This window comes from Pholis gunnellus (genome assembly GCF_910591455.1).
Source record: "Pholis gunnellus genome assembly, chromosome: 11".
In the NCBI taxonomy this organism is placed as follows: Eukaryota; Metazoa; Chordata; class Actinopteri; order Perciformes; family Pholidae; genus Pholis; species Pholis gunnellus.
The window spans coordinates 16,102,122-16,246,300 of NC_136538.1; the positions used below are offsets into that span (position 1 = coordinate 16,102,122).

The 144,179-nt window shown below is 42.9% G+C and overlaps 2 protein-coding genes across 7 annotated transcripts; one reads left to right on the top strand and one right to left on the bottom strand.

The window, feature by feature from the left end:
* The first annotated feature begins 2,281 nt into the window (after positions 1-2,281).
* On the top strand, positions 2,282-67,782 carry LOC306703300 (transcription factor COE3). 6 transcript variants are annotated; one of them, XM_079169225.1, is made up of 16 exons: positions 2,282-2,451; positions 2,742-2,898; positions 3,200-3,263; positions 3,528-3,583; positions 5,444-5,517; positions 7,217-7,285; positions 41,336-41,417; positions 43,516-43,657; positions 48,334-48,467; positions 48,635-48,761; positions 59,441-59,529; positions 64,525-64,590; positions 64,807-64,978; positions 65,400-65,585; positions 66,013-66,180; positions 67,451-67,782. In XM_079169225.1, exons 1-16 carry the CDS (start codon positions 2,321-2,323, stop codon positions 67,480-67,482), a joined length of 1,749 nt encoding a protein of 582 aa, XP_079025351.1. In that variant the 5' UTR covers positions 2,282-2,320; the 3' UTR covers positions 67,483-67,782. The 6 variants fall into 6 exon arrangements, with proteins under 6 accessions (XP_079025351.1, XP_079025352.1, XP_079025354.1 ...); XM_079169226.1 differs by having other exon boundaries at positions 48,337-48,467; XM_079169228.1 differs by having other exon boundaries at positions 48,337-48,467; positions 66,013-66,102.
* Positions 67,783-77,087: 9,305 nt separating this feature from the next.
* On the bottom strand, positions 77,088-96,953 carry LOC306702833 (methylated-DNA--protein-cysteine methyltransferase-like). Its single transcript, XM_079168548.1, has 5 exons — positions 96,883-96,953; positions 94,376-94,524; positions 85,345-85,505; positions 80,773-80,912; positions 77,088-77,858 (listed from the first exon to the last, which is right to left on the bottom strand). The coding sequence occupies exons 2-5, from the start codon at positions 94,510-94,512 to the stop codon at positions 77,730-77,732; spliced, it is 567 nt and encodes a 188-aa protein (XP_079024674.1). The 5' UTR covers positions 94,513-94,524; positions 96,883-96,953; the 3' UTR covers positions 77,088-77,729.
* Positions 96,954-144,179: the final 47,226 nt, after the last annotated feature.

A 144,179-nucleotide genomic window follows, 5' to 3' on the forward strand; every position in this document is an offset into this window, starting at 1 on the left:
ATATCTTCTGAAATAGCGGGGCAGCTGCATTTGTTGTCAAATACGGTTTAAAACCCCCTTTCAGGACAGCATCGTTACCTACGTGACGGGTGTGGAGATCCATTTTCTTTCTCCAGTCAACAGTATCAGATCTAAGAGGATTTGTCTCAAAGTCCCCTAATTTGATAATCAGATTTAAATCGCCTTGGTGCGTGTAATCAGGGGTTAAGTTCTAATAAGCGACTTGAAACTGTGCAAAAAAAGCAGAGTGAGTTCTGTGCAAAAAAAATATATTTGCAATCTCGGTAGAACAGACAAAACATTTGCAACATGCGTCTCGCTTTGTTTCATCTTAGAGAAAAAGAGATACATTTTTTTTAAAAGGGCCCTTTGAGGTTTTCCTGATATTTTTTTCACAAATTGAAACTTAGATTTCTCTTCAATAATAAAAAAAAGTACAAAAAAAATCCACACCCTTATTTTGTGACTGGGCAATTTGGCAATAGATTGTGTAGAGGTGAAAGCAACAGCTTATAATTCACTTATCTTTGGCAGCAGCTATTAACCCTCAGCACCAGCTAGATAGATTGCTCAGGATACAGCACACATCTCTCTTCCTCGCACCCTCCCCTCGCTCCCTCCATCCTCTCCTCCTTTTCACCACTAATGAACCGAACTGCTTGCTTGCCCCTCTCGGACAGAGTCGGACATGTAGGCTCTTTAAAAATGATTAAGATGTGTCTGATTATTACTGATTTGAACGGGACGTGCATGAAATAAAGAAGACACAGAACCATGGATTTCCTGAAGTTTGTTTAATGTCACGAGACACCCTGGCTCTAAATGTTTAGCTCATAAAAAGAAGTCAGAAGATCTTACTTTATCTTCTGTAAATGGCACATGCATGTGATTGATTTGTTTTCACATCAATAATGTGGATGCTAAGAAACGGGGTTTCAAACTTTGTTCATATTTTATGCCTACCGCCATTAATAAAGAAATCCCCTGCTCTGCGATACACAGCAAAACAATTGAAAGTCAATCATCTCTTGTTAAAACTGCTCACTGAAAATGTAATGTAAATTAATAGATTTATAATCATGTCTGATTCTATGAAATCATCGTTGGATTAATTACATTTTAATTACAGTAAAATAACCCGCAGCGTAGAGTTAAAAATGCACAAATATATCAGTTATGTGAAGAAACATGATCTGTCATTATTGAAATATGATTTATGGCCTGTATTCACACAGCTATTGAGATGCTTTCGATACATTAGTGAACAAGCAATCTCATCACGTCAATTTGTAATAATAACACATCTAATCGAATAAATATGTCAAATACTATTGATTTTAATCAAATATAATAAAACTAATCACGGAAATTGCAATCATTAGGCCGGCTAAAAATGATAAGCAATGCCATCCTGAATTCCGAGTTATTATCATATTGTTATTTTTGATTTTTTTTCTCATTATGTGTGATGGTTACACACGGTTGAATTTTCCATATCATTAAAAAAATCAAACTCACCACATATAGGGCCTAAGCAAGAGGAAAAGTGGAGCGAGTGAGTGTTCTCAGGCTGCTGCACTATAGGGCTGTACCCGTACAGAGGAGCGCCACTGCTTGACAGGAACCGTCAGAGCTCCATATTTGGGCAAAGCCACGCCTCTTCAGCGTCATATTCTGACAGCGCCTCTCCCGTGGGTTTAGAGTTTTGGCTCCCGGGAAAGATTTCAGTCCTCGGGGAAAGAGGGCTTAGTTTTGCATGTTCCCATCCATCGTGCACGACGCGAAAGGGCCCCTTATCCACCTCTCCAGTGTACTAGGAACACCTCCACTGGTGATCAGCCTTTGCCTGTGTTTGTCTTGTGGAGAAGCAGCAGCACCTTTTCAGGAGTGGGTTTTTTATTCAACAAGAAGTCCTGAAGGTTTTGGATGCGGTGCTTCAGGGATGTGGGCACTTTGAGAGCAGCATCACCCACAAACACAAACAACTGCCATCGATTTTTCTGTGAATAGCACAAAAAAAAGAAAAAAAGAAAAAACAAAGAGGAACAATAGCAGCACAAAAAAAATCTTGTCTATTGAACAATTCACTTTTCCAGTCTGTGGATACCGCTCTAACTAAGTACAGCACTTTGAGAATTGTTCACATCGGACGGACTGAAGAGGGAGGCAAGACCTGTGGACCGGGATTTCCCTCGCAAGTCTGAATCGGCTCTCGCTACTTATCCCGTGATAAAATAAAAACAACCCTACAGGATAACGCGCTTGGACGTTTATTCCCTTAATTTCGCAGGAGGCTCTTTTTTCACGCAAATTGTCCTAAATGTTTGGAATTCAGGAAACTATACCGCGGGGCGGGACGACGATGAAGGAGGAACCGCTCGGTGGACTGAACTCGGTCCGCTCCTGGATGCACACAGCTGGGGTGGTGGATGCAAACACAGCCGCCCAAAGGTACGCATGCCAAAAAGCATCTGATTTTTCTCACGCATTCCCTCCTCATCATATCGACCCCTCAATCCCCTGAATACTCTGTATCAATTACGGTCTCCCAATAAATGCCCCCCCTTCGGCTTTCCCTTCTTTCATTACATCAGATTACCCATTATTGTGACAAATCAAGAAATCTCCCCCGTACTCAAGCGTGCTTCTGCATCTCCAATGTTTCCATCAGCTTCTCCATCATCGTAGTATCCCCGGTGTCCGGTGCTTAACCGAGATGGTCTCTTGTTTTCTCCCCGCAGCGGTGTCGGCTTGGCACGGGCACATTATGAAAAGCAGCCCCCTTCCAACCTCAGAAAATCCAATTTTTTCCATTTCGTCCTGGCGCTGTATGACAGACAGGGTCAGCCCGTGGAGATCGAAAGGACAGCTTTTGTGGACTTTGTGGAGAAAGACAAAGTAAGCGGGGTATTTTATAAAATACGTGTACCCCTGTACATAATCAGTACATGTATCGGAAATTATGTTCTCTGAAATGGGAATGGGTTACTAAGGGGAAGTCACGTGTAATATTGATTTAAAAAAAAAAGCTCAATTCGTTGATGACAGAGACTCGTTTTAAGAACTAAAGCTGTTTCTCTTCTTTTGCACAGACACTATACATAGCCTTTTATTTTAAATTGTAAACCAACAAGACATGTGGTGGTGATAGGCAGTTGTTCTGTTCATGTTGATTTTAACAAACTGTTGTCTTCTGCAGGAACCAACCAGTGAAAAAACTAACAATGGGATACATTACAAACTGCAGTTATTGTACAGCAATGGTGAGTCAATCTCTCTTTAATATTTTGCAAACACGTGTCAATATATCACACATGAGTTTGTCTGTCTGCATAAAACCCACGTGTAATAATAATGATAATACTAATAATAGAAGCAGTCTGGTAATTTTATGAATCTGTTCACTGTCTGAGGTCTTTGTATCTTTTATTATATGTGACTAAACTTTTTTTGGAGGGCTTACTTTAAAAAATGTATTGCCCACAATTCCTCAAAACTCACAAGTGGTCTTCTTTTTCTCTCCCCAGGCGTCAGAACAGAACAGGATCTTTACATACGGTTAATCGATTCCATGACGAAGCAGGTAAGCTGCTGTTACACTTGTTTCTTCGCTCACAGTGCAAACGCTGCTCGCACCCATACGGTTCACTTGTGCAAAACCTTAACACGCCGTGCAAATCGTCACCCCTGAGATGCACACAGGTTTTTGTTTGTTTTGTGTTCTTGAATCTGCTTGCCAAACAAACAAAAAAAAGTTGTGGCACCAAATGAAATCAAATTACTGCTGTAACAAGAAGACATAGTTTCCATTTAGGACTGTTTACGTTCGACCATATCCTAAAGTAAATTCAACTCTGCAAGAGTCAGGCTTCTTTGTAGGCACCCATTCAAATTTAAACACGTCTGCTCCATATGATCTGATTTGACATTTCCTGCGCAAAGAGTCAGAGGTGACGCTCTCACCATAAATATATTTTTTTTAAATTTGCATCAAGTGTTATATTTATGAATATAAATGTAAATATTTTTGATGAGGTTCATCTCACTTATCTTCCTCACAAACATTAGGGTGACTTTAAACCCAGAGCCCAACGCGCAAAATGTAATTATTAAGTCTTAATGCACATGTCAAGCCAACGCAAAAGATTTGCAAAGTTATTTATAATTTGGGGAATAAAATCTGACATGGTTATTTCGGCTCTCCGCCTCGTGTTTTGTTATTTAATAGAGGGTTTAGGTAGAGCCTTCTGAATAGAGCCGTGAAGCCCGAGCCACTGGTCACAGACAACATTCCTGTGCGAATGATCCGAGTCAATGACGCAGAACAAGCAATTTATGGATTTCTGTTTCTACAGCTGCAAACAGCGACATAAATCAAACCAATATAGATAATCGCCCGGTTCCTAGAACAAATAAAAAAGGAACAAGAAAAAATACTCAGGTCAAGGGGGATATCTTTTAAAAGCGAGAAAGTGATGCGACCTGGTTCAGATATGTCACTTTTTCAAAGTCACTCTCTCATATTAGCCTCACGCGTGCCAGAAAAAAAAAAACATCACTACAATTATGAATGGCATCAAAGGACAACACAAATAATAATTATCACGTTTCTTATTACATATTTCTATTTTATTATATTCTCAAAGTGTTTTCTCAATAACGTGGTGCTTAGCCTGCGTTTACACTTGGTGCCGGTTCAGTATACGAGGGAGAGAAGTGTCTATCCTTAGAAATAGAAGAAGGAGGGAGGGATCGAGGGAGGGAGAGAAGAGCGGCAGAACTGATAGCTCCACGCCATCTGTTTCAGCCAATGCTCAAAAATTACTCAACCGTACCGCCAGACACCGCTTTTTATCCACAGAAAGATCATTGTTAGCGGCTCAAAATAAACAACAGATTGCCCATTAACACTTTCCCCCAAATATCCCCAGATTATAAGCATATTGATGACACTTCTATTGGATCTCTCCTTATGAAAATCTCTCTGTCTCTCTCTTTCTCGGTCTGTCTCTCTGAGCCACAGGATGTTATCTAGATTAATAAAAAATACAATTTATTTTTATTATCATCATAATCATTACTTTTCATTTTATAATTAGATTTTTCAAATATTATTGCCACTGGAAATATTGTCGTTGGTATTGTTGTTATTAGTCATAGTTATTTTGTAATTGTTTATTTAGGTCGATATTTATATGAATTAATGTAATTTAAACAGTGGGATATTGCTGTGATTATCTTAACCATGTTTCTTACTTAGCCTTTGCACTCTTCTAATATATTCCGTTGTCCTAAGATCATGTGTATTCATGCCCTGATTTATTTTATTAAGTGCAAAAATGGCAGATATGTTAGTCTAATTATTTGTGAATTTATGTGAATGAATAGGTGTTTAAGAGATGACTGTGTTTTCACTTTATTTCCATCTCATTTCCTTTCAAAGGCCATAATTTATGAGGGTCAAGACAAGAATCCAGAAATGTGCAGAGTTCTTCTTACCCATGAAATTATGTGCAGGTAAGCATTATTTTTTGCTCCGTCCATTTTGCAGATCCAGGCAAAAAGTAATTCCCTCCCCTTCAATAAGTTTTGACACTCATGATGTGATGCAGCAATCCAGACTGTCCTGTGGTCCTTCAGCAACCACAGAGAGAGAGAAAGCTGCTGTCATTTCTAACTTTGATGTGATGTTATTCAACTATGATGTGAATATGCCAGTAAAAATGAACTGCCATGTCTTTTCCAGTGAGAGAATGTACTCACAGTACATAAGTTATGTTTTTTAATCTTTAGTTTATTTATTTGTATATTCAAAGAATTGTGTGTCATTGTGTGAGCCTGCCAGACACAATGTGTTTTCTGTTAAGTTATGCATAGGCGTTGCATGCCATGTATCAGTTTTTTTCCCTTCTTTTTTAGAACAGAGTCAGTTCTCGGTTGATCCCACCTGTCAACAATGATCAGCGAGCCTTTTAGCGTCATTTAACCACATAAATCTCAACCTCTCAGATTGCGCTGCTATTCAGCGGTGTCATTGATACTAAAAGGAAAAACGCCTTTTGTTGTTATTGTTGAGCTCAGCATGAGCTTTGTGAACATTGAATTCGGATACTGTCGGTTAACCTCTCCTTTGTTGCACCGGTGCATTGTTCAAGTTACTGGTTGAGAGCAAGTGCAGCATGAGAGCTGAGAATGATTTGTCTTTTTCCATGCATAAACTCATCACTCACGCTCAATTTATACATGCATCCATCACTTATTTGTGACACGTTGAATATGCTCGTACTCTAGAGGTAATATTTTTTTGTCAAGAGGAAGTGCATTTTGCTGCTGAATAAAGATCTACTTTAACTGCTGCCTATTATCAGATAAGAATATCTACATAATAAGAACAGTTATAATAAGAATTATCTTTTGATATCTTACCTTATTATATCCTAATTGTTAGCGATGTCATACATGTAGTTTTTGAATTATATTTATGCTCTAATACACTCCAGCACCTGAGCTATAAAACACATCTTTATTACTGCTGCTAGAAAGTCATGTAAATCAGACATATTTAAATAATGTGTGGTTGACTGACAGTAGCTTTGCACAAAATCTTTGTTTTTCTTTCTGCACCATATGGCATAAATCAATCCTATTCACATATGTTATGTTTATATGTTTTCATTTCCAGTGGAAGCTAGGATGATGTATTTGTTTATTTTTGCAGTTTTGATTCAAGTCCCAATCAAAGAAGTGAAAGGCAGCTAGCTATAGGCTTAGGCGTGCGATGGCTGAAACATGTGGTGGAAGATAGATTAGTGCTTTTGAGGCCATAATTGATAAATGCCCTGCAGAAATATTGGTTGAGGGTAGCACCTTGCATCTCCCTCAGAAATAGCAGCTTGGCAATTAGAGGTAAACAAAAGCTGAAGCTGTGAAAAGTGACTCCCCTGCCTCCTGGCCCAATCCCCACTCCCCTCCCCTCCAACACTAAGCCAAACAACACAACATGTTGTTTTCACCATTTTTATCAGCCATCAGCATCAATGGAATGGATAGATTGAGTGTAGGAAATCTAATGGCAATTCTTTTTTACCTCCCCAATATCAAAATCACTCCAAGGCACTTAATAAATGTATGTGGTTTTGTGTGCATTATTTATTTATTTTGATTTATTTAGCAAAGTATTGCTTGTTCTGAAATACCGCTGTCTATGTTCCTGTAGCCGATGCTGTGACAAGAAAAGCTGTGGAAACAGGAACGAGACTCCATCAGACCCAGTGATCATTGACAGGTAGGCCATGTGCAGCTTCTTCTCTATGTGTGAACGGGGGAGCGAGTAAGTGAATGAGTGAGTGTCTGAGTGACTAAATGGATGAGTGACTGAGTGGATGAGCAGGCGCATGGATGAGCTCGTGAACAAATGAGTTCCCTCCCGGTGTGCCAGACGGCCCAGTTGGGCTGACTTGCATCTTACAGCTCACAGTGTGGGAACTGTGGGTGATTCTGTGTGAGCGGCTGAGGGGCGTCTTTCCCAGGTACCTGTGCACCGAGGGGCGGTCACCACCTGGATAGGGTTTGTTCAATCACAGGTGGTTCAATCACCAGAGGATCATGCTGGGAATACACCTAATTAGCTTAGGCAACTTCGCATTTATTTGGCTGGCATCCCTTCTTTGTTTACGACAGTGATGCTTACACTGTCAATAGTTGTTTTTCATTGACTGTTTCCTTCTCTCAAGTTAACTGTGAGCTAGATGCCGTTAAAGTTTCGTTTTAGAGGGTATAAACATTTTATGTCTGCTGTTTTGTTCTGCACCTTCAGGGAAGTTACATCTGCCACATTTATATCACCTTCTAAAGAGGGAGAATAAATGGTCTGCTTTCAGGCATTGACATCTTTCTCACACTGTGAAACTATATTGCATGTCCTGGTCAGCGTGAATATGTTTAGGTAGTTTAGTGTGTGTGTGTGTGTGTGTGTGTGTGGGTGGATATAGGGGTGAGGTAGGGGGTGTAGTTTGTGCGTCGATCTCAATGTAACTCTCACCACGTAGTAGGGAGAGACAGCAATGCTAATGTTTGACTAGCCGGAATCACTGTTTGCTTAGTGGAGAATGCCTGGTATCTGACAGAGGGGACAACTCTCTTATTAGTAATCAAATAGGGCTGAGCAGTTGTTGCTGCCACTCCACTCCAGCGGCTTCTCATGCATCAGGAAGTAGGAGCTGGCTGCCCTGGGAGCCTGGATGGATTACCAGAGCTACTGCTGTCTGAACTCAAATTCACACAGACACACGCAGATACGCACACACACACACACGCAGGCGACGACACAAACGCGACACCCACACATCCTCACAAGAAGCACGCATGCCGCTTGTATGTTGCTTATGCTTTCATGCTTGACTGTGACTGTCATGCAAGAAAAGTACTGAGGTGTTAAGGACGATGTCAGGATGGAGATGTGTTTTTTTTTTTTGTCGCGGTATCTTGTACCAAGTCGACTCCTTAATTCACAAGTCAAGTGCGTTTGTTAGAAAAAGGGACGACAGTGCAAACATTAACATATAACTTGAGACGTCTACTTTGCTTAATTTCCGCTGCTTTCATGTTTGCTTTGTGTCTCTCTCTGCTGCCTTTTACTGTTTAGAGTTTCGCACACCATTGTTCTTCAATCTGCGGGACAAAACATGTAACATAAGTACAATAAGCAAAATGAATGCATAGAGAATTAAAGTCAAGAAAGAGGGGTGGGAAAAAAAAAGAACAGGGAAAAAAGAAGCGGATGGATATTGTAAGCTCAACTGGCTCAGGGAGGGCTCGGATTTTCATTGTGACGAGTCTGAATAGGAGTAGAGTATCCCTTTCCTTGCACAATGAGCGGCTCTGTTGAAACACAAAAGCATATGTTCCTCATTAGACCCTCCCATTGTCTCCATGTCGTAACTATGAGCCCGTCAGCTCACCCTAACAGACCCACACAGGTTCCCAGTGACTGAAGGAGGCTCGCAGAGAGGGGTGCTTGTGAAAGGTTGCAGGGTTTAGCGAGAGTTACGGACGCGGCCAGAGCACACTGTAGTAGGCTTGCTACGCAAGACTATTTACTGCAATTACTTGACTGCTCCCACCGTGCATATGGGTACGCTTTTTAGTTAAAGCTTCCATGTTTTACAGCCATTTCTGTTACATCTGTCATTTTCTCATGCACATCATTACAGGCACCTGTGCTGCGGTCGCTGCTGGCAGAAACTGATTATTTCCAATTGAGTAGAACATAGTTGAGTGACATAAACCTAGAGGAGAGGTTTGATTGTTGAATCAGGCATGTCTCATCTGTCTACAATTACAGTACGAAAACCAGCTAGCACTGCCACATTTCCGAGAGAAACAGTAGCATGGCCGAACCTTAAGAAACAGATTTGGAGTGAATCATTGATGGCGTTCATGCGCTGTAACATTTTCCCAGATGGTAAGAGGGGAAAGCGCACACAGCTAGCTGGCATCTAGCAAGACATTAACTGGCGTTCCCATGGATCTGGCATATCCAACGGAGTTTGGGAAACTTATCATTCCAAATGTGTCCTATTTTCCTGCGGTCAAGCCAGACATCTGTTTACCCTATTTTCTCTCAGAGTTTTGATACAGATTTTCACTCATATTTTTGAAGAGGAAGGATTCTCTTAAAAAAAAGAAAGAAAGTTGTTTAGATATAGGCCCAACAGCTGTCACAAAGTTTCAGCACTGCTTGGTCTTTAAATATTTCAGCACTTACATTTGATGCCGTTGCATTATTCATACTCCTTTTTGGATGAAGAAAGGCCCTATTTCTGTTGCATTTGGGTGGTTTTTTATGTGTAGTGACTCAAATTTCAATATATCGTTTGGGAACATTAGTACGTAATTTGCTACGTAATTTGCTCTACAAAAAAATAGTCTATTGTCTTTCAAGAGCGTACGTGTACTTTTTGAAGAAAATAAAAAATTGCTTACATTAAATAAAAGAAACTACATTTATCTTGTGACTAATTGTAGCACTTTTGCTATGACCGCATCTATACGCAGTTCGGTATAATCATCTCTCCCCTTTATAAATCCAACGGTGCTACAGATGTCACATTTATAAGTTAATGGTGCCTTAAAGTAGGTGGGGGTGTAGGTTTATTCAGTCGGTAATTTGAGTCTTTAGAATTATAGTGATGAGGTACCCAATATCTGATTAGATAGTTTTCCCATTTACAGTGCATGTGTTTAGCCAAACATAACTCAATTTGCGATGACTCTCCTGGTCTGGTATCTGTCTTCACTCTCTTGCATATTGACTTTGTCTTCTCTTGTGTGAAAGATTAGATACATTGTTCAGGCTTACACATGGATTTTGTAATAAGACGGCACATGTTGTTGAAAGAGGAGAGAAAATGACTCATTCTGCGTGTCAGGGTTCAAAGGTCACATTTTACTCTGAGAAGCCGGAGAAATTTATGCAAAAAGTAAAATCGAGGCAGAGAGAGAGAGAGAGAATGTGTTATCAATCTGTATTCTACCCATATGTGAATTTTGAATTTAATGTATGTTCATACAGTTTAACATCTTGTGTCAATTTACGCTGCCATTCACAAACGGGTTCTGGACCAGATCTAAACATGTCAGCTCCATTTATTCCAGCGGCCGCGGCACTCCCTTTCACTTCCTGTCACAAAGGTCAAGGAGCACTGACCTTTGGAGTGCAGCCCAGCCACTGAATTATTCATGACATTGACTTGTTTTTTCCCTTATTTTTCCCCTTGTCTCTTTTTTTGGTCAGCACACATGGTTGTGCTGTGGGAGGCTTTTATTCATTTAGCTCATTTATAAAGGCCTCACCGCACCTGTTCGTGTGTTAATGCGATTAAATTTTGGCCTAATGTAAATTTTGCTTAGCTTTCCGTTATGTCCCTCATTAGTGAGCCTGTATTTTCCAAATGACTTTGCGTTATCGTTCATTTGTGGAACACCTACGAGGTCATTTCCCAGAGTGCACTTGACTTGTTGTCAAGTTGTTTACCAGAAAACAAAAGACCGCAGCCTTAGAACGTCTCACATGCGGCTCCCCCGTCCTTCTAAGAAATAAATCGCAAAATTTGTGTGCTCCCATCTGGTTTTTGCAAAACCGTGATTACCTCCAAAAGCTGAACAAATGCCAGTATTTATAAGGTCAGCCCTTTATGTGGAAATGTGATGTAAATGAGAATCAGCGAAAGGGGACATTAAACAAAATTAAATTCATTGTCTCCTTTAATGTCATTTACATTTTTGGCTAAGCCCTGGACTGTCAAAGAGGATTTCTAAAACCATTTTAATTGCACATCAGCATTGGAAAAGAGGGTGTGTTTTCACTGAGCGGCTGTCTTGATAACCTGCAAAGGGAAGTCTGTTTATGAAGTACCTAAATGGCGTGTTTTCACTGCATCTGTAGATGAGCAATTAAAATGGCACTCGGTAGGTAGTGTTAATCTAGAATTGTGCTGCCACTATCCATAATGAAAATGATGCAGTGGACAGGGTCACTGTTGTTGTGATAGAGAGTTGATTGCTGCAGGTGTTCCTTCCGGATTTTTTACATTATACCATTGAGCTGTGGGACATGCGCTGCAATGTTTTTTTTGGCTTCCCGGTGAGTCATTTAAAGCTGTTAACGTGTGTAAGAAATGCTTTCTTCCTATATGTTTACACACGCATGCAAACCCCTGCACACTCCTTTTTATTTGCGGCTAAACAATATATCCATCTCAGCGTTTTCTTCGTGGCCGTGCTTTGTGCAATTCATGTGACAGTCGTGAGTTTTTGACGCCCATTGAGAAATTGGAGAATAAACTGGCCACCCTTGCCTAAATCGACGTGATGTTTGAGTGAAGCCTGTCTGCTCCCGAGCCAGAGTAGGAAGAGCAGGAAGTGTTGAGAGCGAAAGCTGTACTTGGCAGCTCGCCTTTGGCTTGCACTTGCCGAAAAATGAAACCCAGACCCTCTCTGCAGCCCCAGAGCCAGAACCTTCTTCCCAGTGCTCCAACATCCAGGATTGGGTAATACTGTTCACTAAGCAAAACATTACCTCAAATTATTCTCGCCCTGTTTTCTATTCCCTCCTCCCTCATGTCGGTTTTATCGCAGTTTGTAAATGTCAAGACACGTACAAAGACGCACAGTATAAATGATATTTTCCAAATTATGCTCACATGTTTGGGTTCACATGAGTGGCGGCTGAACGTAACGTGGTGCCTGGCGTTCCCGAGGGAGACCCACCTCACTAGGGTAGGATTCCCCAGTGGCATCAGCTAATGGCAAGACTTGACAACAGCAGAGAAGCCGGGGGTGTTGTGTTTTACTAGCGCTGAGCAGGGGTGATGACTTTAACATGTGTGCAGAGAAAGACTGAGATGTTTGTGTGGTGTGTGTCCCTGTGCGTGCACACCCTTGCGTGCACTTGTGTGTGTGTGTGTGTGTGTGTGTGCGCTGTGCTAAAGAGAGAGGTGTGCAGTACGAAAGAGTGGCGCGGGCCAACAGAGCGACGGATTCGGCTCCAGCTTGACGGCAGTGAAAGACGAAACATGGTTCCACATGTGTTGAGAAAGAGCAGTCCATCTGTCCATGGAGACAACCCCTCCCCCCTTCACCACCCCCTTCTCTTTCCCTCTTTCCTTCTCCTCTTCTCCTTCTCTTGCTCTCTTCTCCCCCCACTCTTTACTCCCCTGGTTCACTGCTGACAGAAACAAGGCCAGAGCTGGGGTGATGGGATGAATGCAGGGCCAAGAGCAACACTGGATGTTGTATACACACACACACACACATGCACACACATGCACACACACACACGCACATTGAAGAGAAATAAGAAAAGGTTATCAAAGATTCTTTTGGTGTATATGTTGTTTACTATCTTCAGTTGCATTCACTGACTTAGTTTAGCGCTGCGTTAATGTGATTCAAATCCGGCTGAGGAATTGATTTATTTGGATATTATGAAAGAAAACAATCTATTAAGATTTATTTACTTCTCCCTGACACACTGCTGCAAGAAGCCACCATGGTGAAAATCCTACATTATTGAAATTAAATCTGAAGTGAATAAAACATGCCACTCTTTCTCAAATATTTAGCAGCGCTGTTTTATAATTAAACTTTGTGGCTGTTTTGAAGATGTTGTTTGGTTTCTTAAAGCATTAATGACGCAAGAGCTTTGCCAAACAGCTCCTGATTCTCTGAATCACATTTAGGTCACTCAGACCAGTGTTTTCTTTTGGCCATTTTTTGCTTTTTGAAAAAGGGTCTCTTTTCTTTCTCTTGGCATGTTCTCACTCCCATTCAATCCTTATTAGGTTTCCCCTAATTGTCAAACAAACTGTTGGGTCAACCTCAGTCGTATCTGGCCGTAAAACAGCACATTAGGCCCTGGTGAGGGATATATGTGGTATTTCATCGGAGACGGAGTAATGCTGGGGTTTTATGGTTAAGTACCAGTTCACGCCCACGCCATTTGTTTCGCATTAGAGTGGAGGTTTTGTAAATCAGATCAATATGTTCGCTGCGATGTGATTCCTTGTCGGGATCTCCCGAGTCGTTCTTTCCTCAAGTATTTTTCTTAGGGGACTGGTTGTCGATGCACACTCCTCCGCTTCCCCCCCCCCCCCCACCTCCCCTCCCATCCTCCCATCCTCCCCCCCCTCCCCCTATTCCCTACCTCTGTCAGTCCCTCCCTCCATCTCCACCTCCATCTATTTCCATTTTCTGAATGTAGCAATTTGTAGTGTGACACAGGCAAGATTAGGATGGGAAGCAGTCTGAAGATTTCATCGGACATGGTCCTGCTCCCGCTGGTGTGAGGTCACAGGACAAAGATGGGATAGGGTCATCAGTTACCTCGGGGAAACGAGCTGGTCTGCTGGCTGCTCCGTTGGCCCCAGGGGTGCCTGGGATGTATCGGAGGAGAAGCCCCAGAGAAAGAGCCCTGAACCAGCGTCATTTATTAAAAGTGACAAGTTATTTCTAACTATAGCTCTGTTTTTATTGTTTTACAATGCTGTCATTTGGAACAGTGCCCCTCTCTTCAGGAATCCCAAACAAGTGACAAATGAACGGGGCGACCTGCTTTTTAAAACATACACATCCTCGATGCACTTTGGCCACACGTGTGTGCTGTTAAATTATATTATGTGTTTTGTTGCGCTGCTTAAATTAAACAAATGTGCAGGTTTAATAAAGATCAACCGTATGATAAGTGTAATGAAAATATTTCACAATTCACCAGTTTTCTCCGGGACATTTGTTCAGTAAATGAATAACAGCTTACAGTATGAATCTCAAGCTGACCTCCGCATAATCAGTACCAGAAGTTCCACAGAACATAACCACGCTGTGGTGTGTGTGTGTGTGTGTGTGTGTGCATAGAGAGTAGGGCTTCAGCATCTATTTTAGTGGTTGGACTTTTTATTCAGGAGTTTCTTTAATAAAAAAAAGGCAACATCCATGCTATTAGTGGAGTATTTATTCAATGTTTGACCGGCGCTCTTCATTTGGGGTCACTGAGGTACTCTGCTCCCCCCCTTTTTTTTTTTTACTGCCTGCCCCAACTGCGTTAATGATATATGACAGAAATTTCCTTGAGCTGGTTCAGTGGCAAGAAAGGTCCTGGCTAGTCTATATCAATCCATCTGACTTATGTTCCCATGTCTTGAATTACCGCTTGATGGAAACCTGCTGCGGGCTTCTCTTGCCAATTGAAATCAGATCTCCTCCACAGCCCGGTGTGATATTGATCCATATTCAACACCCAGGCAGCCGATCGATCAGTATTGATTTACAATAAAAAACACTCCTCTGCTTGTTCAGCACTGCGTTCGATACTTAAAGGCAAAGGGGGAAAAAATATTTAAAAAGAAGAAAAACGGGATTGTGCTTTTTATCATGCAGTGACCAGCTGGAATAAATCATAAACGTGCGAGGAGATGTTTCAATTTCATTAGAGGAGTTTGAGTTTAAGTGACCAAACCTTGACCACACTGGCTACCAGCAACCACGTCCGCAGTGAACAATGATCCGCTCTGCCATGTGAGACAAACCAATAAAAATGGTTTAACGGGATGACACTTCTATAAGGACTCATTTATTGAAGGAGGTGTGTCTGTTTCTGAATTAGTGGCACATCTGCACTGCAACGGGGAGTGCTAAAACTGTCATATCAAATCTATCTGAAAATTGAAACGGAATGCTAAAAGTGGTGGATCAAGCCCGAGCACTTTAGCTTGATTTTGGCGTGTTAACAGGATGACATGATTTCCTGTAGTTTTGATATTAATTTGTCTCATTCTCTATCCCGCCTGCAAACGCACACACACACACACACATGCCGGGTCTCTGCCTCCCACACGGCCATCATTAGGGCCCGGTACAAACTGGAACAGACTAAGGCGACCCACTCAGCTCCAGTCCAGATCCACTTTTCTCCCTGTCACATCTTAGTCCTAATCTCTCGGACTTCCTCTGCTCTGCCAAATAACCGTTCCCATCCAGCAGGTCCCAGCATTGGCCCGGGCTGCCAACATCTGAAAGTTATTATCCCCAATCTCTGACATCCAGGAGTTTACAGTTATATAATGATGGGGAAAACCACATGTCCCCAGAGGCAGAGAACATTTTTGAGATGCCTCCCCATCTGTTTTGGGGGAGCTGCCCATTTTGGGCCACACTCAGAATGGCAGGCAGATTTTTTGGGGGGAATTTTTATTTTCTACCACTGGAACGGGCCAGTCTGGGAATCATTATATGGGGTGATAAAGCAAATCCAATTGGGTCAAGTTCCCCTCCACACAGTGCTGGTGGCACCAGCTCTCCCTGCCTCACTGCTCGTCCCTGACTGTGTAAGTGGTGGTTGTTTGTTTGTCCTAGAGAGGCTGGGCTGGGGGACTAATGCAAGCCCGGGGGCCAGCCAGGTCGGAGGCAACGGTAAACCCGAGCCGCCTGGTGTAGCAGTGCTCCCTCGCTGCTGGCTCGGCCTTGTTTGGACTGCAGCTCCGGTTTGCTTTCTTAGAGGGAAGCTGAGCCTCCGTAATCATTGAGCCCTTCGCTCGGGTGGGGAGCGCAGTCGAGACCAGAGGGAGTGATGACATAGGTCCGCAGAGGCCTGGCCCGGTCCACCCCTGCTGCTCTTAGCATATTTATTTTCTCTTCCCATTGTGTGGTTTAAGTCACACCATATTATGTTCGGACCTTATGCACGTGCATAGGCACTCGGATGTGAAGAAGTGTATGGCGTAGAGCTGTAGGCTTTGTTTTTACTAATAACGCCGGGGATTAGTGACTCGCTGACCTCAGTGTAATCTTTATTAGTCTGTTAACCATATACTCTAGTTATGGAGCAGCCCTGACCGATGTGAGAGCAGTGACACAGACATGCAGTTCAGGACAACACAAAGGGGAAACTATCCAAATGACATGGTATTATTGAATCAGTATGTAGCAGATTATGCTATGTGTAGATGCATCTATGTTTCCGCTAAAGTGTTCCAAAATCTTACAGATTTAGATAATTTAAAACCCCCATCCAGCCCCCTGGGCACTCCTCAAAAATGTTTTATTCAACATCACCACTCTGTTCTGTTTTGTTACGTTATTGAAATGGGTTGTCGATTCGAATAGAGTCAACCTGGTGGGCCAATCTCATTGTAGCCAGTGGAGAGTGAAAGCCATCTCTGCAGCATAACCTCACCAGAACACACACATAGATTGGAAGAGGGGGGCAGTGAGAGCGAGAGTGCCTTCTCCAGATGGAGATCCCAGATATGGGGGAAAATGTCCGGGCCATTTTCCAGGGTTTCCATAATGGGAATCTACCCCTTGCTTGCTTATTAAGTTGTGCACACAAGGAGGAGTGAGGAGAGAGATGGAGAGGAGAGGAGATAAGGGCAGGCGAGGCGAGAGATGGACAACCTGCACGCCGTCACCTCTCTGTTATAAGTGTCAAACAGACCCTGTCGGAGAAATCACAGGTCATGTGGATAGATGATTGTCAAAGCACCACATTGATATAAGGGCTTTCTTTTTCCGCTTTGAGCCGCGGAGGCGCGTGATAAGATTTGTTTTTGTTTTCTGTTGGAGAGGGAGAAAGTATGACGTTCAGGTCAGCGAGGTCGTCTCGCGGGGTCACAGGGTCACAGCCCTTTTTGGTACCTGAGTGACCTCACATGGCGAAGCCATTTCTCAGGCTCCCTCAAATGATGGTGGGGTGCGGAGGGGAGGGGGTAGGTTGACGGGGTGGGCAGGAGAGTGATCTATCAGCGGCAGCAGCAGACATGCAGACAGAATGGCAGCTACTGCAGCTAAACAGAGTGAGACAGATAGGCAGAAGTCTCTCATACGTAACACCAGGAGCTTTAAGACGACAGCGCTGAGTGTTATGGATGCTTGACATTGACCTCTCATACAGACATGGAGTATTTATCAAGGTTGTAGAACAATAGTGTATTTGTTTGTAAATTATTTAGTTCATTGGGTGAGATGCCACTTTCCTCACATAACACTTGCCACTTTGGTAAGATAAGAACAATCTGTTTCTATTCTGCCTCTTGTGCGTCTTGTTGGATGCTTCCTACAAGACTTAGCATTTAGGTGATCATATTTTGAAGACTGTCAGTTCTATCAATTCAAATCTGCTTTAAAAGAAGAGGAAAAAAGCTCTGAAGCTTACATATCTCTCGAAGAGAAATATTTGTGTACAGATAGGCCTGTCATTCTGCGAAACAACATTTATGATTCTTTTATTGGTGCTCAGCCATCACCCCCTCTCTTCCTCTGTGGAAAAGAGGGCTAGTCTACAAAGTGGCTTTTTGCCGTTTGAGAGAAGTAAACTTCATCAGGTCGACGGCGAGGTGTGCTTCACATGTCACTCATTCGAGCTCCCTCCTAATGAAATGCTGCATACAGATTTCTGCCTGCGGGCTCGGGGGGATAAGACCGTGGTAACAGAATGAAACAAACCCCTTCCCATTCCCTTCACTCACACACACAAGCACACGCACATGCACAAACATACACAGACAAACACACATTCACACACACACACACACTCACACACACACACACTTGCTGGAGAGCATCCATGTGAGGAGATCCAAATCTGCAATTTATTCAAATATTGATATTTCTACTTGTCAGGAGAAAGGTGCCTTGAAATTTCCTCTGAGTACTCCTGTCAAAAAAATAGCAGGAAATATGTCAGATAATTCATAAATGGAGTTCAGCGCTGCAAAGTCAGTTGGGAACAGCAACAAATATATATGCTTGTCAATGAAGAATAGGAGCAATATTACAGAGCCTGCTGCTCATTCTTCCATCATGTCAAGCAAACAGCTTTTGCAGGCCCATAAGTGTATGTTTCAGTCTGTGTGTGTATTTGTGTCTCTGCGCGTATATTTGTATATGTCCCCGTGTATGTACATGTGTATGTATATTTATGCATGTGAATGTGTGTGTGCTTTGGCTATGTTGTGACTCCTACTTAGATGTGTTTGTTATCTTTTTTTCCATCAAGACACCCCATTTCCCATCTCGAAGCAGCCAATGGGAATGTGTCCTTTTTTTTTGCAGAGGTCCGTAACCGGACGCTGGCCTCCATGTGGTTTGAATTAGGGCCCCCGAAACTGTGAAGGACGCCTCGAATGACGTGAGGCACTTGCAGACCAAATTCCATTCTGCTGAATGGTGGAGAAAAGAGCTCTCCGGAATCCTCCGAGATTTTTTGGCTCGGGCCCGCCAGCGATTAAAACAGGGCGGAAACCAATAACTCAATGAATCATGGGGCAACGTCCCATGAAATCTCTCACTGCTCTGTCACACCCTCATGCAAACCCAAATCAACTCGAACTCTGCTGATTAGCCTTTTTTTTCTCCCAAAGTGGAAAGAAATCGGACAAAAGTTGTTCTTTGCTCCTGTAATTGAACAGAACTTTCGACACTTTTGAGCAGAAAAGGCGCTCCCTCCGCTGCCTCCTCCCCGTGTTAGTTACCTCCATTTTGACAAAGTGTGGGCTTCCTGATGATGCATCGCTTGACCATGTTGTGCCAAGGCAAGACAGAATGGGACTCCACATATCTCACGCGGTCATGTGATGCCATAGTTCATAGCAGTTGATGAGATGCAGTTTGGCACAGCTTGGGACCCATCTGGGAGATGCAGATACGCAGACAGGAGAAGTATTTTACAGCAATGCATCTGCGCGCTTGAAGAGCTATTTAGCATATGCTGCTATACGAGAGAATTTGCTTTGCTGTTGCCAGCTGCAGATTAGTCTTCATTTCTCCAAAATCCGACAGAACAGCTGATCCACAGTCATAGACGGCTAGCATTGACCAAATAATGTTTTACGTTAATGCAGCGTGTTATTTCATATTCTACTTAATTACCCCTGCGTTACGTTGAATTATTCCGCTAAAATAACACAGGAACAGCAACCAAGTCTATTTCCAGTTTTTCTTGTATCAACAATAACAATGTCAAGCAGTGCAGTAGTGCTGCTGCCGGCACTGGCTGGTTTGTTTCTGTTAGCTCCAGCAGAAGTCAAAGCCCTTGCTGCTGCTCTAACTCAAGTGGCTGATATGTTAGGCCATCTAGGGCATGGCAGGCGGTTGACAGTCCATGCAGCCTGTCTACCCACAGGACATCTCCACATAGTGTGTCCACAGTGGGGCCAGCGCTGTCATCTGGGCCCCACTATGGACCACTGCTCTGCTGACAGTGAGAGGGTAAACGTTTACCACCTCAATCCCCCATTAACTCGGTGAAGGCGTTTCGATCCTCTGTGAAAATAATGATATTGATTGGAGCTTGGCTCTACAAACGAAATGGTTGCAACTAAAAGAGGGATGGGCCCTTGCATTAGAATATGGGATTTTCGAGGATAAAAGAGTGTTTGGATCTTGTTATATTTTGCCTCTCCTCCATCTCCCCCTAGCTTTCCCCCACCTCCTTGTCTCCTCTCTTTCTGCATTTTTATGTGTGCGCATGTAGTGTGAGAGCCCGCGTGTCTCCTAAGATTACCCTCCGCTATCCCCGCAATCAAACAACAAATGACAACATCATTGCTCAGGCCTTTCAAAATACGACACAAAAAAAGTGTGTTGTAGCTACATTAACTTGCAACAACCCCCTAATAGACCCTTGTGGGTTTTGTATCGCTCCCCCTCTCTCTCCTCTCTTCTCTCTGCTAGGCTGTCACATATCCACCCCCCTCACAGTGCGAGCCTCCGAGCCTCGGTGGAGATCAGGAGCTCCCTGTCGGAGGTGCTTTGTCACGTAGCCCAGGGAGCGTGGAACTCACCCAGAGCTGTTGAACAAACACAAGCACAGGGGCTGTCAATAGCAGCTCCGCAAACTAATTGCCTGTCAAATGAACCACCCTCGTTAAGCTGCCCTCACACACTCACACACTCGTGCGTGCACTGTGACATCCATACGCTGGCACACACACCCGCACTCACCGTGCCGATTTGATTCAAAGAGTAGTGATACCTTGTTAGAAGAAAAGACACACGAGTGGCACTTCTCTGTTTGCTGCCTTGTTTCCGCAATCGTTACCGGCGTGTGTGGTGCAGTCACCGTGAGATTGCCATTTTGTTATTATTAAGGGGAACATAGCATGGTATAGCTGATATAAGCCAAACGCATCCCACGCACCCATACAGTTTATCAGCTGGCATAATATTTCAGTTTTTAAAACCACTCATTAGATGGTAGCAGAGCTCCATACGCCAAATGTTATTGTTTTGGTGTTTGTTTTGCTTTCTTTTTTTTTTTTCTGTAGTCATTAGGCGGTAGCAGTGGAGTGCCCAGCGCCTTGTCTGGGTGCCTGTAACAGTGCTGTCGGATTGACACAGCTGGGGAGAGCAGCTTGAGGCTGCACGCTCAGGAATACACAGGGGTGTTCAAAGCCCCTCTCTGAATCCTGATCAGAGCGCTGCCCCGGCCAACTGATGGCCTATTAAATATACATGCGCAGAGGTCAGAGCTGGAGGTCCCGGCTTCCTCCCAGCCATGTGCACTTAAGCGGAAGGGCTGGGCAACAATAAAACCTCCTCTCGCTCCAGCGAGCTCTCCCCTGACACCCTCACCTCCAGTGTGTACGTCAAGTACAGTGCTCACCTAGCGCTATATTACAACTGCCTTTGTGAAAAGGCCAAATGATGCATTTTTTAAATGGTTATTATATATTTATATTCAATAACACCAAGGACCACTCTTGCGTCTGTCTGTCTCCCGTTTTCTTTTCTGTTGTCACTGATAAATAGCCTTGCTCGATACAAGCACACACAGGTCCACATGCCTCGTCTTTGTAGTTCACCAGAGATTGAGACAAGAAGGTAGAGGGAAGAGCCCCATAATGGCCAGTCATGATTAACATATTCAGAGTGACACTCTCTCTGTGTTCGTTCGTTAAGCCCGGTCTGTCTGACTAATGAAGTGAAGCGGCAGTTTATCAATTAACCCAGCACTGAGCCATTTGTGCTGGGGATAACACTCACGCCGGGCGTCACGGTGATCCAGTTTGGTGCCCTTTAACCTCCGCGAGTGTCCAACAAGGAAGGACTGTGTGACAATGACAGCAAGACACACAAGTCCACAACTGGAGATCCACTAAACAGGATTTGTGCCTGCTGTTCGCCAGCGAAATGCAGAGAAAGGGGTGTGGATTGATTGGGTAATAGGATCACGAAAAAAAGATCTCCACAAACTAACATTGGGGGTTTTCAGCATTCTCAGACTTCGCATAGATCATAGCAAACAACTTAGTGCTGTCTCTATTAAAACAAGCCCTCCCCTGCCATTATCCTTCCCCCCACTGCTCCTTCCTCCATTTCACATTGTTTGTGTTCATTAAGACATGGGCGACCTGCCTTATCCACACATCAGACCTAGCTCTCAAGAGTAATTGCGATGGTCTCGCAGAGGATAATGTGGTTTAAACTCAGTATAGCCTGTCTATTAGGAGAGACATGATGGCAACCACAAATAATAAAGAACTATTTATTCCTCTCTCTGTGACGCTAACTAGGTAACATATCAAGCCGGCACCGCTAAGGGTCTCTCTTACTGTCAGATATGGCACCCTTCATCCATTCCCAATGGCCCTTGCCTCGACATCTCTGCTCTTCATTTTCTACATGAGCTTGGTCATAAATGCACACACACCTCATATATATTTGATGGTTAATATTTATCCTCGCTAGGGAAGTGCACTTTACATGTGGTAACATACGATTACCTGCAATTCTTATAGCAAAGAAACAAAATCGATATGGATATATAATTCATGACAGAGGGGCTATCAGTTTTTATGGCTCTCTATCCAGGCTCATTAAAGTTTTATCGTAATTGACTGCAAGCAAGAGTTTTTAAGGCATGTTTCTCCCTCACTTTCTACCTTTAATAATTAAGTAAAGTTTAATTGGTTGTATTTTGAAGCACCTAGTGGATGATAGGAGTCTCCCAAATTCAGAACCATAAATTATAGAGCGATATGTTATGCATTAACCTGTCAGTTTGTTCATTTGTTAAGGCAGAAAAGTACGCTCCCAACCCCCCCCCCCCACCCGCCCAAATCACATCCAGAAATCACATAACTGGCCAGGCCCTTCAAAAAATGCCTTTTTATGCCTTTCATTGCCGTGTTAATGTAGTGACATGACGCTGTCACTCAGAATGCTCCCATCAACCGCCAGGCCCGAATCGACTCCGCTGATTGGTGGTCAACTTGTTCTCTTGAAGGGAGATTGACAGACGGAAAATTGCACTCTCAGATTTCACCCTTCATTCGTTGCAGTTGTTCTTCCACTCGTCAACTCTCCGCCATGCCTGAGACAGACAGAGGCTTTATCCATTAGCTGTTGGCTTGGCGGGTGGGTGGGCAGATTGAGGCGGGATGGAGGAGGAGATGGGGGTAGGAAGACAATCCTACATTTGAGCACTCTGAGGGAAAATCAATCATGTCATCATAAGTGAGAAGTATGGATGAATTTCATCAGCTGGTTCCTGTCCTGTTCACGCCGCTGGCTTTCTGACTGGCCTGTCCTTCTGATTGGCATCCTCAATGACCCTTAAATCCAAAACGGGAGAAGATTTTTGAAAACACTTTAATAAGAGAAATCGGACTGTAGTTTCAGGGTCACAATTTCCCACTTCTCCTGCTGCTGCACTGTGGGAAACCTCAAGTGGTTTCTCTTGACAAAGTGGTAATAGATTTACCATATGATTTTGTGCCAAACCAGCATTAAGCAGTTTTGTAAGAAAATGTTTCTCAACTATTTTTCCGTCCACAGCGGATATGATGAAGTGTTATAAAGGGCAGCATCACTCTGCCACTGAACATTTATTTTTATAATTTCCCCCATCATCTCACAAGGTCACCGATGAGCACTAAAAGCATCAGAGGTATAGGGTGTGAAGCAATCAAAAATGGATGAAAGTGAAGACATGGAAATCACAGATGAGAAATTGACAGCCGTTTACAGCCTTGTTGTTGATGTGAGTGACAGAGCGAGGGAGAAAGTGAGAGGGAACGAGTGAGGAGAGGGAAAAAGGCAGAGTTAAAGTGGTGATAAATTTAATGGAAAAATCAAATACAAAACAAATTCATTCCTCTAAACTTGATGCTTCAGTCGTTCTTTTCTTGGCCTGTGCTAAGCCTTAGAATAAACTGTCACTCCTTATCGATCGCATCTGAATTGTTACCGAGATTTCTGAAAAGTAGTCTTGACACACACCCCGCGAATAGTAATCTTGGGAGATGAGAACATCCAGACTGAACAGCTAACACCCCTGACTTAAAATAAAAGAGGCTTTTCTTCTCTCCCCTGTTTAAATCCAAGCTAATACACTTTGGCGAATTACAAATTCCGTGATAAATATGTTGCGCCGAAAGATGTGCCCTCGTTGGATTTCGCTGTCTTTGCTGGTGACTGTGAATGAATGAGCGGCGGGGCGGAGGAAGGGGGGGGGGGGGGGGGGGGGGGGGCTCAGCATTTTGTCACGGGGAATGTTTATAAACAGCAACTGAGCATGAAATGTTTGTACACGATTTGTTTTGCCATTTGTGATGGAGATGACATGATCAAAAAATCAATTCACTTCACGTCTGATTTCCAGCAAGCGGCTAAATGACTGCTGTCGACAGCACCCACTGAAATTCATGTATCATGGTATGGTTCATTATATTCCGATGGTGTATTAATTATGGCTATAGATAGAGAGCTTGGCTGTGAGCTGTAGCCTAGCTGCTGTGTGCCAGGGGGAGCTAGCCTGAGGAGGAAAGCTCTGCTTGTATCCACTCATCCCTCAGCTGACAGGCTTGCTCCAGGAGAAAAGGATTTCTCCGGATTGAGTGCCATTTTCTCTTCTTTAACAAGGAAATTAGTGTGTAAAGGAGATCTGTCAGGATAAAGTGCAGCTTGACTGCTGCTGCCCTCCCCTCCTCTCTGTCTTTCTTTCCCGCCCTTCCCTCCCTTCCTCATCCTGTAACTCGCTCTCCACCTCTCTCTTGCTTTTCTCTCCCTCTATCTGCCTCTCCCCTTCCTCTCCCTTTCTTCCCCCTCTCCCCCACTCAATGGCTCCCTCAGGGGATCTTCCTTGAGCATTAGCAGAACACATCCAATGTCCCAGCAACATGATTTCATGATATGATTTGTACCGGGGATTTGCAATAATCCGCAAATAAAGTTGAAAGTGAATGACTCTCAATAAGAGACGCAGACAAGCAAAACCAAACCTTTTAAGATTTTCTTTATCTTTAATGGCATGAAAAATGAATTTGTTTTGCATTAGATCACAACAATTTAGCAATGGCCTGAGTATGTTGTTTTGTCTTTGCCTTTTATGATCGTGATTAATTCCTACACAGGAACCTCGGTGATATACATAATGTATCATTCGCTCATTTAAATGTTCAGTCCCTCTGCAGTTGCAGAGAGCTTGGTAGCTCATTACACATTACCCATGTGTGTCTGGGAGTTGGAGTGTGCCAGCCACTCACTTGTAGTCAAAGATACAGTATCTGCTGCTTTAGCAGGATGTCACGGTTTGACAGTGCGATTAAACTCAGGTGTCATCTCCACCACTCCAGCTTCATTCGCCTCTTGTTAGTCCCTTTATTTGGTTCCAACATTAGTGAGAACCAACTTTTCACCTCAAGTAGATAGACAGGGATGAGACCCACTGGCACATTTTAATAAGTCTGCTTCAAAGGTGTAGGTGAGGGGGGGGATAAAAATCAAAACATCCTGGGTTAATTTGAAATGTACTCTGCATCTGTGATGGGAAACAGCCTCACAGGTGAGTAAGGGAGACAATTAGGGAATATCCGTAAGTGCAGGAGCTGCATACTAAAAAACGCAAATCACTATTTCCCCATCTGGCCCCTACTGTGCCGAGAACTGCAGCTGAGGTCCGATTTCACCCGTCAATCACGGCCGCTTCGCTGTGGGGTGTGTGTCCTGGTGAGAGAGCCTACCCCCAAGTCATTAGCACACACAGTCAAACTGTACTGAGAACTGCCCTGCACCGCTCTGCTCTGCACCACGGTTTAAATATCCCCAGCCTGTGACAGGATCAGTTTAGCGATCTGTAGGATTGATCTCCTCTTTAAAGTTTTGCCTGAGGCGACTCTAATTGGGAACGAGGCTGCCTCCCACTCCCCTCACTCCCTTAACTGTCAGTCTTGGCTTTGTTTACTGAGGACATGCCCAAACCTATTTACTCAATAATGAGGAGACGTGGTGGGGATGCTGCTGATCACATTGAGGCCCCCAGCGGGACTCCTGCATGCTGGGAAGGGCGGGAACATCATTTTAGACTTTTAGGCTGGTGAAAGTTAGCCTACGCCGTCGCTATAATGTAGAGTGGTGAATAATTTGTCCTCCTTGTTTTCTCACATGGCTCTCGTTCCTTGATTTGCAGAACGCTTGTCTACCGTTGGGAATTTATTGTTTTTTCCCTGTCATACCATGCAGTTAGCAAAAATAGAACGGCATTTAAAAGACAAAGCACATAAGTAGTATCATTTTACACTTGTAAAATGCCCTCCATATGCTTCATGCCATCTAGAAAGAATAAAAGCAGACTGAGAGCCCACTCCAAAACATGTGAGGTATCACCAATGTCTTGCTGTGGAGTGGGCTATTCATGACTGGAGTGCCTTGGCCTATTGGGCCATTTCCCTTTTCTCTCATGGTGAATTCCTCAGATTCTCACCCTCATTTAGGTTGTTTTCATTTGCGCTGACTGACAAAGCCTTTGGTGTGGATAGCGAGGCTATGGAGTCCATTGATGCCCATTGGGATTATGAATGATGAAGTGGAGAAGCTGCCGCTATCAGAGGGACACAACACTGCTCTTAATAGAAAAGCATTTAGAAAGGCAGCAGGGAGGAGGTGGTGGTGCTGGGGGCTTTCTGACACTCGACAGATAAGAGGCAGCTCTTCAGAGGTGGTAGTGTGTACAATGAAACACGCTGATGGGGATACAATGACACACATGTTGCGTCTGACAGGCGGTGATTTAGACGTGGGGTGAAAAAAAAAAAAAAAAAAAAAAAACCTGGACCACACAACAGAGTTTAATAATGCGATACTCTCGATACAGAATTGTTCTAATGAGGCTGCTTGCGCGTGTTTCTACTTATTGGTTTGATTTGCGGGAAAATGCGTTGTCATTACTCATATCTGGCCGTGACAGATTGAAGAGGGGCAGGCAAAGGGAGGAGAGAGGAGTTAGTAGTGTAGTGGCACGGGAGTGAAAGAGAGATATGCAGAAAGGGAGAGCTGTCAGTTTGAGGAATGAGCCTGATAAGAGGAAGGGACTCGGCAGATGGGCAGAAGAAACCGGCAGCACACTTCTCAATTAAACATGTAAATACCAAAAGCAGGCAGCGATGGAGATGAGAAAGTTAAATAAACACAGCACCGTGCTGTGATTACAAGCTCAAAACACCGCCACCTTTGCCTTTTTTTCTAGTTCCATGCAACTACAAAGAAATCTTTAATCCAGCTAAACTTCTGCTTCCACATATTATATATATATATATATATATATATATATATATATATATATATATATATATTTTTTTTTTCATTATCTCCTGTGGCTAAATTGATTCATGCAGAGTCAGATTCTTTTGGAAGTTGCACACCCACCAGGAAATCTTTATACAGATCTAATTGAGCTATTCATCCATTCACATTGTCCTTTGTTAGAATTTCACTATTGTAATATTTTTTTCTAATAATTGTTGTCCATCATTTTTACATACGTGCCCCCCCGCACATGTGCACCCTGCTGTGAACAACAGGGAGCATCTTAAATACTTCTGTAGGCAGTGTCCCTGACATTAATAACAATGAGCTTGGCATAACCACAGTACATTCTTAGGGAAGATTCACAGTTTGACATTCAGCCCAGATGCTATCGCGGAGCCTCAGTGTTTAAGACCGCGGAGAAGACAGACATCTGTCACTTGTTACCTTTGAAGTGAATGAGAGAGGGACGCAGAAAAACACAGTGGACAAAAGGCCATTCTGACCACAGACCCTCAGTGTTTACAAACGGAAAGGGAGAGTGACAGGAGAAACTCAAGATGAATGGATCACTGCTGTTGATCTCTCCTTCTCATTCCATGTGCTAAGTTATTCTGTGGCTGCTACCCCAGTGGGGGGTGGAGGGAAACAGGAAGTTGAGAGAGGCAGGCAGAACGCCTCAAGGACTCTGGAGGAGCAGAGCACTGCAGCCTGCCTGGGAAAAAAAAAAAACTCCCTTACAACTTACTGTACACTTCTCTAACCTTAGGTACCAAACATTACAAATGTGAACATAATCCACTTTTTTAATGAGTAGATGATGCTATATTAAGGCAATATTTGCAACAGTGTTGATTTGCCATGTTGAAATAACAGGATCTGTTGCATTAGCTGTGATTTTTGCAGAGTGTGGATTTAAGAATATGTGTATTTTGATATAATTATTAGAACAATGGCCATATTCATTTGTCTTCTGTCATGTCTCCTCAGACCTGTTTCTATTTCAGGTTGCACGTCAAGTGAGAGCAGCTATATCTGGCTGGCAATTAAGCTGGTCCTGCCTCCCCTTGATGCTTGATTAGTCCGATTGATGGAGGAGGCCATATGTGGCGGTGTCAAAACTTGGCAGCCAGGCTCCATCCTCTCAAATGAGAGGCAGGCAATAAAGAGGCAGGCTGCCCAGAGTGGGTGCACGTATGCGAGGCCTGCAGCGCCATGATTCGGGCCCCCAAATATGTAGCTTTTTCTCTGGGGGTCTTCGGGGCACTGACCACTCCAGCCAAGTTCCGTTCGGGGCAGAGGTGGCCACCGGCTAGGGGTGTCGATGTACCGAGCCCTCTGGGGCACAAGCTCCAGGCAAGGCGTGGGGATAGTGCGCATGTGTGTGTGTGTGTTGGGGGGGGGGGGGGGGGGGGAGTTGTAGATGGGGGGTTGGGAGGTTTAGAAAGCAGAAAGATATGGCCCCTTTCCCAATCTCGCTCGGAGACAACAAAAAGGGAATGCTTGAGAAGGGGAAGCAGCGGGAGGAGAGCACAAAGACAAAGGCGCGGGCAAGGTCAGTCTAGCTAATGGGCCTGAGCCGTAGGCTGCCTGGGGCTAGGCACACTTCTGTTCTCTCTCACACACTGGGCCTTCAAAGACCCTTCAGTCCACCCCTCTCTTCCTCCATCTCTTCCAGTCCTCTTTCACTATTTTCCACACTTCCACCGGTGACACTTCCTCCCTTCAAAAGGTTCTGCACAGGTGCCTTAAAAAACACATTTTCTACAAAACACCTCCCAGGTATTCACTTTCGTCCATTTCATCAACAATTGCGACGTTAATGAATGGCGCTTCTCCAAAGAGAAATAATTCCACTTGGAATTTCCAAAATGACGGAGAAGATACTTTCTTTCTCAAACTGACAGGACGTCGAATTCTTCAGGTTTATCTGCTGCCACCGACCGTCATTGGGTCTAAGGTGGGTTCCCTGGAAGTGCTAAGAGGAACTGTTGGAAATGAGGAGGAGGTGGAGTGTTGTTGTCAGGTTGGCTGGCTGGCGTTGCTTGGCTCCACTCGAGGGCTCCTTTAATGTGCAGCGGAGTAGAATAAGTGAGTGGCTGTGGGCACCAGCTGAGCTCACTCTCGTCTTCGCCTGGTAGCTGAGGGGTGAGCCGCTGCCACCTGACACTGGGCACACGGCTCAGGGCTCCTCTTGGCAACGTGGCACAGCACACATGTCCCCTCATTTGGATGGAGATTCAGACACAACACACAAAAGCTTTACCCCCCCGGTCCTCCTCCTCCTCCTCCTCCTCCTCTTCTCTTCCCTCCCTCACTCAGTCTTTTTTTTTTTCCCTCTCCTGTTTTTTTCTTCCTTTCCTTTAGTTTTTGACGGCATCATAATAATCTGGGTATCTTCTTGATCATGCCCCATGTTTTTTTTTTTTTTCTTCCTTTCTTCCCCATCTTCTTGGAGACGAGTTTGAAATTGCCTGCGTCAGGACTTTGCTAATTAAAGTCATACTTTCAAAAATGCCATAATAACTGTTAATTAGCTTGATGCTATTTTCAGCATAATTTGCTAATTAGTGGAAAACCTGTACAGCGTTTCTCTCTAATTACAGTATGGCTCCGCACGGCGCATCTGTGCCTTGACTCCAAATGATACCATTACAAAGTCCCGTATTACGCATTCTCTCAAAACAGTTAATTGCCTCCACAGATAGTGAGATACTTCAGTCAGCTGATTTTTATGGTAATAAATGGACAGGCACAGACACAAACCTCCCTAGTTCATATTTATGAAATATGAAAAAGGAAAACAACCTCCTTATGAGATGCATGGAGTTAGTTTGGAATATAATCTGGTTGGCTCTGTGATGATTTTGTGTGCTCATGCGTTGAGTTGCCGAGACTTTTAATGAAGTTTGATTTATTCTATGTTATAACCTTGTGAGCATAATCCATTACATAGTAATTAAAGTGAAAGATGCGGACGGTAACGACATCAACCTTATAAAACAAGTCGAGGCAGAGATCTGACAGATTGTACTTTCAGAGGTGGTTGCCATGTAAATACAAGTAGCAACATAATGTGGTCATGCCACAGCTTATTACCGAGAATCAAACTACCTTGTCGCCCCGCCAGTTATTTTCATGTAGTCTAGCAAGGGGAGAGAATTATGGACATGACCACAGGTTGACCCTAATACATGTGTATACTAGACACAAATTATGACTCATTAAGTGTGGTGAGGAGCGTGATTGGCACGACCTCTGACCTCAGCACGTCAGCTGTGCCCATCCTCCGCTTTGCCCTGCTTTTGACAGCCACCAGTCTGACAGGGCTAGCATCGGCACTGGCTAATTAATGCACCACTTCAGAGACCCTTTCATTTATGGCTTCTGAAAGGCATTATTAAATTAATTAAACCACCAAGAGTTAGTCATTATGAAATCAGGAGGTTTACATGGATGACAGCGTTTATGAATTAAACATCCCCAAAGTTCCTCGCAGGAGATACCCCGAGCTGCGTGTGGGTACCTAGCGCGACAGATGTTTGCCCCCCCCCCCCCCCTCCCCTTCCTCAAGCTAACCTGTATTGCAAGCGATTTAGGTCTCATTTGGGGGTTTGAAAACTGAAAGCATGAGAGAAAGAGGTTCAGGATAGCTAATGAGCAGAGAAAGAGAGGGGAAAAGGAGGTCACTAGCTCTGTTCATCTGTAGACAGTGCAGATGGTTCTGTTTTATACAATACAACAATGGCATACATCAATTTGTTGATCGCTAATAGATAGCTACTCTCAGATGAATTGCAGACTGGGATCAGTTGTCTGTGGGTTTTAGCTGAGAACTCTACATTTATAGCCTCGAAACATTTAGAAAAGCTGTGTGCTGTTTTTAACTCATCATGTGATGTGAAAACTACAAATGGTGCACAAGATAAATCCCATAAACTTGGGCTTAGCTGGAGAGCAGAGGGCAGAGATGAGTAGCTCACTCAGGAGCCTTGACGATAGACTCCTTTTCATCTGTGGACTGAGATTCACAGATTATCTCAAGAGGCTCTCTATCTCTGTCCTCGTCTCTATTTCTCTTTTTCTGTTTCTCCACCCTCCCTCTCTCGCCCCTCGATTCAGGAAGTTTGCCAGCTACTGTCTTTGTTTACAATGCCAAGGGAAAATATCAGAGCCGTTGAGAAAAATATCCGTAGAATCTTTTTTTTCATCTTCTTAATCTAACAGTTTACTGAACTTGATAAGTGTCCTATCAACATGCTAATCAAATTACTTCGGAACCAAAATTGACAGTTTTCATTAATTATACAAGATTATTCTAATTGCAATTCAAATTTATTCATTCCGAACAGAAGGTATTCAGTAATATTTTACAAAATTTGCATATTAAATGGAGGGAGTTGTGCATTATGCATGGTAATGTATGCAGAGTTTCTTATTTTTAACTTCACGGCCATATGTGGTGTCGTTGTAGGAGCAGGTGAAAAGTCTAAGTGTGTTTAATTTGCTTGACAAACATTCGGCTGGAGCTTGTCAAGGGGAGTATTGTGAATGCCAATCTTTATTCCCTCTTTATTGATTACCCCAAACTCTAAACATCTGGAGGTAAATGGCACTGAGAGAGATGAACTGAATCATGGGATTAGTACCTTCAATGACTGAATCACTATCAATTACTTCAATAGCATAATTCAAGTGCACCGCATAAAAGCTACAGTACCTTGGTTTGAGCCAGGATTAATATTGCAATTTAACGTAACAATGGAAGCATGGGAATGATATGGATGGCGTCCAACTTTTTCACATTGATGTCATAAAGCTAATGCCGTTATCTAAATACGAATGTATTTAATTCCTAATTTAGGCTTTGTTTGTAAAATGAAAAGGCTGAACGCATTAGGCACATGTTTTAAAAGGTAATGGATTCTGTGAGTAAAACAACCTTATTTATTCACTGAGACGCAAAACCCCCAATTTGCTCTTTGTTTTTATTTCCTAGAGCGGGCAGTGAAGTGCAAACAGCTTACTGGGAAGCTGTTTACTACAGTATATGACAAAGGGCGTGCGTGCATGCGTGTGCGTGCGCGTATGTATGTGTGTGTGTTCGTGGGGAAGGGGGCGGCTCTTCCAGCTCCACAGGCAAGGTCTTGTGTTGTAATGTAAGCGTAATAATTATCAAACAGCATCGGGGGCTCTGGGTATGGGCTTTAACAGGGGGAGAGCATGTTTGATATGTAGAATCAGCCCATAGTGCATCCATAGAGGGTGACTAAATCGCACGGTTCATGGATCACATTAGTATTGCTCTGCATCTACCCTCACACTATAGGTGATTTCCATTTAGACACACATTTCCACATGAAGATAAATATGACTTGAATCGTAATTTCCCTGAAGTAAATATAATACAAATACAACATAATACAGTGTCAGACTAGGCAGGCTAATAGATTACTAGTGTGTTTTCCATTTGTATGGTAAGTGGTGAACCTGGGTGGTGGTCTGGCGAGTAACAAATTGAATGTTTAATCCATCTCAGTGCAGATTGAGGGTATCAGAAAGATCGGTAGTCGTATGAGTTCTCTTGTGACTGGTAGTATATAAGATATTTTTACTCTTCAGGGGTTTGAGGAATGTTGTTGGATTAACGAGAGGTGCAAAGTGGTAGATAAATGCAATTTCTTATCTTTCCTGAAGTCGTCTGTTATTTTTCAAATAGGTATTTGGATTTGACATGCAGTATTTCCAGTCACTCAGTGGAGTAATCTCTCATGTCAGATTACAATAACATTAGCTCTGTTTTACTTGGATATTTTATAACTTTTAATTAGAGAATTTGATATTGTATTTGATATCATAATATTGAATTATTAACATGACTCTCTCACACTAGTTACATACGTGTAAGTCATTACACTCACTTCTCTTAGTCTCTCAGAGGCTTCTGTTAGAGAGACCATTTAGGGTAAACCGTGAGAAATATGCATAAGATATGCTTCCTTAATGTTACCAAACATTCTCTAAGTACATATTTAACTCTTTAATAAATGTTTGCTCTGGCATTTTGGAGAAGCAAGATTGGCGCCAAATGCACAGCATCTCATATAAAGTGTGACAAATTGATATTTTTATATAGCTTAATCTGTTTACTATGATGTTTATGCGAGGAATTATTACAAACTAATTAAAGAAATCACTTTGATATAATTAGTCAGATTTCAGGAAGCTCATTAGTAGTAATTTGCATGAAAAATAAGCCCTGTAGTGGTGCTTAGGCCCAGCTATTCGATCTGTGTTTTATCTGGTTACACATCAACCCCCATTGTTTGTTGTTTGAGGCTGTCTGAAGTGGCCCAAAATATTTTCAGTCATTGCCCCGAGAAGCTGTGGGGTATCTTTCAACAAATTCCTCCCCTAAAGCAAGTCAACCTGTATGTGGAAGCAGACACATGCCTCTGTGTACATAAGGCAGGAGGAGTGAGCGGCAAAACACTGTCTATTTATCTGTCAGGTTCCTGACAAAGAACTGAGCTGACAAGTAAGGGTTTCCCTCAGCCGAGCAGGGGGGCTTTATTCACCGTACTTACATGCCCAGTCTATGCCCAGAGACTCATGTTATTTGCAAATCACATTCTTTGAAAACTCACAAACGGGGCGAGACATGCCTCGCTATGGGTTTGTCAGCTGCCTTCACAACAACTAGCTATGTATCGCTAACAGTGCGCGGTTCGGTAAGGAAGCAGCTTTCTCTTAGCATTTGCCTCGCTGTCACTTTTTTCCAACACATGCGATCTGTGTCTTCATGCTTGGGGTCTCTTCTCCCTTAGAGGGTTGCCATCTTCCCTTTGGACTGACAAATAAAACGCCCACACTCCCGCTGAAATAAAAAGAGGAGAAAAAAAAACCCACCCCTGGAATTACATCATTCTCCGCTGAAGCGGCTCCTTCCAGAGCTTGATGTACAACTATAATGTTCCCATTATTAGATCAAAATAATGGTAATGATTTGAAATAAAAAAGTTATTTCTCAGGACACCCCGGTCTTAGGCAGAGGGGTTCAAAATGCAGGTACAAAAACAGGACCTGTTTATTCTCTATACCCTTTTCCCACCATGGTCGAAATCCTTCCCTAAACATCCGGACAGAGAAGCACTTGTGTGGCGCTGATGTCACAGACCTACCTGGCCTCCCTCTCACAAAAGCTAAGGTATCATTAGCTGGGCCCACACAATGGCCATTCAACCAAGCCACTGCGCTCCTCAGGACTAGGGAACAATGTTATTTTTTGTCTCAGAATTATAAAGACAGAGTTTTGCAGGAAACCTGACAGACAAAACCCTTTAGAGGTAAATGCTCCAGGCGGCTTTTGGGTTTAATCTTTTTCCATTAGCATTTTGCCCCCCCCCCCCCCCCCCACCCTCCTCCTCCCTCTTACTCACACACAAAGACCATATTTACAGGGTCAAAAGTAAAGGCTCTGAGTCTCTGGAGACTGCTTTTTGTATAGATCTTTTCTATATATCGAACACTTGCTTTTATTTTCATTTCATGCTAATGTATTTAAAATGGGCCACTGAATAGTTTACTAAAATCGTAAACAGGTATTTGCTTGTGGTGGTAAATAAATTCTTCTCTCACAACAGAACAACAAATCCAACACGCTCCTTCGCCCTTTACCAAATATTGGGAGAAGTCACACATGCAAGCATATTAAAAATGATTAACCCACAATGCAGGGGTTTATATAATAAAATAGTTATATTGTCAACAATACAACACAGCTAAGGGTTCATATGTGCTACCTTTGTGTGCGTGTGTGTTTGGGTGCATGTGTGCTTACGTGTGCATGTGCACACATTCACTTACGCTTGTGTGTGCGTGTGTGTGTGTATGTGTGTGTGACTCCATGTGTGTGATTCATTCCAGGGCAGTTTTAGTCCTTATAAAATATTCATTTTGGTTGTGCAGGGCCCTGTAATTGCCATCTCTCACCCTGAATTATTTATACCTCGCACAGACTGACAAAGCTTTGCCATACGGCCCCAGATGAATCAGAAAGCAGCCATCTCTGCTGCCAACAGCACTGGGCTTTCACACAAATATGGCAGCCACGTCTCTCTGCCTGGCCTCTCTTAATTTGACATTTTCTTTTTCCCCCTGCCTTTGTCCTAGGTGCACAGAAAGGTTACCTGTTAGCTTTAAGCACCGACCCGCTCTCTGTCTTTCTGTCTCTATCCCCCTCTGCCTACATGACAGTCCACAGTGGGTGTTTTTTTTTTTTTTTTTTTTTCTTCTGAGGACGCGTTAATGTGGCTGCGATGTCAGAGTGGCTGCCTGATGTTTTATGACGACTGACCAGTCCTGACAGCCACTTTAGATGTATGTATTATACATTAGTAATAATCTGGTGTAGATATACACTCGCATACATTTGAGCATGCATGGGCAGACAGCAAAACCACTGACTCACCGACCTATATGTAACACACACACACACACACACACACACACACACACACACACACACACAGAGCCACATGCAAATAGGCCCCCACTGGCCTTCTGGATCCAGCATGGCTTTCGGTAAACGGTCAAAGCCCCCCTGCTGGCCTTGCCTGTACAGCTGCGTTCCTCTGCATCTCGCCTGTGTCTGATCACTCCAAGGTGCCACAGGAGAGACGGCGCTGTATGGCTCTCATTGTTGGCCGGGCTCTGGGGCCTTCCAGAACCCCACGTCCAACACCCTAAATACTACTATTCACCCCGGCCAGTTACTCCAACATATGCTTATCTTCCATCTCACTAGCGTGCGGAGGTGCTGACTGGTATTTCCTCAAGGCCCCCGAGCTCCAATGCTGACCAGTAATCAAAGCACCACATTTCTCCTCCTGCGCAAAAATAACCTGGAGACACCTCTCTGCCGTCCAGCTGTTGAGCAGAGTAAATGTTTCCGAGAGCTGCATTGTTGATGTACGTGATTATTTTTGTAATGTCAGCAACATCACGACCAACAGCATTGAGACTGTCAAAGTCATTATCAGTAATCATCATCACACAGGTTTTATGGTGCCGGTGATTATTCAATAATATTTATGAATTCCAGTTTGGATGTAGATGACGCTGGCTCCGAAGCGGCAACCAGTGTTTGATTCGTTTTTACAACTGGGCCGCGCAAAACAAAACAACGCAGAATTATTTATGTCTCGTGTCTTATTATATTGTGTTCAAAGTCCTGGTAGAGAAAAGGCGTATTCAGAGTAAAACAAAGAACAGCGTGCAACAGTACACAGCCTCAGCAGTATCTTGATGCGAAGGGATGGGAGAGGCAGAGAGAAAGCTCGGGGCTAAACATGCAGTATGTGGCGGGCTGGAGCTAAAAGCTGCATAAAGCACACAGCCTTAGTCCACTGTTAGCAAGTGATGGATAGTTAGCAGGAGCTCCGAGTGTTCGTCTAATCTGTTACAGTAAACCTGCGCCAAAGCCTGAAGGGAATCAGTGGGGGCTTGCTAGGAGTGGGTTCGACGTGAAACCATTTGTGAAGACGAGCGTTTCTCTTAAGTAAGAAACTAACAGTGTCCAGAGAGAGAGAGAGAGAGAGAGAGAGAGAGAGCCCGTGAGCGAGCGAGACAGGAGGTGAGGAAAATGAGTGAGACTACAACAGTAAGAGAGAGAGGAGGAGGAAGAGATACCATAATGAGTCCTGTAGCCATGGAGTAAATGAAGAGGGATTGACAGAGTGAGGGATCCTCAAGTGAAATAATGTCAATGCCACTCTGCCCATTAGAGAGAAAAGGGGGATGGTGGAGGAGAGGGTAAAGAGGGATGAATGGAGGGACACAGCTACATGTTAGGGTGCAGAGGAAGTACATAAATTATTTGTGACACCACCGCAACACACACACACACACACCACCACCACCAACAAAAATATGAAATATGAAACAACAAAATAAACTGACAATAGCAGCTGAAAAAAAAGGAGAGAAATAAAATCAAAAAAAGGCCTTGGAAATACCCAATAAATTCTCAGAGACACTGTAGTTGGGATGTTTGATGTCGAACAATAATAATCACAGTGACATCTGCCTTGCTGCTCTCGGAGGAGATGGGCAGAGCGCGTGAGTGGAAGGGGTTAATCTCCCAAACCCAATAAGGTTGGATAGTGAGGCACTTGTTCCCTGATAAAGAAGTGATAGGATCTGTGGGTCTGGTCCCTCGGCGCTTGTACAGGGGTAGAGCAAATATTGTTAATGTGCTGTGGTTTACTTCAGCTAAGGCGAGAAAAACAGCTCTGCTTGACGAGAGAAGACAGCGGGCGAACCAGAGTACGACAGCAATGGCCACGCAGCTCGACCCGGCCTCTCAGGGACTTAACTGGCATATATATCCAAGACCACTCAGTTGCATAAATAAGTGCTCGGGAAGATTAAGATCTATAAGTGTCTCTATTTCTCGTTTTACCTGCTCCGCCTTGTCACAACAGGAATCTGAATGCAGTTCAGTGGAGTGCCTAATAACTGGAGCAGTAGGTAGGAAAGGCAGGAGGCTTGACATTAAGACCCCGGCGTTTTGGAAATCCGATACGCTATTGACCCGTGTACTACTATCTCAGCGTAGAGATCTTGTGTCAGCAGATTGTCTGACTCTTACAGATACTGTGGCCATCTGTCAGTGTATTGTGTAACGGCCTAAACAAATAAGGGGAAGCGCTTTTGTACAATAAGGTGTGCTATTGGAGGAGAAAAATATATCCCTCATGTGTGTAATTTAAGAAACCAGCGAGTGAAAAGAATTTCAAATAGCTCGGACTGAACTTTGAATTTCTTACAAGTCATTAAAAATAACACAAATCTGAAAATGAATAGTTGAAAAAAAGATGAATGAAATTGACAGGAGAGCGATAGCCTCCTTAATAATACAACATTATCCTTATTTGCCCTCTTCGCTCAAATCAAAGGGATGGACATTTATGCATGAGTGACATCAACCCTGCAATTAAGTTGGCCATTTAAATGAGAGAAGGCCTTCCTCACCCTGCCTGTTTGTTTTTTTCCCTTCTCTCTTCTTTTTTTCCTATTTCCCCTCTGTTTGATGATGGGAGAGGGTGAGCTAGAATTAGGGCGATGGGTCTTCCTTTGAGTGTCAGCCTAAAATGATCAGAGTAAAGATAAGAGGGTCTAGCAGCCCTCAAATCAGTCAAAGTGCCAAAGTCGGCCTTTTTCTCCTCAATTACCGGGTCTGTGAAGCCAGGGAGTGGAAGGCACCGAGCCTGCTGCATTACTAAAGAGACAATCTATTTCCCCTTTGACCAGAGGGAGAGAAATCATTATGGCATGATTAGTAGCTTCGGCAGCGGGCGCGCATGGAGGTACTACAGGAGAATCGTATTAATTGCCTTAGACCAAGGCATGAGCAGGATTGTTTTAACGTTGATTTGTGGACCTGTATGACTAGCTGTCAGAGATAAAAGCTGAAGTCAGGTCTTAGTTATACTGGCAGACTTCGGGCATGCAGACGGAGAGGGTTGATGTCAAAATGTGCTTCCGTGGCTGCTCTGGAAGTCTTTCTCTATATGCCTGTCGATGTCTTCCTCTTTGTCTTTCTTCACACTTCATAGTTTTCCTTTACGCCTCCCACTATCCCTCCCTCTACTCCCCCCTTCCCTCAGATGGACTACACCCCACCCCTTCCCGCACTCCCTTTCTCTCCCTCCTCCAACTGATAGCTGCCTTGGCCGATTATTTCATCCAGTGCGGTCCACTGAGAGCCTCCTCTCCCGGCTTTGGAAGAGCTTTAATTAGCCATGTTAATATCCCCTTCATTGGCCTTAATATCACTCAACACCTTCCTCCATCTCAGCGGCCACCAGGGTCCCCCTGTCCTGTCAGAACAGCTGATTATTGAGAAGGATAGCTTTAATCAAACCTAATTGCAGTTCATTCTTTCTCTCTATCCCCCTTTGCCCTCCATTGCCAACATCTAATGGCAGCGACGACTTGATATCCCATTAAAAAACAATTAAACAACCTCCTTTTGTCTCCGTGCGTGCCAAAACACCAGCACAAACTTCTGTAGATATTTAAGAAGTAAAAGAGAGAGAGTGGGGCCTTGTCTTAATTGCTCTCCTTCTCACCAAGGACCAATTTGCACTGTGCTCATGGAGAATCTTAACCAACTCAAATGTAATGGATGCTATAGCACTGCCACTGCTGTGGACTATGAAAATTAAGCTTATCTTTTTAGTAGAGAAATTGTGCTTAATTGCCTTCATAACAGTAAACATAAAGGAGCCACTTTATGATAGCGTGGGCACTCAATTTCTTGTGTTTATTGTTTCTGAACTTTTGGTTTCGCTGTAGTGGAAACAGTATGTAAAAGCATTAAAGTATCCAAGACAAGAGACAAGACTAACTCTGAAAGTAATGTGTTTCTTTTATGAAGTCAATGCATTGCCGAGGAAATATATTCCATCTCTTGCTCTGACATAAATTGTCTACCAACGGATGATGCATGTGCATTCACATGCTCACACGCACACATACCCGTGTAGATGTGCACGAACGCAAGCGCGCACACACACACACACACACACACACACACACACACACACACACACACACACACACACACACACACACACACACACACACACACACACACACTGGCCTTACCCAATCTGTATGAGAGGCGACAGACAAATAAAAGTCGTATTTCAGGTCTGCTTTCCGCAGATGTCTGCTGCTCTACATTATGACTCTTTGGGGAAATAAAAACAGGGTCAGGGAATTAGAGTACATAATGGTCATTTTGATGATCAGCCAACAGATGCAACCCGAAAACACAGTGAACACAATCAAGCGAAATGCACTAATGACAAGTCAGGTTTTTTATGGCCTCACCACACACCGACAGGCAATCAGCATTCTGGCATGGGTTAAAACGTCTTTTATTGATGTCCAAGCCAAAGCTCCTTGGATGTGGAGTGAAAATATTTTCTCACCTCTCCTCTCCCTCCTGGGCCCTCGGCAGAGCACAAGGTATAGGAGTCTATCGAAGAACGCTTCTAAATGACCAGTGCATGTGTTAATGTGGCCAGGGTTAGAAGGGTCATTTCAGACTCTGATTTATGGCCTGGCCAGGATCCCACTGGGTGAACGAGAAGTCTTAAGTGTTGTGAAAGCGTCCTCACAGGCCACACAAGCCACTGTATTTAGCGGAATGAAATGGCCACGCAATCTATGGTGCAATCTATGGTAATCCAATGAGCCACTGTGATTCTGTGAGCCAAGGTAGTATTACAATGGAAACCACAATATTGCATATAGCAATGTGATGAAAAATAAATATCTCGGCGTGGTATTTATAATGAATCGGAGAAAGCAAAAGCACAATCAGCCGTGATTCTTTGGGGAGAATTTACAAAAACAAGTCAATTTCATTGTTTATTCTGTGTGGTTGTGTAAGAATTTGCACAATAGGCTACATCTCAGACATTTTATTTTTTCTATTTGGCCCTGTTGTTAATCTTTTCTCTTTTTAACTATTCCACGTCTGCGAGGCCACATCTGATATACGGCTCTCGACGCGAGGCTTCGTCAATACATTTTGCGACACCTGAGCGAAGGAGAGGAAGGCAGCGTACAAACTAACCAAGCCCAGATCTCACTCAGACGTGACATTTGTTCAGAGACGATTAGCCAGGTTGTAATTTGTGGCATAATTGCCTCACCCACCCACAAGTGCATGGGTGTGTGTATGCGTTGTGTGTCTGTGAGTGTGTGCGTGGCATACGGTGGTCCCAGGAGTGTCCGCCTAATTGCCTGACAGGACTATAAGTTTTGTGGCGCGCTCCCACCTTGTTAGGTCCTTTATCCCTGATGCTCTTCAAACAAGACCTGGTCACAGGTGGGCCTCATTTGCTTCCCTATTGAACAGGAGTACTTTAATTGCACAGGGGGTGTCCTGGGATTAAAGAGGTGGGTGGAATATCAAGTGACTTCCTGTATGTTAGTGGCAGATGGGTGTTGGGAAAGACCCATGAACTCAGGTGAGGGGATGAGATGACAAAGAGACTGATGCTCTTGAGTTTGAGAGAATGATAAATACTGCGACTTCCCAGACCGAAATGGTGCGATGTCACGCTTGTTTCTGATGAACGGACCAGATGTGGGAGTGTTTTGATAATCCTTCCGCAACTTTGTCATTTAAAAAAGGGGTAATTAATTGCCTTTGCTTTTGTTTTGTGCTCTCTTTCAGATTCTTCCTAAAGTTCTTCCTCAAGTGCAATCAGAACTGTCTGAAGAATGCAGGGAATCCAAGAGACATGCGCAGATTCCAGGTGACTGAAGCCTCACACAGATTCCCCACACCATCCTCTGTCTGTCTCTCTTTTTGCAGACACACAGGTGTACAAACGGGCAACTGCACTACACTAAGTCACATCGGCACACATATGAAAACAATTCTATTATTTGACAAGGCAAAATCCAGAAAGAGAGAGAGAGAGAGAGATTTCGTGTCTTGTGTGCTCTGGACAGAATATTTATTAGGGAATAGCATCTGACACAAATAAGGATATAGGATTTTAGAGTGCCATCAATCGTGTTCCTGACAGTTTTCTGAGCCGCAGCGCAGAGGGGAGGACGATCCAACCACATGTAACAACAGTGTTAACTCAGGATCTGTCTGGCAGCGGAAACGCATACCTTCTTATACACACACACACACACACACACACACACACACACATGGATGGATGCCCGTGCAAGCTAGAAGTGCATATATTTGCTTTCTCTACATCACTCTCTCATTCTTACCCACATATGCATATACTTAAACTCACACATATGCAGTCCCCTTTATAGCCAATGAAAACCATCTTAAGCCATCTGAACACCATCATTATTGCGGGCTGACAAAATGCTGCGATTTACACGAAAAGGACATGACCGTTGAGAACTTTTACTGCTTCTTTAACCCTCTCGCTCCCAACGTGTCAAGTAGTTGAGCCTTGAAATTATTGACCCCCCCCCCCCCCCCTTACTGATCCATGTATCCGGCCGTACATCCATTCTACCCAGACACTTTCACCACAAGCAGCCCACTAGGTCAAGGTGAGACGGTGAGAGTTTAGTGTGATTTGTCCTATCAGGATAGCGACAAACTACAGGAGGGCATCCGTTACTGACAGCACTGTTCTGTGATAGACACACAAGTCAGCATCCTCCAGGAGGAAACCTAGACATGAAACAGACAAGACAGGGTGTCCCCTCCTGATGTCACCACCATCAGACCTCCCCTGCCTCCTCAAATCTTCCCTCAGGGTGAATGTGGACTGATGCATGACAGCCACCAAGGGCTTTCACCTCTCACTCCTGTGTGTCAAAAGGAATGCCAGAACTAAGTTTCTTTTTTTTTTTTTTTTGTGAAACTAAAACATTAAGAAAAAAACTAGAACATTAAGTTTAAAATAACAAGATTTTTTTTCGCTGATGATCATCCCTCGTCTCCAGTCCAACAGTTAGTATTCCATTTTCCCCTAAATAGATTTCCCAGATGCTCCACCATAGGTGTTTCTCTGGCCAAAGTTGTGTATTCTGCATGCCTTCCACTCCACTTATTACCCCCAAAAACCAGCTGGAGGCCAGAGAGGGCCCAATCCATCATCCTCAGCTTGGCCCAGCTCTGAACCTGCTCACAAGAATGGAGCTCTTTCACTTCCCCTTCTCCCCCCCTCCTCCCCCTCACAGGCCCCAACCCTCCCAAACCAACCAAAAAAAGCGCCCCCCTAAATTCCACTGCTACACCGAGGTCACTTACCGGCGAAGCAAACCTGAGAGGGGCTCTCTGTTTCCGGCTCAGAAAACACTTTGGCCATTCACATGTGGCTCACTGTTTGGAGATGTGGTAGCCAAAAAACAACAACAAAAATAAGCATTATAAAATATGGAGTGTGGCTTGGAATCCGATCCGAGTAAAATGTTTGTTGAGTGATGGGATGGAGCACGGTTCAGTTGCTAATGACTCCAGTAAATTTTAAAAGGGAGGCCTTCCATCCTCAAATAGATGGACAAGCTGATCAATAATTCTGAGCTTGGGCTATGATGACAGTAAACGGAAATGGTATTTTAGTGATTGAAAAGTCAATTAGCCGTACACAAATGCAAGACACTAAAAAGCAAAAACAAAATGGCTGAGAAGCAGGGGAACTGTAATGCGATATGTCCAAAGAGAACATTCGCTTCAAGAGGTTTGACAATAGCAATCAATAGCACGCGGGCCACGTACCTGGACACAGCTGAGTTTCTAAAGCATTCATGTGTCCCCTGTACCCCACAGCATTAACGAGAATGTCCGTAAAACTATATTTCTATGTCTTCATTTTGATGATCTCACAATGTATTAAATTGCATGTTTCACCTTCACTCTTGTTGCAGGTTGTCGTATCGACGACCGTCAATGTGGACGGCCATGTCTTGGCTGTTTCTGACAACATGTTCGTACACAACAACTCCAAGCACGGGCGAAGGGCTCGCAGACTCGACCCTTCAGAAGGTACGCCTCCTTATGTGGAGAATGGTAGGCACATTTTTACATCATATAATTTGCTACGCTACATCTTCTTATAGCTTCTTTTAGACATCCACCCATTTCACAAATCACAGACATAGTTGCTTCTAGTCCCTTAGAGTTTTTTTTTTATTTCTCCGTCACTTTCATTTTTGCTTTTTAAGTTGCTTTTTGCCTCCATCACACCTATTGCTGTGCCTTGACTGGAAGTAGTGTGCATTACTCTGTGTTTTTTTTATCATGTCGATATCACTAATGATGAGGCTAATTCACGATTTTAAAATGTTATACTACTTCCAGTCTACTAATGCACCTACATTTGTCCTAAAAGCTCTTTGTGAAACATGATCAAATTGCTTAAGAATTTGGCTGTGAGGTCAATTTCCTGTCATTGGGTTCTGCAGATTTAGCTGTGAGTGAGCAGAAACAGGGGGAGGAAAGAGAAAGAGAGAAAGGAGGGGGGAGGGAAGGGTGGGTTGACGGTGTGTGTGTGTGTGAGTGGAGGGGGGGCGGCCTATGAGAAAAACAGAACTTACTGTTTTTCTTCCAACTGATTCCATATGATAGACTGATTGCCTGCTCAGCCAAAAAAGAGAGAAAAGAAGGACCACCAAACCATGGGAAATCCCAAAAGTAAAATGCACTAAACATAACCTTATGACCCTCATGGCCTCCACTCGCAGATGGGAGCACATGCAGCTGAAAGATTGTGAGGAAAAAAAAAAAAAAAAAAGGAGAGAACTGACTTCGGCCAATTGTGCAAATTGCTTATCTTCAGATTTCAAGAGCCAATTACGGCTGGGCAAACAGTTTATATACACCACTGACTAAAACAAGCTCCTCTACACATTAATGGGCATTAATGGTTCTATCACCAAAAGCAAATGTAATGTTTAATACAACAACGACTAATAAAAAAAAAAAAAGACCAGACAATTAATATATCTCCGTGCTCTCCAGTCCTAGTGGGGGAAAAGCTAATCTATTTGTTTTTGTCTTTATTAATGACTCCTCTACTGGAGAACAAAATCAAATAATTAAAGTCCTGCCCGGAGCACCAAAGTCATTATGTTCGCTGACGTTCTGTTTGTGTGTTTCACGTTTATGACACGATAGGTGTGGATCGCCTAGCAACCAGTTTCTTAATGAGGGGAGCAATTAAAGAGGTTGAGCCCTCGCCTCCATGTTCCCCCTCTCCCATGGGATCCTGTGTGTTTTCGTGTGTCTATGTATGTGTGTGTGTGTGTGTGCGCTTGTGTTCTTTACAGGTTACCCCAACCCATCCCTTTCTTCCTCTCTTCACCACACTCTTCAAAGCAGCAGAGTGACGCCCCGTAAAGAAGCTAGTGTCAACCGCCCAGTTGAACACGTCTTTGTCTAATAACTTTAATACACCTTCCCTCGGCATAAACCGCGTGTGCTCTCTCACAAGTTGAGATCCTTTTTTTTTTTTTTTTTTTCTTTCTCCCTCCCTCCCTCCCTCCCAGGCTCTCAGCTCCATAACAAACTAATTTAACATGCATCAACAACAATTGCTGGCTTCGTTAAAGTCACCTTTAACAAACAGAGACGGGGGAAAAAAAAGGAGCGGTCATAAAATGTAATTCAGGCCATGGCCTCCACAGTGCTCTGACAACTAGCAGGCAGACAGACAGCGTGCTTTAAATTAGCAACACATTCTTTCACGGGAGTTCACTGGGCGAGAAGCCTCAGATATGTGCCCGTCTGCCTGCCTGCCTGGCTGACTGACTGACTGCCTGTGTGGCTGAAACCGAGAGGCATCCTTCCTCTCAGCCCACACTGCACTTGCACCGATTTGCTCGCATGGATCAAGAGGTGCTGCCCCCTATTGGCGCAGAGAAGGGATAGCCTGTGATCTGACAGACTGAATATCACCATGTGACATTTTTGTTCACTTGTGTGTACTGTCGCACAACAAGCATATTATGCATTCAGACACGAATGTGCTTTGTGGCTGCTTGTCACTCAAACATGTATAGATTCAGGCTCAAAGGTGCATAAACACGCTCATAAATAGCGTCACCCCCCACATATGAAAACACACACGAACCGCACAGCACCGACACACACAGACTCTTTCTCTCACTCACACACACACACACACACACACACACGTTCCTTAGCTCAGTTCCACCATTATAGAGCCCCAGACAATATAGGAGACTCAGCATAGAGCCTGCAGCGCCTGCCTCATTTGCATGCCAAGTGGCTGTAATGCTGTTAGGGTTTATGCAATAAAGACAAGTGAATCCAGACTGCTGGGCCTAAGAGGAAGAAAGAGAGGGAGAAAAGAAGGAAGGGGGGGAAAGGAGAAAGTGAAGGAGAGAGTATGAGTGAGTGAGAGGCAGAGAGAGAGAGAGAGAGACAGAGAGAGAGAGAGAGAGAGAGAGAGAGAGAGACAGAGAGCGAGAGAGAGAGTCAAAGGGAACAGATGGCCCAGGGAGAGGTAAAAGGTATAATCCCATCAGCTGCACTATCAACCGACCATCTGGACATCCCACAGCACAATTACAACACATTTCAGCAGGCAGAACAAAGGACGGCTTCGCGGGGCCACATCAGACCTGTTTGAGTGTCACAATACTAGAGCTGAGACCTCCTCTGCTCAGATCTCGGATCAGTTTTGACGTCCTCTACGGCTAACCCTAACCACCGAGGAAAAAGATTAGGACGGATCACAGATCGGCTGCCTGAGGTCATTTAACAGCAAAGTGAATCTTGAAATAAATTCACGCGCACATACAAAATGGTAACAATTCAGCATAAAACCCCCCCAAAACAAGCTCTGACATATGAATTGAAATGGAGTGAATTTTCCTCTACTGTAGCGCAAAGTTTGTAAAGACTTAGTGATGCAACACCCAGACCGGCAAGCTGGCTCTTTGCATCCTCATCCGTCCACTCCTCATGATGCCTATCATCTGCTGAGGGGGCATTGTGCGTGTCTGTCATCAGATCGCCTGCGCTGACTGTGTAATCCACTTCGCCACGGTCCCCATTCAGCACATGCTCCCCTCTCTGTCTGTGCATTGAGACATATGCAAATTTTTAGGCAGAAGGGTGGACGGCTTAGGGCCTCAGTCGCTGCCTCTCCATGGGTCCTTCTGTGTGTGGGAGGGGGCACTGGGATTTCCGAGGTTGCGCGTCTGTGTCTGTGTGTGTCTCTGTGTGTGCGTGCGTGCGTGCGTGCTTGCGTGTGTGTGTGTGTGTGTGTGCGTGCGCGTGCTTGTGTATGCCTGTCGTAGGTTTCAGGCTGCAGCTGCCCCCCAACAGCCACCGTCACCATCAGGCCGTTTTCTTGCCTCCTCCTCTTTCCTGCCCCCCTCTCTCACATCCCCAAAGTCAATTTGTTTACAGTAATTTTGAAGGGTGAATTATTTGCTGTAATCGTCCACACTGATGAAGGTCAGGCCCTTAGAGGGGGGCCAGCATGCCCATAGAGGGTTGGTCCTCTTTCAGACGCTCCGCTTCGCAATTAAGGAAAGCAAATGTCACTCCTCCAGGCCTCACAAATGAAAATCTGTACGAGGTGATTAGCATGAAGTCAACAGCGCCTGTTAAAGTCAGATTCCCTGTAGTACCAATGTGTGTGTGTGCACTTTATGGGCAGGGAGAGAGAGCAAACATGACCTGAACAGACCCAACAGCAAGGCAAACAAAGGGAGATGTCTTGTCGGAGGTGATCCATACAACAATGACCGACTGTGATTTACTTACTGGATGGAAAGGATAATAGAGGTTTAGAACCAAGCTTGTAAAGAAAAAAGGAACTTGCTCAAATAGTTGCTCACATTTTGAGGACTAGGAAAAACATGCACAATTCATAGTGTATTAAAAGATATTGATGGAAATAGATTAAATTTGATATTGCTATTTTATGTCTAGCTGTCATGCTATTTCTGTTGTAAACACGGTGTTGTGCTCAACACCATATTAAGGTAATGCATCAAATGACAGTGAATGTGAGGCACCAGATCACTCAAATTAGATTATAATAGCAACCCAGACTGTTGATGAATGGCAGAGCTACATAGCAGAAGTCATGCCAGATGAAAAGCATTGTAATAAACAATATGAAATGGATTGAATCGATCACAAAGAGAGAAAAAAAACCAACTCAATCTGAATAATTCACGAGTGCATTTCACGTTATGAAACCTGAAACTACACTCAGTGTGGCTGCACTGTGCGGCATATGCAGAACAAAGGTAATGAAATAATGTGAACCAGCAAAGCTTTAGCTTGTCATTTCCACTTTAACAGCCCGTATTCTTGACTCATTTAAGATGTGTTCAACTTTGAAATTTTACAGTACATGCGGGTGCATGCTTAATCAATTCTGATAGCTGCATTTGCCCTGACACATAATTTGCTCCATCAAATCATTTTCCTTGCGAGCCCGGCGTTTAGCCTTTGTGAAGTGGACCATTTGAAGGGTCTGCTTAACTACACCACTCCAGCGCGCTGATAAATGATTTTGATTCTCATGCCTTAAAGGACAAATCCATCATTTTTTTTTTCTTTTCCAGAGGCAATTTCCATGATATGTCTTTTGTGAGAGAGACATGGTGGTGATACAGTGATGTGTCTATGTGGAAAGAGACGCGGGGATGAGTGTTCGAAGCTCAGGTGCTGAATTTGCTCTTCTCTTTGTCTTGGATAAGCAGCCACCCCGTGCATCAAGGCCATCAGCCCGAGTGAGGGATGGACTACTGGAGGAGCCACTGTCATCATCATAGGGGACAACTTCTTCGACGGCCTACAAGTCGTGTTCGGCACCATGCTCGTATGGAGTGAGGTATGATGTGCTTTTTTGGAATTGTAGATTTGACTAATATTAAGTTATGGTGTGAAATTCAGCAAGTTTTGTTTGAACTTTCTCGCCAATAGCGTTAAGAATACAGACTCTCTAGTTTGTTATTACAGAGGTCTCATTATTTCCTTTTCTCTTCCTCTGTAATCCAGCTGATAACTCCACACGCCATCCGTGTCCAGACTCCACCTCGGCACATCCCTGGAGTTGTGGAAGTCACGCTGTCCTACAAGTCCAAGCAGTTCTGCAAAGGTGCCCCTGGGAGATTTGTCTATACTGGTGAGTCAAAACCTCCTCTCCCCCCCCCCCCCCCCCCCCCCCCCCTCTCTCCTCACTCTGTGTAGATGGAGCTCCTCAGCACCAAGTCCAGGCAGTAATAATGAACTAACCAGGGCCCTGCTCGCTGAATGTTAAAAGTGTGAGATCTGCACTGCTAGGGAAAAAAGGTGTTTCGTGGAGGGGCTCCTACAAGTGCAACACGATCCCCCGCTGACTTGCCGTCATACAAGGGGTGCTGCCAAGCTCTGTTAAACTCAAGCTGTCAGGATATCTCATTCTGCCAATTCTCTTTATCTGCCCTGTTACGAGACAGATAATGCTTTCTGCTAATTTGCTGATTTTGTAAAGCAAAATGTGGTTTAATTTCTTTTTTTTTTTATGAATCAGATTAGGAAAGCAGAATCCAGGTTAAGTGCATGAGTGAGTCAGAAGGTATTCTCATGTGTGTTCAATAGGAATTCACGGGAGAGGAAGTGTGCAAAGAGACGAGAGAGAAGTGAGAGAAGGGGTGTGTGTGTCACACTATAAGTAAGGGATCTGATTATCTTGGCTAACAGAGGGAAGTGGTGGTCTTATCTGTCATCATTGGTGAGGAGACAGAGGTTGCGGGGGTCAGAGCCTGTCTGACCTGGAAGCCTCTGTCTGTTCTAACTCTGATGGGCAGAGTAAAACGGGGGCGAGTCAAAGCACTCTCACTTCCCCCAGCACCCCCGAGCCTCCAGCACAGCTCTGGCCTTGAGCGCAGCAGAATTGCAAAGGGCCTGGACCCCCCAACCCCCCCCCTCGGAAACCCCCGTAAAGACCCCTCCATCCCGGGGCAGCTGTTTCTCATCAAGTCCCCCCTCTCTCGCTCCCCAAACCACCACTACCACCCCCAGCCATCCGTCCCCTTCTCCTCCAACCGTGCAGTCTGGCCCAGCTCTCCTGCATTTAACCTCCCTAGCAGGAGCGGAGCAGAGGCCAACAAGGCACCGGGATAATGAAACAGGAGTGTACTGTGGCCGCGTAAGTGTATGTGTGTCTGTTTGTGTGAGACTGTGAGAGCGAGCGAGAGGGAAAAAAGTGTGTGTGCGCGAGTGTGTGCCTGTGTGCACAGCACAGAGAAGGTGTATAAGTTAAGACATTAATGGCTTCTATAGCACCCTGGTGAAAGTACCAGGTCCCTTAAGAACAGACCCCATTAGTCACAGAGGCTAAGCGGATTGGGATGATTACCATCAGGTTTTACTGGGGAAACGTGTCCCCTTCTCTCTATCTTTGTTGATTTTTCCCCCCCCCCCCCCCCTATTCTTCCTCCCTGTCTTCGCTGGGTTCCTACTCACTTCCAGTTAGTATGAAGATACAATTACCCCTGGAGGCAATGGTGGTACAATTGATTAGTGCGCTGAATTAAAAGAGAAAGTCACGAATAGACAGGTCCGGCTCCTCCGCTCCGCTATTCCCTGTGTGGCTCACCCTGATTGTACAAGGGTTGTCGCTTGAGAGAATGAAACCGTTAAAGAGAGCAGAACGCATAACGCCACAATTAGGTACCACTGATTCCGTATGTACAGTAATTGCTAGGTGAAAGGATGTTAGCTACTTCTCTCCGACAGTAAAATGCGAATGGGCTGATGCATTGAGCGCAAGAGAGTGGATCATGTATTTAAGAGCGAAACAGCTCATTTCAAACCATAGCTTCTCCTTCTGTGTTACTGCACTTGAAAAAAAAAAAAAAAAAAAAATAGCACTACACGAGCAAATAGGTTTGAAATGACCCACAGTTACAATAGCAAATTACTTGGAACTGAAATGGGCATGCAGTGACACACAGTGCTAGCTAGAAGGCACACAATGTTCCGGTGTCATATTGGAGAGCAATATGTGCATATCAAAGGTGTAGTTATCAAAGCATACGGCTTCAAGCCTGACTTGAGAGGAGTGCCTTTTTTAGACCTTTTCTTTTTTTCATGTTGACTCTTCTTGCACCACCACCCTAATTGTGGAGATTTAACTCGGTCAATTTAAGAAATTATCACAAATTACCAAGAGTCAACACAGAGGAGACTGCAGCCAATTCGAACAGCAGAGGGACACGTCCTCACTCGGGTGAGTACCCTGGAACGGCTCCAAAACTCACAATCCATTCTCAGAAAGAGAGCACCCTGTAATGTATGTCAAATACTCCTGTTGGCATTGACTATTGAATGTTTAAAGCACTAATGAGACAAACAGACATACTATATAAAACTTTAGCAGCCTGTAGTTTACTGACTGCTTCTGTACTGTTACTGGCACACTTTTAAAGGAAAGACATGCCAGCTATTTTTGCTATATCCCAGTCTATACCTTTTACCTTCTAACACAATGTTGTCCCTTGGAGCTTGCTAGCTTGTCCTCTGTTTAATCCATGTATTGGTTATCCATTGGTCCAACTGTCCGCAAGGTTGTAGAAAATCAAGAGGAGAAACTCCTGGCTGTACCTAAGGTCAATACTTTATAATACTTTACACTTTATTAAGCACTGCACTACAACAGTGCATGCTGGTTTGATGAGATGATTTCTTTCAAGAAAAGTATCAATTTTCAGCCTAATTTGCAGCATCTTAACCTTTTTACTGCATTGTTACAGTGCTATATGAAAGAGTAAGTCATAAATAAAATCGTTGACCGCACAATTCATCCAATTTAAGCTCCTAATTGCATCAGAGCTTTTGGTTTTCTATCTTGGCCAAGTTTCCACGAGAGCTCCCCTCCAGGGGCAACGATGCAGGCCCTTGGTAATATGGTTCTGCAAGCAGTCCTAACACACTCAGCCACTATTTATCCTAATCAGTGACATCCACATAACCAGGATTGCTTAAAATGAACCCCTTCCGCGCCCCAGAAAACGCACATTTACCGGGACCCCATTTGTCATGGGTAAATTGAGGGTCAGTAAACTTCGCCTGTATCCTCCAGTGGGGATCCAGGACATGCATCATAACGTTAGGAGAGAATGATTGGCGAAGGCGAGCTGTCACACATTTGTCAGGGGGAAGGGAACATTATTTGCTAATTTCCCAAGCTGGGCACTGACAGGGTGCTTCGTCTTCAGACCTTTGGTGACCAGCATGGCTTCCCAGCTATTAGTACAAGTCAAGTGTTTTCTTTTTTTTTTCCTCCTCACTGTAAAGCAGCAGTAATAGGAGCCACTCGTTCGACCTCACACGATCGCAGCATACTGGGTGAAGGATTTTTGGATGGAGTAGATGCCCCATACAGTGAGCTGCTCCTGCCAGGCCTTAGTTGAGGCCAGACAGCCTTGAGGGCTGATGGATCACAAACTTTCCTTGTCAAGGTGACGCTATCGACTCCACTGCACCAAAATCTGACAAAATGGGTATGAGGCAGTCATTCATCAACATAAGGACAAAGGGGTCATGTGTGCTTCACTCAATACTGGTGGAGATCAAGAAATGTCAGCCCTGTAAGGGATGGAAAAGGAAGATGCTCATTGTGCGGGAGTAAGGTCTCATTTTAGTTAAGCTTCAACTAAAATGTCTTACTTCATGAAGGTCAAAAAAATATCTTAACTCCTATGTCTTTACACCCCAAATGAAACCTCAGTGCCTCAAATCGTAAATAGTGATTTCCAGCTTTTTCAAAATTAAACTCACTTCCTGTTACACTCTCAGAAAGAGGAACACAACTGCTATGTAGCCTTCGCCTCCTCTCCCCCCCCAAAAACAAAATAAACAAACACAGACGTCTTTATCGGAGCACATCAGATAGGGCCTTGTGCTGTTCGGCCAGTGAATCGGGCCTATCCTTACGTCTCCTCTACGCCCTGCTGTCACTTTGAAGTCCCAAACTCAGAAGCTGATCAGATGGAGAGCTTCCTTTTCATTTCCTGTCCTGCAGGGTTGGGTTTGGTACTCGGTTGGTTGCTGGTCAGTGATGGGGTGGTGGCCTACAGCAAAGATATGCTATAATCAAAGTCATTCACAGAGGTATGTAAACAGATCAGTTTTAGAGGAGGACTCGCAAACACACACCAAATGCTTCATATAAGCATCGTGTATTTAAAGTGTCTAAATCTACTGCACAGCATTTCAGATTTGAGACACTTTGAAATTTATCTGCAGATTCTTTTTTTTGTTGTAAAGTCAGTACCTACAGTACGAACTGCTGCAAGTAAGGATGAAATAGGCATTTATAAATGTCATCGCCACAGTCAAGTGGGTTGTAACCAGTTGGCACAACAGTTTTAGCATGTGTCAAAGCATGTTATCCACTAGCCCTATCCCCATACCTGCCTGTCTCATTACAACTCTGGTATTTAGCACCAGCTCTGCAGGAGTGGAGCAGACACTCGTTGCCAAGTTAGATGGGCCTGGTTTGAAGGCCTTGTGAGCTTGTGTGGAGCGCGACAAGGTTCCACGGAGGAAGGTCCTTGTGTCCAATTAGAGGGCTGACGTGACACGTGCTCGCACTCCCCCACTGTCAGGCAGCTTGTCAGGTAGGCTTTGAGAAGCACGCTGTGGCATTATTCCACAGCGTGTTATCAGCAAGTGACCTGTGAAATCCAGCCCCAGGAAATTGATTGAAATAAGCACTTGCAGTTGAGCATGTATTTTCCTCCATTACACCTCACTGTGAAATGTATTGTGGGTATCTTTCAAGAGAAAAATGAAAGTATGGCGGCGTGTTTTTTTTTTTGTCTCTCAGTAAGAATGGTATTCATTGATTTAATTTTAATTGGACCCACTTTTTGTCCCACAGTATCGTTAGAGGTCTGTTTTGTAATGGCTCTTAAAATGGATTGTCCTCAGTAAGTCACAGCATCAGTCCTTTGCCACAGGAAAGATAGACAGAGGAGGCAGGGAGGGGGGCTCTTGATAGACGAGGATCTTTTCCCTCCTCCTCTTTTCTCTACCTCCTCTTCTTGCCCCATTTTCAGTATGATCCACACCCAACGGGCTTTAAAAGTACTCCACACACCCCTCCTCCTCCGCTGCCGCCTTTTGATTGAAATTCATCGGCAAGTTTATTGAGAAATGAATGAGGGAGGCAGCACGGTATTGACTTTGAGAGGAAAACACAACTCATCTTGAATGAGGGGGAAAACGCGGCCGTAATTTAGCCGCCATCGATCTGTGCCCCGTCCATGTATTGATCTTCATTTTACAATATTAATTTGCGCTTGCAATCAGCTGTGAAGGGAACCCATTTGATTTCTGTTGGCCAGTAATGTGTGAAAGTCCGCCGTCGTCCTTAGAGAAGTGGCACACATACTTTAGATGTCATCTAAGAGGATTGAACAGGTGTCTTTGGCCCTTTCTAATAACACAGCCGATATGAAGGCAGTCTGAAATTATGGATGTGCAATCTGTAACATTGCTCCCTTTTAACCGTGTTAATTACATTTTATCTGTTGCAGGAGCAATATCTGCTGGAGACTGTTACTGTCTAGGTTTTTTTTTTCATCTGTATTGGCTCAAAGTTCATGAAATTTCAATGAACATTGATCTGTCTCCATTGATTTATCCTAACTGCAGATCTTTGAAATTTTAATTTCCTGTTCATCTTGAGACTGCTGGAGATGGAATCACTCAGTGGTAACTGGCTGCAGTGGATGGAGATGATATGGTCAGTGGTAAAACAGATGAGGTTTGCTCTGCGTGGGTTTGCTGTGAAAATTCCAATTTGGCTTGGTTTGGTTTTTTTAAGACGGTCTGTACATCTGCATGCGTGTTTTCTATTCTCTCAACCCTTAAATATATCGACCGTGGAGCAGTAGCATGACCTCTGGTTATCTTACCTTCTCTGTATGCACAGTATTCAATTTTAGCTCCTTACAGTAACACTGGGAAGATATTCACTTTTTAAATGTCTCCGGTAGACACGAGTACAGAGCACATCGGCGAGACGAGGTCATTACGTGTGCTGATGCTTTTTCTGAACTGCATCCATCTAACAGACCGCAGGTGCCTAGAAGGCTCCAGTTAGACTGTTTGACAAGTCACAAATGCAATAACACTTGAATGAACTTCTGCCTGTGCTGTTTATCTGTCTCCCCCTTTCCAACTCCCACTCCACCTCTAATTTGTGTTAAGGGGAAAGAAAAAAATAACTGCTCAATGGTGTAGGAGGAGTGGAGATAAGCTCGAAGCAGTTAAGTATAATTAGCGAAAGTAATAGCTGGCAAATGGCAACAAGGCTAGGTTTTTATCTCCTGGAAAGATAGAGTTATCGTAATAAGCTGTAATGGCTGGCAGGAATGCTAGTACTCGGTGCAAGCTTCCATTCAGGCTCATAGACTTAACAAGGAACAATTTCCCTTAAATTTACTGCTTTGCTCAAACATTTCCCCATGTTTATACCCAGATACTGTAAGTCAATACATGTGTTCAATCCACTTCCATATAGACCGGGGGCACACAGTAGTGTATTGCCACGTAAGCACTTCTGGCTGCCAACGTCGGCCATGTTACACTGTTCCTGTAGAGCGGTTACTCATGTCCTATTTCTAGAGAACATGGAGAAGGAGCAGCAGACCACACTCAGATGCCATGTACAAGCCATCCACTCTACATTTTAAGTGAAGTGGCTAGCTGGGGCGGCTAAAGGAGCTCTCAGAGAAAATGTGTTTTAGGAGCGTGAAAGGACGGAAAGATTATGGCGACAGATCAAAATAAGATTGGAGAAGTGCACATTCCAGGCAGAGGAATTCTACTGAAGCCCTGCCACGGATGCACGTGCGCATGCGTGATATTGAAAATTGGAAATGATACGGTCACAGCTGCACACCGAGTCATGCATTCCATTTCTTCATATTCTGAAACATGATCATTTACTCTCTAGAGTGAGAAAATTACTGAAATATTCATAAAAAAAAGAAATCTCGTGAACGTGTGAATGTGGAAGGAGCGAGTCTCTTTGTCAAGAAATCAGTTAGCATGTTCCTTCAAATAAGTCTTTTAGTTACCAGCCGTACATTTAGAACATATTTGCTGTCACCTTGTTGTCTCATTACTTTTGTTAAATGCTAATCATCTCTGGAGTAAAACCATGGAAACAAATATATGAACAATTATATCTCTGTATATGTACCGCAAGCGGGGTACAAGATGTAAGTGGTGTAATTGAACAAAGTATGCAACCTGTCTAAATCAGAACAGAAAATGATAGGAAATGAAAATTCTATTAGTCCATAATGTTCCCTTGGCCCCCCTTCCCATGTGCTCTTCATCTCTCCTGCAAAGTATTCAAATGCAAGCCCTGCCTTACCTCCCTGTGTCTCTTTTTCTCTAATTATCCATGAGGTCAGTAAGCAAAATGGGGAAGAAGCCAGGAGATCAATACAAATTATCCCTGAGCAAACCAGTGCTGACAGTTTGAATTGCAGCATATGTTTACCCAAAATCAGGCAATTTATCTTAATATCAGGCGAGTAATGCAGCAGGGGTGAGAGGTCACACAATCTCTCCACCTCATAATTACCCGCCTCTAAAACAGGAAAGTGGTATTGATTGGCCGCGAGCCGGGAAGCGGGCGTGACTGGAACGTGCGACCCCCCCCCCCCCCCCCCGCGCCTCCCCACCAACCCCTATCATACCTCCCCCCCCAGTTCTCCCCCCCACCTTCCTCGGTCCCTCCTCCCCTTGGCTAGACTCCCCACCCAGTGCAGGATTTATGGGATGTGTGTGGAGGGTTTCATGTTTCCTTGCAGCGACTGAGACCCCTTACAGGAGGGGTAAGGGAGGGGGGACACGCTCCTTCCACACCCTCACCCCCACCCCTTTTCACCATATTGTGTTGGAAGGACGAGAAGGGCCAAACTCATTTTGGCATGCATGGCGTCATGCAAGGGCAGAGCAGCTAGATTTGCCCGTTATAAGCTTTAGAAGAGAGTAAAGTTTACGACAGAGTGTGAAGTCGGAACATAATGATGAACCAAGGATTAAAAGAGACGTATAGGGTGAAGAGGAGGGAGCAAAAAGGGGGGGAAAGGCTGCTGTCAATGTGTGTGGTATAAGAAAAAGTGAGAGGAGAAGTCCCAATGACTCTTGTAAAAGCTCAGCAGATGAAAGAAAATCTTTGCCTGGAAGAAATAATGTGCAGAGCGATCCGCTGAATACACACATAACACATTTATTGTCCGGATTGAATATAAGTGCTCAGTATATATCATCAGCAGCTCTTACAGGATTATTGACATTGTCTGTGTCTGTCTGCACCAGTGTACATGCTATGACTACAAAACTGTCAACTCATCAACTGACAGCACCGTTTAGCGCTAATGCAAGTCTCCATCAGCTGTCAAAAACATTTGCATGAAATCAATAGCAGATGGCGGTCTGTGTCACCAATTTCATTACGCCGGGGTTGTTACAAAGATCATCTCCATGATAGATGAGATGGCGACATGTCGACATGTGGAGATCATGCCTGACGCTTGGACTGCAGGCTGCAGAACATTGAGCCATGTACTAAACCAACGCGGAGACAAGTTTGAATTGTAATCCTTGACACATTTAAATTCCTCCATATGCAGCCATTTAATCACTGTATATAAAACTTAAAAACTGCAGGACAAAAATGCAGTGTAAACTGTCCTATAAGGGTACAGGATACCCTACCCTCCAATTCACATTCGTCATAATAGGTCCACATTTAAAGTGGGGCATCATTATCATTGGAAAGGCACATCAAACAGAACACCTCTCCCAACCTAGGTCTCGTCCTGTACTGTACGTCTCTCCGGCTGTGTTCCCAGCATGCCTGGCGGGTTGTGTAGGCCCCAGCTGAGGCAGAGGACAGGAGAGCGTGATGTATCACCCTGAGAGAGCCCACTGACAGCCTCTGATGATGGATGGCCTGATTATGGAGTGCTTTTTACACATACACAATTTACATCACACTGAGCAGCGGGGTCTGGCAGGGCTGCCGTGCACATACACTCTCTCAGCCGGGCACGTGCACTCACACACACACACACACGCACATACATACATGCTTGTGTGTGTACACATGTACGGGACTGCCAGAGTGCATAGATAAGAAAGGGGGTGGAAATAACAAAAGAAAAGGGGCAAATTCCTTGCTACAGCCTTGTCATGTACGATCAATACGGCAGATCAATCCTTTATTAAGGAGAAGATGGCGTTCCCCCACATTGCATAGCGGACCTTTGTCGTTCCGGGACGCATGATGACATGTCAAATCTGATTTCCAGCAGTGTATGTTGTTGTGGCGTGGGGTTTATTCAGGTGTGCCTAGCCATTAGGGCTGAATACCACTGTATTTGCAAGCTAGATCCTTGCTATCGATTAGCACCTCGCATTGTCCATGCTTGAACACATAATTGCTCCATTTGATCACGGTCGAGCTGGCAATTACTGTATTCAGGTTTTGGCAGAAGTGGTGCATGTGTTTCGATTGTATGTGTGTGTGTTAGTACATGACCGCTGCACAGTATGTATGCGTGAGTAGGTACAGTATGCGTCTGTGTGTGTGTGTGTGTCTGAGAGCATGCTTGCATGTGTATTTAGATGTTAGGGAACAAAAGAAAGAGTGAGACACATGAATGTTCATTTTCCTGCCGTGACTCCCCGGCTCGTGCTTCAGTGGCCCTGCCTGCCTGCCTGTGTGTGTGAGTGTGTGTGTGTGTGTGTGTATGTGAGAGAGTGCGGGGGGGCGTTCGCTTGCTTTCACATTCTCTGGTGTTCAGCAGGTTCAGCGAGCTGTGCGGTGTTAATGCTGAAATTACATGCTGAGTAATGAGTGATGGGCCAAATTACAGGCTGAACAATGAATAGAGGCAGGCAGCTCTTATTAGTCTCCATAGAAAGCCATTGATTTATGAAGCGCCTTGCTCGGCGGAGTTACTCTCCTGAAAATGATATCTACATTGAGAAGTGATGTTCTCTATTAAGTCGTTCCTTCCCCCCTTTACGCTGCTCTCCTCCTTTCCTCCCCTCCTTCTCTCCTCTGCCCTCCCTCCCTCGCCTTGTCCTGCCTATGAGTGTGCACATGATTGTTTAGAATCAGGCGGAGCTGTAAGGAAGCCTTCAATTACCCATTAGGACTGTCAGACATAAAACGCCCTGCTCTCACCAAAGTCTGGGTTATGATTCATTTACTTTGTGCCTCTGATTCATCGCCCAATATGCCTCATGCCCCAGATTACTATTTGAGGGGTGGAAGAGATTAATGGCTCCATGGGATCTGCTGCCGTATTTCACGGGCCCAGTGTTGCAGTACAGTTGGTGCAGAAGGGTGAAATGACAGCAACTTACACTAGATCAATGTGTGGACAGCCTTTCACAGATTATTAAAGCTCGGTTAGATTAAAAGACCCCCGCTATGTAGTTTGCTGTAGTCAATATTCTTAAGCAGATAAAAAGAGGGAGGGTCCCTCTGAAGGATTCTCAGAGTGATGTAGGTCATCACGGCTGTTAATGGAATGACACTTGGTGACACAAGTGTCAGAGGATCCCGTGTCAGTTCTCCATCACTTGCCACCCCCCGGATGTTTCATAAAACATCCTCTCACCCCAGAGGTCTCTTTAAAATTAGGCATTCTGAAATGAGTTTTGTTCCGTAAACTCCAACAGATTTCTCAATTACTTTCTTCCTCTCTCTGGCAAAATTAGCCCTGAAATGATTCTAATTTTTCACCCCACCCCCTTTCTTTCTTTCTTTCTTTCTTTCAGCCCTAAATGAGCCAACCATCGACTATGGTTTCCAGAGGCTGCAGAAGGTCATCCCCAGACACCCCGGCGATCCTGAGAGGTTACCAAAGGTCAGTACAGTCTCTCTGCAGCACAGACAATCACAGAGCAGCAACGCGACAGAGCTGTCTGGGTGATAACGCCTTAATACCCTGAATGTGACAAATAAACAAAACAACATTACCATCAAGGCAGAGCACTGTGACCCCAAACCGTAACAGCTTTGCTTCACATATGTGGCTTACCCACTAACCAGCGTGGTAATGGTATTGGTTTTGTGTGGGGAGAGAGGCGTAAACTCTCTGTGTGGTAAAATAGCTCAATCAGGCGTTTTCCTCTCCAGTAGTCTGTGGAGATGGTAATCTGGTCAGAAACGACGTCTGCACCCTCATTACCCCACTCATGTTTTCCTTTCATTTTCTGCAGCTCGATTTGGTTTAATCTTTTGTTTACAGAACCCTGTGCCGTAAACCCCCTCGTCTTACTGCAGCTAATAGACAAAGACTGCATGTTATTATGCTTTGGCTTTCTTATTGTTTTCTTTTGAACCTGGGTGAAGGAGTTGAAAGCCGCATCAGTTGTAGACACACCAGTGTGGCACATAAATAGGATGCCAGAATGAAACCATGAAAACTAAGGTGCACGTGTTCTTTTTTTTTTTTCCACTCCCTTGCAGAAACTCTTTGATTCTTTTACTTTTTTCATCCCTTTGATTCTCTTACTCTCTCCATTTCCTATTGATAAAATCTAACTGTGTGTTTTCACTAATTGCCACCCTGCCAGTAACCATTTCGGTGACTGACGTTCCAGATGTGTCAAGTGTAATAATATAACTGATTACTACATTCAAAACCCCTTGGCATGTGGTAAAGTGGTGGCCACCTCAGAGTTTTAATAATACTGTAAAACCTTTTAAGACCTTATCTATTAAATCCCAGCATGCAACACAGCAATATCATTAACGTCCAACGGACAATTTAATAAAGAACAGACTGTGTGGTAGCCATAGACGTTTGACCAAGGCAATGTGGAGAAATGGAACATCACAGCTAGTCCCTGGTTCAGTATATGAAGTGTTTCAATTAGAGTTAGTCCCTGTGGAGACAGGAAACAACACCTAGACATGAAATGTTGCTCTAATTTCAACTGTAAACGTAGACCAAAAGGTAAAGTACACTTGCCTTTAATATCCACATGGCTTTCACTATCTCCGCAGGCATCACTGGTCAATCTAGCCACACTGTTTCAATTTTATAAAGTCACAGTGTCTTTGTGAAATCCACATCTTTGGAACAAAGCGAGCAACATTGTTAAACACAGCTTTTTTTATTATAGCAAAACCTGACTTCTTTCCTTGAATACAAAGCGTTGCCAGATAGATTTTGACACTGAACCCAAGATTAGTTTCCTGGGTTTGCATACACTTAATATAGCACGGTCTCCCGGCCTTTGCATGAAACAATCACAGAGTGAGATGAAACCCTGCACTTCCAATAAACAACATAAATATTTGATTTGCTCTCTAATGGACCCAAATATGGGGTTCAGGGGGCATGTAAATGATCCCACCAAGTGATTCGTCATTGTTAAGCTTGCCATCTGAGGGTCAGCTCACGGGGTCAAAAGCACATTCCCAATAAAACAGCCCGCGGCGAGCTGACGCTTGCATGTACATTTGGAATGAGAACAGAAACAGCATATAGAGAACAGCCATTACAGGGTGCAGGTGAGGTAGGGAGACTCTATAAAAAGAAGATAAAGCTGGAGGACGCGCGGTGTGCATTAGCAGAAAGGCAAATCGACACCAGGTCCACTCACCGCCTCTAACCCCCCCTCCCATGACTTCACCCTCCAGTTGATAATATTACTGCGCTATATTGATTTCCACCAGCCTTCTCCCTGGGACCAGTAAGACACGTGGTAATTGTAAGGAGACAGAAAGCCAATATGGGAGTGCTCATGGATAGCAAGGGATGCACGCTAATATTGTTGCTACACAGAGAAAAAAAAAAAAGGGGGGAAGCTGCCTCTGATTGAAGTTTACCTCGTAATTCTAAGACAACATCGTAGATGACAGTCTGACCCTGTGGGAGGAGTGGAGATATAAAAATTCAATGCAAAGTCCAGGGTGAATATGAAAGTAATAAGTGTGAGCAGTCAAGTGATGAGAAAGGAGATTGGTTTGCGGGCATCGCGTTAAGTGAAGAGAGACTTTGGAATTCACCCTCCTTTTTAAGATCTTGTTATAAAACAATTTTCTATTCATAATATAAAAAAGACAATTTATAATACCATTTTGTGCCCTCTGGCAGTAATGGACAAATAGACTGGATATCACATTATATCACACTCAATTTCTCTCTTCTGTAACAAATTAGATTCATTATGAAATTAAAAGTGGAAACTCAATATTGTTTTATTATTAAGCTGATTGCTTTGGATTCCTTTCTTTCCTCCCAAAATGAGCATAAGCCCATTCTTTTCCAATTCTTTGCGTAATCCACAAGGAGAAAATATTACAAATGTGTTCATGTCAAGCAATTACCCATGTATTTAAATGAATCTCTCTTCCTGTGCTCTTTGAAGTACCTTCATCTAATGGCCCTATGCTTCTAAATGCATTCATTACCTCAGGCTAGAGCTAACAGAGTAATTGCCTTACAGTTTTATAATGGCATTAGCACTCCAAGCTACATAACCTAGGCCCTCTTTTATTAACTGTGATAATATAAATACAACATCCATGTTAATCTAGTGCTTGAAGAATCACGTTCGGGCCGTTTTAGACCACTTCTCCTTATTGTTAGATATTCTTTATAACACATCATTTGTTATGGCTTCATCTCACTTTTTCTCGGCATTAACGCACAAAAAAAAACCAGCCTCTAAATCTGAGGTGATTTGTCATTTGAGCAGCCCCATTTAAGCAGTTGTTGAACACGGGACCTTTATGCAAAGCAAGGCAGACAATAGCAGAAATCTGTCACGCATTTGTCACAGAACAACAGAAATCATTTGAGGCCTTTAATTGTTTCAATTTAACATGGTGTGTTCTGATATGTCTCCATGACAAGAAAGCCAATTACACTTATGCTGGAGTAGTATTGAGATTTACATGGAAATGCCCTCAGAACACTATTCCGTGTTAATCGTATTCACAGCGTGAGCTGATATGCATGAAAGCGTCTCGTCAGAAGAAAACAAACTTCTTCCTTGATTGGGTGCAGCACTTCTCATCATCCTCGGATATGACTAGGTTGCACTTAAGCATAGCCTTGCGAGTCAGCTTGGTTAGTTAAGACACCACGCGGTAAACGACAGATTAAGGATGAGAGGCAATATCGTTTCCTCTCCTCCTTTTTCCAAGCTGTCCTTATGTCACTGCTGCAAAGTACCATATGGACAAGGAGGGAGAGGACGTTTTACAGAGAATGAAACATGGCTTGCGAACGCGACAGTCTTAATTGCTTTAATTGTTGTTTAAAATTGAGAGCCATGTAGGAGATCTTGAAATATGATAGAATAGATTATTGGTAATTATTAACTGCAGACAAAAAGAAAGAAAACCACTTTATCTCACTCAGCAAGAGAGAGAGAAATCTGTTCTGCCTGATGAGAACACATCAAGACAGCTGGTCCTCTCATTTAGTCTACCTGCCTCACGACAACCATAATTCTTTATTTGTATGCAAACTAGATGCATGCAACGTTGAGCATACACACCAATTTCAGAGGTAAATGCCCATTCTAAGAGCCACCCATCCGGTAACTTGGGGTGGATTAAGCGATATGTTTCTATAAGAGAGCATGGCATACGCTGGAAGTGGCTTCTACAGTGATTCATCTTGATAAATCAAGGACTGTGGTAGATATGCTCCTCAGGATGAAAGGCCCCATACACACACTCCGTAAACACTACATACGCTGTGCCTCGGAAATGCAGGCCAAGTCTTGGAGGCCGCTGTTTGAAGGCGCGAAGGCTGTGTTTACATTCATTTACGGCAGCTGCCGTCTTAATCCCACACTGCTATTGCCAAGTGATGGAACACTTCAGACAAATTACCGAGGCCCGCAAAAGAAAACACGGCGAGTGTGGGAAGAAAACAAGCGCCATCTGAGATGTTTCTGGTGACAGATTTGCATTGCTTTTAACCAGGGTTCTAACAGCACAGTCGACAAATCTCTGCTTTACAGCAGGTGACAACAAGCGAGCATTTTTAAAACACACGCAACAGTCGTGTCTGCAATTTGCCTTTGTCAGATTAAATGCACTCCAAAAGGAGAAGAGGGTTTTCATAGTGCATATTGCCCTCTGTATTATAGAAAACAAAGGGAGCAGTCTGGTTGCTTGAGAGGGATTTAATTGTAAGTGCTGAATTCAGAGAGCAGATAAAGACACACGAACGGGCCAAACCCCACCTAGCTGGAAGCCTGAAACAGTGGGGGGAACAGGATCCGGGGCCAACTCATTTTCAGTGTTAAGAGCCAAAGCAACACAGCTAATCCGCATTGTCAAGCGGGGGCAAGCATGCAGACATGGATAAGACCACATCCTGAGCATCCGTGTCCCCAAGGCACAAGCACCCAGCTCTTGCTGGATGGGAAGTCATTTGTGAAGTCCTTTGCAACAGCCAGTCAAAGAGGTTAATTGAAAAATTCCTTAATGTCATTACAACAGAACTAGATTAACCCAGAGCTAATTCACTTTATTGTTCTGAAGAGAGGGGACTCGGCGCTGAACTCCGGAGCAAACGTGAAGCCCAGAATCAGGGTTGAGGTGTTGTTTTTAAAGGACTATGCCAGTTTAATTAAGATAGGGAACATTATTCACTGCTCTGCATGGTTGGAAGTAGCAAAGTGGTAGCGCCGTATAAAAGCAGCACCGGAGCCTCTTAAATCAGGGTGGCTTTTATTTAGGCCGTTGAATATGTAAACATTTGGAAAGCTCTCCACGACCCTGCTGCGTAAAGTTGTTTTGGATATTGTTTGTTACTGTACGGAACACTGGGGTCTCAACCACAATCTGTTTGGGTCTTAACATTTACTCTTCCTGTTTTCCTCATCAGGAGGTGCTACTGAAGAGGGCGGCTGATCTCGTTGAAGCCCTGTATGGAATGCCCCACAACAATCAGGTATGTATCCACACAGCTCTGCTAAATAAGGAACCATTGAAAAAGTACTGATAGTAGAACCAAAGGGTATTTTCATCACTATATCTGGAACAATGTAGGCTACATGCGTTGTGAGTTAACCATATAGCCACGAACCCATGCATCAAAGCAACAGCACAGCTATAAAAAAAACAACGACATAAATAACAAAACCTCTGCCTTCTCTTCGCTTTTCAGGAGATCATTCTGAAGAGGGCAGCTGACATCGCCGAAGCCCTGTACAGCGTTCCCCGCAACCACAACCAGATCCCCTCCCTCGCTAACACAGCCTCCCACGGCATGATGGGAGTCAACTCCTTCAGCAGCCAGCTAGCAGTCAATGTGTCCGAGTCACAAGGGAATGACCAAGGTATGTGTTTAGGGTACGGTGCCATAACTCAGTGGTTCTCAAAAGTGGGGTCCAGGGACCTGCTGGGGTCCTTGAGGGGATTCCAGGGGGTTTGCAGCCAAACAAGAAATAGTTACATTTCACTTTTTTTTTGTTCTCTCATTAAAATGAGAAAAGGAATAGAAATTATGTTTTTGAACACCGGGTTCACTGCCCCATGCTCACCCATAATATAGGCAGTTAAAGAGTCCAATTAAGTGCCAGATTCTTTTCTTATTAAAGTTTCATCTGCAGAACGTGCCGGTATAAAAAAAGTCTGACTGCAGCAGTAAATCCCCGTTATCATCTACTGTAATCAGTGAACATTTCCCTGGTAAAGTCTGCATACCGAAGGAAAGAAATGAATGAACTTAAATTTCTATCTGCCACCCGTGTTTTTCAGTGGGCTACAGCCGGAACACCAGCAGCGTGTCCCCCCGGGGCTACATCTCCAGCAGCACCCCGCAGCAGTCGGGCTACAACTCCGTCAGCAACAGCATGAATGGCTACGGCAATGCCGGTATGAACCTGGGAGTGCCAAGCTCCCCTGGGTTCCTCAACGGATCCTCTGCCAACTCCCCATATGGAAGTGAGTAGCTTGCCACTATCGCACGCTGTAGTAGCACTAAGCTGCTGCTGATTTAATTCCAGCTCCCATATTCGTTTTCATTTCTATGAATCACTTCTGACAGGGTTATAACATTATTGATGGTGATAATATATTACTATTCATTCACGGGGGCTTGTTTAGTTTTAGCACTTCGGAGAACACACATGTAGCTCAGAGTAGAAGGATATTCATTTTTATGTGTATTTTCACCATGTGCCACCTGTATTTGTTCAACCGGACAAGATGTTGATGGTAGTGGCCTGTGAGTACTGATCGTGTATCCCCCCTGGCAGTAATACTATCCCAGCCTTACCTTAACTGCCCTTTCCCTCTAAGGCACTACTCACAGCACGTTCTCACTCTCACCCCACCCTCCTTTCCTTTTCCCTCCCTATCGTCTCTGCAGTTAAACAAAAGAGCGCCTTCGCCCCTGTGGTCCGACCCCAGGCCTCCCCACCCCCCTCCTGCACCAGCGCCAACGGCAACGGACTGCAAGGTGAGCCCCCCTCACCCCCTCATCCCTTCCCCACGGACTACTGGTCAGATACCGCTGCTCAGGCCTCTGTCCGGTTTGGTGAGGGATTAATCATTACAAATATATGCATTTTGACAGGCCAATTTACACCTTTCAGTTCACACTTACACGCACTCACACGAAGCTTGCCTACATACACACACAAACACACACACACACACACACACATGCAAATATAGGACCGCAAGCGTCGTCTCACGTCTGCGCAACGCAAACATACATCCTTGTTGCCCTTTCATACAAATGATCCCCTCTGATGTCGCAGGAAAAGACCTTCCCAGAATTGTTTTAGTAATTATGTTTATTAGGTTTTGTGCATGTGTCATGACCAACATGATTACTTAGAAAACAAGCTTAGCCGTAGTGTGTGCCCCAAGATTAATAACATTGGGCTTAATGAAGTGGGAAATTAAAGTTCATCTTGCTACACGTTCATACTTATTAATACATGTTGTGCAGAAATTAATGAGCAATGCCTTGCCATCATCTGCGCTGGCAAACTTAAAAGCATTTCAACCATGACTCTACAAATATACTCAGAGCAATATAATAATATATCATCCCAGCACTCCACTAGTCGCCTAATTGTTAAAACGTGTGAAAGTACTGAATATATAAACTCGCACGGTGAGGTACAGTTGCTAATGATATCCTAAGCAGATGGTCTTCGTAAAATAGCGGAAGCTACCTTTGATCTTGCCTAATCTCTCTTAGATAATGACGCGGAGGCGCGACTTGGGGAATGTGGAAGTGTAGGACTAATGCGCTGCACAGTGTTAGAGAGCGGAGGATAAAGAGACAAGGGGAGGAAAGGAAGCGATAGAAGGAATCTGAGGGGAGTGTGAGGAGTGTCTAGTACTGTAGCATTGTGGCATTGTGGGAAGTGACCGTGTTGTTGCTCTGCCGTCACCGCGGCCGCGTCTCCTGGGAGTCTGGGCCACTGTTTGCCATTACCCCAACGCCAGGAGAAAAATCACACATAGCAAGACTGGCATGCTGGGGGCTGAAATGTCAGAGCAGGAGGGAGGTTTTCAAACTCTCCCCGTAAGGAGGACGTGCAGCAGCAGGCTGGCGGACACGGCAAACACTCACAGGCACATACGCAAACAGGCACATTAAAGCATACATTCACGCAGTGTCAGATGGCTGGACTCACTCAACACACACACACACACGCACACACATGCGCACACACGCATACATCCATACACAAACACTAAATTACAAAATGTTAGTAAATGTTTTATATTTATATACATAACTGTTTTAGGCAAAGAGACTAATCTGCTTTTTCCTTTATTTTTTTCAGCCATGTCCGGCCTGGTTGTCCCTCCAATGTAAATGCACTTTCATCATCTCAAGCACCAGTCTACACATTACCACTTCACAGGAGCACACAGCAAAAACGCTGGTGTAATGTATAGTCAAACGCCTGTTCTGTTTTTAAAGATGAAGAAGACAAAAAAAAAAAGAAATTATTTTTTCTTTCTTTTAAATGACTTTCGCAACCTGCAGAAAAAAAAGGATTTCATGAGGAACAATATTTTTTTTTCTGTGGGAGTTTTTTTTTTTTTTTTTTATTTGTTTATTTTTTCCTCCCCATTTTATCACCCTTGAAGAGGACACGGGATGATGAAGGGTTTATTTTGTATACCTGTCGGGTTGTGCTTCGGCCTTGGATCTGTCCAATCAACCACACATTCAATACTGGAAGGGACTCTGTGGACTCACCATCTGGTTGTAAAGTAAAAACACTGATGTACAGTACATTTGCCAATGAACTTCAGAAATCGTTTTTCTGTTCCAACTCTCTTTTAATAGATTCACAACAGTTGTGCGTCTTTATAATGTGACTTTTTGTATTTTTATGTGTGAGAAAAATACACAGGGGCCAAGACAGTTTGAATTTCAACTGGAAAATATATGAGATATATAATGTAGAATTGATCTTAAAAGTACAACAAATACGATTAAAAAGGGTGGGGCTGGGTGGGTAAGGTTGTATCATGTTTCATTCCTGCATTTTAACTTAAATTTTGTAATTTATTGTAGCTAGAAATCATCTTCAAAAGTAAAAAAAAAAAAATCCTCTTTGATTCAACAAGCACACTGACGTGTACAAAACACTGCTCTGTTGATGAATATGATGTACTTCCATGTCTAGAGCTTCCTTTTAAGCAAGTGTGTTTTGCCATGTTTTTCAACTTTTTTGCTAGCACTGTATATTAATGCATTCCTAGGCTACTGTGAAGTCTGTTTCTTGTTGATGAGGAGCAGTCTCCCCCTTCTAGCTCCAACTCCCTTATGTGTTTTATATGTGGTTAAAAATTGTAGACTATTGTGATATTGCCAAACTTGTGCTAAATATTTATACATCTGTCTTTTTCATGTTCTTTTAGATCAACAAAAAAACATTTAAAAAAACTAAATTAAAATCCATTGACAATGTAGGAGTATAGTAGTTCATCGTCATATTTCTGTTCAAATACACACTTGCGCTCACTGAGGGAAATTTTGTAACATATCAACTATAAATAATGTATTTATCTCTGAAATTTTGTATATTGCTTTTCATTATGTATGTATTAATCGTCATGCCCTTAATATAGTGATGCAGCACAGATAATTCAGCCAAGAACTGTTGCCTTCATTTGTTTTCTTTTTGTATTTGATGAAATGCAATGTGCATATATTTCACGTGTATCCTCAAAAATTTGTGTTACTCCGTCAAGACTCTCTGTCCATTTTTTAAAGGGGAAGTCAAACTTCATTGTTTATTTTTATATTGATTTTAAATTATCTATACAGACCATTTTGGAGAAAACTTTGTTGGTTGTATTGTCAAATAAATTGTTTGTGACCCATATGATAGTTGTTAAGATCCAATAGAGACTAATGTGCATGAGGGACAACCTTGGAGATAAAAAAAAACACTCCATTTGTGGTTGTTTTTTTTTCTGTTTTGTAGAATGTATAGAAGTCATTTTTACTCACCACTTATGACTCTGCCACATAGCTTACATGTGTTTACAGGGAAGAAAATTGAAAAATGTCAACATTTGGAATGGAAACAGAAATGAATAAGTGATGTTTTATTAAAATTTTCAGTAAAAACACAATAGCTCCTCAACTGTGGACTTCTTCAGTTTTAAGTACAGTTTGGCTGGCAGACAAACTGACAATCAGAACAAAGAAAAGAGACAGTAGAAACTTCTGAAGACAAACCTGTGATTCGTCTGTAAGTTGTAGTGTTTAGACTTTGCCATAGAGATAACTGTTTGAAACCTGTGGAAAAGTGTAACATCCATAAAAGATGAAAACTGCTCTTTAGTCATATTCTTTCAGCAAAGCACTCTGACACTGTGACATATTCCTACTGGTCTTTGTATCAGCATATCCTGCATCTGTGGTGCTTCAAAGGTTCATTGTAGTCATTCATAAACAGTGCAAGCTTTTTATTCAAAGCAGCCCAAATGGGGCTCATTCAAATCCCTCATTTCATTGCATTAAGCCACCTAGTTAATAAAGAATCAATACATTGAAAGAGCAAGGTTATCCTTTGTCTATAAGGGCTGGTATCGTTTTGAACCTCTTATAGTTTGAGCGCTGAAAGGGGGGCCACTGTGAAATCTATACTCATCAAGTGGGTCAAACAGAAGGATAGAAGTGTATGAGGGAAGAATGGTGGTTCTCCTTAAAAACAACTGAGCATCTTATCTGGCATCCTGAGTGGTCGCGGAGAGCAGGTCACAAAATGTCAATTTCTCATCAAGGCAACATTGTCCGAGGCCACCTCTGCCTTTAATGCACAATTAAACGACGGCAAACCTGAGTGGCAATCAGCATATCACAGCTTATTATGTCAGGCGGCATGCACAGATCGCACGGCAACGGTCGGGAGATAGTCCAGGAGCTGCTGATACCGCAAAGGACAGATGCACTCAAAAGAGCGATTTAATTTTCAGCTGCGAACGCCTTGTGCTTCAAATCATTCCCTCGATAATCCGATGTGTCTGATAACAATTGCCACACATCTGCTTCCTGACATTGCATTATCTGTTTCAGATACACGTACACAGGTTTGGATCTATCGCCTTGCTCACTGCTGTCTCTGTTATTCAATGTTGCACAAACTCTACATTTATTCAGTCTTTACCGCCCCAACACATGAAACCAAGGAAACTGTCTCTCATCGCAGAAACAATAACCAACAGAGGAAAAAAGAAAAAAAAGGCACAAAAAGAAAAATTCTGGGGGTAAAAGTGCGATCAAAAAACGACAAGCTTGCTCAGTTGTTGCCAGTTTTAAGAGCTCTGACGCCTGGCAGGCAGGCTGGAGGTACAGTATATTGTCTCAGCAGGTTTCTCTGTACCCAACGACCAGCCACTCGCTCTGCCACACCACTCAATCATTGTGAGAGCCTCTTTATTGGAGAACTCTAATGGCCACCCTCCACCATGATCTTAATGTGTGCATTAAATATTTATAAATCCCGGGTCAATAATGCCCCATAACCAGAGCCTGACAGACCCCCACCGTACCATGTGGCTGCCTCCCTCTCCAACACAGGCAAAGGTCAAGGGGTCATGCAATCAAAAGAGAGCGAGGCTCGCCACATCCATATGTTGCCACTCTTATCAAGACTTTCCTCAGTACTGGTTATCTGTCAAAGGAAAGAAATATTGAAAGCAATATCGATCTTAACTAGCCGTGTGTTGCCGAGGGCCCCGCTTCAAACATCTGCTCGTGCATTGTTATATTTCAAAAACACCTCCTCTCAATAATATAAGCCTGAGCGGTAATATTGAACATCTCTGTGTGGTGCAGGCTGCCTGACCATGACTAATAACCACGTTATTAACAAGCATCACCGGAGAATTTTTAAAAAGTTGATAGACGGACCGAGGGTTTCTTAATTAGCGCTGGGTTAATTGTGCAGCCTGGCACCTACGCGGGTGACTCAGTGGCTTTACGTGACCACTTCCAGGCTGCGCTCCTGTGCTGTTCAGGTGAAAGATTGTGCTCCGGTGATAGCGCACACAAAAGAGCGGCCGGACAATGAACCAGTCAATGGAGAGCTCCAGTTGAAAGAGCCACAATGGCCGTGCATGCTGGGAATTGGGCTGGATGATATAAAGGAATGAAACCTTCATTGAGGCCATGGAGGACAAGCATTCAGAAAAGAGGTTTTGTTTGCTCTTTATCAATCTGCCGTTTCCCATGAGAAAAAACAATTCAAACTGACCTTAAAAAGAGAATATTACCTTACGCATCCACTCCCTACGTAACTCTTATTGAAGGGGCTTATACGTTCACTTTTAATGGACGCTAATAACTTCGTGCCAATATGTGTGCAGTATCAAGACAGGCCGTAAAACTAAAAGGTGGATGATAGTTTATCTGCTCGATGGGCAGGATTTGTTCTCGGACAGACAGGATTTGTGTAACCGCTGAGTGATGTGTTTTGTGAGGGGAAAATAAAGCGTCTGCGACTCTCGTGAAGTTTATACATGAGTAGGATACTGCTACCGTGACTGCCGAGATCATAACTTTGAGAGGGCAATGAATCAAAATAAGAAGTCTGACCTTTTTACTTTGTACAATTCCACATTTGAATCAAAACAGGGAATACAGTTTTTTTTTGGTATTTTTTAATTTTTAAACAGTCCCACATTAGCGCAGTCTCCCGTCTGTGAATCGGTACATCAGATAAGTCACTGATCCCCTGCTACTGTACACTGGGAGTCAGCTTTGCAAGGAAAACTCTAGACCCTCGCAAAGATTTCCACTTCACTCACTGCAGTCAAGGAGGATGAGCAAAGTATCCCAGTGCTTCAAAATCCATTAAACTTGTATTTGGGTGTCATTTGATACGTCATCAATGTTTCAGTGCATTTCAAACCCACAAATGCAGGATTTAACCCCGGTAGAAATACAGTATTCACTATAATTTCGTTCGATGAACTTCACTTAGTCCAAATATCACACTGTTAAGATTGCCTGGTCAGGGAGTGTTAGGCTATGGTGATAAAATAATATCACTTGAACTGTATTTTCTGCCACAGTCTCCACCACATAGAGCTCCTTTCATAGTACCCCTCCGTAGTGCTTTGTCCAGTAGTTCTGGATATGATATCATCTATTAATAATGTATTGGCAATGGATTACATAAAAAGGGAGCAGAAATAACATCCAATATTCATGCCCCCTGAGCTTGACTGTGTCCAATCCGTTTGGCCCATAAAACCTTAGCCCCATTTCCATATCCGCTGTGGGTCACGACAGGTCTGCCGCACAAAGGCTCACAGAGCAGCTCAACTCAGGAAAAGGGCAGTAAAAATCGGGTGGATTTCTGAACCTTTATGAAACAGCCCCCCTTTGGAAAAAAAAGTGAAAAAGCCCTTTTCCGATTTCAGCGCCTGTGAAAAACCTGGTACTGTATTTCCCTCTTTAATTGTGCCACTTGAGAAATTGACGTGCCTCTGAAACATGGCATGAATCTCACAGTTATTGCAGTCCCCTTGGCAGGGAATGTTGATACAACATCTGCATGCTATAGAAAGTAATGGAAGTAGCAGAGGTGGCAGCTGCAACTCTACAGGAAGTGTGCCATTTTCAGGCAGTGCTGCTGTGAGAACCACTAACTGCCAGCCTGGTCTTGCAGGCAGCTCTGATTGCCAGGACACTATGACAAACACGCAGGGGCTGGGAGTGTTGCATCCTGGGGGATGACAGCTTCTGTTTGATTGTCAATAAGGCTCATTAGCAGAAAAAATGGAGAATGCGAAAAGAGATTAAATGGTTTGAGACAGGGTCCCCCTCATGTTTCATTACAGAGGATTTATCAGGCCCTTTATTTCATCAATTCCGCAAAAAATCGTTTATTGCTTCCACACAAAAAGTAAAGCTAAAATTATTTAAAAAAAAATCTAAACATTCTAGTAATTGTAATGAACCACAAGCTATTCCATCAAAACAGACCCAACAAGTGCTAATCAAGCCCTTTACCCATCATCCACGCCTTACATAAACCTCTCTCCTCGTGCTCGGAGCGTCTCTCATCTTAAGAACAGTGGCGGATGTTTCCCTCCATCTTAGGGAGGAACGGCCAACAAAGCAGCGTGTAAGGGCCTTTCCCTGAAGAGTCCTTGTCACGCCGCGCCAAACCTCTGTGATTATCGTTGTTTTTGCAGAGAGTGTCCATGCCTGCCAATACCGCTGTTCCATAAATGAATTTGGCCCCTCGTCAACGAATTACCTAACACGCAGAACTGTGTATGTGTCACATCCAATTCCAACTCACCGGCTTTGGTGGTGTGTGTCAGCTGGAGGACTTAATCATCAATCGTCAATCATAATAAGCGAAGCACATTGATAGGGCTCCTTTTTTTTTTTTTTTTTTTTTTTCTTCTCCAACACAGTTAAATAAAGTGTAAAGGGAGAAGTTAAAACTGACCTTGTTAAATTGGGACCACAATTTATATTCCTAATTTAGTGTATGGATTAATTAGTCTTGTGTGTGTGTGTGTGTATATGTGTGTATCAGTTTCCATGCGGCGGAGCTTAGGAGCTATATCCACTTCATCAAATCACTGCTCGCTTTCATAAGGAAACTCTGGAATGATATCTGTCAGTCCAATCTTGATGTTTTTGCTCAGAACGGGCTTTGCATATTTTTAGCAGCACACTTTTAATTAATGCTTAATTGGACGATTTATAGAGAGGACTTTTCTACTAATCAATAACCCCTATCTCACATCATACAAAATTAATCACTATGACCTGTTATCAGGCCTTAATGCAGCCGTACACACACACACACACACAACATGCAAACTGGCAAAGCATGCATTTCGCACAAGGCTGAGGAATCTGGCTCATATTTTCCCTCTCCCTGATCCAATCCACTCCTCTCCCCCGTCATATAGATCCGATCTGCGGGGGCCAGAGGCGCTGACAGAGCCCAGATGCTCCCAGTCTGTCTGGGGGACTGGGGAGACTGGTGCCATGGGGTCCTGGAGCCTCTGAAGTGCCGCCCCTCCGTCAACATGACCAAGGCTAGACCTGCACTTTCTCCAGGCTGAGACACTCTCCTTACCGCACTGACAACCACGCTGCATAGTCACAGATTGATACATGCAGGGATACGCACTCACAGGCACCCGCTCTCACGTAATGTATGGTCGTTCATCAGCCGTTCCTAATTAGAGACCCCCAGACCAACAGTTGAGTTCATAAGGTTACGCCGACACACCGATGCAAGGTTACTAACGCACACACTCGCATGCTGATACCTCTCAGGGTTTCTTCTACTTTCTCATTTAATCCTGCTCCGTCTCATCACCACTGTCCTCAACTTGCTCATGTGAAGGCGGGGGTCTCTTTGTTCTAAAGAAACAAAAACAAAAAAAAAAGGCACCATACGAATCCTCCATCCTCCCGCTTTCTCTCTCAAAACACAAAGATCATTACAAGAGCATCAAAGTATGCCATGTTTGAAATGATATTTCTCTTTGTAGTTGGGGCGTAGCATGGAGTGTGTTGGTATTAGATGCTGCTGTGGCAGCTGTCGTGGCTGGCTGCGTGGTGCCTCAGTGTCAGGGCCTCTGAGGCCAGGCTGTCCCGGCAGACAGACAGAGGGGGAGGAAACCTGATAGCGCAGCCAAGCCCCAGTCTAATGTCTGCCTATCCAGCTATCTATTCCTGTGTCTATCTGTCTGACTGACTGTTGGACACTGCCTATCTGCATGCCGGACACTCCTCAGGCTCCCAAGCAGCAGTGCACCGCTTGCAGTTGAGTTAATACGTTCCAAAAAGTTCTCTTTTTTTTTTTTTACGCATACAAACTTCTCGGGGAAGAATAAAAGGAGCTATTTATGAATCACCGATGTAGCTGCGGGATTCACTTCGGCAGGGTCCCCACTAAGCTTGCGACTTGTACCAAGGGGTGCAGGTTGTGATAACATTAGAATTACGAGCCGACATGTATGAGGAGCAAGAGATGGAAGCGCAGAGTGTTTGTATTTGATGTGGGGGCAGAAAATTGCTCTATAATGAGGAGGGGAGCCGGGATATGAGCTGGGAAGTGGGGATTTGGAGACAGGATATAAGTTATGAGAAGGAAACTAATGTTCGGAAATGCAGAGGTTGTTGTTGTTGCGACTGTAAAAGCTAAAATGTATCTTCTTTCTATCGGCCATGATTAATACAGCCCGGCCAGGTCAAAACCCCGCACTAACGCTACGGATGCCACCAACCATATCCTCGCTCTTTCTGGGGCTCAAATGAGTGTGTGTTGTAAGTGAGGGAGTGTGTGTGTGTGTGAGGGGGTTAATAAATGTTGAATCAAACGCCGCACGAGACACTCACACTCCTTAAGGGTTGCCCATTAGCGGTGTGTGGGTGCATGGGGAGTTTATCAGTGTCTGGGTGATTTATGAAGTCAGACTCAATATCATCCACTTCACCCACACACATATGGACATACACATGTGCGCACACCAACACGCATGGCCACATGCTCAAACACACACGCGCTCGCGAGCGTGCAAGCACATGCACTGGTGTAGTCGCTCTCTCTCGCTCTGAAATGGAGGCAGATATTAGGCCAAAATTAAAGGTTTCACAGAGATTAACAGTGCGGATGATGAGATCGTCTCGGCCTCTTTTAATCTAATTCCTTTTTTATCTCCGAGCCAGCATGACACGGAAGTGGTACACACGGTGAAAATTCTCCCGCAAAATAATACAGACATAATAATAATAATAATAACACTGCTACTAATGCTGATAAATATTAAATTGCCATGGAAATGTAAAAATTGAGAAAATAAAAAGGTTTGAATTATCTTTAAGAGATTCCTTGGGTAGCTAAGCAATTACATGGCCAATTACTGGCAGCATGTTTGAAGCTCTGATGCTGGACTTGTTTTTCAACATCAGACTCAAGACCTCTACAGACTTTTCTCCGTTTCTCCGGCTGCGAAATTCACAGCATTCCATAGAATTTACTTATCCACGAGAAAAAAAAAAAAGAAGGAGGGTGCTTACAGTGCACTTCAGAGTGCGCCTGGCTTAAATGGGACCCCTTGTGGCTGTGTCACAGCTCCCTTCGTTAGGGGGCTGACTGTAGCCTGTAGTCACCACAGGCATCATTAGCCCCTCTGTGAAACCACAGACTGAGTCTCATTCTTCATCTGCCTGTCTGCTGCCTCAACATCTACGCTGCGATGGTGCTCCAACGGCAGAGTAAGTGAGTCCAGCAGCACGGCAAGACAGCCACAAGGAGCTGATCGCATAAGAAATTCAAAAATGCAGCGAAGTTCAAATGTATTCAGCGAGCAGGCCACTTGAATTGGTTCTGTAAAGGTTAAAGTCGAGGTTATTTTGGAGGGTGGATTATTAGGCTACCTGGGCTGAACAGGAAAAGAATAACTATGGGCAAGTAAGGGTCACTCTGGGGCCGCACTAGACTGTTCAAGAACTTAGGGAAAAAAAATACTAAACTGTCAATGTTACAACAGATCATCGTGTGAAAATGTAGAAAATAAAAGTAAAGGACATATTCAATTAAAGCCGCTGCTATTTCTAAACACACACCACCACTGCTGCCCTCTCCATATGGTCGTTTCAAGAGAGAATAATTTATCCCAAAGGGATTAAACTGGGTTGTGATGAAAATAAAATAACATATAAACATTTAAGTTACAGATTAAATGTGCAGGATGAATTCAAGGTTGAAATGTTGATTTCTGTTTCCCGTTCTGTACTGCCCTCTAATGGAAAACACTACTCAGAAATAAAAAAAGGAGCTCTGACATCCAGAGCTGCAGTGAGGAGAAGACATACAGCATAATTAATTATGAGCTGAACTGAGTGAACGCTACATGAAATCAATTTTTAAATTAAATGCAATTAAAATGATGAAAAGGCACGATTTGTCATTTTGAGATGTATTTATTTAAACACGTCCAACAAAAGTACGGTATATAATGCATAAGACATCTCCACTCTAGGTGGATTATAAGGCTAGAGCAAACAATGAGATCTAAATGAAGACAAAACAAATGCTTCACTACAAAGCTTTGTAGCAGTAAAATTCAGAGCCTTTAACTGGATGTTGAACAAAGCATTCACTTGGCAGGAAATTAAAAAACCAACGAGAGGTACAAAGACTAATTCTGCTTAGGAAAAAAAACAACAACAACAACAATGCAAGAGACATATTTTTAAGGGAATAATAATTCTTTAGAAAAACCATTCCAGCACTATCTGGCAAACGCAACGGAGACCCACGGGAGCATATGTTTGTAATTCCTACTGTTCTCTGTTTAAGTTATTTTTGTACATTCTAATTCTGCAACAACTCTGTATCACATTAACAATGCAGCATCTCTATTCTTAGATTTAAAAAAAGAAGAATAAACTGAAAATCGACAAGAAGCTCCAGTTGTTCCACCGAGTGTGCCAAACGCGCTAAACTTTATGGCCCTGTTTTGCGTTGTTAAAAAAAAAAAAAATCCTGGCCTTGTGTGTTTGTGTGTGTGTGTGTGTGTACTGAATGAAGGACAGTTGGCCTCTGTCATGCTTTAGCCTTCGCTTCTCTGCCTCTCATGGGTGAGCAGCCATTGTTTGAGATGGTTGCCCTTGCCGCTCATGTACGGCCCACTCTGTCCACTGCTAGAAATGACTCGGTGGCAGGGGATGAGGAGAGGAACCTGGCACAGGCAGACGGAGAGAAAATTCAACTCTGAGGAAATAAACATGTTGAAGTTCTGCAAATATTACACAAGAACAATTGTACACGCAAACAGGGGCACTTTTTAAATGTTTTCTTTAAAACAAAGAGGGTTTTTTTTTTCTCTCCAATTTATAAATTCAGAAAGGAGGCTGCAGAACGCACATTTTCAGTATACATGTTTTAAACTTTAAAAATATAAATGACATGAAGGATCAGTACTGTTACCATTAAACTATGACGCGCTACTAAAAAACTAATGTTTAAAAAAAAAGAAGAAATACAGATTGGAGTTTTACCGCTTTCTTATTCTCAGGTTGACATTTACTGTCACAGCAACACAAGAGTTGGAGATGTTGATAGGAGATATGTATTATGTATGAAAGAATCTCTGATTTACCACATAAACGGTGCGACTTAAAAGTAACCAACGTGCAGAAAATATGAATCTGCACTTTTCTTTTTTTGTTGTTGTTGCTTTTTATGTTCATGCACGGCATGAAAACAAAGTGTCACACCAGAAGTGTCTGGTTTGATCCTGCACAAATCCACATTCAGGGTGATGGCTCAGTCTTTGGGTATAAATGTTTTTTACTCTTTAATAGTGTAAAGCAAAGAAGCAATCAAAAATTAATGGGCAAAAACACCAGCAGGATGAATATTCAATCGAGAGGGTGTCAACATTAAGATCTGATAACCCTGTGATCATTAAAAAGAGGAAGTCGGTGGAGCGTTTACTCTTGTTGCAGAAGACTGCCAGGGGGGGTCCCGAGTTCTTTGTAAACTAAATGGCTGGAGAAAGATTAAACAAGCAAGCCCAATACACTTCGATCATTGTGAATTCAGAACAAGACAAGTGGCAACGGTTGGAATGAGTCACAGCAACGATTCCTTGATAAATATTCTTGATGTTGCCCTCATTGTTACTTGTTACACAAAATACAAAAACATCCCAACTACTGCTGCGCTGCGACTATAATTCTCCAATTGAACAAAGTTATCCGGACCTGATGGCTGCACCCTCCAGCCTTATCTATAAAAGTTGGACATGCAGTGTGTTTCAGTTCAAATCCATCATTAAACCCGCTCCCATATCAACAGCAATAAAACTTTCCGAGCCCCAGATTAACCTTGCAGACAGAGAAATACTGCTCGAGTATTCGGATCAATACTGTTCCCCGGGTTTGGAGGGAGAGCAGGGTACCCTCAAGGCCTGCGGATCTGCCTCTTCACTTGGGGGGAAAAGAGCACTACGCCAGGCTTATCAATACTCAAATCCTGGTGAAGAAGAAGTGCCACAGAGAGGCGAGGATCGATTGAGCACACTGAGCTTTTCACAGTTGAAGCCTGAGTGGAGCAGCGCTACTGACAAGTAATTGACACTGACAATCTGACTCTGGATCTGTATCAGGAGCTGAGGGCTCAGGCTCCCAGGCTCCCTGACAAAAGGACGGAAATGTCTGTAAAACACGAGACAGAGTTTTTTTACAGCCATCCGAAAGCAACGCCATTGGCTAATGTCATATAGAAAGCCTATAAAGAAACTAGCGCGTAGTCTTAAAAACACACACGTGTTTTTTTTTGTGGTTTATTTGCATTTACTCTGTCTTTTAATGATCATAACTTACTTTTCTTCCTACTTTAATAAGAAAAACAGTGTCGGAGGAAAAGCACGGTACTAAGATGAGGATGTACACGAGCTCTTTCACTGCACATGTGAGGGAGAGCATCTCACTGGCTGCAGTTCTGTACGAGAAGTGTTCTCTGCCTCACAGAGCACACCGGTGGTGCCCACAGCACTACATGGGCAGAGCTAAACGGGCTTTGATCAAAGGGTTTGATCAAAAGAAGACACACCACTTGCCCTCTAGCTCTCCATTTTGTACACAGTGGATTCATGGGCAAAATGATGCGGGCCAGGTTTCCTGCAAGAATCGGGAGATTTGCAGCGAAAACATCTACAGTAAAGATTTGAGAGAACAGGAACAAAAGGTGTGGGCTTAAAATTGTGCTGTAGGTAGACTTGTACTGCTCCGCCGCTCTCGGAGGGAGGCGTTCATTCCGCTGTTGCTCATATTCGAAACACACCTACAGTTTAGATCACATATCCTTCATCACGGAGATTTGTTTTAAACTTATTTTATTTAAAAACTCAAGTGGAGTACACAAGTACTTTGTTGTAGGCAGTGCTCTTCAAGAAATTGAAACAAAACAGATGGAATGAAAATCTGTGTCATCACTTTATATATATATATATGAAGAGAATCTACTACGTACAGAATAGATTACATATATCTTTTTATACATGTTTTCTGTATTTGTATACTTATTAATTCAGCATTACAACATAACATATTGATGTAAAACCTTAAAATAATTGCAAACCATGTGTTGTTGTTACACATAATCCAAATTGTATTTATGAATATTTAATTGGAGATGCAACTGATGATTAGTTTAATTATCGCTTGATCTGCTGACTACTTTCCAGATTTAATTGTTACGCCTATAAATCATCAGAAAACAGTGAAAAATATTCATAACAGTTTCCAAGGTGACAATTCAACAATTGCCTTAATAAACAGAAAAAAACATCTTCACATTTTAGTCGTTTAAATTAACCAGAAAATGGAGTTATTGCTGAAAAGTGACTCAAAAGCAACTATTATCAAGATAGTTGCACTAATAGTTGACTAATCGTTGCAGCTCTATATTTCGTACCGGAAGTGATGTCATAGTAAAATTACCAATTAGCCTTTGACTAAAGGCAGCTTACAACATGCAGGTTCATGAAGTCATTAAAAAAAAATTCTAATAAAAATGATGAGTTTCCCAATGTGACTAAATAAAGCAAGTCAGAGAGAAGCCTGTCAATCAATGCCAGCCACACTCACCGGGTTCCTCCTCATGGCCCCTCCCACTGCCCGCACCGCTCTGGGGTTTCCCGCCATCTCAGCGAGGCGCTTGTACGAGACCGTCTCTCCAAACTTCACATCCTTCAGAAGTGTCTGCAACACGCGGCCGGTGAACGCGTCTTCGCCATAAAGCAGAGGACAGAGAGGAAGAGCGAGAGACAGACGGAGAGAACAGAGGAAGAGGGAGTCCCTCATTTAATCAGACAGCTGCCTGAGAGGCTGCCGACAACAAGACAACACTTTAGTACAACGCAGATTTCACTCCTTTGAAATAAACTGGTGTTTTCAATTCAAATCAAAAGTTTGAGACATTTTTGATCAACTTAATAGTTTTTCATCATGTCGAACTGCATGTTTGAGGGCCAATTCTTCCTCCAAGGGGCTCTGTAGGACTTTACAATACTCATTAACAACGAAATACACAGAAGTCCCTCAATTTGACCTTAGAACTAGTATTAACATGCTACAGACGCTGATGTGAGAAAATTATTTCTATGGCAGAAAAATCTAGGTTATGCTTTGAAAGGTCACAGCTAAAATTAAAAAAGTTCGCTCCTTCATTTAAAAGGATTAAGAGAGGCCAAAAAGACTGCAAATCTGCTCCAGATTTTTAATAATAATAATTTGAATGTTGCACACCATTTGTGGCAGTGGGATGACTTTGAGGTTAATCAGACCAATTTGTCCTTTTAATTGCTTTCTATTCAGAGTAGATTCATTATATCATCTTCACTTAAATGGCGGAATTCTTCAAATCATCCGCAGCTTAACCGACCACATTAACGGCTTTGATTTCATTAGCACTTTAGCAGTAGCATTATCTTTTTCTTTCTGGATTACCAGGCAGTGACTGAGAGGCATGCTTGTCTAGTTCTGATTGCAGCAAAAAAAGAAGGGAAAAGCGTATTTGAAGCATCTCGAAACCTTAAGACATCGATGCAGTGAGCTTGTGTAGCGAGTGAACAACACTTTTTTTTTGCACAGAGAACAAGATGGGGAACAATAGTCTCGTTATCAAGAGGGGGTGAACTTCTTCTAGTACATACATGTACTCAGTCATGAAAATTCAATTAGTGATCTCCCATTCTCTCTCATTTATATGGTCTAAGAGAGCACATGACAAGTGATCTATGAGAAATCCCTCTAAATTGGCATTGTGTGAAAACATGTCACACCCCTGTCTCTCTTCTACAGAGTGAACATCCTTTGCTCCCCAGGCTCCCTCGCTACCTTATAGTCACTCTCCGCTACACAAAGCCACGCGAACAAGGCAATTTGCCTAAACTGGGGGGAATAAGTGTAAAACCTAAAGGGGATATATTTGATTGATGCGCACCCATGTGAGTTCTTTGTCTTGAACAAGGCCCGTAGGTACTGTTTAATAATTTTTCAGGTAATAATCACGCTGTCAACGAGATGACGGGCTCTTACGCAGACAGACTTAATGTTATGAGGAGATAAGATACACCCCTGAAATTTCTTTTATGCATTATTCTCCCTCATAAAGCTCGGATTTGGCCACATGATGTGCGTGATACATATTGATATCGCTTTGTCACCGGCTGGTAGATGACAACTTGCCCAGACTACGGCTAAGTCAAATCCCTGTTGATGCAAACGTTATTGACAAACAACCAAAGTCAGTGTCAAAGCCAGCAGACGCTGCAGAGCACTTTCGCCGACAAGCAACAAGCTACGGGGGCCGTTTAGACTTTTATAAATCCAGAGCAGCATTTATTTTTCCTGTAAGGTTTCACATCTCCAACTGTTCTGGACAAAAAAAAAAACAAGTGTCTGCGCTTTTATCTGCCGCTACAGAGGTTAAAGAACTTTGCCCTCATCAGTGTTAGTGACAGAGACTTCATGCGGGTCACTCGAGGTGACCAGCAATGATTTGGCGAGCAGTCCCCTAGCCCCATACTTCATAAAGAGCCTAATACGCTGTGTCTGGGGGTCAGGACCCTCTTTAGATCGGGGTGTAGTGATGTCAATTGTTTAAATAAAAGTTGAGAGGAAGCACTTACATGTTTACAGACATCCCATAATTATGTCACAGGTCATTACCTACCATGAGGCCAGGTGATGGGGCCACTGCAGAGGCAGAGGCTGAGGCAGATTGAGCCGCAGTAAAATCGAACAGATCGAGTGATTATGAATGTATTGGCATGTATGATTGATTTGCTCATAATTTTGTATATGAGAGCAATTTAAAAGAAGAAATAAACAACGGACGTAAACTGAATTCCATCAGCACAGCTAATGATAGATTTGGGGAGACGACTTTCAGCTGACAGTCACCTCTGATATGATTCTGACAATATGAAGACAATAGTGGATATGCAGCTACCTCATTATCCTTTGTGTCTAATGGGAGGGAAGACTTTGACTCCCAGTCAAAGTGTCTCTTGAGTCTTGAGGGATCCATACTTTTGAAGGCTGACGGGGTGCTGATGATTCTCTGATTATTCGATATTCTGAAAACGTTCATTTCCCTAATTCCTCTCCACATCACAGGGGCGAGTCCTGGTGAGCGTCTCATCTCGCCCTGTGCTGTGCACAGGGGGAGGTTCAGTCTCCTGCAGGAACACAGTCATTTGGGCTTTGAAGAGCGCCCTTCCCCCCCTTTGCCTGGCCCCCTCCCTGCATATTCCCCTTGCCGCTTACCGAGACTAAGATCCTCTCGTCTGCTACATATGGATGTATAATTAATGAGATAAGAATATGCATCGTTTTGAGAACCCATGATGGTGTCTGTGTTTTTCTGAGGGGGCAAATGCGCGTGCACAAACACGAGCTCAATGAGCACGACGCATGCATGCACGCGCCATTCCTCTACCTCGAACGGCCCAACCTGCGTGTGATCTTGCACATGACAATCAGTCAGACAGTATAGAAAAACTGCACCTCGCATCTCCTTTCATGTCACCTCTGTTGCTCAGGTATATCGTGACAGCTAATATGAAAAGTGGCTTGTTTTGTCAGAAATGTGTAAATAAACATGGCAACACTTCAAGTGAAGGTCACAACTCAATATTACATGACAAGTGCTGCGAGAGCGCTGTCGCGTTCAGGTTCTCCCACAAGATAACTGAGCAAACAAAAGTTGGTTGTCACAGATTGTAATGACCTGATTAAACTTGTATTTTTTTTTTCTTTTTCTTCCCAGGCAGGCAGCGGCTGCATGACTGGATCGAGTAGGAATTTGTACAGCAGTAAGGCAAAAAAAACGGATCCTTAATATGTGAATTAACAAGCAAAAAAAGAAACCTTCTATTTTCTTCCCCTCCAAAGACAAATACTCTCGATGCTCACATTTAACATTTTTATACTGGCATGGCCTATGGTTCCGACTACTGAGAGCAATCCAAGCCTAAACCCTGTATTTACTGAGCCCCAAAACAACAGGCGAGGGAGAGAGGTGGAACACAGCACAATCACCTATTCAGATCAGGTACTAATGAAGAATTCCATCTATCCTGAAATTTAATTAAAACCCCAAAGACTTCAGATGAGATGCGATTTGAAAGAGCCTGGGGCTGGTACACAAGCACTTGGTGGCGAAGGGAATCACACTGAAAGTTGATATCGTAATTGGTCCTGATGTATTTCTGCATTGCCTTTGCGGGAGCGTGGGACTCATAGCTGTATACAGGGTCTCGATGGAGTACCTGCTCATTGAAAATGCCATCACTCAAACACTGCAGATCTGCATGAAATTAGAGAGCAACTAAGGCCTGATTGCAAGGGAAAAGAGGCACAATTGTTAAATGCATATATTAAAGCAATTTTTTTTCCTCCTGTGTAGGTGTGCTTCTGGGTCTAAATGAGCACTTCAGGAAAGCTTTAGGTTAAAATGCAATGAACGTCTAAATGTGACAAAGAAACCGCCTGTAATTGCTTGAAAACGGCGATAAGTTTGCAATTTCAAAAGTGAGTTGTCAGGCTGCGAGTATTGTTTGTTTCCTCAAAACAAAAAGCGCCAGGGATAATTAAATCCTCATTTTTTTCCTCAGCGCCCTCCATCATTCCCTCCGCAGTCACAACTACCAGTTGAAAGGACACTAATTGTCAATTTTTCGGGGTGCTTTCATTTTACTCGTCCTAGGTGACTGGTCAAGCCAACAATAAGCTCATTCAAACTTTACCACCATTCACATGTTGTCAGTGAAAAAAAAAAAAAAAAAAAGGCTTCCTGTCTGAAAATGTCAAGAGTGGAATTCGATCAGTTTCAAAGAATGTGCCAAGAATCATAGAAAAGCTTGCCAAGACTAACACGCGTGGTAAGAGCTGCCACAGATTACTGAACCAAGTTACAGCTCTGTGTTCTGTTCTCTCTCCTCTCGCTCACCCACTCACTCCCTTTTCCTCCGCTCTCTCTCTCTCCCTCTCTCCCTCCCTCCCTCTCTCTTTCCCTCTCTCTCTCTCTCTCTCTCAGCCATAAAATACTTCATTATAACACAGTGAGCCAGTGAGTGTAAGTGATGTAACTGACAATTAAGAGTGAAAGCCTGATCCCAGTCATGGCTCTGCAAATATTTATCCATGACAGACCTCCTTGCAGGGCGGGGTGGTGAAAGGCAGGGAGCGGGAGACTCCCAGTGGTCTGCGGCTCACTGAAGTACGCCTGGAGCCATTCGACGCAGCGCTGCAACTCGGGGCTCATTTCTGCTGGGCTATCGTTGACCACACAGCTCAGGGGGGCCTCACTGCTCCTGCGAGGGATACGAGGCAGGATGGGGAGTTGAGGTGGGGATCAAAGGAGCGATCATAATACCCAATTCTTGGTTGAATAGTGCTCAAATATGTCACAAGAGTGTAATAACATGCCACGGGTGACACAGATGCAAGATGGCATAATTTGCAGAGTGAAACTAAAGTTGTTAATCGAGACGTGTTTAAAATCTAAAGTTCCACATTGCGGCGGCGCTCCTGTCAGCGGGCTGTGACAAACATCAGGGCTGTGAAAGACAGAAAACTCCAGAAAATACAAAGACAGTAATCCAGGCATTTGGTACAGTAGATTTTCATGAAGTGCAGCATGATAGAGCATGAAAGGAAACATTGTCGGGTCATAAGGAACGGCGCTAACAGTTTATTTCAAACAACTTTAAGGAAGCAGAACCACTTTCTGAAAAAAAAAAAAACTTTTCAAAAGTCTTGCAGCTCTTATGGAAAAAAAAAAGTTAAGAGCTCACCGTTAACAACAGTTTTAACTCTGCTTGGGTCTAGTTTATAGTTCATGACAAGAATAAATGGATTTTTTTTTTTTTGGCCAGAGCGGTGCTGGCCAGCAAAGCACTGCACTTGGACGCGCATCTTAGCATGAGTAGATGCTTGGAGGAATTTGCCGATGGTTGAGTTGGCATCACTTAACAGCTGAATTTCTCTCCGCTGCTGACCACCCCCCAGGTCAATGCAAGCAGACTGACCCATATTTGACACTTAAAGACCCTACTGGGAAGGTCCTCTCTTAGCATGTGCATTACTGCAAAGTGGACCTCAAGCTGTGTTGTGGATCTAAAGCAGGCCGCCAATTCCATTAACTGGTGTACAGGACTTATAAATAAATAATATCGCCATTTAAGTGCCCCTTTTTTCAAAATTGGCTTATCCTGTATGGTATTAATAATAGACATTTACTTTGTTAAACACACAGACCGTCTCTCTCCTGCCCGCCGTAACAACACGGCCCTAAAGTGTTTTTACACTTCTGCAGGTCACAGTTTGAGCAACGTTTTATATTGGACATGTGAAGCTGAGGTTTACTGGAGTGTTATGACTGAGCAGGTCACTTTTCAGGGAACCGCTCTGCCTGCTAGTTTGTGGCTGTGTGATGAAAATCTCCTGGGTGCCGTTTAACAGTGGGTGTAAATACAGTAAAAGGTGTAAATACTCTCATTTCTAAATAAACCACACAGCAGTTTATAGTTGAGTGGCGAAAAAACTTGCAAACCCACCAACGGGTCCTGTGCTGAGACCAGCTCAAACAATGGCCATGGCTCATGGCAATCTCTGTCGGCATGGGTGAGTGCCCAGCCAGCCCCTACTTGTCATTGTCTCTCCTTTCTATCCTTCCCTTCCCTCCCCTCCCCCCCCCCCCCCCCCGCTCTCCCTCCTCATTTCCCCCTCTCTATTTCTCTATCCTCCCACTCCAGCTCTTTTGGCTCCCCACCACCTACACCCCCAGACACACACCCACCATCCCCCCCCCTACCTCTCTTTCTCTCTGCAAGGATCTTCAGGCCACTGTTTCCTCTCTAAAACACCCCCCCTTTCCCTCCACCTCCACCACCACCACCACCACCACCACCTCCTCCTCTACCCCTCCACAGCCCCTCTTTCTCTCTGAGAGGATGTTCCAGCCGCTGCACACTGACAGCTCGGGGATATTGTGTGTGGAAATGTTCCTGTTGGACCCACAGGCCCTTACAATCTACCGGACAAAGGCTAGAGCACCTTTGCTTAAGGCTTGGCACCTTTGACCTCCAGCTCACACTTCAGACTCGTCACCGTGGCTAATTTTCTTCTCCCCTCAGCCCTCCGTTATGGATGTGCCCGGCTTCAAAAGGTGTTTTGAGTGATACAACATTGACAGTAGTAAAAGTTAATGCAATGCAGTACATGTTATGGCCGGTAAACAACACCGAAATAAATAAATAAAAGTGGAACAACATCAGTCGGGCTGAAGTCTGTCACCTCTAGGTGCAATGGGGGATTGTTTTTAAAGAGCATGTGGGCAGTGGAGATGTAGCTCCTGCGCTGGCAACATTTCCTGTTGCTTCAATGAATTACGAATAAAGCGGCAATCATTTGACCTTTATAGCGTCCGGACTGGCACATTAGAAACTCTGCATTTCAAATGAGAGATTAGAGATGTGTGATAAATGTCGGGCTTATTACAAAGAAACTCTCAAAAAGTGAAGCAATCTTTATATTGTTTTAAAGCATTTGCCGTCCCCTGTCTAAAAACCAAGAAGTATAAATAGTAGGGATCATAAACAGTATTTCATTAACTGTGAATAACAGTTCAAATGTGGTTAAAGCTAAATTGTTATTTATTATCTTTTGACTAGTTCAAATTATATATTTATTTAATGTCCTTCAGGCGTTTACTATTTCATCACAGGTAAGGAAATAAGAAACTAATTCCAAACTAGCCAGGATCTGCCGCACTAAAAAGAATATTTCCCTTGATAGAAGATTGAGATTTGAGAAAATGTCTAATATTGTGCTCCTGTCACAATCAATTTCCAATTACCATAAATCATTGCTGCGTAAAGTGGGAGTCATTTGCAGTTCTACTTATTTTCCAACTCTAATATAAAGAATGAATTGAGCATTTATATAATGTTGGAGGTTATTTCATTCATCCTGGAGGAAACAATCAAAGGAGACAAAGGAACACACACACACACACACAAAAAAAAAGAATAGCCAACATTAAATTTGTCAATTTCCTTCGGCATATTCTGTATCTGTAGTTGCACAAGACTTCACTAAGACTTTTTCTATCAGCTGCAGACGTAAGAATGAAACAGGTTAACCACAGGATCTAATTGAAAGGAATCTGGCGAAGGGTGTAATGGTATATTGCACAAAAAGGGGAAAAACTCAGAACTCATGCCTCCATCCTGTGAAGCGTGATGGCGCTCATCCTGACTCGATCGGCTGTCACTTTTGACACAGCCTGCCAGAGTTCTCCTTCACCGATCATGGGTAACATGGCGGGTCAGAGGATGAAATAGAAAAGGCCAAGAGCAGTCCAATATTTTCCTCGGCCTTATAGCTGCAGATACTTAACTCAGAGACGTCAAAGACTCAAGAGAGCATGAAAAAAGCCTAAAATGACTGTCTAAAAAGGGGAAAAAAAATACAGCATGTCTCTATGAATGTCAAGATCCCGATGTTCTCTGAGCCAAAGGCTGTGATACAATTGTAAGCCACTTGCTCAATGCAGCTCGTTCAACCATTTGAAGATCATTCAGATGCCTATCTGGCTACCGCGGCACTAAAGTCGAGAGCTTTTGGAGTGGTAAGCTGTAAGGAATGCTTCCTATTCTACTGCGGGGCGCACGTTTCGTGCTCCGCCGTTTCAAAAATAAAAACAACTCGGCCGGATAAACTGCTCTCTAGATATCCAACCACTCTTATTAGCGAATGTCCGCCGAAGAGGCCGCAACACTCAATCCAATACATAGAGGTGGTGGTAAAATACTGCAGAGTAGGCAACAAAGCACACAACAATTAGGTCTTCTCCCAACTGGCTAGCCACAGGAGTCAGTGAAGGCGTGTATTACCAGAGCCTTAACTCTTACTCCATTATGTAGTGTATCCACACACCCCGACGCAGCAATGTTTATCTACAACAGACTACTGAGCAGTTTCAAATAGTGTTTTTAGCCTCTATTCTCAAGTGCCATAGTAAGAGATTCCAATTACCCGAATGGTAAGGAGCCAGTGAGGGAGGCATAAAGTACATTAGGGATCCCCTGTAACTGCAGGGACCTTTTAGAGCCTCAACTGAAGAGGGCCGAGAGACTGGAGGGACAGTGACCCTGCATGGATAGCCTCTGTCAAAATTTGACCACGTCAAGCACAAAGGCATTATGGGAATCCAGTGTCACCAAGTCCTAATTACTGTCTGTGTTCAGAGCAAATTACTGCCTTGTTCCTCTGATTAGCGAGGAGGCTAATCTTCACCTGTGTACGCCAGCACTGCTGAGGGCCCTTGAGTGTTAGCGCTTCGTCTTCTGTAATTTATTTTTAAATCAGTGCCCGCTCCCAGGAGTTTTGAGTGTTTTGTTGTGAACCGCTTACCATGATCCCCACCACCGCCCCCTCACCCCTAAATCCTTGACTAAATCCTTGTTTGGTGCCGCAGGAAGATAAGCAAGAACAACACTTGGGCATAATTGACTCGTACTCCTCTCCAAGATGTCAGAGCGGAATCATCTCTCTGCATATTGCCTCAGTATGTCACAGACTGTACACTTCTGCATGTTGCAGATATAGAATCCAATCAAGTTCAAAAAACAAACCAGCGCAACCCTCGTTGCCGGAAAAAACTTCCCGGTCGACAGCGGGGGAAAAAGAAGAAGAAAAAAAAAACTGCAGGAGCTGCTTTTAGCTGCATCTCTATAGTGAAGGGTAACTCTCGCTCGGCTCCCGTCCTCACCCTGGAGGATCTGCTTTAGAAACCACAACATTTGCAGATTTTTTTTTTTTTTTCTTCATCCGAGTGAATGTCAGCGTCTCGTCTGCGTGGGGCGGTTTACAGGTAGTGTGTTACACAGGTGTTGGTTTACATAGGAAATGGCACATGCAGCCTGATTGGGACGGTCCCGAGAGATCGAGGCATAAACGTAGAGCACAGATGGGTCCAAGGGCCAGTGGGAGCAGCACCTTAATGAATACGCAGCTGAGTACTGCACTTCACAACATGCAAAACAATATTCTAAGGCCGCAGTAAAAACATAGAACAGAAATGATCTGAATATCATTACACAATGAATTATTCATACCATTTCTAAAGGGACTATGTCAGAAAGTCTCCCCCCCCCCCTCTGTTTATTGATGATTTCATTCAATATCTCAGCAGATCACTGTTTGTATGACAACGCATTTTAGTTACAAATGTAAGCAGTTTATTTAGCACACAGCCTTGTATATATATATATATCTTGCAAAATAATCATTTTAATTGATTAAAATTAGGTGGCTAAATACAAGGGAGAGAGAAAAGAGAGCCGGAGAGGAGGAGAGAGAAATTATAGAGGAAAAAAAAAAAAAATAAGTTGTTGATACGGTTCCCGGTGTGTGAGCACATCATGTAAACAGGCCCCAAACAGGGAACACATTTACCATAAAGCTATTCAGTGTGAACCAGGACATTGATTCACAACACTACACGAGTGTGAGAAAAACGATAAATGCATCACCTCAGATATTTCACACTAGCGTTGGTAGTGTGTAAAAGCTGTTGTGACAGCTTGGGTATTAGGGCTAGATAGATGGAAAATGTCTGGCTGCTTATGAATGCCAATGTGACTGAGGTGACGGGTTTGACACAAAAACACTCCACCTCAGAACAATTAGGCTGTTCTCAGGCCCCCATCCAGTGTTGTCAGTGATAATGGAAAGCTGTGAGGATAACTGGTGATAAATAGACTTTAACACCCTCCTCCTTAAGACCAATGCAGTCATGCAGTCCTCTCATATGCTTAACTAATCATGAGCATGGCCGGCAAAAATTCATACAAAAGACTAATTACTGTTGTACTTCACTTCAGTCTCAAAGGCCTCTTATATAAGGACTTGGGGGTTCTCTTGCCTCTTTTCTCCTCTTGATGGGTATTTTTTTTACAAGTAGGCCTCGTGCTAGACAAAAGCGTTTAAAAATTGGTGATTGCTTTCATCCGCTTTAATTACATTCAGAAATGGCATTTCTGCCACATAATACACTTCTATTGTTTCAGAATTATCTGGCTTGGGGAGTAAAATCTACAACATTTGACGATGCTCCCGAGCTAAATCGCCTCTTGAAATTGAAATATGCAGCCGAAATACAAAATAAAAAGGCAGCCTTTGCTGCTGATATACTGGGAGCTCCTTGGCTTTCTGCAGAATGCTATTATTATGCATATCCAGGTAGAAAGTTAATTAACCCAAAGCTTAAGCTAATTATGGTAGCAGAATGCTATCAACCAAACGCTTTCAGTCAGACAGCTGTCCAGAATTTCATTTGCTAATCATTTGTCTTTTGCCGGAGCATATGGTGCATTTCCCCACTATCACAGCAACAACAAACAGATGAAAATCATTAACTAAAAACAATGTGCAATGTGGAAAATCAGACACATATTTATAAGGCTTTGTGTCAGAGAAAAAAAGGGGGGATTTATGGCCTGGGAAGTATAATGATAATTTTTGGTTTTAGCCACTTAGGATTTTAGGGAGCCCACGTGACTCATGTGTGCTGGGAATTCAGATGCACAAATATATTGTTTATATCTATATGCAAATGAGACTAAGAATGAGAATGTTTATCCGTGTAAAATTAATTACAATTTTCTATAGGAGCATATGCAAAGAGCTTGTTCTTAACAATTTTTAGCTTCTAGCACATTTTGTGCCTGTTTTTTGTTTTTTTGTTATGTTGTTAAAAGTAGAAATCCCTCCGCTCAGAATTAAATCAATTATTTTCCAAGAAATGCTTCATGCATTATTTTTTTTTTCTTCTTCTTTTCATAAAAAACATCATACCGGCTGTTAAAAGGTGATTGATATCAGCATTGCCTTGCGACATTATCAGGCAATAAAGGCTACTCAGGTTCTAATGCAACATGTCATACACAGGCTCCTGTAGTACATTTCTATTGAGGACCTCACAAGCTAAATTGCTTTTTCCCTGCTCCCCCACATCTCAGCCAGCTTGACAGACAAATTGATCAAAGCATTGTAAAATAATATGCTCACAAAATGTCTCGGGGCAGGAGTCCAGCCCTTTTTTTTCATTTTTCACCCTAATAAAAAAGTACTCTATGATTTCCTCTGTATTATGTGTCTGTGCTCTGTGTGAAAGAGGCAAGAAGCATCATATTTCAGATAATAGTAATCTCCTGTAAACAAAATGCGTATCATTTCTCTGTGAACGCTGAGGCCAATGCTAAAAACTAAAAAAAAAGGGGGGAAAAGCTGTTTAGCAGCGAGGCTGGTGCGTAGGGCCCCAACAGGGGTTGTTGAGATGTAATGAATTTGTTCATCTGATGGTGCCTTCAGGGCTGTCGTTAGACTGGCAGAGGAGGTTGATTTTAGGAAATGTTCCTAAGATCAGTTAGGAAGCAAAAGGGGCTTGAGACGTTTCTATTAGAAAGAGCTGACGGTCATGGTGTGTAAGCAATACTTCAAGGGCGTTTATGTAGCTATAATGGCATTTATCAATAACTATCTATCAATGCCACACATGCTTTTGTTGCTGCACCAGCTGTTCAGCACCAACCAATATGGTGAATTCTAAAAAAAAAAAAAAAAACTAAAAAAAACAACAACAACATAGAAAGCAAACAGAGTTGCATAAGCCTGCAAAGCTGTGACTCGCTCACAAATATACTACTGTAGGTTTTACTTTATGTTATGCATAGATGTTATCTATTTCCCTTATCCAAAATATGCTCTTAGAGATCATTTATCACACTGACTTCCTAAGCCTGTTTCCACACCACATCCAAAGCTGGAGAGAGCCTTGTTTAGTATGTCATAAATAAATCAATGGAAATGGCTGATTTGAACTATTACTGCTACAGGCAGGCTTTTGTGAGATCTACATGTAAAGCCGGTTGCAAAGATAAGCCTATATTTTGTCACTTTATCTTGCCTCCCTTAATGCCTGTTTACATTGTGTTACACCATATATCTGAGGTGGCTCTAGTCCCCCAGTCCTATGACAATAACATCGTATTCAACTGGTCGAGATAAAAATCTAGACATTTAGTTTAATGATTTCTTGCTCACACCTTTGAGAAGGTAGAGACAGCGGCGTGATCGAAGCGTCACTTATGACCGACATAGCAAATGATATTAAACTGAGAAATGATCTAGTGATGCGAATCATTAAATTCATTTGCATATTCCTACTGAACCTGAACACACAAATTAAACCCTGTTCACAAGGAGACGGAGAAAGGTGCTTGCGCATGGTTACAGGACATCTTCCATAATCAAAATTCCATATTATTAATTTTCTCACTTCAACTCATTAACAACAAGTGGAATGTTTTTACTGCTTGATGAATTTTAGGAAATAGCAGACAGTCAGGAAGGAAACACATGTTGAGGTATAATATACACGGTCATTAATGGGTTTCCATAAATTTGAATTTGAACATACATTTTCTAAAGGATAACTTCCTATCCGGGTGCATTTGGAAATGGTTTAATTTCCCAAACCACTCAAGTTTATCAAATGCGAATCTGCGATACATGGATATTTAATTTCAATCTAATCAAAACTAATCGGAGATGTAGGATGTGGACCTGTAAAATTCAGGAATAAGTACTTATTAGCGCTGAGTTTAATCAGTTTCAATCGCTCCAGTAAGATTGGCAACATTCGAACAATTTTGAGGGATGGGCAGGGCATGAAATGCAATCACATATTACATTCCTGAGTGCCGGTTGACACTCAGAACTACTGCATACAACTTGGAGGGAACATAAATAAACTGGAGCGAACAGTCCATGCTCCCAATGGCCTTTGCTGACCCTACAGACATCAGCTATAATCAACTCCCTTGTGGGTAATAAACAAGTTATTTTTCTGAAATTTCAAATATACTGCAGGAAGAATCACAACCACATGCCATCAGAAATCTAATTTCAAGCCCAACTGTATTCTAGTGCCCCTCATATTTCTACTGCCTGCTCATATTTGCCCAACTTTCTCCAGGATATTTCTTGTGGGATCTACAAAAATGCCCTGCTTCCAATGAGGAATGGTGGCACTCCATCACAGGCGTGGATTCTGTCCGCCTGTAAATTTCACACCTTTGTTTATCACGTCACCAGCCCGGCTGTTGTACAGTACCTTTCAGCAGGTGCGACATCCATTAGGATCTGGATGGTGTGCACACCATTCTCACATCCACTGACTTGGATCGTCCCCAGGGGGCTCAGCAATGAGATGGTCTTCTGAGTGCACTGGCTCTCCCTCTGCTTCTTCATCTCGCTGCCCGGCTAAGGAAGCACAAATTACACGCCGTTCATTGACATATTCATGTGGCAACTTTCACAATTTCCCACACGCCATTTGCATTGAATGATCTATTGAAAACCTAGCAGGCCACCAACGGATGATGACTTACATATTTGAACACCTAGCCTCCAAACAATGTCATGATGTGACTTGATCCCGACATTACTATCCAATATTTCTTTTGTGCATGGAAAAGAATACGCCTATCTAACCAATAAATCGCCCATTTTTTCCCCTCTTTCTGTTCTATATATCACATAAATGAGAAAAACAATGCAGTCTGTTCCCTTGTCTGGTGGGGGATTCCCAAGATAGCTCGACATTATTTTCAATCCGTCATTTTTGGTTGATGGTCGGGATGTTTTTCTAGCATTAAATTTGTTCCTCAGGGTGCAACTCCGATGGGATTCTGGTTTCCAGCCCTTAACAACAGCAAAAACGTGCAGCTTTTCTGACGACTGAGATGGATACTGGCAATAACCAGACAGCAGTTCCTTTTTTATTTTTACTTTGAGGGAAGGAGAGATGATTGACTATGTTATATGTGAGTTTTTGAGAGATGGGGGTTATAATAAATAAAGGTCACATTGATTGTAAGAGTTTCAACCAAGGAAACCTTTCCTTTCCTGGAACCTTGATCTAAAAAGTGTCTAAAGGGTACAAATACAATATCGCTCTCTCTGTCTTTTTCATTTTTAATAGTGCATGTTATTCACATCCATATATTTCAACTTATATGTTTGCTGTGTGATGTGCCGCAACTGATTATTTTCATTTATCCATTATTCTGCTGATAATTTTCTCGATTAATAAACACATTGTTTAATCTATAAGATGTCGATCACAGGTTTCCAGAGTCCACGGTGACAATTTTCACGTGTTGTTTTGTCCGACCAGCAGTCCAAGACCAAAAGATATTTAGTTTACAAATTAATAAACAGTAAAAAGTAGAAAATCCTCAAATTTTGAGAGGATGTACCCAGATAATAAATGCAGTTTCAAAATGTACTTTAAACTAGATGCAGTCTTGTAGACTAGGTACTTAATCAAGCAACAAAACTAGATAATAATTAACCAATTAATCACAACCTGGCAACTATTCCCATAATCAATTCATCATTTTATTTATTTATTCTAATAAATAAAAAAATACTAGTTATATCCTAGTTCCAGCTTCTCAAATGTGAGGAATTGTTGCTTTTCTTTGTCTCGTGTGAGAGCAAAGTGAGGGTTTGCGGCTGTTAGTGTCACCCTGAGCTTGAGGAAATTGTGAAGTAATTTTAAACTCTTCTCTGATATTTTATAGAGCAATCTATGATTCAAATAATCTTAGTTGCAGCCCCCAAAAGCACAATGAATACAAAATAAAACCCTGCACTGCTTAATGCAGCCTGCACTTTTAATTTCAGAATAGATACAGAACTGTATATATATTTTTAGATTAAACAAAGGTTATGTGATAAAAAATAAAAAAAAGTAGTCATGCATTTACAGTATTTCTTATAGACTTTGTTGCCCCCTCTTCACATACACACCCCACCACATCTGTCACGGTATGCGATCACAAATGCGTCTGCTTCAACTTTCTTGTTTCTACTCTTGCAGCTCTCACTGTATTCATCGGGGGTTTGCCTGAACTGACAATAAAGGCGAGAATTTTCTGAGCCAAACAATGGTACAGTGCACTTTGGATAAGCGCTGAACACACTGGCTGCCATTTAGCAAGCTAGTAATAGACTCATAGATAGAATAATGGACTTCGGCAGTAATGGCCTTGGCTAATAGTCTATGCTGATTAAAAATAGCGCCATCATGTTTTGTGCCGTTTTCGGTGCAGTACACTGGTCTAAGTGACTACTTGGATGTTAGGGTGTTTACCCGGCTCTTTCACGGTGAGGAACAACAAACAATAAGCAGCTTGTGTTGTTAAAAATCACTGGCAGCGTCCTCGCGCTCGTCCATCATTTGACTCGTTTCTCATCACACTAGTTCCTGGTCAAACCTAATCGAGTAGAAAGCGCGCTGTGGCTGCGCAAATGCAACACGTGTGCTTATAGTGTGCGGAATTTAAATGTAAGGAAACCAGTGCCGAAACGTGGGCAAAGCCTGACGCAATGATTTGAGAGAAAGTGTCACGAAGCTAGTTAGAATACATCTTTTCAAATTAAGCGAGCACTTAAAACGTCGAAAAGATGGACGGAGGCTCGTACCTGAAGGCACGGATTTACTCTAAAGATAACCCTCGATAGCATGAGAGTATACGGACAACACTTGAACAGCACATTGAGTGAGGCTTTGCAAAACTGATTTTGACACTGTAAATTAACTGTGTAGCTTACAATGAAGCCTTTTGCATCCGTGAGACGTCCGCTTCTACTCCATGTGCAAAACAAACGCAGGCGAAAGTCTCTTCCTGCTTCTGCAGACGGCGTGGGTGAGTCGGCCAATCACAAGAGGCAAAAGTCAACCATTGCTCTGTAATTGGCCGTTGTAAAGTCTCCGCTCCTCCCCTGACCGGGACAGACACAGAAGGCTTGTCTTATGGGTCTCAAGTTGGGATTTGGGGTCCTTCAGGGGCCTCAGTACACAGAAGACTAGTAATGGTAGTGATTTAGATATTTGATTTGCTTGATATTTTTACAGCAGGAATAAAAAAACTGAAGCATATTTTGAACATTAATGTCAAACACTGTTATCTCTCTACTTAAAGCTGAGACATTTATCCAATTCTGTATCTCCAGTGACACTGAGGTATTCAGGGTCCCAAGCATAACGTTTGTGGATAAAAAAAAACACCTATGATGCTATCAACCAATAACATTTGGCTACCGACTAATAAAGTCACCGTGTTATTATGAACAACACACGGGGCAGCATTTTTTTATTAGAGTTTTATGCGGTTTTAAGTTGCCTTATGTTGCCTGGAGCAGTCATAGATTTAACTGAAGCATACATTTCTGTGAATATGACCAAGTGTGTGGCATCAGTCATGTATTGTTTAAACGTGTCTGTTGTCCTCTGCAGCTTTGTCTTTTTTGTTTTTTTTCTGTGGTGCCTTCAGCTCTCTGCATGCCTCCGTTTGGAATGTGTAGGCCGGCGTGGGCCTGTGGCCCACACCCCATCTCAGCGGTGAGGGTGGGAGCGGGGGAGAAAACGCCACCCCTGCAGAGACCATTTTGAAATCTGTGAGGATTTCCGTGCCATCTGGACCCGCTGCCAGTCTGCCCCAGATAGTAAGGGTTGGCAACGGTACCCGACGGTGCAATATGGCTCTCTCTTTAATGAACTACTAACTGTCCCCCGTTTTAATTGATGTGACATTTGAGCCATTTATCTCTGACATTTCAATGAAGGATGATTCTCAGCCTTGCCATTTACTTTTTTGTGCTATTTTCTAAGAGTCATTTGCATTTTTCTGCTCTAAACCTGCTTTTTGTCTCTCATTAGCTAATTAGAGAGAAACATGCACGATTAATAAAAATGAACATAACCTAGTTTGATATAGGCTTGATGAGGCATAATCAGAAAATCACTGTTTTCTTAATGTTCATCAAAAATGGTGTGAAGGGCTACCTGTGTTAAAAGGTGACTTCGATAAAGCCTTGTAACCTTTACCCACATACCAACATGTAGCCTACAGTGTGGGACAACTTATGTTCGCAGCATGAGGAGAATCAAGCTCAATTAATCAGCATATGATTGCAGTAAGCAGCCCCCTCTGCTGGATCTTCTGAGCCATACTGTTTGAAATCATTTTAATGCTGCATTCAGTGGCCAGACAATTATCATATGTGGCAGTCACAGTGGAAGTTTCTGCATTTGCTTTATATCTTTTAGTGAAAAAAAAAAGTTTCAAATGTGCAAATTTAAAATCATTTAAAAACAACTTTTACTTTTTGTCATTCTATATTTATTGTATATTAATTTTAATTACTGCTGGCACATGAAAGCTGTTTTGCACATTTTATATTTTGTTTGTACAGTCATTTATATTCATCCTGATAAGCGCAAATAATTTATTTAAAAAACAGGAAATATTTAGCCATGGTGTGTTGAAATAAACAGCCTGAAGTGCGTGAGTGACATAACAACCTGGTATACTAAAGGTTCCAGCCTCAATTGTTTTCCATAATGCCACATATTTTTTATCTTTTTAAGATATCCTTTAAAAACACGGCTGCGCTGATGACGACTGTTCCTTTGATTGTGAGCGGCATCATTGCCAAGGTGTGGTGCCCTGTCTGTGTTGGCAGCCGGGCTGATATCTTTTGTTTGAGACTCAAAGAGCTCTTTTTCCTGTTCAGTTTCCCTCACTATTTTTGTTTGTGTGAGGTGTTGATAGACTTATACGTTGCACAGCTTCCTTTTAGTGTACAGCACCAGATGTTTGTGAGAATAACAACCCTAACCTTTTTGTCAAAATGACAGAAATTGTTTATTAGCAGTTTTGTCCATCCGGTAACGTATGATTGTCATAGCTCAGTCATATACTGCCTGTCTGTGTCTTGCTCTCTTTTCCTGTGTTCGCAATCTCACTCTCATGTTGGCGTGGGAGGAGTTGAAGTCATTTATGATATCAGATATTCTCTAGGAGAGCAGGAAAGTCCTGACAGACTGAACAGCCGCCATCCTCTCACACAGCGGCGTGTGTGAGTGTGCATTTTAATCAGGAGAAATGGCTCTGTGGGCCTCACATTGCACGTCGAGGAGGTCTGGGTGTTCTCATTGTGAATACCCAGTGTACAGTAGATGTTATGTCTGTTCCTCTAAATCAAACCGTGAAGCAGGCAGGAAAAAGGCAACCTGTTATTCTGTTCTTTTTACTTTGACACTTTGTTATTGCACTCCTCTTAAAAGAATTAGCCTGATCACCACATAAGCAATGCCGCAATCACAAAGACGTGACAAAATGTCTCTGTACCCTCTAGTGCCCACTTATTTAGTGTGCCTGTGTGCCTCTGTCCCTCCATCTCTGATATGATGTGGCTCCTCTATTTTACTGTTGACATAGTGCTATGAATGTCTGAGCACTTTGCAAATGAAGAGGCTTGAACTCCTGACAGGCAGTGTCGCCGGCACCATGACACACTGGCCCGCACATGCTGTGCGGCATAATGATGACATTAGGATCCAGTGATAATATCAGGACGCACTTCAGATAAATGACTGATAAACCAGGGGTTGTGCCTCTCGTATTACACGCTTGACAGAGCAGCTAATCAGTGTCCAAGTGACTGCTATTACATAAATCATGAGCTCGACTTTGATGCATATTCCATCAGTGTTCCCTATTCATCACGTCATCTGGGGGAGACTCTCTGGATGACTGGCTGCCGGGCCAACACACATTTTAAGAGCACATTATGTTTTCATTAGAATTTGATATGATCCATTCCAGTGTTGATTTGATTTTACGTGCTCGGGTCATTTGATATGAAACTACCTAGGAGAGGGAGTGTATTGTTACACTGTGCAAGCTGTTTGCGGTGTCATTTTACTCTCGCTGGCCACATTTACAGTAAAGAAGCTTGTTGATAAACAGGATAGTTTCTAAATATAATAATCTGATTGGATTGAAATTGTCAAAATTATCTTTGTATTTTTTCACGTCATTACATTTATTCCCGGTTAATTTACGGAACTGTCTTGAAATGAAGATTCCCCATGAAGAAGCTGACCGGCGCATTATTGTTTTATTTAGCAATGAAATCAAACCGTCAGAGAGGAAGTTGGAAGGGAGATGTGGGGTGTTGAAGTGAGTCACCATGTATGTTTTATTCTCCAGTATTGGGGTCAGAGGATGTGAAGGTGGGGGTGTTAATTTAATCCCCATTCTTACCCAGAGCATGGCCACACTCTCTAAGGAGCTTTATCTCTGACAACTGTGTCAAATTAGAGAGGCCACGAGCCCCTCATAAAGAATATGTCTGTCAGACTACATTGTTCCTGGTCTCTGAAATATACGGCCGAGAGAGACAAAAATAGAAGATAACACCGTAGTCCCACAGTTGGACTTGAACATGATGAAATAATTTCCAAGTCATGTGATCCTGTCAGCGAGACACACCGCTAATAAAAGTGACGTCCGCGTATCATTCTCCATCTCTGGTGCTTTGCTGTTCATAGATTTCAATAAGTATTGTGGAATACACAAAGCCGACCTGTTCTGGCATTATTCCTCATATTTGCGCCGTGAAATTATTTGTTATCTTTTATGCTAATAAAATGCATGAACACACTTATTTAGAAAACTTTATTGGACATTAATTCATTGTAATTCAACCTGACTGCGTGTAATTGATGGGAGTGTTACATTCCATTAGGCATGGTACATAACTCTAGGTCAGTCCAGTCTGATAAGTGCCCATCATTTATCTCCCTGGTATCATCGCTGTCCCACAGTCAAACATGTAAAACAACTCTTAATGTTCTCCCTAGTCCCCTATGGGTGTTTCTCCCTGTTATCATCATTGCCTCTATTCTAGGGGGACTTCCTCTGGAGACAACATTTTCATAGACCTTTGACCTAAACCATATTTTCCATTTGAATGGTCTGACTAGTGAATATTTACAAGCATGTTTAATGTATAATAGATCTCATCTGTGAGTATCAGGAGTCATTTTCTGCTCAGTCAGGTTCTAGCGTTGGCCTTGGCCCCTTGCTTGAGGTTATGATGACCCCTCTTAAAAACAAAATGACCTGTGCCTCATTTAGGCCAAGTAGTATGCATACATATTGTACAAGTCCTAAGGGCATACATGTTTATAACAAGGAAAGCTAGCGGACTCGAATGTAAACATCTTAGCACTGTAACATTATTGTATCAGTAAAGTCCCAGAAGGTGGTAGATTTAATAATGTGGGTGGATTATATAAGAGAGAGAAATAAAGCAGTAATTTGAAATTGTTTGGGGACCTTTTGTGTCAATGGTTATGGAGGCTAAGGGACAATTTCATTCCCTCAGGCCACTGTTAAAAAGGCAATGACTTTTCTTGTACATGCACAGCATTTTGGAATCTACATGCGTTACTAGCACCACAGGCTTTTATCATGTGATTAGTAATACATAATACATTTGATTCTATTATCAAGCATGGGGAAAAAAAAAAGGAATGAAGATGGTGAAAGGAAGAACACGTTGATGATGAATAACGTCTGCAGCAAAGTGCTTGAATATACATTTAATAGTGAAACAGATCTCGGTTTGCTTCTCGGGTGCTTATACAACCACAGGGTTTTTAATCTCTTTCTTGCCGATGAAAGTCCCAGTAATTGCTATATTTCCCTTTTTGTTTCAAGGACCTTTGATGATCCCTTGGCTTGCATCAGAGGGCAAAGTCATTAGTGGAGAAATGAGCTCAAGTGAAGAGAAAGAGATTGCGGGGCTCCCAGCATGATTGGAAACTTTGCCTCACATTGCATCCTAATTTGAATTCAATTTTCAATGTATATGTGATAGATAAGGACAATTACAAAATATGTACTCAGAATAATTGGTGACTATAACACCCCCCTATTTAGCATTTATAATGCACTATATAAACATGTAATAGATGGTTTATAACATACAATGTAGTTGAAAGCAGATATATGGAAATCTTTTGTTTATCAATACACTACATTTGTCAACAATTATAGCTTCATCTATGAAGACATATTTTATATAATTTCATGTGTTTTACAATGATATTCATTTCCTGTTTATACAACAGCAGCCACTTATGGATGCCCACATATACATATATCAATATATATACATATTTATATCTGTTTACAACAACATAATAGTGTATTATAAACAATGTATTAAATGTTTACACACTGTCTACATATGCAGTATAAAACAACAACACCTATAACTCTCTCTTGTGCTCATGCTGTTGTATAAACAGATAATGAAGGACAATATAGTTAAACACTTGTGATAATATAAAATATGTCTTCATAGAGAAAGTTATCATTGTTGATAAATACTGCATAATGATAAACACCTAAAGATTTCCCTATATGGGCTTTTTTTCTTCTTACGTTTTTGATTTAAATGAACGCTAACTGTTAATTATTTATGCTACATTTTACATTTGCCACATTGTAACAGACAACATTTGCCATCCATGTGACATGCCAGATATATATAGAGGAGTCACATTTTACACAGTAGCTAAGCCGGCAATATGCTCTATGTTATAATTCTGCAATCATCATCAAGTTGTTCAGGGAGGGAGTGAGGGGTGCAGGGACATGTGAAATATGAAATGCTGTCAATCAAACTGCGGTATACAACACACTGTTGCGGTTGGGTGACAGTGGTTCTTTCATGTAAATCACAGACATTAGAAATAAAAGACAGGCCTGTTGACTTGTTTCATGCTGGGAATCGGTGGCCCAGCATGTGTTGCTCTGTCTGTGCTTCACTCTCCTGTGGAACCGCTGTCCCCTGGGTCCTAGCACTGCTCCCTGGGGTGCACTGCATATAATTACCCACAATCCACCCTGAAACAGCTCTCATTTACAGTAATCAACAGTCTGCACTTCAAAGGATTCATGTGGCATCAGAAACCAAGAGCCAGTGTGTGTTATTACAAATTGTTATTATTGCCTCACAGTCACCTTTATATACTGAAGCTGATGACTGTGCTAACTAAGGCGACTATGAGATTCCTGCATGTTTTCATTATTATTATAATAGTTTGTTTGGTCCATTAAGGGCTGATGAGGGCAAAGATGATATCGTATATGTTGTTATCAACTTCAAAAGCAGCCTTAGTTCAATATAAGGTCTGAACAACAGCAGCAAAAGCATCAGATGTCTAATATTATACAGGAGGGTGTGAGGAGAAACGGGGGGTTAGCTTCATCAAGGGCTTAAATTTACATGACTAACGAATTCAGACTGCAAGTAAGAAATGCAAGATCATTTGATCATTTGGCAGACATGATGGTGGTCTGTGTGATAATGGTCATTATCATAAACCGGAGCCATCATTAGGCTTGATTTCAGATAATGGTCAGTGTGGAAACCATTTTATACAAAGAAAAGCCGCTCCCCATTAAAGACATATTAAGTGAATTAACTCACATCATGAGTAGGGAACCACTGTGTGGTATTGCCTCCAACATAATGTGCTTATAATGTGAAGTGATTTCTCCTGACTGGAGACAAGTCAGCCAGTTTACATTCATAATGATTTGCTTTAACCCTGCAGCATTCAGCGAGTCACAACAGAGACACATATTTTTGGATACATGTTTGTATCCATTTAAATCAGATGTAATATAATTTAGAATATATATGTTTCTGAACAGTTTGATTTCTAGGATTTGTGAAACATGAATTTATAATGTTTTTGTTTTGTTACAAATATGTACGTCATTTTCATATGATATTGTATTTTTTGGAGTAATTCAGTCCTCCATATTATAGTTACATTACAGGAATACAGTACAAACATGTATATTTGGTGCTAAACCAGCATAAAAACTAACTGTGAATTACCAACAGCAAATATTTATGTTTATTAAATTGGCCATAGGCATACAAAACTAAATATGCAAACCTTGCATGTTCATAAATAAAGTTTGTAAATTGCACATTTTACAATATATGATTCTTTAAGATGTTGTTAACATGGACGTATTTGTGCATGTAACATATACATTCCTCAGTAATTTAGTAATTCAAAGATGCTTCTCCCATTTACCTCTTGGCAAAATGGCTGCATTGCATCCAGAGAGACCACCTTCAGACATGACATCCTCAGCTCTCTGGTGGGAAGAGCAGCGTCCTCCACAGAAGCTGCCTCTGACCCGCTGGCACTGCTGGGCCTCATCATTGCCGGTCCATTAGGAATGCTGGAGCAGGTCTCCAAACGGGCACGGCTGCACCACATTACTCCTACCCCTCACTGCTGGCAGGTCCCCTAGGGGCCAGGTCATGTCATGGCATGGGTGCCCTGTGAGTGAGCTTGTACCAGGTCTGCCCTTGACATGCCCCCCCACACTCCCCCTTACTCCTCCTCCTCCTCCTTCTCCTCCATGGAGAAGGGAGAGCAGACCGTCCGGATGGGGCACTGGGGGTGCCAGCTGGTGCCAGCTGCGAGGGGAGATATCCAAGGTGGCGGACACCTGTCCTAACTCGCGCCCCCCAGCTCCCACAATGCATCTGGTGCGGCCCCGCAGACCCATCGTGGGGAAATGAGGCGCTAACCTTGAGGAGAAATGCTCTCAGCGTCGCATTAAGAGAGGCCCTAATTGCCGAGCGCTAGCACTGCCAAATGACATTAGGATGTGCTGTCGTTTACTTTAACATAATGGCTCAGCGTGTTTTTTGGCTAAACTTCCTTTGCTTCTCTGAGGTGTTTCACCACAGTGGCCGTTTTGGCCCTGTCATGACCAATCAGCGGAGGACTTGACGATTCTTCAGGACAATAATTCTAAAGACATTTGAGAATTGGGTATTCAAATATAAAATTGTACTCCGTGGTGGGAAAAAACCCACATGACTACTCCATACTATGAACTCACTATGCCATGTAAATGGGTGCCATTTGTGAAATAGCAAGTGCATTAACTGTACAAGCCGGGTGAGTGATTGTATTATTTATTCCCTTTTTCATCAAACCACATGCTTGTATGGCTTTGTCGTTTCAAAGATATACTATCATAGTCCACTCAGTGTGATTAAATTACACAAGCATGCTCATTACATTATGCATACTGTAATAAGAATAGCCCTGACCGGTCTGTAGCAGTATAGCAGGCTCCACAGAGAATGATCACATGTTTCACTGCTGCACTAGATTTTTGGGGCACCCATTAGCAGAACAAAAATCACCTTTGATTTAATGAAAGGTCCTCATTTGCTTACCGGCTCCCCTCACTTATGGGCACATGGTTAAATTAAGCACCCCCACCACCACCCCCACCACCACCACCACCACTACCTCCCCACCCCCATCTTAGCCTCCATTCGAAGGAGACACCGTCCCCTCTCCTACAGAATAATGCGGTGATGATTCTATGATCTGGTGTTTCAAGTCTGCGGGAGTGTCAGAAATCCACTGCAAGGTGCTTCTAATTGCAGATACACCTCAGCACTTGAAAGTAATGAATGTGAGCATGGTGAAACCTCCAAGGATCAAACGCTAGTAATACATCATCAGTTCTGAAAAGGGTAATTCGTTTCCCTTCGCCAAGCAAAATATTAGAAGTTCAGATAGGGGGTTTTATTATTAATTTATTCTTCCCCCAATACATGATTTTGTAATTGAAGTGCTATGAATAAAGTAACCCATATATCTTAGCGAGCCACTATATGCATCCGTTGACTAGACGTGGGATTTGAGTGTGTAAATATTGTCTGTAGCGAGTCGCAACAAGGATGATTCTTCCTCAAACACACTTTGGTGATATGTTTGATTGGATTTTGAGCCATGTATTTCCCAAGATCATAACAAATCATACTTTATTGTGTCTCATCTTACATCTATAGCGTTATTTACTGTACTTCTAGCAAGCTTAACTTCATGATTTTGTTTGAAGTTTTGTTCAGATGAAGGCTCCTACTGTTGGCAAGTCCTTTTTAAGTCTTAAGGTCTTAAATTGAACAGATTTTTTTTTTCAATTCAAGAAGGTATCTGTAGCATTTTTTTGTATCCCCCATACACTCTGCAATGTGCATGCATAGGCCTACAATGCAAATGTTATTTCTAAACTTTGCTTCACCTAACCCCTCCGAAGACTATCACCTCCAGTCGCCTTGGGGTAATCGTGCCACAGGGACCCAGTCAAAACAAGTCCGCCAGTTCACTAGAAGACGGCCTCTTACTGCTGGTTGACCCTTGTGGCCACCAAGCTGTTGACCCCAGGAACGCAGGGGTAAGAAGTTCAAAGCCCAGCTGTCCGTGCGTGATCTCTTCGTCTAGGCCACAGTCGTGCGCCGCGGGGCCACTTCCCCCGCTGCCTGAAACCGGTCTTCACTCAAACTAAATCAGGATATGCTATGCTCCTTCAATGGTGCTCTAAACTGCCGAAACTCAGTTGAGCGCAGAGTGTTTGTGTGTTCGCGGGATGTAATTTACGGCCCTGTGTTGAATGCGAGCTACCAACCTTGTGCAGGGACCAGTGTTGCGGCTGCTCATGGCATCTGCTCACGCGGCCACTGAGGAACAAGCATAACAATGTGCCATTCACGGGCCAGATGATGTCCAACTGCGAAGAAGAGCTTGGACAGGAAGGGTAGGAGAAGGGCAAAAGAGACAGGAGAGGTTGATGGACTTAACAAGAAAACAAAAAAAATACTAAAATCACAAAAAAGAAGACTGACATATATCTATGAAAAATCCCAGTAACGTGAGCACAATTCATTTCATGGCACATTTATCGCATACTTACTGCTGAACAGCCTGTCACAAGATTACCTACATAATCAATTCCTTGTTATTTCAATGGAGAGACAAATCAGAGTTGTGGTCTGCAGTTAAAGTCAGGTCTCAGCGACCTGTCATCTGTGGTGCACAGTTAGGAGGTGGCTAACCCCTAGGGGGAGGAGAGAAAGTGCTGGGGGGTCTGAGGTGTAAAAACCCAGGAATTTCAGTGGCTGATAAATGAGGCTCTTCCTAACTGCATATGGTATGTGTTTTAAACTGACTCCCCCTCGGCCCTCCTCGTAGCCAGCCATCCTTCATGAGGAGTTCAGGGGCCCTCCGCTGTACATTGGGGCCCTGTTTTGTTGCCAAGACAGGCCCCCTGCATAGGCTGCATATGGGACTGTATGACGTCTGGCTCGGCCGGCTTTCACGGATTGTTATGGTGGTGTTATGAAGGCTTCACATTGGGTCATAGTTAATTTACACTGACTTTGTAAGCTATTAGTTTTACAAAGAAAACGGTTTGCCACTCAGGATATACACCTGCTACCTGAGAATAACAGAAGTAAAATTACAATATTTCTAAAAGGAAAACAGCCAAAAGGCGAAGAATGAAATGACATCTGTCTGACAGTTTGTTAATGTGATCTTGAAGTACGAAGAAAACAGCTTTAACACCATCTTCCTTTAAATAGAGTAATATCCAAGTACGGAACCACTCTATATACAAAGGGCAGTGTGTGAACATGACACTATGATGTTTCATAACATCAACAGTAGCACTTGTAAATTGTAACTAGTGACAATATGGTGACCTTTGTGGTGCAATGAGCACTTAGTATAGGTGATTTCTGCACGTTTTAGCACGGTGGTTGCTCACCGTCCTGTTCAGTAGTCTTTTAACCAGCCGGCCGGACACATATACCCCCCGGTTATTCCACTGGACCTTTACCTCCTCTCTTATAATAGCACCCCACTCTCAGTCTTTCCAATGTATTCTACTCATTGTTTACTGTACATGCGGGTCCAGAGTAATAATAAATAAGGAGCGTGTGTGCCGTGCCAACATGATTGATTACGACAGGGAGGCAAGGTCAGGATGGAGGAACAGGCTAGGGCTGTCCGACTCATTGAGTTAACACTGTATCCGTATTGTATGAATGTCACCAGCGATCCTGTGATTTATTACTACAGCCACTGCTCAATTCTCCTTTTCTACCTCCCCCCTTCTTATGGTACCTGACCGAGATACAGGATATGAACAGAAGTGTAGACAAAATTCAGCACGTCAGTGAGCAGCTTACATCTGTATTGGAATATTTTAGTTATTTTCTATTTAAATAATTTGTTTGAATAATTAAAGCATTTATGGGAAATGAAGCAGAAAAAGCAACAACTTTGCATTTTTTTAAACTTATGTTAATATATATTTTTCACCCATTTATTTCAGGGTTTATATTTTGGTCATTTAAACAGGGTATATTCCGTCAGTAAACTTAACGTGCCGTCCGTATGAAGCCATGTTACAAACACAGACACACACTCTCACACAAACACATACATTAAAACGGCACACAGCGCCTCGGCACAACAACAACAGTAAAAAAAAATCTGAAAGGAGTGACTGAATTGTTTATTTGCTTGAATAACACACCAAAAAAAAAAAAGTCATTGTCACTTTCAACAATATATACTGAACTACTCTTTCCTTTCAGAGGATCTAACCTTTCGTCTTGGACTGAATACACAATGCCCCTCTGGACCTCTGGACTGCTCACTCTTTAGTGCATGTCAAGAAGACACCAGTCTGGACTATTTCCTCTGGGAGGTGGGTAAGCAAGCGCCACGCTCTGTCAGTTAGCGTAAAATGTTTCAGACTGAAGATGGATGGAGACGACGTGTCACTATGGCTCAACCGGGCTTTCACTGCTGCCATGGCCATGTCCTGGTCACATCAACCCAAGCGACCGAATCGCTAGGACCTGTCCTTCCTTTTGAGTTAGCATATACACTACATGACAGAGCTTGTGGCCTTCACTCACTCAGGGCAGCAAAAAAAATAAAAAGAAGGTTCTTTTGGTACGACAGGTCGTCTGGATGAAACAGAATACTTTCATTGATTTGTTTGTTTCAGCAACACTTTCGGAAAATAGAAATACTGTAGCATGTCAACAAGAAGTTATTTAAATGGCAAAAGTTCAGATGTGAAGAGAGGTGCAGTGAATGATGTCACTGATATTTTTGCACGGCTTGATTTACAATCACAGAGCATTACAATTAAAACAAACCAGGAGAACTAGAAAAACTTGAAGGGTCTGACGAGAGAGGACCTTGACATGGAAAGTCTTGGAGTGCTGACCTCTGCGTTTGACCTCTCCAAATATGTTTCCACAGGCAATTCCATAACTCTCCAGCCAACATTTAAATGCTTCCTGTTTGACAGGAAGTTCCACATCACTCTGTGGGACCAGTTCTAGTGCTCAACTGTGCGAAACGGCAGCGCGCAAAAACCAGAGTTAATTTATATCACGTCTCATCACCTTTTTGTGGAAGACTGCACCCACACATGTACACAATCAGGCAGAGACAAACATTTGAGCGCGGGGCTTTTTGGTCATGTATGCTTGTGCGCACACACACACACACACACACACTCACACACACACACACGTACACACTCACTCTCTCTGGACTGGTAATTTACCCTCCATTTGAGTCAAAGGTACAGTATGTAGTGGCCATACATACTTCCTGAAGTAAAAGTCTCTGTATGACAAGATATTTTTCTCACACTTTTACTCTCTCTCCGTCCATCTCTCGCTCTCTCTCTCTGTGTCTCTTTCTCACTCACTCACTATTTCACAGTGTTGTTATTGGAATGTGTGTGTGTGCTGGTGCGGACTGTGAAACTGATGAATGACCAGCCATGGCAGATTCATAGTCCGGATCCTGGTGCAGCTGGAGAGGAAACTAATGGCAAGCTGGGACTATGGAGGTCTCAGAGCTAATACCTGTCTCTTCCATCAGGAGACCTGGGGGCATTTTTTTACACCCAGCCAAATAAGAGTCACCCCCCCACCACCACCAGCACTCCTTCTTTTAACACCTTCCAACTCCTCGCCGCCACCCCCTCAAGATAAACCCCCTCTCTCATGCACATACATACACATGTATGCAGGCTGTACGCTTGCACACACATGCAAGCAGTCAAGCACACAAGCATGCAGCCACACACAGATGGACACACACCCCTGCCGAGCCCCCAAACTGTCCGAACAGTGGGGTGCTGGGGGAAGAGTTTAATAGTGAATGGGTGGCCTTACAGGTACTGGGCATCAGCTGTCTGAGAGTAAATGTGCGGCAAAAAGACAAGGATGGGCACTTTACTGGACATTGGCTTTGGCTCCCTGATGATCAGCCACACTATGAAACGTTGTCTCTTCCTTTGTGCGGGAGGTTCAGTCGTGCACCTTGAAGTTGCACCCCTCCTGCAAATGTTGTGCTTGTACCCATTTCCCCAGCAACCAGGTTTAATATTGAACCCGTGTCTCAATACATATATTAATGTTTGCAGTCGTACGCCTCCCAATGTTGTCCTCATTAGTGTTCTATACTATGTTCGTCCTGAGAGCAGGCTGTGAAATAGAATCAGAGCGCTAGTGGAAGTCATTAGTCAGTTTTGAGTGTGCATATGTTCAATTGACCTGCAGTATGTAAATTCCTGCAATGCTGGCCTTGCATATGGGCCGCGTGCCTCACTGGAGGCCCGTCCAGCATGGTGCCTCATTACAGAGCGGCTTTCCAGAGTCCTCTCTGTTAATTAGAGAGCCTTTGTCCGTCACGTGACTCCGCTGGTCTGACACTCTGAGGTCACAGTGAGGACTTATGGATCTTCCTCCTGCTACGTCCGTTTGTCTATCTGTCTACTTGCTTTGCTCTGTGAGTGAGTTCGCTTTCACATTTTTCATTTTTTGGGTGTGTGTGTTGGACATTTCTTCGATTCATTGTTGAACTCATCCGTCAACTTTTATAGTCAAAAGGCTTGAAATAATTCAACAACTTCCAAAGTCTTGGTTAATTAAGTCTGTATTTCTTTAATCCATTGTGAAAAAGAGCCAGGCCCGTTTTATTTACTTGTTATACCCGTATCTGTGAAAATGTCACAATTTTTCTAATTTCTACCTTTTCACCTGCTTGTCAGACTTGCAAGGCACTCAGTGAAATTATCTCCAGGGCAACAACAAAGCACTGTCAAGATACCCAGCATCCTGCGGCTTAATTGTTATTAATTTACTGCAATTAAAATGTGTCTCTCTGTCTGGTTTTTTTCATGCCTTGACAAGCATGGATATTGTTTACACGCTAAGAGAAACTGTTGAAGAACATTTGCAAGCAATGTCACTGTCTATGCATAGCTCTAAGCAATTCCGGCACACATCGCGATAAAGCCCATATTTGAATAGGAGCGGATATCAAACACATTCATTAGGTTACATGCTTCACTTGATTAATTATATCTGAAGAAAATTGCGGGCACTTCGGATCTTAGTCTGGTAGTATCACCATGTGCCACGGATCCCTAATTTCCAAAAGAAAAGGGAGGGGGGCTGAAGGGGATTTTTTTTTTCTCCCAGTCTATCCCGGACAGCCTGCCTCTCTCCCCAAGGAAATGAACGTATTCAAATGTATCTCCATCAATGAGCACAGTAATTATGAATTCAGCACTAATTAGTAGATACACTACTTTCCTTGCATATTTGATTTCCACTGTGAGATGTTAATAAGGGAAGTGCCCATTTTTGTCCTATCTCATAAAAATTCCAGAGTGTTGGAGAAGGGGGAGGGAGGGTGAGGGTAAGGGGGGGGGGGGGGTGGGAGGGTGAGGAGGGAGGGAGGGAGGCTGGGTGTGGGGGGAGGTGGAAGGGGGGGCAGATGGCGAGAGGGAAACAGGGGATGCATTAAGTATGCATGGAAGTCGAAAAAAATAAGTTTACAGATAATTGGCGTGGTTACTGAGGGGCTAAAACAACACTGCTTACCTTAGTTAACATTCTGCTGGCTAAACATGCCTTTTAAAAGACATACATGCATTGTATTACTCTTCTCTCGTTTACAGGACAAATAAAGGCTTTCCACCAGGAAAAAAAGGACCCCAAATACAATAATAGTGTGTTGAATTACTAATGTCACACCCTTTTCAGGGAGTACACATTAGCATATGAATAATAGACAACCAATGTTTTTTTTTTCTTCAAATTTTATATCTTTGTTCAAATGTCATGAAAAAGTAAAACCCGAAACAGTTTTGCTCTCTTACAACGCCAAGGGGTAATTACAATATTTTCCCTAAGAGAGAGAAATAAGAGAAACCCTCCCCTTCTTTGATAATGTTGCTGAAACATATTTACAGTGCACCACTGCTTGTGATTTATTAATATTAGAAGACAGCTTTTGTTGCAATGTTTTCATAGCCAGTGATTAGCACAGCCAGCTACACTGAATAAATTCATAAGTGGATTAAATTATCAAAGTGGAAAAAAAAATCTAATAATACAAATGTTCATTGGAAGTGAAGGACTTCATATTTCCAGCGCTGTCAGATTAGGGAGCAGATGGTCACCCTTATGCCAGTGTTACTGTGTGAACGCTCATGTCAGAGGCCATACCTTTACCAATAACATGAACATATTTCTGGACAACACACAATTGCATTGGATACAGTGGATTTATCTAATTAATCCAATCATCTCTTTTGAATAGGGATTTCTGTGCCCATTGGTCTCCTCCTTTTTGACTGAGATTGGCGTCTTTGTGCCAGGCTGCCAGGCTGCCAGCCTAAGAGGCTGGTCCCCTTCTCAAGGAGACTGTTATGACCATGTGGTGTTCGTGCCAACCTCTGGCTGCAGCGGGGAGATAGGGAGGGAACAGAAAAAGAAAAAAAACACACACACACACACACACACAGAGGCAGAACACATGAAACACACACATAACAAAACAACAGTATACACATAAACTCTAAAATGCACTTGTAACTATGATGTATACACAGATACAAATACTATTTCAGACACACACACACACACACACACACACACACACACACACATACGGACTCATGGGTAGACAGGCCTGCCACTCCAAAATCTACTTAATCTGTGATCAGATAAACTACAATAAAGCCAAGCCTGGCAATAGAGGGCACGGGCTATTATGAATGATCTGTACGTTGCTCAACACACATGCATAAACACACACACACACACGGTAACAAACACGAGGACAGCCATGCAAACACACACACATACACACAAAGGCAGCCCCCTCACACTCTTATTTGACTTTGTGTGTGCTTCGCTGGGTTTATTATGACAGGCTGAGCGGCGGGGAGGGAATTAAACTGTTAAGCAGACATCAGAGGCAGTCTAATGTTTAATGCAGGAGCCGGGGCATGTGCTGACTGATAATGAATACAAACAGGCCAACGTCTTATTTGTTGTGCTTTTCATTGGGAATGACTGGGGTGCTTGACATCCACAGCTAATGTACTGTACGGGGCTATTGTTCTAACCCCCCTCTCATCCTGCCTCCATATCTCTCTCTGTCTCACTCTCCTTTTTTTCATTTCACTTGTCTTCCTTTATTGCGCTGATTCTTCAAAGCTGTGCTGTCACTGCCATCACACAACAAGCCCGTCTTGGGCTGGATGTGACAGGATAATGTTGTAATTCTCGCCGAATCACAATCTCCATCATGATAATGTGTTGATGGGATGTGGTAATAGTTGTTAAAAGGTCACCCAGTGTGCTGTAATTGGCTCTTTCATACTTCACTACGTTTACTACGACAGAAGGCATGACCTCGCTGGCAGAGACGGTAAATATGCCATCTTGAGAGTGTAATTATACAAGCCAAGCCTTCTTGGATCTCTTTCTCCCGCCTCCTTTGCCCTCTCTTGCCACTCGTTTCCTTACAGTCTCACTTTAGATGTCCAAATGTAACTGTAAGTTGGCATGATGAACGCAGCCAAGCTGCAGTACAATACCATGATTGGCAACTGTACAGTATTGTTAGAGATGGGCAGTTGTAAATAAGATCTAATTTGAAGAGGCATCCATTAAAAAGAATAAAGAAAATTAGATTCATCATCTTTCTGAAAGGCTTTGTTCACTTTATATAAATGTGAAGAAAGGATACACTGACATGTTGCCATAATTGATATCTTCATAGTTTAAAAGGAATGTGTGTGTGTGTGTGTGTATATATATATATATCTAAATGTATACTTCAGCATGTACAAACAGTTTAATCACATTAGGATTCCATCGTGACAGCCCAGGGAATAAATAATAAATAACAATCCTACACATTTATTTTTCTAAGACAGCAGCTTCAGCTCTGCTCTTAATTAGTTCAAACACACAATTAAGTGGGGAAATATGATTTATGTTTTTTGGGCATTAGGTGTTGAATTTAATCAATACTGTAATTAAAACAGTGATACAATGAGAGGGTATACATAAAACGGTATAATTGCTTTAATCACCCAGAGATAGTAAACACATGCATGAGAGACAAGAACTATTCTATCTTAGAGGTATATTTAGAAGCTTTGTTGAGGATCAGTATTTATATGCCAACACTTTATAATCACATATATTTGTACATGTATGTTCATATTTGATATACATTTTCTGTTTAAATAATTCATTAATGTAAACCTTGTATGAATGTATTTTATTTTCTCCACAGCCGTTTATAACTAATCCTTCACCATTATTGTTAAACTGAGGGCTGAGCTGAGGGCTGGACTTTCACATTTCCTAAATTCACCATTTCCTATGAACATGTTCTCCCACAACCAACGTGTATCTGAGGTAACATCAAACATTAAATTACATATTTACTAACACAATCTATCCATCTATCTATCTATCTATCTATCTATCTATCTATTTAAAATACTGTACATTTATTTACAAATTTGAAAAATGCAATCTTATCAAAAGAGAATTGTGGAAATGGCTTGGTTAGTATTATATTCCGCTTCAATTTATTAATCTGTTATTATGTTTCAATAATTTCCCATTTTTGGGCTTATTGTCTTTTCACCCATTGTACTTTTACTTCACTGCTGAAATGTTACACAAAGGTTGACAGCTTTACCTTTTAATCCTGCTTCTAAATAATATCCTGCTTAATATCACATGAGTGTTGTTGTTAAATGGATGCACCAAAATGTGTAAAAACAGATTTTGCAGAGACTGAAAGTGTTACACATTTATGCATTAAAGTGCATGTGCAGCGTGTGGTAGGGGAAACAGATCCATAGCACCTCCCTGTGGTGCTGACCGTCTCATTGTGTGTGGTGTGAATTGGTTCCTCTCTCGATATCTTATCCTACATCTCCTCGACTTATAGTCACTTTTATCTACCCAGTAAGATTTTTTTTTCCATTTTAAGATTACCCTGTTAAATTACAACATAATGAAACATTAAAAAAGAGCGCCTCTCGTAGAAAACTTATCATCCGGTCTGACAATATGCTTCATTCAGTTTAGGCGGCTGTTGAAAACTGCTGCAATCATTGTAACATTGTTATGGTAACTGCTTGAGCGAAGTCACCAAATCTTATTGTAAGATCTGCTACAATATCATAATAACACTTGGAAGCGGGGGCAGCAGAGTTTGACAATAATATATCTGTGGAAATCTTTCCCCCACTCTCCAGATCCTCAGTGAGAGGCACATCAGAGGAGACATTTGCGCTTTATGAAGTGCATTCATTTGGCCATTTGCCATGTTTCCTCACTAGAGGACTGCTATGATGAATGAGAGAAGAGAAGAAGCAGATTTTCTCTCCCACCTCTCGGCTCTCCCCTGTGATTACTAATACAGAGCCCTGCAACCTCCCACACCATATGAAAACTGTAGGCTTGCTCTCATATCCTGGGTAATCCTCAATTTCCCAGAATCATTAAACTGAGACTAGCATCTCTGATGGCTGGAGATACTTGACATATTATGATTATTACCATATGAACACCTTGTTGTTACCTAGGAAGTGGCGAGGCTCCCTTAAAATCAATGTGGAAGACTGCATGGCATTAAAGCCGTTCTGGATTGTTGCGTTTGAGAATAAAAGTCCATTTTTTATTTGTATTAGATAAATCACTGCGGTCCTCAGTTGTTGCCATGATGGACAAAACAAATATTCAGGAAGAGTTTGATGCCAAAAACAAAACCAAAACATTTCTTCAGAGAAAAACTTTTTTCCACTTTATCGTGGTTCAATTTGTCAAATGCCAAAAGGCTCGTCCATGCAACCACCAGGAATTTAAGCCCATGTCTCTGACCAAGACTATCTGGAGGTGGATACTCCCAAACTAGCAGAGCCACTACGGCCTTGTGGTATGAAAACACTAAAACTTTCAAAATGCATCATTTACTGTACATATCAACTCACATTTCTGATTATAAATGCTACCCTCAGGTGAAAGGGATGAAGTTTATAAAGTCGAAATGCTGAACGCAGAGAATTTAAGTCGACTGTGTTGAGGGGGGGTGGGGGTGGGGGGGTACTCTGCTGTGGGGGGCGGACCAGGGAAATTTATGTGGGAGAAAAATGTATGTTCAGCGGATCGGCTCCAAACCAAACATATTATCTTTTGGTATGCCCTCCTCTTCATAGCCTCAATCAGTTGTTCACAGTGTGTAATTCGCTGACATGTTCACCATGCAGAGACTTAGGAGAACATGCTCTCTCTCTACCTCTGAGGGGAAGGATACAGAGCCGATACTGTAGCTAACCTGGCACCTCTTCAAAGATTCACCACAGTTTGCTCATGGAAGAGGAGTTTTCTTTTTTTTTTTTAAAAGGTAACAAGAAAATGCTAGAATCAAAACGAGTTGTGTTTTGTGTTTCAGTGGTGTGTTTCACACAATCTACAGAGTGGAAGGTTGTTAAAACTTAAGGCACAGTCCTGTGCTAGTTAATGACTAAAAATGTCCAGGAGCGTTCAAAAAGTGGAAGTGAGCGAGAAAAACAGCGCAGCCCCTGAGGGTTAGATTAGCAGATCTCTGCTCTGTCTTCTGCATGAGTTCTAGTGACAATTTTGGAGGATGGGTCAGATGAAAGACAACAGAAGGAAAGCAGGATCAAAAGCCACATGCTTTCCTGTATCCCTGCTTGTTCTAAGGGGCATACATAGTGCATTGGATTCATATCAAGGTCTTTCTACAGGGAGAGCTGGCCAACATGCAGTGGCCTTATTATTCTTTACTTCAATAACAAACCCACGTCTTCCCCTCTCGCCATCAAAGGCACAGCTCTCCAGAAGTGAAAATACACATCATATATGAGTCATTCATCTTCCTTGAAATTTAAATAACTCCTTTGAACATTGTCTTTGGTAAGTTGTGGCCAAATATGTAATTCTGCGTTCGCTGCAATGTATAACATTCATCGAAGACAACGCGGTGGCTGCCAGACTCCCCCGTCATGGTGAGCACAGTGTAAGAAATGTGGCTTACTTTTCCTCACACTGTGAAACTACACCACATAACTTTTCATACCTTTCAATCGACTCCTATTCGCAACCCAGTAACGACATTCACTCCTTCGCCCTGAGTGACAATAACTAAGTTGTCCACATCCATTCCACGCAGTTATCCACCCGTAGCCTATAAAACAGAAATAACGTGGAGGTTTACTCACAGTGAGGGGTTACTCTCAGACCGGACCTGGGCAGCCATTTGAAATGACAGGGCCGCCCATCATGCGCCTCTAACGGGGTCAGGGGGCCTTATGGGGACTTGATCCAGAGCGAGGCCACGGGGACCGGGCCTTTAGAGAGGATGGATGGAGCCCCGGTAAGAAGGAAGGACGGGCTGATTACATCATTTTTCAGACCCACCAAAAGGCCCTGTAAGGACCTTTGGGCAGCTGGATTGACAGTCGGCCTCTCTGCTAATACATTTTGGAGTGATTTGTCAAAATGAAGAAATTGTTCTTGCTGACCTATCTCGCTCAGCTGTGAGTGACTCAGTTGGTGAGACTTGACGAGACGAGCAACATATTTCTCATGCTAACAGTCGCTTGAGTTGAATATCTGAGAGCCAAAGTCACAACAAAGCATTCATCATCATGAAAAACTCTAACTTACTTTGAAAAAAAAAAAAAAATCTTTCAAGTCTGAGGAAATGACATTAGGGGAAACATGTCAGGAGCGGAGTTAATCACTTCCTTATTCTGTGTTGTGCTGTAGGTGGCGTCTGCTTCTGTCGGAGGGAAATGTTTTGTTTTTGTGCATTTCCTGAATATCTACAAATATTCCCCGAAGGCACGTTGCACTGCGATGTTGCGCCACCTGTTTTCAAGGCGCAGTCGTTCCCCGGGGCCCCTCAACAAATCATCTTCCTTGTTTCTCCTGCGGGGAAAGAGACACCGTCACTCCTGGGTTTTGGGTGTCATATTCTGCTGAAAGATGCTAGAGTAAATTCGACATTTCCGTCTGTCCCAACAGGTAGAGTGAGAATCAAAAAAGCAAAGGATTGGAAATTCTAAGCGGGAGTTTTCCTTTTAGAAATCCAATCAGGTTAAAAAGTAGCAACTCTCTTTTTTTATGTTTGGGATGACTAGATCTCAGTTTCTTTTTACACGGTCTCAGTCTAACAAAGGGGGATGCGTTTTTCACTTCCCCTCGTTTTCCTTAATGCATAAAACGACATCACTGCACCCTCAGTCCTGCATCTTTCTCTCAGCAGTGTAGACATAATGACTGACCTGGATTCATACTACTGTTTTCAATCACCATCTCCCTCCAAGGTTATTGGCCAAAATCCAAAGGTTGTTCTGGGATTCCACTTTATCAGAGGCAGAGGCAGAGCAGCATGCGGAGTTAATAATAATTTGGTCTGTGTTTTACAGCTGTTACACAATGGACACTGTGTAAACCCCTTACGACAACGGGGCCTCGGAGCTTCCCGTTTTAGAACTAGATCTGTCTCTGTAAGGCAGTCAATGACAGACAAATAACAGAAAGATATTAGAGCAAAGAAAAGAACAAGACAAAGTAATTGGTGGTTATCTATAATGCAAACAGTGTGTTACATTGTGCTCTTTTTGATGCTGTATTCAGGAGGCAGCGGCTGTGAAGAAATGTTCCCTTAATAGCACTAGTGTGAAACTTTCTATAGATTTTCATTACACTCTCCTCACGTGGTGTGAGAAAGCCCAGTTAGGACGGCAGCGAGGAGGTGCTGCCACACCGAACATCTGCTTTCTCCATTACAAGCCGAGCCAGAGAGCACATTAAAAGCTACAGGTAAGCCTTAATGCACTGCTCCTCGGCAAAGCCAGTGCTGTTGTAAGCTTGCGCATTCAATATAGATTAAGCCAACAGTACGATAACTAGGTTCATTCAGCCAGCAAACATTGTTAAAAATTTAAATTCTGAAGTTTTGTGCATTTTCCTGCAGAAAATAAAAGGAGTTTACTTATTTACTGACTGACTCGGAACACTTCTAATGATGAAACTGACGTCTGTCAACAATGCCCTTTTTTGAGGAATAATGAATATATTTACAATGTAATTCAGAACTCCAGTTGCCTCTAGACAGTTGAGCTTCCCCTTTATGCACCTCTGTATTTTATTCAAAGCAGAACCTCACCAAAGGAAATTCTTCTATTATCCAGTCTAACACTGCAGCCTGAGGAGAAACACTGGGTAAAACAGTGACTTAATATTTCATATTGGTTAGATTATTCATCCACACAAAGACATTTCCCTTTTTTCCTCCCTCACATTGCAGCGTCCTCATTAAAAATGGGACACTGCACATTGAAACTTTTTAAAAATTCAAATATTTTCTTTCAATCTTTAAAGAGCTTATATCTAATGAACTAAGATTTAATTTGGCATGGCTTAACATCCATTTGCACTGCTCATAATTAGGAATGCAGACCTCAGTATTAAAATGAAGGGGCAAAGCCCTGGGTAAGTTCCCAAGTGAAACAAGAATTGGTTCCACTTTAAGTATTAATTGATTGGCTTTGCAGTATCCCTTACAGGAGAAGAGTACACACACATCCTCTCCACCCACCCACACCCACACACACACACACACACACACACACACACACACACACACAATTTACAGAGCACTCATTTCTCATCAATCTGGTGCTGCTTCATTTGCCTGTCTCTCAGTCCCCCAGAGAGGGACAACCTATCTGCTAGCGGAGCTTAGCATTTGATCATGAGTGTCAATATCAAACTGCAAAGCAGGATTACACACTGCTGTCGTCAATAGGCGTAATGGTTTTACATGTGTTAAGGTTAACTCAGCCATTTAATGTGCATAGTACCTTAGAGATAATCACTCAAAAAGGACTTAAAAATGTCACACAAACCTCAACAGACCTGGGCTTCTGCAATGATCACACACTATACTCAGAGGGTCTTGTTGCATTTTTCTCTTTTCTAAGATTTGACAGCTTATGACTATGGAGTAGACAATTTCTACTGTATGAAACTAGTCTTCAAGGTATTTGATTCAAATTTTTTTACAAGGAATATCCTCTATGATGTATGATCATACTGTCTGCCGAGTCACCAGAGATACTATTATTGATCATAGGCCGACCTAATATAAATTCTGTTAACTGTTTATTAAGGAACAGCTTTGGTCCTGCACAAAGAGTATTCATTGTTGATCGTTTTATTTCACAGTGGACCATACTTCTTATGACTTTAGAAACATGAAATCGTTTCCGTTCTTACTTTTGTTCAAAATTTAACAAAATGTCTGCCTTCACTTTTATAATTCTTTATATATATGTGTGTGTGTGTGTGTGTGAGAGTGTTTGAGCGTATGTGTGTCCACGTGTAGCCATGCGCAGGAGACTCTCATATCTATTTTCACAAAACACAACACTCTCCCAGTGTAAACCTCTGCCGGCGCAAGTGACAGCTAAAAAAAATCCCCCACAATGCTGTGAATTAGGAACCGGTCTATTAGACACATGATCACATGATGTGGGATTAGTGGACTGGAGTCTTCAAAGCTGCTATTACAACTCCTGAGATGTGATACAGGCTCCCCCACTGCTCTCTGCAGGGGCGTGTGGCTCTTCCTCAGAGAATTACCTGACACCGTCGTGTCTGCGCTCTGGGAGACAAGTGCTGTGGCTCGGAGTGGAACAGCCAACATCAGTCGGAAATGCTCCCTCCATGCTGCGCTGAGCCAACAAACCCTGCATTTAATCCCATGTGTGAGCTGCCGTGATGGCTACATGAGTTGACATCAGAGAAAAGGAGTTAGGGTGCTAAGGCTGGAATGATGGGTGATAAAGTGGATTACAGATGGGGAAATGCCATCATGCTTGAATAGTAAGTCAGACTCAAAATGTTAATGATGGCGATTCGATATTTGGTGATCGCCCTGCTGTAATCTTGAGATAGTGTCATGTTGTTAGAATCAGGGGAGGAGATATTTCACATTTCATTAGGTGGAAAGTTTAATTGCACAATAATGAATAAACTGTAAAATAGCCTTTGCTTTAGAGAGGTACATTCCTTATATGGTTAAAAAATAATTTTAATTGAGCTTTAGTAATAACAAAATACAGAATAGACACCTGGCTAAAGAATTTGCCGGAGGATGGGTTTTATGATTGCTTTGTATGCAAGAATTGTACCTTGAACAAGTTTATGGTGTTGTTTTCACTGTATATACTATATCACAACAAAGAACAAAAATGGAAGAAATAAAAGTGAAAAAAAAACGTAATTTGCTGAAGAAAAAAAAAAAGTGGTTGCATTCTGAACTTCAAGTTACCTTTTCTAAAGCTGAACACTGGGAATTTGGACCTCCCAGCGCAAACATTAACGGGCTGAAATGCAGCTCTGGATGTAACAAAGGAAACAATACCAGGGAAGAGAGCCAAGAAGGCAGAGCTGGCACGCCTGTTCCTGGGACCATGGGAATTTGGCTCCCAGAAATAATGGGGTTGAACAGGGCCCAGCACCACTGCTACTGTAGCTGGGAAAATGGTGCACCGCAAGCCAGGCTCCATCCAGGGAGACTTAAAACAAGGGAGGGAGGGAAAAAAAAGAAATGAAATATACAGTATGGGTTGCACCTCACAGTGTGAAGTGAGATGAGTAAAATAATGGAGGAAGGGGAAGCCTGTCTTATGTTGGTCCCGAGAAAAGTGATTGTAAATCAAAAACACTGCCCAGCTTAGTGGCTGGATGTGAGCTAACATAATACACTCTATGGACAAACTGCTACCTGGGCAGAAAAGGGAAAGAAAATAAAAAAATAATAAACCCCAGGACATAAAGGGTCTTTCATGTGAGCGTTACACTATGTGGCCAAAAGTTGAGGTAAACTCTATTGCTATGTATGTACCGTGTATGTATAATATTGGTAATGTTAATGCTAGCAGCCCCTCTCCAGCCTAATTAGGACAATAAAGGGTTATGGGCTAATGTATGACTGCCATGCCAAAGCTAATGAATGCCTGGTATACCTTGTTTCCTCCCAAGCGTCCTTGGACTGTCATCTCCAACCTTTTGATGTTGTATCTGATTATCCAGGCAGCGATTAATCATGATTAAGTAAGCACCAAGTCTCTGAGAGAGAAAGCAAAAGCAGAGAGGGTGGGTGGACAGCAGGAAAGTTGCCCAGGTTCAAGCCTTAATTCTGGGCAGAACAGTCTCCTGCTTCTGCCAAGTGGACACTGGTAATGAGACAGCAAAGTAAAAATCATGGTGCTTTTTTAAGTGTTGTTAAAGGAAAGATTCATTATCCAAGCCAGGCTTTGTCCAAGCCATAGTTGAGGCTTCCAAAGAAACGCCTCTTGCCTTCTGTGGTAACCATCAAGTTGGACACGACTGCAGGTTTTCACATGCCCGGTTCTATTTGACAGCCATATTTGCATGTTTTGTTGATACACAGACATTTCAATATACCTCTCCGCTCACCGCTTTTCCCCCTCTCCAAAAACATTTTCCTGCTTTGATATCAGTTGATGGAATATAAATGGGTTGGAGCAGACCTAAGGTAACCACCTATTGGCCTTCATGCATTTCTAATGTAACCTGCTCTGCCCATGCTCACAGAGTAGGGCTGGCTTCATTACTCCAAGGTGCTGAGTCTTTTGCCAGAACCCTGCCTTTTCAGCGAATAGATCACCCTTGTGACCAGGGTCTCTGATACTGTATGCACCACCTGAAAGCTGGAGCTGTTTGCCCAGGTGCCAAAATAATCAAGTTCAGCTCGCATGGCAGGTTATGAAAGAATATTAACTGTGGGAATAACCCAGCTTGACATGCGTCGCCCGCATGCATGATCAAACGAGAGCCCTCTCAGAAAAGGAGTTTTCCAGGTAGGCCTACTGGCAGGGCAGTCTGGGCCTGTGATGACACCAACTCAATCATTGTTACTTTGAAGTCAGAGGGGTCAGTGTTGTAATGGGTTTGGACAAAGGTACAATGATTCTCTCTTTCTGCTTTCCGACCTTTTTCTGTTAATCCATTTAGCATTCTGCGTCTGTAATGGATTTCCCAGCGAAGAGGTAGAGTGGAAGCTGTTGTTGAAACACGTTTAATGACGTACCGAAGGATGTAGAGCAGAGGTCCACATTATTGCCACTATCAATAATACAACTGTTTAAGTGGTCCACTTGGAATATAGGCAAATAATACTTCCCTTTCTACCACTCTGCTGCCTCTCACTGTGAAAAGTATTTTGTCCAATGAGCTCCGATGTGAAGGAATTAGTTTTGAGTGCTCGTTCTGCAAACCGCACCACTGTGTCATGGTTTTCCTGTCAGAGTTTGTTTCTGTTAAATAGACCTAACATTTGATTTTACTTAGAGGATTTAAGGTTTCCGGCTTCATATTTTTTTTCACTGCTTTCCATCAATATTTCTTTTTTCCTCCCTCAAACCATGTATTTCAAACTTAAAATATGGCAAATGATGTGTGTGTGGGGTGTTGTGTAGGAAAACAAAATAACCCCTGATGACTGTACTGTAACTTAACGTCTCCCCCACGGCCTAATTTTTCAGTGGAAAATGTCCTGACCATGAAGGCATAAATCAGCCTCACTCTCCTGTATGTTTCATTACAGAACCCATATGGAAACATGGAAAAAATAAGGAGGCATGAAGTTACGTGTCTTGTGCCCATTCGAACACAGAGAGAAATCGAGGAGATCACCATATAATTGGTTGGAGTGTGTGTACACATGTCTCCCTCCAGTTCCAGCACAGTCCTCCAGTTCAACACAGGCTTTGAAATGTGGATTCAAAGCTAGCGGACTTCCCTGAATCACTGAAAACCCTCAGGACATGGTTTGGCCTTTGCGGAGGTGGAAGCCAAATATGAGTCTGAGAAGATGAAGCACCCTGGCCTATCGTCTGTTCCTGGTAGGTGTTCACTCCCGATAAATATTTCATTCTGGTACAAAACAAATAACTTGACATAATTCCTCCCCCTCTCTTCCGAGTAGAATGACAGAGTGGCTGATTTACGCATGGCGAGAGGTGTAAAAAGCATGGAGGCATGCCGCTTTTCTCTATCCACCATCTAATGGATGCAACCCGACGGGCTAACAACTGTTTGCCTTTTTTTCAGGCAACTGTGAAGTGAGGACACACTTGGATGCATATGAATTGCTGACTGTGATTTGTGAAGAGATTTCTGACACCATAACAGTTGGCTAACTGCGGTATGTTGCCCTGAATTCATCTTAGCAAAAGGCCACTATCAAACTAGTACAAAAATACTTTTACATTTCAACCACAGAAATGATGAAAGTGTTAATTACTCCTGCTGAGGCCATTTAGTGTGCTCCTTCAAGAGGATGAAGGGGCTAAATGGTCTGACCCTATAGCCAAAGACAAGCGATTTAAACTTAAAATCCACTGTGAAAGTGCATTAACCACTTAACTATTTTCTCATTTCTTTCTTCTTGAATGCTCGGGGCTGTCTCTGCTTTGTTGCATTTGTCAATCACTGTAATTTGGGCTCCATTTCCAAAAATAATTATCAGGTGAGTGGCAGCCCTTTGCCTGGAGTGCCAACTTGGAAGCGACGTGCCCAAGAGTATTAATTATGCCGCTCAAAATATGAAGTCTTTTAATAGAGAGGCTGACGTGACATCATTGTTTAGAGTCTTTCTTCCCCTACAAACATGACAATCACGGCTGTCCCTGTGGTCATCAGCAAAGATGAGGAGGAATTGTCAGAGGAAGTTATTAACAAGCTGTGTACCATGTGATAAAGTCAGTCAGACTCTCACTGGTACCATGTCTGTTGATTCGTATAGAGGAGACGAGGAGAGCGCATGAGGAGTAAGTCAACAACTTCAGTGCAGCTATGAGAGATGCAGAGTGAGTTGGAAATATGAAGAGCAACGACTGAGGGGGAGGTATTATGTGCAAAAAGCCTCAAATCTTTCAAATCCATGTACTAGAATTATTGCTGAATGTAACTGTTGACGCTGTACTCGGAGGACCATCCAGTTTCATACAGTCTCTCTCTCTCTCTCTCTCTCTCTCTCTCTCTCTCTCTCTCCCTCTCTCCCTCTCTCCCTCTTTCTCTTATTCTGCCAATCAAATGCTCACAAACAGTGCTGCACTGTAGTTGTGGTTCACATTCAGCAGTTGCTTCTGTGAAACCCTAAGAGGGAGAGACAGCTTCCAGGTCTCATTAGCATCCAGTAGCGGCTAATGCTGCCTCCCTATTACTGTCTGAGGAGCTGAAATTCAGTTGGAGATGAGCACAGCCCAGGGGGCTTAGGGTTGCCAGTTTAATTAGTGCCTGATAATTTCAATAATGAGTGACAATTCATTGGGGCTTTTTAGGTTGGCCCACTGTTTGAGTGCAAATCGATAATCCTCTGTTTCTTCCCCCACTCTCACGAGCAGATAAAGGGCGAGCATGGGGGACGGGGGGGGGGGGGGGGGGACGGGGGGGGGGGGGGTGTGCTCTATCCCTTTGCAGGAATTAAATGAAAAGAATCAACTTAAAGAATGTCCCTTTGAAACCGAGAAAAGGAAGCCTATGTGATTTGATTTGCTGTTATTGGATGAGCAGGTGGGTCTTTAGTTGCTGTCGTGGGGTCCAGAGTAAAAACAATTTGCCTGGAGTGATATGGGGCAAGTAAGTGGAGGGTGAGAGGTTTACACTTGTTGTTTTCCGCTCATTCAAATGATGTTCTCATGTTAAAAATCAAAGCAGAAAATAAATTATTATCTGTGTTGAGGTGGACAGGGTAAAGTCATTGAGGTAAACTGGAGATATCACAAGAGTGTTATCGAAAGGAACCTACATATTCTACATAATCTTTTCACTATGCACGGCTGCTCAACATACAGTATGCCAGTATAATGAAATCATGAGGAATGGTAATCCATTCAATTGCCCCCAGGCTTAAAAAACATGTTTACCTTGGTTACTTGAGAAAGGTGTTTGAACCCTCTGTAATGCAGTGACAGGCAACACAATACTGTTGAATTCCTCTGTTTTGTTCTGGAAGCTATTTCACAGCTCTGCGTGCAGAAGAATAGGTGACGGTGAATAAAGTTTAAACAGACACTTTTAATATTCACAGAAATAATTATGCAAGGTAGCACGCTGTTTTACAGTGTTATTGAAAACGAAGAATCAATTGTAGGTGTTGCAGGTAGTGCATTAAAATACCAATTAAGCAAATAACACCCAACCTCTGCCTGACACTTGAAACATAATGATTGTGGAAACAGGAAGTGGGAGCATAATACACACATTCTATCTTTAAAAGAAAATGCCTGATCTATGCAAAACAAATTATCACAAAAAAGTCTGTGAAAAAAAAGGAAGTTGACAAAACACACGAAGGCAGCAGATTGGCACCGCGCCTGGCAATATGGAGTGCAGCGCTCTCAACCTGTGCAGCAATGATAATGATATAGCTTTAATGCCCTTTGCAACGTGTCTGCATTCGACACGGTATATGTTCCACAATATCCTGATACAATACTGAGTCAGCACACTAGCTGCCTCTATATTCAGACCTCGCCATACAGCGACAGAGTGGAAGTGCAGTGAGAGCACGCAGCATTTCCTCAGTCAGTTAGCCTGACATATTGTGAAGGACAGTAGCCTAATTATTCCTTGGCAGTGGCACAGACCTGCCAGTCCCTTCAGATTGAGTTGAACCACAGAGGCTGGAGTTTGATTCCTGACTGCCTACTATGTTTTGAGTCGGATAGGATCTTGTCCACCGGAGATTTAATTTGGACATTCAGTGGTGTGAACCTGACCCTTATTACACTATCCCCCTCATCGCATGACCTATAGTCTTCCTCTATTACGGGCCCAAGAAAAACAGCAATCATCACGTTAATATGGAGAACATCAAGAGACTATTGATTGTGGTTACTTGCCGAATATTCCCTCCATGACATGCGGTTCAGTGCCCCCTTCGTGCTCGTCTGTGGCAGTCTTTTTAAATATTCATGACGAGGTTGCCTTATGGTTCTGCAGCTGAATTTCTAATTGGGCCGTCAAAAGAGATACAACATGCCCTTAAGCAGGACCGTAACAGCGGTCAGCTCAAACAGAAAGTGTGTGATTCAGCCACAGGGCTAATTAGCAATTAGCATTCACTGTTTACAAGGGTTTTTACCTGTGGGCCAGGGGATGGCAGGATTGAGCTTAAATCACTCCATCCTGCCTTTGAAGCTTCAAGAGCTGCCTGTCCATATCATAATGGCTGGGAGGAGAGAGGGAAGTGCTTCTACTGTGTAACAACATAATCATCAATTAAGGCATGGAAATGGCAAGAAGTGGGGATTTTAGCTCATTAAAAAAGCCCAGAAGAAAAAGTATCTTTATATATATTTTCACTCTGTCTCTCCTCTGTCAATGTCTGCCATATTTAGAATTCAAATGATTTGTCTTCCAAGATGAGTGGAAATCCTGAAAATGTAATTCAGAGACTCGGAAGCAGGCATTCCTAATAAGGGTTAAAATATGAATGACATTTGCTCCAAGATGAGGCTGGATGGAAATTGGATTGCCACTGATTTAGTCCCTCTTATTAGTATCCCCCTTTTTCTGATTTATGCTTAATATACTGTAGATGTATTTTTTTAAAGCCATTATAACCAAAATTAATGTCAATGAAGAGGAACCAGATTCCTCTTCTTCAAAACTTCTTGAAATGATTGTGGTTATTGTCGACTATAACTATATATACTATAACTCATACAAACTGCATAGCCTCAAGTCATAGTTGCATTTAGAATATGGCATTCATACAGCAGTATATCTGTACTATGGCCTGCATATTGTAGGTGTAGCCAGTTTATATTACCTCAGTGTACCGCACAGCAGGAGTCAAGGCTACCTTGTCATTTAAAAAAAATGAAAATATAAAATACTTTTGACAAATCTCACCATGCTGCGGTGTAGTTGCTAACAAGCGGTTAATTCCATATGTTACAGTATCTATTGCCCCCTTAAACAATGACAATGAGCTTATATTTAGTCCAATATGTCACTTTTATGTGATGTGGGGGGGATACGCGGTGGCAAACTTGGACCCATGTAATTTATCATCACGGTGGAGCCACTACAAGGACATACAGTAGCTCATGTCTTCAACAGCTTTCCAGACATTAAAAAGAATATCAGATTCCCCCAACTTCTTTGAGGATGCACTGCCTTTGAGAGAGGACTTCTTTTGAGCATATCCAAACGTTTTCATCTCTCTCATTTTTTTTAAATCTATTTTTGCCATAAAGCAGGGACTCAACACAAACTAATTCAGGGTGATAAAACTGCTAGCGTGAATTTCCTGCCTAACAAAGTACAAAGATGGCTGATAAAGGGCTTATTAGAGAACCATCATTATGCTCACTTTGGGTTGAAAACGTTGACTGAGAAGCACCATCATGTCCTGAATTTTTTCGCTGATGTGGCTACAAGCTGAGGTGATGCCGAGGTTTTCCCCTATTGTCTGAGGGTTAGTTGAGCAGACCTGTCAATGATGATATCCAGACAGCAGGAACAGTGCAAACTCAGGGATAAGAGTCAACAGTAATTAGAATCTATCTGGGGAGGTGAGAACACACACACACACACACACACACACACACACACACACACACACACACACACACACACACACACACACACACACACTCGTACACACCCTGCATATCATGATGGACTCATGTGTACAAACATCGTCTGCTCAGGAAGCTAAATATGTGTTTATATTAAAAAACTGTAAATATTTCACATATGCACAAAAATGAGTGGATACACACACACACACACACACACACACACTCACACACTCACACAGCCATGAAGACTCATCAAAGACATGTCCTTTAGTATGGAGATTCTGACTGTGTACTCCCTTTTTTCCTTAATTGCTCATTAATGAGATGGAAATATATTTCTGCCACAAAGTTTGAGAAAGAGGCACTCATTGAGGAAGCCATAAATCTAAACATTTGAGAAGGATATAGTAACGGGAGCCCCCCATTCTTGTTCTCTGAAAAATTAATGCAGCGCATGTTATATTTATTACAAGGCCGACTGTCATTCATTTTACCCGAACTAACAGAAATTAAAAGTGACAGCAACCTCATCAAGAATGAATGCCATTGTATTCTACACGGAGCAGAAAAGACAGGGAAAAATCAGATAATAAAACACAGGCATCCACAGTGCATCTGTAACAGGGAAAACCAAAGCTCAGAGAAATGCTGTGAATGAAGGAATGAGGGCAATAGAAATCGGAAAATACAGAGCAAAATACATAACTTTTATTTCACTTTTTATTTCTACTGCAATTTTGAAGTTAGACGACAATTAATAAGAATCTGTCAAAAAAAAGCCATAAAGAAAATCATAATGCTTGACATGCACAAAACAGAAATAAATAACAAACTAAATACTAATAGTGACTCGTATACTGAAAATATTTTTCGCTACTTCAGATCTATTTTCAAATATTTTCCAAGATGTTTGTAATTGCCGGCTTCACTCATTAAAGGAGAGGGGCTCTGATATGAGTATGCTGCAGCTAAATGGTCAGGTTCCCATGTGAGGGAAATAAATGAAATATTAGTTTATTACATATTTAAATCTCTCTCCCCAGGCTGTCTTCCACTCTTTTTTTTTTCTGGGTTGGTTTGCATTATAATGTTCACCAAACAGTTTCCCCAACTAATGGCTTGCAACAACGTGGTCCTGCTTTTCCCCTCTGCTTTTGGTCTAGATTTCCATAACAAATTACTGTGGTAAGGGAGGGAAGGGAGAGGGCTCCAACTTCCTGAAGAGGCAAAGGGGAAAAATTCATCTTTAAGCGGTACAAAGTTAAGCATTGCCTGTTGAAGGTTTTCACAGTGTGTGTCCGTTAAACATTGAGTAGACAGTCAACTGCAGATAATAAGTCAACGTTGTCAGGAAGCAGGCATCAACATTTGGAAATAGGAAATCCATATTGCATGCTGCTTCTAGAGAAAAGCCTTTTTTCACCAAAGTGTGCAGGATTTGGATGCGCTTTTCTCTGACGAACAATGGTTTTATTAGTCTAGCTGGCACGTTAGGTCCAAGGTCACGTTTTAAATTCCCGACTGCTTTGTAAGTTCATAATCCAAGTCCTATCCATCAAAATGCTGATGTATCAAAACAAACAGAGGGCTGAGAGCAGAGATACAGCATGGGATGGGCCCTCTGAATAATCGTTAAGGGCAGCCCCCTCGCACTCCCTATCTCAGGTGTGTGATTAAAATCAATTAAATCACTCCTCTAGTGTCAACCGCCCCAAATCTCCTGACAAATGAAACGCTGCTTTAGGAAGACGAGGATGTTCCTGGTCCTGTCGTGGCTCGGCTCATATTCACAAATGAGATTAAGATTGGGCTGCTGAGGGATTTCAAAGGCCTGTTTTCCATAAGAGCATGAAACAGCCTGTGAAGCCCGTGTAGGCTACATTAAGTAGACTTGAAAGTGTCTGGAGCAGAGATCAGCTCCCAACCCACAGTGAGAGTAACTAGCTGGAAAAAAAAAGGGGAGATTATTTACCTGCATCTACAGTCTAAGACTTTTGTGGAGGGAAGTTGTTTGCTGGATCACAGTACTGTTCAGGAAAATAATCCAATATTCCATAAATTCTTAAAAGCCCTCAATCTATTTATGACACAGTATTCTGATTTGTCTGATGCATCCATTAATGAGTTATTCATCTAATATTAATATGTATTAAATCATGTGTTTTGAGTCAATACAGTTTTCACCACAGCACTGCCTTTCCTGTTTGTCTTCAGACAAATTAAGCCATTTACAGAGCATCAATATGGAATCATTAAATGCCCTTTGTGTATTGTACTCTATGGTCTACGGACCACCCCTCTTTGCCTCTCTCTCTTTTTCTCACTCACACACACACACATGCACACTAGCTTGGCTCGCGCATCAGATGTGAGCCGAGGTTTGAGCCCTCCGCAGGCTTCTTTATGACGACAGTCGGGGAGATCTGCTGATCCCATCTCCAGTGGGCCTCTGTAACCCCCCTTTGTAACATTAGGCAAAAGCGCTAAATCAAAGTGTGGAGTCAGCCCAGTGTGTGTGTTTAACGTCCCCCTGCTCTTGTCACCAATGACCAGGGGCGGGCCGCCACGTGTCCTTGCCCTATCCCCCGGTGTCCTATCACTCCTTTATCTGTCCACAAGGCATGGCCGCTCTCCCAAAGACAACCACACATGCATGCTCAAGAAGGGCCTTTTTTATTCATCTCAACACCCACTGAGAAAATCAGACGTCCCAAATTGTTCCCCTACAGCAGTTGTTTTATTCATGGTGGCATTTGAGATCTCTCTCTCCCCCCCCCCCCCCCCCCCCCCCCCCCCCACACACACCTTCATACTTAAATATATATCTATAACAATCATTATTATTTACATCAAGCAGGGAGATATTTTTCTTAACAGGTTCTCTATAAAGAAAACACCGGAAATGCTTCATGTCGAATTTTCAAAATTTTCACAAAAACACAAACCCACACTTTAAAAATACTGAAGAAATGTTTTCGAAACTGCAGCAAACTTATGTAGGACACTGACCTGTATTTCATTTTGAAGAGCCAAAGGAAAAAAAAAAAAAATACTTTTTTAACTCTAAGGTTCTTGTGGGAACACAATAACAGACAGTATGTTTATTTGCGATGAAGCTACACAGCACAAAGAAAGAGCAACCACACCAGGGGATTTTCCTGACTCTTGAGAAGGGTACAACCAATATTCCCAAACCCATGCCAAGACTTGTGATTCCGCTGTATCCTTTTTTTTTTTCTTCTTTATGAAGGATGATCAAATCAAGCATGGAAGTGTGTTTCATCAGTCTGTTGGAGGGTAAAGAGAGACTTTCAAAATAATCCCTTAAGTAGATGAGGCTTCTTTATGTATTGCTTTTTATTGTAAGATGCTGTTTCAAGATAGCAGAGGAAATGACAATTATGTTGAGATACTATCTTCATGAATGGTAGGACCTTTTTTTTCTGGAACCGTGCACAAAAGTGATCGCATGTCCACACATCTGATCTAGCTGTGTTATTATTCAGTCTCTTGACAGGTCATATTTTGTCAAATGAAATGCTGAATTGCCTCATACTCGGCGCGGAAGCTGAAGTGATACATGTAAGTAGAATTAAATTACTCTATAGCATATTACAGCCTCAGTGGGATTGTGGCTGTTCCTCCATTTTTAATAAGTGCTTATTTCCCAGGGGGCCTTGTTGGGCACTGTGGGTCAACAGTGTCCAAGAGGGCAAAGCTTGTTCACCACATTCGAGAGCCCTTTAATTGCTTGAGGTTATGTGTGCTATTATCTTCCTTTTTCTCTTTCATTATGGAGGTGCAGAGGTTCGGATTGACCCATCCTCTCAATTTTGAAAGCACTCGCCACGTTTAGCGCACTTCAATTAAGTGTGCAGAGGAGTGCTGTGATGAGATTTATTTAATTAATTATTCCAGGTCTGTTTTGGCCCATGCATATATTCTTTTTAAATCCTTCCTTGGGTGTCCCGGGTCCGCTCTTATTTATTCTGTTGTGATAATGTTACAACTGTAACAGCAATATTTTCGGTGCTCCCAGGAGTGCTTGGTCTGACTCAAACATAATAACCCACGGCAGTGTCTGTCTGACTCTCAGCCATTCTCATTCCTGCTTGCAGCTGATGCCGTAACCCCGGCCCCTTCCCTGCAGGCTGTGCTGACGGCTGGCTCAGAGCAGCCACAGACACACACACACACACACACACACTCACACATACACTCACACATACACCATCACACACACACACACACACACACACACACACATAGAGAAAGACCTGTAGACCCGCATTTGCATGGACACACAAATGTTCACATTCATATATATGCAAATACACACATGTACACATGCCAATGAAAGCACTAAAGCACAAACAAGCTTCTGTTGTTACTTTTATTGTACTCTTCTCTCATTTTACATGATTTCTCCCACTGTTTTTAGGTTGTTTGAAATTAAAGAGCTGCACAATGGCACACTGTTGGAGCTTTAAATGCGGATTAGTGGAAACAACAAAAGTTGTCGCAGAATTTTCACCAAAGTTCAATGGTGGAAATTGTTTTGGTGCCCATTTAACTCCAGAGTGTAGGACTTGCGGGCAAACATTGTTCCCAAGTAAAGGATTTCAAACTACACAGCCGTGGCTTCATAAGGGGATTTGATCACTTTTACCTGTGCTGACAAGTCTTCCCTTCAGTTCAAAAGGAGGGAAAGTGGATGACTGATCAATATAAACGCAGGTGTTTGGAGAGAAGCCGTGGATTGATCAGTAATAGTCCCTCAACCCGGAAAAAAAAAAGAACAAATCACAGGAAAGAAAGTGAAAAGTTAAGTAGGACACTGTCAGGGATTCCCTGGGTACGACTCTTGGAAAAACTGCACAGCACAAATGAAAAAGAACAGAGGAGAGCTGGTTGGGGAATTCAAAAAAGAATAATTAAAAACTCAAATCGGGTTCTTAACTGTGAGAAAGAGAGAGAGAGAGAGAGAGAGAGAGAGGGAGCGAGAGTGGGTTTTTTAAATTCACCAACAAGAATATACTTGGATGATAACTGCCTCAGCCGTAGGCTATTAAAATATTAACCACCGCTGTCCGAGCTGGGATTTTCCAAGCGGTACTGAGCAGTATCCTCCCCGGATACTGGGCCTGAGAGAAAGGCTCTGCTCCCGTTCGCTGCCCTGTGGGAGGCTCGGGCTTGCATGAGGAAGTGTTTTAATGTTTCTCAGATGCCTGGCTTACTGAGAGAGCTTTGACAAGGCAACTATCCTGGGTGTGATTTAAAGGTGTGCACAGAGGGAACCAGGTACTGGAGCTGAGGGCCTGTTAAGCTACCGGGTGCCTTTCTAGAGGAAAGGGAGCAAACTTTTTTTATTTTTTATTCCCCTGTTGCTGAGCAGAACTCGGTCCCTTAAGTTTGAATCGTTATTATAATATGAAACAAACGCTATAATGTTGCTGCTACCTGACATTGCTCACTTAACACTTGCAAATACACAGTGAATACATTTACAGAGCATGATCTTGTTGGAAAAAGATAGGTATATGAAAGACTGCAAAATGTTTAGAAATTGAAAAGCGACCACAGTGTTGATATGAGAATTATTTTGGCACATATGCATGTCTGCAGAGTTTGTTTCCTTGTTATTTAGTTCAATGACTGATGCTTCCAATAGCCTGCAATTGCCTGGAGCTTATTACACTCATAATGTATAAGCAGATACTTAGTGAGTGTATATCTAAATCATTTAGTGGGACTTTGTTTTGGGGAACACATGGCAAGGAGTGCACTCTTATCTCAAATTGTGCAATTGTAGAGGTTTTATTGACTCTAACAGATAACAGCAATTATTTCTCTGAGTGGGCTTTCTGCTCTCTGCCAAATGTGAGCTGGCAGATTATTAAAAAGACAAGTGGTCTCTTTGATAGCGAGACAAAATACAAGGGTTTATTTTTAGCATCTATAAAGGGATGCCAGCTTTGTTCAGGTAGAATTTCTGCACTGAAAATAATGTACGTTCAAGTGCTGCCTGTAGCGAGAAAGTCACAGATTAAGATACAGTGGTACATTGGAAAGTTGTTGAATATTCAGAGTGGCAGGTTCTTTGAATGTTTCATGAGATTACAGAATCACGGCATGTATCATGGCATTGACTGAAATTGTTAGAGTAGCCTGAAGTTCATCGAAAGGGTGAGGTTTCTAATCTTTAATTCCCCATACTGTACAGTGGCGTGTCTCTGTCTATCCCAGTCAAGTCCTGCTGTCCTGTCTTTGCCTTTATGTTTTTTTACACCTTCCCCTCGGCCCCACTCCCTCTCCGGGTTCATCCTCTGTAGCTTTCCTCGTCCCAGTTTTTCCCGCTTCCCGAGTCAGTCCTGCTTTGTCTCTGTTGTCTCACGTTCCCTTCTCCCCCTTTCCCCAGCAATGTCCCATCTCTCCGTGGAATCAGGAAGCTGGCTGGCTGGCAGGCAGATGGGACAGACGAGGATGGCAGGGATTGGCTAATCCCTAATCTGCTGTCTCCTTGCCACTCTGGACCACAGAGGAGTGATGGAAGCAAGAGAGAGAGAGAGAAAGAGAGGGAGAGGGTGATGGAGCCAGCTAGATGGAGCCAGCTGTCAGATGGAGAGTCTTTCATGGTCCTGCGCACACAACAGCTGCACAGGGCCCGCCTGCACGGCTCTGCATTATTAAGCATCTTTTTAGTTGGTTCCAGATGCAGACCTAGCTGTGTTTACCCAGGCTTTGTGCTTTCTTGCTCCCCCACCCTGCGCTCCACCTCCACTTCCTACTTCGCCATCCCGTCATTTCCTTGTTGCTCCGCAGCTTGATGTGGTCAAAATCGTTTGACTTCTCTCATGTGTCTTTGCTTAAGTATAATGTAATGTTCAAGCACATGACCCATGCACCCGGAGGTAGCATTAGCACCTTAATAGTTTAGCCTCTTTAACGTATTTGAATCATTTAAACATGTGGGGACTTTTTAAGGGTTGATGCCTTTTCCGTCTTTTTGAGAAGAAATGAGAGTTGAGCAGAGGTGCAGCTTTTCAATACTCTGCCAAATGGTTACACTGATATCTGACATCCGATGGAAAGAAATGGCAGAGAAAATGTAATTACAACATAATTAAATGGTTTCATCACTGTAATTACATACCATTTAATGTGCCGCTGTCATTATACGACTGTAAGTGTGTGCATATAGAATGTGCAAACAGCCAAACTTGTTTAAACACAAATGCACAGGCGCATACAAACACAAACATATGTGCACTGCACACACACACACACACACACCACTTCACACCCACATTCATACACTCACACAGCAACCTTTTGCAAAAGCCAGCTTTGAGAAGGCTAATCTGTGCCTCAGTCCCGTCTCTTGTCAAGTTCAAGAGGGTTAACAAATCTTTACCTCCAGAACAGCCCTCCTCTTCCCCCTTTCATGTCCACATTTGTTCGCTGTATGTCCAAAAATCTACAGAGGCCCGTCCCGACTCAGTTGGGATTGGTTTAGCTGAAGAGCTGGAGGCTTTTCAGTTGCTGGCATCTGTTGTTCCTCTTCCCAGAGCTGCTGGCAGTCAGTTAATGGCCATGCTTGGGACCTAGAGAGAGAGAACAGTGGCTGATTTCCCTATAGCCATCGCACCAATCCCGGCACACCACCAACTGCAGATGAGCCACCAGCAGCTAGAAACATTCAGGCTAATGCTCCGCTTCTCTGAGAGTTTGGGGCAGATGTTCCTCACTTTCCGTGTTTCGTCACATAACTCAACACTGTCAAGTTTGTCTTTTCATCCAGGGTATACTCCTGTGTTTAGAAGTGTTATATTCTGGGTCACCTAATGGAAACAGCAACACGATTAAAAGCACATTTGAATACTTTGAACTGAAGACACACACGATTAAACAAGACACCCGTCTTCTGACAGTGACAGTTTTAGTTTACAATCAACAAGTTATTTTTTTCTGCTTTTCTTGCCTATGACCAATACATAGTTCGTCTTAACTTGGTGCGGATCATGCATCTTATTATTATTGCAGCCACTCCGGGGCTCACTCCTCGGCATCTGCATAATACTGAAGGAGGTTGCTACAGTTTAATCAGTATCTTGTTACTCTAGAGAGTAAGGCTGGATATGTTATCACTAAGGAGGAAGTTCAAATGAAGCTCGATAAATAAATTAATGCCTTGATGATTAGCCGTCACATAAGCAATTAAAATGACTTCAAATTATTCATTTTCAAACAGGTGCAGCGAAAGAAGGGTGTGATTGTTGTAGTAATTGTCAAAATCGAACAATTTGTTTTGATGAACCTTCCATATGCACCTCTTATGAAAAATTCAAGCCGGCGTGCGTAAAATAATTCAAAGTCATTTAATAATAGAATCCCATATAGCATATGTATCAGGGGTGTTTTTGTCTCTTGTTTCAGTCTTGCCTGGGCCTTCTTTTCTCTCTCTCGCTCACACTGCTGAATGTTCATGGGCTTTTGAAATCGCCATGACAAAACTATGTAGAAAACTCAATCACATTCTTTTAGCAAATTATTAATTGTGACTGTCATAGTCACAGCATCCTCCTGACAATCTCACAACTGCCTCAGAAAAATACACTTGACAGCTCAGGACCCCAAATCCCACAATGAATTCGTCCTTGACACATCCTTAATGACGATCATCTTGATGATTGTAAATACATTATCATATCAGATCACGTCTGTGTTGCAATCATCACCTCCATTTCCTTTTAATTAAACAGCAAAGCTGACACCACATCTGTCAAAAAGGAAGTGAGACTTTTTGAAATCGGTGTGAACTTCTTTCTTTTTTCCTCATTCCTGTTCCACAGCAAACAATAGAGAGACGGAAAATGGCTTTGAAAATAACAAGCTCTATCAGTGCCTATCTCCTCCTTGGCCTCTCTGTCTCTCTTCCTCTACCCCTCTCTCTCCCCCCCCTCGTTCTCTCCCTCTCACACTCTCACCCCTTCTCCATCTCTTTTCTATCCGTCTCTCCCTTTCTCCCACCACTTGAAAGGCAGGGTAATGAGACAGCTAGAGAGCAAAGGAAGGTGTCCGCGGAGCATCAGTTGTGCATGGAAGAAGTGAAAATTTACTGCAAATGAGACGATGCCAGTAAATTCATTTTTATTCAGATTACTGTCATCATACATTACAGCTTCCCTTGTAAACATTTGGCCTCGGTCTTTGTGATGAGGTGTCATTATTTGCCAGATTACGTTATTAAGCTATTAACACGTCAAGCACGGCGGGCAACAATACAGGGCCACGCTTAAACAAGCTGAAGAGAATGAAGGAGGTGTCACTGGCTTGACATATGAAGGCACTTAATAGCTGCTGCTCTGAGGACAGAAGAGAGAAATTAAATAGACAGCTTTCAGCAGAGAATGGAGAGAGCTATTCACAAGTACTCAGAGCTGACTGAACTGTCTTTACAGGGTGATTATTTACCAGGCCAGTAAATAAAATGCCGCAATTTAAGTCTATGGAAAACATATTTCCGCTCACATGTATGTTTATAGCACCTATTTACATGTTATTGGTGTCATTATTAAAAAGAGGCCTGTGTTTGTTATGAATTAGAAGACCCAGTAATCTGGTTGTTGGCTTTTATAACACTGTAAATGGTACAGAAACGTTATGGTCTAAATAGTTTTTAATTGAATTCATGAAAAGGGAAAAAAAAGTTTCAGGAGCACAAAGACATTGATTTAAAGTCTGCAGTTTTAAAACTGTGCAACTGACTAAAAAGTTTCCCTTTGTGTGTTGTTCTGTTGAACTTTAATTTTTTTTATTTTTTTTATCAAATCTCCTCAAAAAATGTCAGCATTATGAAATAAACAGGGGTCCCACTGGTGACATGAAGAGGCTGTACACGGACAGCCAAGTCAGCGGTTTTGAGTGGATAAATCCATGGTAACCTATTGAAATGGTTCAACCACAGCCAAAATCAGCCACGACAGCCAATGGAGCCAGAGCCCCCCGTTCAGCCAGCACAGCAGCTTAGCAGTCTTAACAGAGAATCCACCACTTATCATCATCGGCATCCAGCACCACAACACTCCACCATGAAGAGGCTTGAGTTAAGCCGGTTAAAATAACACGAGACAATACATCAACAACAGCTTCCTCTTCCCTTTTGATGCCTGCTTAATTTGAATGGTACAATAGACTGAATCCTGTTCTGGTGCTCGACCAGAGGACCACAGAGCTCTGTCCATCTCTCCTTCACATCAGAGGCTGCCGGAGGAGCGGGGGGCCCCCTGATACTGTGTGGGGTTGGCTGATAAAGGCCTTATTTCAGGGTCTTCCAGTGAGGGGCTGGATTCTACTCCCCAGCAGGGACGGCACGGACCGCGCCGGTTAAGGCAGATGCTGGAAACTGCAGTTAGAGCTGAAACACGGAGAGAGAGTGGGAGGGTGGGATGGAGAAAGTATACGGAGAAAGTGGGAGAAGAGATTGAGTGAAGAGGGTGAGTGAAAGAGAGAGGTGTTGACTGATAATGGATGCTACCTGGAGAGTTTGCCATGCATATGACACCTTTAAGCTATAAATTGGAGTTTAAAAGTTCAATCTTTTCCCTTTCCCTTTTGTTTTGGGAGGCTATAAATGTGGCCTCATGGTATTTAACTTTTCTTCCAGGCACTGACATATGACTGAGGTCCCATTACTGCCAACCCTGTTTGCTATTGAGGCAAACGATACCCATTGACCGGTACGGGCCCTGTGAAGCATTTTACCTTGAGCTCATCCAGGACTTGACATGACCTCTGAACCTGAGGAGCACAGCTGTCAAATGTCTCCCCTGTCATTCCCTTTGGAGACGCACTGGTTCTTCACCAGACACCACACACACTCAGTGACATGCACACTTTCACCATTGAACTAAGACTCTCACACACCTAAAGTAACAAATTCAAGGTTACATATTGTGGTTTCCATGGAGCATATGGAGAAATATTTATAACTTTTAATGCCACACTGAAATTCCAGAATTAAAATAACTGAACATGCATATGAATATGGATTCTTCCTAATTCTTCAGACTATGGTTTACTAGGGCCTCATGAATATCCTCCATCATCTTATAAACATGTACATGTTGTGGGAGGAGAAGATGGGGATCGGATTAGGAAAAGTGGGAGTGAAAGAATCTAAAATCAGTAACAGCAAATACAAGTTTCTGTTGCAAAAGAGGAGAAAAATAAACAATTTTTCAAACATGTCTTGATATGGAATCTAAATTTGCATCATTGTCTTGCGTTTCTCCAGCCCAGTTTGGAAAAAGCCAGCCGCGTATTTATCTGAAACACAGAGAGAGCCCAGCTTGTGAATTCACTGTGACAGGAGCACCACCAACTGGTCAAAACATGCCTCCTCAACACTAAATACCTGCCTACTCTCTCTTCTGATGTGCATTGAAAGATTAGTCACATGCATCCAGTTGCAACCTCTACATTTAAACAGTCTTGATTTATTCTTAGTGTGATCTGAAAAACAAGCAAGGTTTTTTTTTCCACCTTAAAAACCCCCTCGGAGAGGTTGACTTCATGGTATCCATCATCATGCATCTTTAATGACGTCAGGCCAGGAGCATGGGGTAAAATCACAGGAGTGGCCCGAGGCTAAAACCAGCTAAAATGAGGCTCCTCTTACCCCTTCCCACGCAGAGAGAGCTGCACACAGGCCGAGAAGGGAGGGTACATCGCACCCATCGATCGCTGAGGCGGCATGGCGGCTGGCGGCCACTCGGTGGGGTTGATGGATACATTTGTGCCGTAAAAACTCAGAGTTGGAACGCGGTGGGCCTGAGCCACGAGCTGGGAGACAGAGGTGTGACAAACGATAGATGGCTTGATTTATGGGTCCTTCTGCGAGACTGGGGAAAGGACAATCTCCTCTCACCTAATTTGGTTTAACTGTAAAGGGCCTTTGGAGACCCGCCACACAAAGCCTAAAAAAAGTGGAGAAACTTCCCTCTATTCAAAACACATGTCAGAAATTGGAGCAGCACAGCAACACTGTGCTTTTGTCCCAGTCTAAACTCTGTCGCGCAAATCTCCACATTTCCCATCATCTATAATTCTATTAGTCACAGCACATCCACAGACTGAACAAATACTGTTTTTCACATTTTAGAGATGAGAAATGGACTTGAGCCCAACTCAATTACATACAGTAACCCTCAAACAAATAAGTCAAATATAGCCCAGGGCCAAAATGCATTTTATGTCACAGAGAGCAAAACAAAAGAGCAAGCAATAAAAAGATCTCCCACATTTCACAGCATACAGTATTTGTAAGCTATTTCCTGTAGAACTCTATGATGGTCTGAGTGTGGCTTGGAAACATCTTTCAGTTGCCGAGCCCCCAGCCTTGACCTCGGGGGTCAAAGTCAGTCAGGCTCTTCCTGTCTGTGGCTTTTCCCAGGATCCCCTGCCTGTCGGCATGTCAGCACCTCTCCTGTCTCCTCACCAACTCAGGATGTTGCTTTTGCCTTCCAAGAGTTTCCTGAAACCGGAGGAAAAAAAAAAAACGGATCAGTTTCCATGCAGGGGTCACTTGGTGTGAAAAAAGAAACGCCATTAAATATTGCTGTTTTGTATATTTGACTCAATTTTACAAACTCGCTGCCCTTTGACTTGTGCCTATTTGTGGATGTGAGGATGCGTTAGCCTGTGGGGAGCGAAAAAGTGGAATCGTTTTTACGAAGGGTAAATACAAGACCCACCTTCCCCATTTTCCATCCATTTTTTTTCCACACAGTAGCAACTCATTCAGTTATGTTTCAAACTTGTAATATGCATTGCAAATGATTTCCTTTTTATCCTTGTGTCTAGAACAAGATGCTTTTGACATTCAAACATTATTCTGATGAAGGCCACGCAGAAAGCCTCAGCCTTTTTATTGGTAGTTGCTAAGATAATTAAAGCTAGCACTAAAACGGGGTCAAGTTCTTAATGGTCTGATTAGAGGGCATGATGGACAATTAAGGGTGACGCTGCTAAAAAAAAGTGGACCGCTTTTGAGCAGAGGTGACTGGAAATGGGGCACATCATTAAATGACATGTAGGTGCCCCTCTCTCTCTCTCTTTCTCCAGGTACTGAGAGGAAGAATGAGGGCTAAATGACAAGGTTGCACCCCCGGCAACAGACGTCCTGATTACTTTTTGTCTCAAGCCTCACAGCAGCCCCAAATAAACCAAAGGAATCGCAGCTATACACTCAATTAACATCCGTGTTTATGATGCAGAAGTTAGCTATCCACACACCTTTGTCTAAACTTTGATATTAAGTCTGTCATGGATGCTTAAAAATTCTTCCCGGCCCCTGCAGTATACCCGTAACTCTTATTCCCTTGTTGAGCAGCCCAAAGAGTATGTGTGTATAAATGGAAGGCCTGTCTTTTCACATTCATTAAAAGTGAAGTTCCAAAATTAATAATGTAAAAATATGGGTTTTAATTAGTCTTCTATTCTGCCCAATGTACTTAAATTGGATCATCTGGTCCCCGATGCCCTTTCACTTAATAAAGAATTAGCCTGTGATGTTCTGAGCTTGACAGGTAGGATAAAGTGGAGAAAATCACTGCTGTTATATAAAGGATATATCCGTTTGTACGTAATTTGCAGCTTAGTCAATTTGACAGGGGGGAGGTTCCCAGCCATGGATCCCGTGCAGGTTTTCATTTAATGCATTTCTATCATGTTATGGCGTGACCACACCATTGCCTTTCACTGCTCATTTCTGTCATATAATTAGTGACATTAATCCAATTTGATTGGATATCTGCCTCACTTTGGTTAGAGCATTACTTTTGAGTAGAATCTGCACCTACATAGACAGTGTGATCAAGTCCATTGAAGTTTAAGTGCTATTTAAATTTTACATTTCCTTTTTATTTTGCATGCATTTATTACACCTGATCATTTTGACTTTAAACATGAAATTAAAGTAAATTTCTGTTTTTAAGGCATGTATGAGAGTGCACATGCACACTATAGCCTACACTGGGCAATTTTGCTTTGAACTTGTACTGATAAAAACAGCTTTCACTCATGATCGTCCAAAGCTCTAAGCTCGTTGTATCTTAGAGGTTAAATAGGGGGGTTTAAAAGGAGGCTTTAGTTGAAAGCATATGGCATCCATGAGTGATCCTTTACATTCAGTGGCCATATACTGGTGTTTGTGTGCGGTTGAGTGGGTGTTGTCGCACTATTCTCAGGCAACGAGCCCAGACAGCCCTCACCCTCTCCTCTCTCTCTCTCTCTCTCTCTCTCTCTCTCTCACTCCCTCGCGCGGGACAGGCACAGCTGTCAGATCAAAATCAATCGCATTTTAAAGGACGTGCGAGCTAAATATTTCATTCTTGCCTTGGGAACCAATTAAGTGCTACATATGAAGTCAGAAGGACTGGTTGAGCCGGAGTCGTACTGGTGCGTACCAGCTGCTCCATTGCTTACACCAACCCCCCTTTACACCATGCAAATGTGTCAGTGTGAACGTTCGAGTTCAATTACCTAGTGATGTTTTAAAAATGCACCAAAGCCAGACTGGCAGTCCGGAATTGGAGGGGATCCACCCCAGGTATGTTGTTTATTTAGTTGTTGTCTGTTATGCTGGCTGTAACCCATTTGCCCTGATTGCAGATGTAAAGGATCGCAGATAGGAGGGACTGGGGCCTTCAAAGCGCCATGTGTCACAGAACACCTCACACCGGATGGCAGGGACAACTGGCGTCTATTCCTCAAACTATGACCCCTGACTCCATCTCCCATTACACCGCACCTATATTCACATGAATACATTTAAAACAAGTTATTTTCAAACTTAATCTCTGTGAATGTTTCCTCTGGTTGTCCTCTCTATATTTTTTCTTTCTTTTGCTGATGCCGATTTTATTCCCTTTCATATTTGCTCTTTTGCCCATTTCTCCATTTCCTGTGCACTTAAATCAGATTCCCTGGATAAATCACGGTCTATCTATTCCTTTTGGAGTTGGACCGGGGTACCGAGTCCTTCTGGAGCATCTGCTTTGTCAATCTAAAGGACAGGTAAAAAACATTTTTTTGACTAAAAGTGTGCGCTACGACCGAAGAAAGGCAAGGGTG

Coding starts and splice junctions, on each gene's coding strand:
- LOC306703300 (XM_079169225.1), top strand. CDS start 2,321: ATGTTTGGAATTCAGGAAACTATACCGCGGGGCGGGACGACGATGAAG. Junction 3,584..5,443: donor TCGATTCCATGACGAAGCAG/GTAAGCTGCTGT, acceptor TTCCTTTCAAAG/GCCATAATTTATGAGGGTCA. Junction 48,468..48,634: donor CCATGCTCGTATGGAGTGAG/GTATGATGTGCT, acceptor TCTGTAATCCAG/CTGATAACTCCACACGCCAT.
- LOC306702833 (XM_079168548.1), bottom strand. CDS start 94,512: ATGAAGAAGCAGAGGGAGAGCCAGTGCACTCAGAAGACCATCTCATTG. Junction 85,506..94,375: donor GATGTCGCACCTGCTGAAAG/GTACTGTACAAC, acceptor TATCCCTCGCAG/GAGCAGTGAGGCCCCCCTGA. Junction 80,913..85,344: donor CCACCCCGCCCTGCAAGGAG/GTCTGTCATGGA, acceptor TTTATGGCGAAG/ACGCGTTCACCGGCCGCGTG.